Genomic DNA, 103,351 nt, shown 5'->3' with positions numbered 1-103,351 from the left:
AAAGGATGGTTTAATAAGAATAAAAATGTACATAATTTTGTGCTTACCAAATAAACCCGAGTTGATACAAGCCTAGGTAATAAGTGAACCATCCATTTAAGAAAGCCTACCTTGAAAGGCCAGAGTTTGTCCCGGTCATGTTCTGGATTATATTTCTGTCAATTTATGGGACTTTTTTGACTCGAGCTGCTCTGGAGGCATACATTCTGTGTAGTCCCAAACTGTGCACGATGGCAACAAAAACAAGGGGTTGCTTTCAGTTCACTCACTTACTCCCTCTCATTGGGGGTGATCCACATACATACTGGCACGAGAGGATGATACCCATAGAGATCCTATTAAATTCCTATCAAGTGACACACAGTTCCTTTCGGTATTTATTCAGACCAATTGACTTTTTCCACATTTTGTTAGGTTACAGCTTTATTCTAAAATGTATTAAATATGTTTTCATCCGCATCAATCTACACACAATACCCCATAATGACAAAGCAAAAACAGGGTTTTAGAAATGGTTGCAAATTTATTTATTTTTAAATTAAAAAAATATTCAATTTACATAAGTATTCAGACCCTTTACTCAGTACTTTGTTGAAGTACCTTTGGCAGTGATTACAGCCTCAAGTCTTGGGTATGACGCTACAAGCTTGGCACACCTGTATTTGGGGAGTTTCTCCCATTCTTCTCTGGAGGCCCTCTCAAGCTCTGTCAGGTTGGATGGGGAGCGATGCTGCACAGCTATTTTCAGGTCTCCAGAGATGTTCGATTGGGTTCAAGTCCGGGCTCTGGCTGGGCCACTTAAGGACATTCAGAGACTTGTTCCGAAGTCACTCCTGTGTTGTCTTGACTGTGTGCTTAGGGTCATTGCCCTGTTGGAAGGTGAACCTTCACCCCAGCTTGAGGTCCTGAGCACTCTGGAGCAGGTTTCCATCAAGGATCTCTCTATACTTTGCTCCGTTCATCTTTCCCTCAATTCTGACTAGTCTCTCAGTCCATGCTGCTGAAAAACATCCCCAAAGCATGATGCTGCCACCACCATGCTTCACCGTAGGGATGGTGCCAGGTTTCCTCCAGACGTGACCCTTGGCATTCAGGCCAAAGAGTTCAGTCTAGATTTCATCAGACCAGATAATCTTGTTTCTCATGGTCTGAGAGTCCTTTAGGTCCCTTTTGGCAAACTCCAAGTGGGCTGTCATGTGCCTTTTACTAAGGAGTGGCTTCTGTCTGGCCACTCTACCATAAAGGCCTGATTGGTGGAGTGCTGCAGAGATGGTTGTCCTTCTGGAAGGTTCTCCCATCTCCACAGAGTAATTCTGGAGCTCTGTCAAAGTGACCATTGGGTTCTTGGTCACCTCCCTGACCAAGGCCTTTCTCCCCCGATTGCTCCGTTTGGCTGGGGGGCCAGCTCTAGGAAGGGTCTTGGTGGTTCCAAACTTCTTCCATTTAAGAATGATGGAGGCCACTGTGTTCTTGGGGACCTTCAATGCTGCACCATTTCTTTGGCACCCTTGCTCAGATCTGTGCCTCGACACAATCCTGTCTTGGAGCTCTACGGGCAATTCCTTCGACCTCATGGCTTGGTTTTTGCTCTGACATGCACTGTCAATTGTGGGACTTTATATAGACAGGTGTGTGCCATTCCAAATAATGTCCAATCATTTGAATTTACCACAGGTGGACTCCAATCAAGTTGTAGAAACATCTTAATGATGATCAATGGAAACAGGATGCACCTGAGCTCAATTTTATAGCAAAGGGTCTGAATGCTTATGTAATAAGGAATTTCTCAACTGTTTTCTCTTTGTCATTATGGGGTAGTGTGTGTAGATTGATGAGGATAAAAAAATAATCAATTATAGATTAACAAAATGTGGAAAAAGTCAAGGGGTCTGAATACTTTCCGAAGGCCCTGTAAAACAACAATTGACACAACAATCCATTAATTTCAATTTAAGCTATTATATAAAATACTTGATACAAATAGGATGCTCAGTATATGGGGCATTGAACAGTCAGCCTTGTGCAGACTCTGACTAAAGGAAACATAATCAAATAACATATTTTCTGGTACTGTCCATCGGTGGCTTGCTTTTGGAGTCCGACCCATGAATGTTTGTCATGTCATAATATCAGAGTTCAGATGGACCTGCAAACTGTATTGTTAGGGGATCTGAAAAAACATGATCAGTCAATGGGAAATATCATTATACTGTTGGGTAAAGTATTTATTTTTAGGGCAACATCAGTAGACATTTTACAAATAGGGAGGTTCAGGACCATGTAAGACATCATAGTAAAATGGAGGGATGTTTCATGTACCACAGTATAAGTCATAATACACATAAAACCTAGCGGTCAAACAGAAAAACAGTTCCAATGGTTTTTACACCATTCTTTTTCCCATAGAAGATTTTAGACACTTAAAATAAGGGATGTGTAGGCATGTAGGCTTAACCTGGTGTGACTTTTTTGATTACGGTGTAAATTTCTCAAGGACAGGGTTACTTTTATCAATATGTTCGGCTCTATTTTCCTCTCAGAGTCAAAAAAGGCTTAAGCGTTTTGAAATCTGCCACACAGGCTTAAGCGTTTTGTCAGAAAAAAAACATGCACACATTTAAAAACAATATGCTACCTATTGTTTTATCTATAAGATGTCTTGCACAAACAAAAATGTATGTATTATTACCATACTATTATTAGTATTCTAATTGCTAATTATATAATGATATCTGATTCTGGTGTCACAGTGTACTTTAGGGGCAGCACTTATGTTTGGATATAAAGATACATCAAACATTGAGGATGAGATTAAGCTGAGATCAAGCTTGGTTGCATATTGTATTGCGTTTATAAAATAAAATAAGCACCATCCCACTTCTGACACCAGTGAAGCAAATTCAGGGGATAGCCCTGACTCCATGATCCTAGGTCCAGCAAATCAAATCTAATCAAATCAGCAACCAACATCTTAGCCGTTACTCCAAGAGGTCTGAAATTATTGAACACCTAAAGTAGGCGTTTGACAAAGGTTGTTACAATATTAACAGAAAATTCAGTTGCTCATATCAAGCTATATATTTACTTATATAGTTCTGGGGGATTTATAGCATGTCATGATGTTTTTCCCTGCATTCTATAACTTTTGTAAATAATCCACTGGGCCATGTTGAACAGGCCTAATCAAAGTGTGTTATTGATATAGGCCTCAGTGTTTACCCATATAAGTTTTTATTCTACTCTCTTTACTGTGTCCTTCCCTCCATTGTCGAGTTCAGACAACGTATTTGATCGCTGATTGGTTGAGGGAGACCATGCCCTGGCAACGTGCCTTTGTGTGGCGATTGGGTTTCTGGTTACCATGTGATGTCCCTTTAAGATGTTTGCTTGTAGTCGAATGACTATCCGCAATCATGGCAGGGATTCAGGAAAAAGATTTGTGCACTGTCTGGGTAGGAAATAAGTCAAGAGGACGTCTGCTATTTGTAATGCATGGATATTTTCCTCAGCGCTGAATGAAACCAAGAGGCACGCAAATATTTTCTGCTGCAGAGCTTTACTTTTTCTTGGGCATGGATTTCGAATTGTCAAATTACGTTTAATTTATTATTTTAGCCAGAGCAAAGTGCGTGGCTGCTAGCAAACCGCTAACTTAGCTACTAGTTGGATAGACGCTATCCTAACTAAATGAGCTACTCTTTTTTTATTTAATTTTTTAATGTTTACCAATATCATTAACTAGTTAGCTTTTTTACCAGTTTAGTCAGTCTTAGAAACTTGTTTGTGTCGATGACTCTCGACAGCCTTAAACATTCTCCTATCCTTTCAACTTTGTTTAAAATGGCAGACGACATAGAATTGATAGGAGCCTGTGAATTAATAAAAGGTAAGTGAACATTTGCTAGTTGGCGATGTGTAAACTTTCTGCTAATTAATTATCAAGTCAACGCGAGTATTTTCGCCAACCTGGCTAGCTAGCCTTCTTTTGCGAGCCAGTCTAAGCTGTCTGTGATTGACATGAATTGGTTGGAGAACTACTAGCTATGACTAACGTTACTGGCTAACCTGAAACGAATATTGTCTTATTTTCAAAGTAAACTAAGACAGCGAATTCATCTGATATTTTTAGATGAATGTAGTTTTGTACGGGACGTCAGCTAGCTAGCTACCTTGTAATCACAGCTCGTGGAAAGCGAGTGACAATCGCATGAGTAAACAATGTTGCCAAGTCTTCCTTGGTGAAGTGTGTTTAACGATTTTTTTTGTTTTATCGATGATGTGATGTCTGTTTTTATGGCCCCTGTAGGTTTGCTGTTCATACATGTATGTACCCATGTTTTTTCTTCTTCAGATCGATTATATTTTGCTACCCTAAGAAGCAAGCCAAAAAGCACTGCAAACACTCACTACTTCTGCACAGATGACGAATTTATCTATGAAAAGTAAGTTTTGTTCTCCCTCGCAGTATCTCTTCGCACTTTCATTAGCTTCAGTGCATTTGTTTAGATACGGTCCACTGGACAGCGCCAACAAGTGTCGCTGGGGCTGCTGAAGAGCTGTCACTGCAATTATGTAACAGCTTTTAATTGAACGTTTTCCAATTCAGATTAATAAAGCCATTGTGTTCCACTCGGCTTGGAGTTGACCAATGGTTTACATCAGTGGTTCCCAAACTTTTTACAGTCCTGTACCCCTTCAAACATTCAACCTCTAGCTGCCTACCAGGGTCAGTTCAATTTCAAATGTTGTTTTTTGCCATCATTGTAAGCCGTGGCAGGCTTACAATGATGGCAAAAAACAACATTTGACATTTTTTTTATTTTTTTTATTTTTTTTATTTCACCTTTATTTCACCTTTATTTAACCAGGTAGGCTAGTTGAGAACAAGTTCTCATTTGCAACTGCGACCTGGCCAAGATAAGGCATAGCAGTGTGAACAGACAACAACACAGAGTTACACATGGAGTAAACAATTAACAAGTCAATAACACAGTAGAAAAAAGGGGAGTCTATATACATTGTGTGCAAAAGGCATGAGAAGGTAGGCGAATAATTACAATTATGCAGATTAACACAGGAGTGATAAATGATCAGATGGTTATTTATATTGCTGTGCAAAAGAGCAGAAAAATAAATAAATAAAAACAGTATGGGGATGAGGTAGGTGAAAATGGGTGGGCTATTTACCAATAGACTATGTACAGCTGCAGCGATCGGTTAGCTGCTCAGATAGCAGATGTTTGAAGTTGGTGAGGGAGATAAAAGTCTCCAACTTAAGCGATTTTTGCAATTCGTTCCAGTCACAGGCAGCAGAGAACTGGAACGAAAGGCGGCCAAATGAGGTGTTGGCTTTAGGGATGATCAGTGAGATACACCTGCTGGAGCGCGTGCTACGGATGGGTGTTGCCATCGTAACCAGTGAACTGAGATAAGGCGGAGCTTTACCTAGCATGGACTTGTAGATGACCTGGAGCCAGTGGGTCTGGCGACGAATATGTAGCGAGACTAGAGCATACAAGTCGCAGTGGTGGGTGGCATAAGGTGCTTTAGTGACAAAACGGATGGCACTGTGATAAACTGCATCCAGTTTGCTGAGTAGAGTGTTGGAAGCAATTTTGTAGATGACATCGCCGAAGTCGAGGATCGGTAGGATAGTCAGTTTTACTAGGGTAAGTTTGGCGGCGTGAGTGAAGGAGGCTTTGTTGCGGAATAGAAAGCCGACTCTTGATTTGATTTTCGATTGGAGATGTTTGATATGGGTCTGGAAGGAGAGTTTAGAGTCTAGCCAGACACCTAGGTACTTATAGATGTCCACATATTCAAGGTCGGAACCATCCAGGGTGGTGATGCTGGTCAGGCACGGGTGCAGGCAGCGAACGGTTGAAAAGCATGCATTTGGTTTTACTAGCGTTTAAGAGCAGTTGGAGGCCACGGAAGGAGTGCTGTATGGCATTGAAGCTCGTTTGGAGGTTAGATAGCACAGTATCCAAGGACGGGCCAGAAGTATATAGAATGGTGTCGTCTGCGTAGAGGTGGATCAGGGAATCGCCCGCAGCATGAGAAACATCATTGATATATACAGAGAAAAGAGTCGGCCCGAGAATTGAACCCTGTGGCACCCCCATAGAGACTGCCAGAGGACCGGACAGCATGCCCTCCGATTTGACACACTGAACTCTGTCTGCAAAGTAATTGGTGAACCAGGCAAGGCAGTCATCCGAAAAACCGAGGCTACTGAGTCTGCCGATAAGAATATGGTGATTGACAGAGTCGAAAGCCTTGGCAAGGTCTATGAAGACGGCTGCACAGTACTGTCTTTTATCGATGGCGGTTATGATATCGTTTAGTACCTTGAGCGTGCCTGAGGTACACCCGTGACCGGCTCGGAAACCAGATTGCACAGCGGTGAAGGTACGGTGGGATTCGAGATGGTCAGTGACCTGTTTGTTGACTTGGCTTTCGAAGACCTTAGATAGGCAGGGCAGGATGGATATAGGTCTGTAACAGTTTGGGTCCAGGGTGTCGCCCCCTTTGAAGAGGGGGATGACTGCGGCAGCTTTCCAATCCTTGGGGATGTCAGACGATATGAAAGAGAGGTTGAACAGGCTGGTAATAGGGGTTGCGACAATGGCGGCGGATAGTTTCAGGAATAGAGGGTCCAGATTGTCAAGCCCAGCTGATTTGTACGGGTCCAGGTTTTGCAGCTCTTTCAGAACATCTGCTATTTGGATTTGGGTAAAGGAGAACCTGGAGAGGCTTGGGCGAGTAGCTGCGGGGGGGGGGGAGCTGTTGGCCGAGGTTGGAGTAGCCAGGCGGAAGGCATGGCCAGCCGTTGAGAAATGCTTGTTGAAGTTTTTGATAATCATGGATTTATCGGTGGTGACCGTGTTACCTAGCCTCAGTGCAGTGGGCAGCTGGGAGGAGGTGCTCTTGTTCTCCATGGACTTCACAGTGTCCCAGAACTTTTTGGAGTTGGAGCTACAGGATGCAAACTTCTGCCTGAAGAAGTTGGCTTTAGCTTTCCTGACTGACTGTGTGTATTGGTTCCTGACTTCCCTGAACAGTTGCATATCGCGGGGACTATTCGATGTTATTGCAGTCCGCCACAGGATGTTTTTGTGCTGGTCGAGGGCAGTCAGGTCTGGAGTGAACCAGGGGCTATATCTGTTCTTAGTTCTGCATTTTTTGAACGGAGCATGCTTATCTAAAATGGTGAGGAAGTTACTTTTAAAGAAAGACCAGGCATCCTCAACTGACGGGATGAGGTCAATGTCCTTCCAGGATACCCGGGCCAGGTCGATTAGAAAGGCCTGCTCACAGAAGTGTTTTAGGGAGCGTTTGACAGTGATGAGGGGTGGTCGTTTGACTGCGGCTCCGTAGCGGATACAGGCAATGAGGCAGTGATCGCTGAGATCCTGGTTGAAGACAGCGGAGGTGTATTTGGAGGGCCAGTTGGTCAGGATGACGTCTATGAGGGTGCCCTTGTTTACAGAGTTAGGGTTGTACCTGGTGGGTTCCTTGATGATTTGAGTGAGATTGAGGGCATCTAGCTTAGATTGTAGGACTGCCGGGGTGTTAAGCATATCCCAGTTTAGGTCACCTAACAGAACAAACTCTGAAGCTAGATGGGGGGCGATCAATTCACAAATGGTGTCCAGGGCACAGCTGGGAGCTGAGGGGGGTCGGTAGCAGGCGGCAACAGTGAGAGACTTATTTCTGGAGAGAGTAATTTTCAAAATTAGTAGTTCGAACTGTTTGGGTATGGACCTGGAAAGTATGACATTACTTTGCAGGCTATCTCTGCAGTAGACAGAACTGCCAAAGGGGGAGGAGTTGCAATCTTGACGGAAGATGTTATAGTTGGGTATGGAAATCTCAGAATTTTTGGTGGCCTTCCTGAGCCAGGATTCAGACACGGCAAGGACATCAGGGTTAGCAGAGTGTGCTAGAGCAGTGAGTAAGACAAACTTAGGGAGGATGCTTCTGATGTTGACATGCATGAAACCAAGGCTTTTTTGATCACAGAAGTCAACAAATGAGGGTGCCTGGGGACATGCAGGGCCTGGGTTTACCTCCACATCACCCGCGGAACAGAGAAGGAGTAGTATGAGGGTGCGGCTGAAGTCTATCAAAACTGGTTGCCTAGGGCGTTGGGGACAGAGAATAAGAGGAGCAGGTTTCTGGGCATGGTATAATATATTCAGGGCATAATGCGCAAACAGGGGTATGGTGGGGTGCGGGTACAGCGGAGGTAAGCCCAGGCACTGGGTGATGATGAGAGAGCTGATACAGAGAGCTGACACTGGTATGCAGCTCGAGGTTGAATGTTTGAAGGAGTGTGAGTTTTTGTCACAATCCTGTTCGTGGGAAGTGACAAAGAGCTCTTATAGGACCAGGGCACAAATGGTAATAAACCATTTTGCTCTTTATTTAGCCATCTTACATATAAAACCTTATTTGTTCATCAAAAATGTTGAATAACTCACCACAGATTAATGAGAAGGGTGTGCTTGAAAGGATAACAACTCTGTAATGTTGGGTTGTATTGGAGAGAGTCTGTCTTAAATAATTTTCCACACAGTCTGTGCCTGTATTTGGTTTCATACTAGTGAGGGCTGAGAATCCACTCTCACTTAGGTACGTGGTTGCAAAGGGCATCAGTGTCTTAACTTGAAATCGCCCGACCTCTAGTTTTCATAACAATCGGCAATCGGCATTTTTGGACACCGATTATGGCTGATCACATTGCATTCCAGGAGGAGACTGCGTGGCAGGCTGACCACCTGTTATGAGTGCAGCAAGGAGCCATGGTAAGTTGCTAGCTAGCATTAAACTTATCTTTAAAAAAACAATCAATTTTAACATAATCACTAGTTAACTACACATGGTTGATGATATTACTAGTTTATCTAGCTTGTTCTGCGTTGCATATAATTGTTGCGGTGCCTGTTAATTTATCATCGAATCACAGCCTTCTCCAAACGGGTAATGAATTATCAAGCGCATTCAAGAAAAAAGCACTGTCGTTGCACCAATGTGTACCTAACCATAAACTTCAATGCCTTTCTTAAAATCAATACACAAGTATATCTTTTTAGACCCTGCATATTTAGTTAATATTGCCTGCTAACATGAACTTCTTTTAACTAGGGTAATTGTGTCACTTCTCTTGCATTCTGTGCAAGCAGAGTCAGGGTATATGCAGCAGTTTCGGGTGTCTGGCTCGTTGCGAACTGTGTGAAGAACATTTCTTCTGAACAAAGACCGTAATTAATTTGCCAGAATTGTAAATAATTATGACATTGAAGGTTGTGCAATGTAACAGCAATATTTAGACTTAAGGATGCCACCCGTTAGATAACAGGTTGCGTATTTCACTGAAAGAATAAAGTTTTTTTTTTCTTTTGAAATGATGGTTTCCGGATTTGACCATATTAATGACCTAAGGCTCGTATTTCTGTGTGTTATTATGTTATAACTAAGTCTATGATTTGATAGAGCAGTCTGACTGAGCGATGGTAGGCAGCAGCAGGCTTGTAAACATTCATTCAAACAACACTTTCCTGCATTTGCCAGCAGCTCTTCGCTGTGCTTCAAGCATTGCCCTGTTTATGACTTGAAGCCTATCAACTCCTGAGATTAGGCTGGCAATACTATAGTGCCTATAAGAACATCCAATAGTCAAAGGTATATAAAATACAAATGGTATAGAGAGAAATAGTCCTATAATTACTACAACCTAAAACTTCTTACCTGGGAATACTGACGACTCATGTTAAAAGGAACCACCAGCTTTCATATGTTCTCATGTTCTGAGCAAGGAACTTAAAACGTTAGCTTTTTTACATGGCAAATATTGCACTTTTACTCCCCCAACACTTTGTTTTTGCATTATTTAAACTAAATTGAACATGTTTCATTATTTGAGACTTAATTGATTTTATTGATGTATTATATTAAGTTAAAATAAATGTGTTCATTGTTCATTCGGTATTGTTGTAATTGTCATTATTACATATATAGAATCAGCCGATTTGAATTGATATCGGCTTTTTTTGGTCCTCCAATAATCGGTATCGGCTTTTTTTGGTCCTCCAATAATCGGTCGACCTCTCGTCTTAACAACGAGATTTGCCAAGGCGGAATACTCTGAGCGCAGCCCAATCCAGAAATCTGACAGTGGCTTCTGATTAAATTCAGTTTTCACAGAACCGCTTGTTGCAATTTTGAGTCTCTCTTGTTCAGATATCAGTAAGTGGACTGGAGGCAGGGCATGAAAGGGATAAGGAATCCAGTTGTTTGTGTCATACTTTTCGGGAAAGTACCTGGGTAATTGCGCACCCAACTCAAGTGCTTCGCTATATGACATTTGAAATTGTCCGTAAGCTTGAGTTCATTTGTACATACAAAAAATCATACCAATGATGGAAAGACCTGTGTGTTGTCCTTGTTAACTCAGACAGAAAATAACTCCAACTTCTTAATTATAGCCTCAATTTTGTCACGCACATTGAATATAGTTGCGGAGAGTCCCTGTAATCCTAGATTCTGATAATTCGGGCGAGAAAAAACATCACCCAGATAGGCCAGTCTGAGAAACTCGTCATCATGCAAGTAGTTAGACAAGTGAAAATGATCGTCAGTAAAGGAAACTTCAAGTTCTCTCAATAAAAAATAAAAAAACTTGTCAATACTTTGCCCCTTGCCCCTCGCACTTCTGTATGTTGTGAAAGCGTTACATGGTCGCTGCCCATATCATTGCATAATGCAGAAAATACAGGAAAGTTCAGGGGCCTTGCTTTAACAAAGTTAGCCATTTTCACTGTTGTGTCCAAAATGTCTTTCAAGCTGTCAGGCATTCCCTTGGCAGCAAGAGCCTCTCAGTGGAGAGCCTCTGCAGTGTCCCCAAGTGGCGTCAGGAGCAACTGCTTGCACGCATGTTACCACTCCACTATGTCTCCCTGTCATGGCTTTTGCACAATCAGTACAGATGCCAACATGAGCAGCAGCTCGAGAGAGTAACAGTTCATGTGATTGGATGTTAATTATTTGACCAGGCTACCTGTATTTGACATTGTGTTGTTATTTTGCTGAACACTAGATGGTTTAATTTTATTTTTGGCAGTAAAACGAGGATACTCAGACGAGGAAAAAAACTCACCCAAATCTATAGCCCCGTGGGCATATATAAATGGACTGTTTGAAAATGTGAAGGGAATTTTATTTTTATTTTTAAAGGGAATCACATTTTTATTTGCTGTACCCCCAGGTCTACGTGTACCCCCGTTTGGGAATACCAGGTTTACATAGTGCAAGCGTTTGATTAACCCTCCCTGCTGAACTTGTGAACAGGAAAGTGAAACACAAAATTGTGGTTCAATACAAAAATGTAATTGATAAGAAATATTACAGATGGGGTTCATTCCTGAATTAGGATAGCTAAGTCATCTCAATATTAGGCAGTTCTGTGTTGAATGAAAATATGTTTTAACCAGTTCAGTCTGACATTTTTTTAATGTTAATTATATTTCAGCTTCTATGCGGATTTTGGACCACTCAACCTAGCCATGCTATACAGATACAGCTGTAAACTCAACAAAAAGCTGAAGGTAAGTCATGTGCCTCTCTCTGTTCGTGCCTTTCTTCCCTCATTAAGAATGTACATTATGCATCTGTGACAACAAAATCAATTTGTGTAGTTCTACCTCGCACGCCCTCATTGACAACAAAACAGTAGTGTAGTTTATGGGGTAAGTTATTAGATAATTGCAAAACCCACACACTGCCCCCTCGGCTAGAGTTTAGCTACTTGCAAGGACAATGCTAAATTCAGAGAGGTCTTTAGCAGTAGTATATGAGCATCTTTTTCTCTGTCTGCATGTCATTTTAAAACCATTGTGCAACTTGAAGGGTAGGTATGGAATTAATGGATAAAGCACAAGTCCTCAGACCATTTAAATCAAAGCTTTGGCAAAGTAATTGGCTTTCTGTTTTTAGCCACTGACTCACCTGTCCCAAAGCTGCGTTGGCACTTTCCCTCGGACAGAGTCATTAGAGATGCCAGGATAATCTGTGTAGGCTGACACAATCTTCTCCAGCTCGTAGTATAGGCTACAATATTCATTCAGTGGCCAGTTTATTAGGTACACCCTTCTAGTACTAGGTTGGACTCCCCTTTTCCTCCAGAACAGCTTGAATTCTTCAGGGCATGGAAATGTTGTTCATTTGGTATCAAATGACCTAACGTGTGGAAGAAAAACATTACCCACACCACTGCCACCAGGTTGTACCAGGCAGGATGGGGCCATGGAATCATGCTGCTTACGCCAAATCCTCACTCTGACATCAGCATGACGGAACAGGAACTGGGATTCGTTGGACTAGGCGTTCATTTTCTACTCCTTAATTGTATGGTTTTGGTGATCACATGCCCACTGGGGTCGCTTCTTGTTTTTAGCTGAAAGGATTGGAACCCGGTGTGGTCGTCTGCTGCAATAGCCCATCCGTGACAAGGACTGTTGCGTTCCGATATGCTGTTCTGCACACCACTGTTGTCCTGCTGTTATTTGCCTGTTTGTGGCCCGCTTGCACGATTCTTGCCATTCACCATTGACCTCTCATCAACGAGCTGTTTTCGCTCACAGGACTGCTGCTGACTGGATGGTTTTTTATTTGTCGCATCATTCTCGGCCGGCCGTTTCTGAGGTACTGGCACCGACAATTATATCACACTCAGTGGCATAGGTAACTCATTTAGCCCATTCTAACATTCAATCAAACAGTAACTGAATGCCTTGATGCCTGTCTGCCTCACGAACAATGTTCCCTCTAAGCTGTGTGCCTGCGCAGGCGTGAAGTAGCCAGAGACTGCCGCGCAGCTCCCCGGGACAGAGTGCAGAACAATATTAGTCACTTTCAATGCAACATACCGAAACTAAACAAACTACGCAATAGGTTTTGTTGTAGGGTTCTCATGGTCATGACTCAGCCTGTACTCTACACAGACCGGCATAAACAATCAAAGTGGCCGTAGGCCTACATGCTAATAGACCATGCCATATGTGGATCTGTGCCATTTACTTTGAACTGGACTGTGTTTACAGCTGTGGTTATGAGTAGATGCACTTGTTTTAAGATCAAACTAAGAGCTGCATGCCGCATCAAACAACCCAAACATTTTCAGTCACCTCCTTGTCTGGAGGACAAGTAGATGAACAGGTTCATGTCGAGCCCTGCGTGTTTCAGAAGTCTCATGGAATGTAGGCCTACATTGAACACCACACATTGCTACTGTAGGCTTAAGGAAATGGCTGTTCTATCAATATTAAAATGTTATTGGATGCATTTTCTCCATTGTTTTTGATGGTAGGACACTCCGGTAGGAGTGTCAATTAGCCACAGTAGCCTACTTGGTCACTGTTTTAACTCTAACTTAAAGCGGGTACAGACTCATGTTGTTTAAATGCATATTTGAGAATATTCGCATAAAAATCTGTCGCCGGTTGGATGGAAACCTAGCTAGTTAAAATCATTTCAGTGGTCATGTCTGTCAAGTACATGGCATGTTGTTTGTAAAGCTGTCTTTGTTCTTGTTTGTGGATGTGCTTTTATCCAGGAGTCATAACAATTCTGCTGTTAATGACACTAATGCCAATTTTTACATGAATTCAGTTGCTGTTAGGCTAACCTGAGTATTTGAGTTGTGTTTGTCATTCTGGGTGCTTAAATTCTCCCAATATGTTTATTGTTCAGCAATCACAATTATATTCAGAGGTATGTGATGTAAAGGAGATGTGAAGTTCTCGCTATGCCTACTCAATTTTTAGCTCTCAATTGCCCCTTTTAAAAGCCCACCTGGCCAAAATCTTCTCATAAGACCCTGGTCAAGGGGAGCTCCCAACTTCCCAGACACACACCAATAAAGTTGCCAATTTTGTCTAACTCATGCTTTTCTACCCCCGCGTGAATGTTGCTCTCATAAAGAGAGTTTAATTAATAGAGGTTCTGCGTCTTTTTGTCCTGTCATTTTTCCGTTGAAGCAGACGATCTGTAGATCTGTCATATGTGGGTGTTGGTCAGTGTTGAAGGTAAAGTCTCAAGCAAGCATGATGTTTTTATGGCTGTCTCTCCCTCCCTCCCCGTCCACGCCACCACGCTTTGCCCTCCAGTGTTTGTTGTCAATAGTGTGTTGCCTTAGGGACAGCATTCCTTTGAACCTCCATTGGTTTGGATCTGGTACATGAAAGCTGAGATGTCAAAAAAATTACAGGAAAAGTGGACAACCCTGATTTAAGAAATGACACCGTTTGGAGGATGTGAACATCCCACACCTGTGGAACTTGATCTGGGGCGTACAGAGCCCATTTGATATGTGTTGCCCCTACTCACCTACCCTATTTCCACATCCTCTCACCACTCATGCTTGTGTCTGGCCTGGCTTCCGGTTGGTCTGGCTTAACCTGCTTAGCGATGCAGTTCACCTGTTTTAACCCTGACCCAGAGGCCTACATCCTCTAGAAGCCTTGTTCGTTAGTCTGTTGAAGTATTTTACGTATAAAGTGAAAGTATTAGAGCAGATTGGGTCTATTTCCCCCACAGTGCATTGTAGGCTATGTCCTATTGCTCATAGCCGTCAATGTATTGGAAACACTGATAGTAGGCTACATTTTTCTGTGATAAAGCATTTTCTTCCTATGAACACTAGCATATTGTTGCCATTGAATGCAAGAACTACAGTGGGGCAAGAAAGTATTTAGTCAGCCACCAATTGTGCAAGTTCTCCCACTTAAAAAGACGAGAGGCCTGTAATTTTCATCATAGGTACACTTCAACTACGACAGACAAAATGAGGAAAAAAAATCCGGAAAATCACATTGTAGGATTTTTAATGAATTTATTTGCAAATTATGGTGGAAAACTTTTGTTATTGACCAAATACTTATTTTCCACCATAATTTGCAAATAAATTCATTAAAAATCCTACAATGTGATTTTCTGAATTTTTTTTCTCATTTTGTCTGTCATAGTTGAAGTGTACCTATGATGCAAATTACAGGCCTCATCTTTTTAAGTGGGAGACCTTGCACAATTGGTGGCTGACTAAATACTTTTTTGCCCCACTGTAGGTTGCTTCCCTCAGGCCGAGATGATGGTATTGGCATTTTTCTCATTTGGGCAAAAGTCCATCCTCCACCCTCTCTCTTGCCTCTTTTCTCTGTGACCAGGAAACCGGTCAAAGTGACCTCCCCTCCTCGATAGACACCTTTTCATTGAGGATAGTCCTTCGTGGAAGAGTTTTGAAATCTGCCACATCCCCTTTGAATCAGCTTTTGTTTTGTCAAAGGAGGGAAAAAAAGCAACATGCTACTTTATAACTATAAAATGTCTAGCACATGACCTAATTAGTTTATCACTTTACACATGTATTTTGGGATCCACCCCTGTAAACATAATTTGCGTGATGGGAGGGACTGGGTTTGTCCTTACAAGCCTTTGTGGTTTCATTTCCATGCCAAACTTCAATTAGACTAGAGACTCAAGCATGCTGTTCCTCATATTGCTGATTAGCCCCGTGTAGCAGTGACTGTGTGTATGGATGGATGCGTCTATCTTCTAGCTTGCCTGTGCTGCTTCTGAGTGCTTTGGCCGACTCGGGCAGTGATTCTGAACGAGAACACTGACAGCGGCATACCCCGGCAGCCCATCTGCCAGCGGCTCCTCTTCCTGCAACCCTAGCGGATCGGTGGTGTCCTGAGCGTCTGAGCAGCAGCTGCCACAGCGTCTATCTGCATCTGTCCAAATAATGTAGCCTAATGTAATATCATATACAAGCCAGAACCAGATGTGTCTTTAGGTCTATTAATTAGCCCCAAAACTGCCACCTTCTTGTGTCTTTCTTATTGAGTTCAAAATAGGAGGCTGCCGAGTTGATCGTTGATTTCTGTATGTTTCATGAACACTAGTATTTATAGGACTAGTGTATTTCTAAACTAGATAGAAATACATCATACACAGTACTGTACAACCTTTGGTCACCTAACTGTTGTTGTTTCCACGTGGTTTAGTTGAGTTTGCTGTGACTCATCCAGTGTTTGTGCATATCTTTATCAATTATTCTAATCTAAATGGCTCTAATGTGAAGAGGTTCTAAATAGAATGTGATTCAGTTTTTTTCTCACATGTTTTTTTTTCTCCGTTTGTCTGCAGTCGTTCACACTGACCAGAAAGCGAATCGTGCACTACACCAGCTTTGACCAGCGGAAAAGGGCTAATGCTGCTGTTTTAATCGCTGCCTATGCTGTGAGTATTGCCTTCTATCTACCTCTCTCTGCAGGGAAGGAAGTTAGGCAAGGAGAAAAAAAAGCTTATATTGGGCCGTTGCGTCATGCTGCACCCCTCAACAAAATGCAGCTCAACTCATTTTGCATTAGTGTCAATGTACCCAGATGGCCCCAATGCACTTTTCCCCTAGTGTGTTGTTTTTGTTGTATCTGCAGTATTGTCTACCCAGGCCTTTTTTTCAGGGCTTCTTTCAGTCAGTGCTGATTTCCTTTTAAGGTGGCACAACCCCTTCCAGCCAGGTCTCTCTCTGACTCTTGGAGAAACGGATGGGAGAGGGCTGCTATAGACAGCCCTATTGTCCTGCCACAGTGACTCCATCTTCCTGCCCCCTTTGAATGCCCAGCAGCTCCTGTTGCATTAGTCCCTATTCATTTGGTCCCTTGCTGCCAGACATGGTTGAAGGCTGTCCTTTCACTCCCAGTCAGATACCAGCCTTGACTGTAATGTGTGACGGCATCTCTTGCCAGCTGGCCGCTCTGTCACATGGCAGTAAATGAGGGGATTTATCCGGTTCTTCTGTTGTTATGCTATGATGAGGACATGCCTTATGACAGAGCCCGGCAATGGCATGATGATCTTCTCAGGCAATGTGGGTCACTAGTATTTACTCAGTGGACTGTGCCCAGTCCTTACCCCAAGGGAACAGACAGAGGAACAGCAACTGTCATGACATACTTTGCATGTAATGTAAGGCCCTTCTCTGAATATTTTTCCATTGTGATGCCCTGCCTGGACTAGAAACATGATATAGGCTATGTCAGCCCTTCTGGTTTTGGCCCTTAATGGCTATGACAGTGATTAGTAAAATGAGTTGTTGAGTTTCTCACAGTTAACATGGTTTTCTTAACTAGCTAGTCTATATACATCCCAAAGTATATTCTTATAATGACCAGGGTTGGATTGAATAAGGACGGTGGTCTTGTTAGCCAACCCAGGCAGGGCCCCAGTCTCATAGCTCTGGGATGAGATTTGAAGCGTCGTTACAGCAGGGGCCTTGCTGGATTATAATCTGGATTTGGTTTCTAATCCTGGTTGACAGTGGCAGGAGGACAGTTGCATGCCATAATACCCCCCCCCCCCCCCCCCCAACACACCCACCCCTGAACTGAACCCTGTACATCATGCTATCCTATGCACAACTGTTCACATGCTAGTTTAGTCTAGACACTAGCCATATTGACACATGATCAGATGCTTGTCAATGTCTGTCCATACTAGAAATAATGTATGTACAGCGCTTTCCAAACAAAAATAGGATTTGATCCACACACCAAATAGATCCTGTCACTTTTCCCTTTACATTTCCTGTATTGGCCAATAGGAGACTGATGACCTTGTGGGTTGTGGGAGTTGAATTGCATTGATGGTGTGTCTAATCTGTCACTGTGACCCTATTAAAGCTGCTGTCATTTATTCCTTCTTAGACAATCTCTCAAGGGTAGATGCACAAGGCGAAGCGCTCCGCTAAATTTAGCCTGAACCCTGACCCGAAGCCCAAGATTAACTCCCCATTCAATGACTGAAATATCAGCACCTCTTTCAAAACCAGGCCATATCATTTCTTCCCTCTGCACGAGTCATTGGCTCACAAATGCACACAGAGGACATAGCATTCAGAAATCAATATCGAGCCTGACGAACTGCGTTTATCCATTTAGATGGGATGTGAGGTTTGTCTGCAATGTTGTAACCTCTGTTCTGCTTTGTGTCTAGCTATTTAGCCTAGGGGGATTGTGTTGTCTTTAATAATGAGAGAAGATGCAGGGAAGGTGGCAGGGCTTTCCTCCCTGTTGTTTTCTCTCCAAGTGGGTCTACATTGATCCGGTCAGGTGATTGTGTGGGCTCTGTTGAGTCCTCCTGGGCCTGCTCTTGTTACAGATGTTTTAATACAAATGACCCGCTTTGAACCCAAGAGAATTATATGTGTGGGACGAACAGCTGTCCTTGTGGGACTCCAAATTCTGTGTCACGTGGGACAACACACACACAGACACCAGCAGTAGAATTTAAGCTGGTGCATTTCAGCAGTATCCAGTTGTCTGACTGGTGAATATTTCATGAAGTGGGAGCAGCAATAACAAAGCTCTGTTCTATTTGCTGAGAGGACACAGGCTTCATGCACTGCTTGTCCTCCATGTCACCAGACCTACTGATACACAAGCCCACTCTCCCATACAAGCCTCCTAGTCAAGACAAATCTTCCATTCAACATTTTCACACCAGGGCTGGTCGGACCTGTTAAATTTCATATAACGAAATCAGTCAATTGAAATAAATTCATTAGGCCCTGATGTATGGATTTCACATGACCGGGAATACAGATATGCATCTGTTGATCACAGCATGATCATGCTGAAAGTTGAGGTGATGGCGGCGGATGAATCACACGACAATGGGCCTCAGGATCTCATCACGGTATCTCTGTGCATTCAAATTGCAATCGATAAAATGCAATTGTGTTCGTTGTCCGTAGCTTATGCCTGCCCATAACCCCACCGCCACCATGGGGCACTCTTTTCACAACGTTGACATCAGCGAACCTCTCGCCCACATGACGCCATACACGTGGTCTGCAGTTGAGGCCGGTTGGACTTAGTGCCAAATTCTATAAAATGATTTTGGAGGTGGCTTATGGTAGAGAAATGAGCATTCAATTCTCTGGCAACAGCTCTGGTGGACATTCCTGCAGTCAGCATGCAGTTGCGCTCTCGCTCAGAATTTGAGACATCAGTGGCATTGTGTTCTGTGACATCTGCACATTTGAGTGGCCTTTTATTATCCCCAACACAAGGTGCACCTGTATAACGATCATGCTGTTAATCAGATTCTTGATATGACACACCTGTCAGATGGATGGATTCTCATGGCAAAGGAGAAATGCTCACTATTGGGGATGGAAACAAATTTGTGCACAACATTTGAGAGAAGTAAGCTTTTTGTGTGTATGATTTCTGGGATCTTTTATAGCAGCTCATGAAACATGGGACCAATACTTTACATGTTGAATTCATATATTTTTTAAAATGTAGTGTCCGGGATTTACGTATAGAATAATATGTCATGCTCTGAGACCAGTTTCGTTATTTCCAGAGGGTTTGTTTACGTTCTTCGTTTACTTTGTTCATAGTTCTGCTTAATTCTCTACATCTTCAGTGGAAATGAAATAGCAGACGTGTTGCTTGTCTCTGCCCTCCACTCTCTGTCGTTACAACTCCTTGTATGGATGTGGGATGCCGAGGTGTTGATTCAGATGAGCCCTGCTTTTCTGACCTGGGGTTGGGAGAGCAGCACTTTCGTGGATGGATATGAGTTGGCTACCGTGTGTTTATGTATGGCTTCCATTTGGAGAGCTTGTGGTGCTGTGACCATGTCGTCTGGCCCCTTACTGGCCTATTTAGGCTGATGCCTGGGGAATCTCATGTGACACCGTGTCTCCCTTTCCCTGTTATATTACCTGTCCTTGTTACATCCCCTGTTTTATATTAGTGCTATAAGAACAAATATTTTCAAAACCAGAGTAAATCAGGAAGCTGAAGGATTACCAAAATGAGGGAAGGAACTGTGGCTTCAGTGATTCCAAGCCATGGTTTACTAACTGCGTTCTCTCACACTTCCTCTGTCTCGCTCTCTCTTACTCTCTCTTACTCTTTCTCTCGCTCTTTCTTTTTGTCTTTCTCTTCTCTCTCTTCTATCTACCAGGTCATCTACCTAAAGAAGACCCCAGAGGATGCCTACAGGGCTCTGATCTCAGGCTCCAATGCTTCATATCTTCCCTTCAGGTAATACCAAAACAGCCATGTCCACTCTACCACACAGCAGCATGATTTCTAACCACAGAAACAATCATTTGATAATTGTCTAGGAAGCACATCTTGGCTAATTGCCTTACATCACAGCTCCACCTGATGACAAAGACCCGGGTCACAGCTCCACCTGACGACAAAGACCCGGGTCACAGCTCCACCTGACGACAAAGACCCGGGTCACAGCTCCACCTGACGACAAAGACCCGGGTCACAGCTCCCTCTGTGTCTTCATCCTCTTATTAACAGGATGTGTGTCTTACAGTAGATTGGGCCTGTGTGTATACAGTATCATTCAAAAGTTTGGACACCTACTCATTCCAGGGTTTTTCTTTATTTTTACTATTTTCTACATTGTGGAATAATAGTGAAGACATTAAAACTATGAATTAACATATTATTTAATGGAATTATGTAGTAACCCCAAAAAGTGTTAAACAAATACAAATATATGGAACTGGGCTCCCGAATGGCGCAGCGGTCTAAGGCACTGCATCTCAGTGCAAGAGGAGTCACTACAGACCCTGGTTCGAATCCAGGCTGTATCACATCCAGCTGTGCTTAGGAGTCCCATAGGGTGGCACGCAATTGGCCCAACGTCATTTGGGTTTTGCCGGGGTAGACCGTCATTGTAAGTTAGAATTCGGTCTTAATTGACTTTCCTTGTTAAATAAAAATTGCCACATGATTCCAAGTGTTATTTCATAGTTTTGATGTGTTCATTATTATTCTACAATGTAGAAAATAGTAAAAATAAAGAAAAAGACTTAAATGAGTAGGTATGTCCAAACTTTTGACTGCTACTGTATGTGTACATAATGACGACGTATTACCTATGAGGCTCAAATAACTTCCGGAGTGTCTCATGTCGTTCAACCAGGTCAGGTATTAGACCTGAAAAAACAGATTCGATGCCCTCTCGGAAAGTAATTATACTTAATATAGTACGGTCTGTAGTTTTCCCAGGTAGGTTTGTGACAATGACGAAACATTTTCTATATCCTACAAGTTTAGCCAAAACATTTTCTTCAGTTATTAGATCTGCCCTACTCTGAAACAGAACACACATTTGTTTTTTTTACTCTGGATATTCCAACCACTCTCTCCCGAGCATAACATGGACTGATCTGCTTTCCCGTAGCATAAGATATCTATGCCTATTGTGGATCAGCGGACTCACACTTTTTAATAGGATTGGACGACATTTCAGAGGAGTCAAAGTGGTGACGGGAATAAACAAGAATGTTATATCACTCACACCGCTGTTACGTGCACACGTTGTTTAATCCTGATGTTAGCCTGGTTTGTTTGTCTCGTCATAACACAAACAAACAGTTTTCATGCATCTGGATGGAGTGGACTGTTTAGAATAGATAGCTGGATTAGATCTTTAATTTGGAATTATGAGGATGGGGCTACTGTTTTCCAAGCTATCATTTTAGGATTGGTTAGGATTGTTTTTGCAATTGTTCACCTGTGTTAGTTTGACCTTTTTCCTTGAACAAATACCAGGAACGAGGCTATAGTCGTGTCTGTAGCAAATAGCCTTATCTCACCAGCTCTTTCCTAATGAACTGTGGAGTGAGTCACACCCTCATGACCACCGTCCCATCGGCATTCCAACCCAACTTCACATGGAGGTCAGGAATTTGGGTGGAGGGGAACATTTAATGTGTTGCGGGAAAGGGACGAGGAGCGAGGTTACATCGTCTGGTAAATGAAGTGAAGGCGTGTCAATGTTTTACCCACTCTCTGCCACTCTCTGCCACTAAATTAACCTGTATGACTGCTTTCTTTGCTTGTCTTGTCCACAAAGACTGTGATTCATTGCCCTGTGACACGGGTTGGCAGCCAGGCTCTAGGATTGATTTGGGTATTGTTGGCTTGAGTTATGATAGTGACAGGTATTGGCCCTGCAGGCTTGTCTCAACCTGCCTGCTTGTTTGGAGAGAGAATGGAGCTTTTGACAGTTTACTTGACCAGTTGTAATGGGCCTCTAGCAAATGGGATGGCACTTGCATAATATGTTGAAATTGATGAAAAATGAACAAGGGGAGAAGGGCGAAGAAGGGGATGGCGTTCTCATCATTCCATTATTAGGCTCTCTAGTCCATCACTTTAAACTGCAATGTTCATTTCATTTCCCCCAGTGGTAGCTTGAGGAATTACGAACACAAACGACTAAAGTCAAACAGCAATTTGAATTGCTTTAAGAGCTGTGTGTTCATTCCCAACTAAACTACAGCATATAGGCCTCGTTTTACATAGTTGTGCAAAGAGGCTGGACCAACCCTCCTCCCTCCACTCTGCGAAGCCAGCACTTTTTTTTAGTTTCATTTTCAACTGGGTTTGATGGATATCTCTGAGCTACTTTTAGAAAGTCTATTTCTAACTGGGCCTTTGACCTTGACTTTTCCTCCATCTCTCCCCAGTGGTTCCCTTCAGAGGGTCAGTCAGTGTGGTTAGAATGTTAGCAAGCTGGGATGGAGGGAGGGGGTGATGGAGGTACAGACTGTAACCCGATCCTCAGCTCCCATAATTAGTAGGGCAGGGACAATACCTGTATTGCGATATTCACTAGTATTGTGGCAAGGAAATAAAATACGAAGCGGATTTGAATTGTTTAGAGAAACGGCCCAAATGTTGGCAACAATTATCATTATTTTGTCATCCAGAGTCACATGTATTTATTTTCCAAGCTATATAACACAATATTGTACATACTGCAGGTTTTTAAAGGACCAAGGAGTTTGACCTGCTTTGTGTTTTAATTTTTTACATGGAAAAACTATTACGGTACTGGTATCATCACAGACCTACTAATTAGTGGTTGACTTATTTTAGCTGTGTGCAGACTGGAGTTTGAGATGGTATTGCTACACTGTCATGACAGGGAAACGGACTGACTCACACATGCACAGTAGTACGTTGATACACATTACGATACAGAGACTCAACACATTGTGGCATATAATCACACACATGCACAAATGTTTTTTCTGTTTGTGTGTGGTGTCACGGTAACTGAGCTCCTCATGCTTCTGCCGCACTGCTTTGTGTAGGTGGCCTCTTGAAGGTTCTTGGTTGAAACTCTCCCATTCATGTTGATGCTCTTGTCAGTAGCAGAACGCTCACAGCCTGCAGCTTCACTCCAAGAGTGGAAAGGGAACACAACAGCTGACTTTGACCCAGATTCTTTCTGCCATCTACAATATGCATATGAAATGAGGAATCAAGTAAACTTGCGCATAATGTACATTCAGTTTGTGTGTGCGTAAATGTGTTTTTGAGACAAACTATGTTATTGGCTAGGCCAAATAGGGCTGCAATGCAAATGCTTGGATTTTGTGAAGGATATCTCTAGAAAGATCTCTCCCACATTGTCTGGTGTCCTCTCTCAGGGCCAACTCTGCACGCAACATCCCCATAAGAACATGGAGAACGTCTTCCGCTTTGCACCATGAATATACAGAGCCCTGTTTCAAGCTCTATTTGAAAACAGTTTTTTTATTCTCCTTTGTCTCTGGCCTATTATTTAGTGTCCATCTATCCCATTAATATGAGACACTCCAAATTGTAATTGTCTCCAAGGTGACTCGGTGTCACCCACAGCCTGTATATCAGGGGTTCTAGATCTAGGATGTCATCTGAGAAGTGTATGGTGACATCAATGTTGTCCTGGCCTGGTTCTATTGGAGCATTCCTCTTGGTATCCATGTCCCACGAAGATGATATCATTATTTTATAGGTTTGGATAGAGGGTTGCTTATTTGTGTCTGTGTGCAATGGGGATGTTTGCTCTATTTTGAATCTGATATGGGTGTGTGTGTGGAGGGTTGTTATCAAATCAAATGTATTTATATAGCCCTTCGTACATCAGCTGATATCGCAAAGTGCTGTACAGAAACCCAGCCTAAAACCCCAAACAGCAAGAAATGCAGGTGTAGAAGCACGGTGGCTAGGAAAAACTCCCTAGAAAGGCCAAAACCTAGGAAGAAACCTAGAGAGGAACCAGGCTATGTGGGGTGGCCAGTCCTCTTCTGGCTGTGCCGGGTGGAGATTATAACAGAACATGGCCAAGATGTTCAAATGTTCATAAATGACCAGCATGGTCGAATAATAATAAGGCAGAACAGTTGAAACTGGAGCAGCAGCACGGCCAGGTGGACTGGGGTCAGCAAGGAGTCATCATGTCAGGTAGTCCTGAGGCATGGTCCTAGGGGGATGAGGATGCTACATTGGCTGTCCTCTGCCAATCTCTCTGCAGTACTTAGGAAAACATGGAGAATATATAGCTTACCCTATTCAAAGAGCACCTTGTATACCCCTATTATCCATCCATAGCTCTACCTATAAAGTACCCATGTGTGGGCTCCAGTTTTTCCAATCTCTGATGTGTTCATTTTGACACTCTTATCACTCACTCATTTTTCAATGAATCGTTCACTCACGCCTTCATGTCTTCGTTTTTCAGGGATGCCTCGTTTGGAAATTGCACATACAACCTGACAATTCTCGACTGCCTACAAGGAATCCGGAAAGTGAGTTGTGTGTATTTATGGAGTTATTGGATTTACAGTAAATTGTAATGTTAAATTGAACTTTAATAATTTTTGTAACATATCTTGATTGCTTTCCTCGTGCGCCCTCTCTTCCTCCCTCTATCACCATTCTAAGCACTTTTTTTTATATATCCAAGGCAAGCTAACACTTTACTACAGGAAGTGATGCTGGTCTTCAGTTACTCAGTAACTACCATGGTAGCCTAAATGTAAACACAGTACTTATTTTAGTTCTGTCCTTAGGTTAACTACACATGTTGATGTGTAATTACCTTAATTCTGAATGAGTTACCAAATTATTTGAAACCCCAAACATCTACATGGTATTTATGCATCATAACCTGAAGTTAATAACACCGTCAGCCTAAACTGAGGAAATCTAGACCTATTTCAACGTAATGGGTTAGGATGAGTCTTGCAGTGTGACAGGGGTTACAAATTAAAGTTTTTCATCTGTCTCATAGGACCAATTATAAACTGTGTGGTTCGTGGCCTGAATGCTGATTTGGCAGACAGCCGTGGTGTATCGTATAACATGACAAAACATATATTTTTACTGCTCTAATTACTTTGGTAACCAGTTTATAATAGCAATAAGGCACCTCGAGGATAGCAAATATTCCATGGCTAACGGCTGTATCCAGGCACTCCGAATTGTCGTGCTTAAGAACAGTCCTTAGCCGTGGTATATTGGCCATGTACCAGACTCCCTCAGGTCTTATTGCTTAAATAACCTGATTTTATCCAACCAAAATTGCATTGAGACTCCATGGTCAAACAAACCTGCCATAGCAGTCTAAAGAAGTGTCTCTGTTTACAGCTTTGCCTGCACATCCTGACCTAGCATTATTAAGACCATAATCCCAGACTGAGGGCAGAGTTCTGTAGTCCGGGTGGGTGGAGGATCCTATGTTGTGTGTAGTCTATGGGGTACGAGGGTGTTCTACTTTGTTGGGGGGGGATGGTGAGCGGTAGGAAGGTAGCATGGACTCACGTGGCACAGCATGTGGGGCACACTTCCCTGCAGGTACATGGCCAAAGGCACACACGCTCGCTCTCTCACAGTGGCTAAGCTGGGGACTTATGGTGCCGGCAGTGTGTGCCTCGGTCTGTTCTTATCATGGCTTACTAATCCTCCTCCGATCAGACATGGAGGTCAGTATTTGGGTAGAACGTTCCCTGTAGATGCAGCATCTCTCAGAACGTTCCCTGTATTTAATGGAAAATCTAGTGGTCAAAAGGGAATAAGAACTATACAAACAAAACCCAGAACATCTTTATGGTGCCACCTTAGGCTTTTTTTCCTGTATATTTCTGTGTAGTGTGTGCAAACCTGGTCCATTTAGTTGCTGGAAGTCATGGAGAAAGCTTTACAGTGCTTGTGCTGTGTTTTTAGCTGCAAAGGTTCTGTCCATGTTTTGACATGGAATGGAGGGCCTCCTTTTAAAATGGGATGATGTGAACTTATTACGTACTTAGCATCAACACTTGGTCGAAACTAGAGGTCAACCGATTAATCAGAATGGCCGATTTGAATTAGGGCTGATTTCAAGTTTTCATAGTAATCGGAAATCGGTATTTTTGGGCGCCGATTTTAAAATAAAAAAATAATATAATATTTTTTTCTATTTTATACCTTTATTTAACTAGGCAAGTCAGTTAAGAACACATTCTTATTTTCAATGACAGCCTAGGAACGGTGAGTTAACTGCCTCGTTCAGGGGCAGAACGACAGATTTTCACGTTGGTCTTCTACTGGTCCAATGCAATAACGACCTGCCTCTCTCTCGTTCCACTCCACAAGGAGACTGCCTGTTACGCGAATGCAGTAAGCCAAGGTAAGTTGCTAGCTAGCATTAATCTTACAAAAAACAATCAATCATAATCACTAGTTAACTACACATGGTTGATATTACTAGATATTATCTAACATGTCCTGCGTTGCATATAATCTGACTGAGCATACAAGTATCTAAGTATCTGACTGAGCGGTGGTAGGCAGAAGCAGGCGCATAAACATTCATTCAAACAGCACTTTCATGCGTTTTGCTAGCAGCTCTTCGTTGTGCATCAAGCATTGCGCTGTTTATGACTTCAAGCCTATCAACTCCCGAGATGAGGCTGGTGTAACCGAAGTGAAATGGCTAGCTAGTTAGCGTGCTAATAGCGTTTCAAACATCACTCGCTCTGAGCCTTCTAGTAGTTGTTTCCCTTGCTCTGCATGGGTAACACTGCTTTGATGGTGGCTGTTGTCGTTGGTTTGAGCCCAGGGAGGAGCGAGGAGAGGGACGGAAGATCTACTGTTACACTGGCAATACTATAGTGCCTATAAGAACATCCAATAGTCAAAGGTTAATGAAATACAAATGGTATAGAGAGAAATAGTCCTATAAATACTACAACCTAAAACTTCTTACCTGGGAATATTGAAGACTCATGTTAAAAGGAACCACCAACTTTCATATGTTCTGAGCAAGGAACTGAAACGTTAGCTTTCTTACATGGCACATATTGCACTTTTACTTTCTTCTCCAACACTTTTGTTTTTGCATTATTTAAACCAAATTGAACATGTTTCATTATTTACTTGAGGCTATATTGATTTTATTTATGTATTATATTAAGTTAAAATAAGTGTTCATTCAGTATTGTTGTAATTGTCATTATTACAAATAAATAAATACAAATCGTCTGATTAATCGGTATCGGCTTTTTTGGTCCTCCAATAATCGGTTGACCTCTAGTCGAGACGTACTACAGCTGAATCTGTCTGTCAGTGTGTGTGTTTGGCCATGTCATTCCACAAAAATTTGTCAAACACCCATCGGACAGGAATGTCTCAGATCCCTCTGCACATTCCAGCTTTTTCTGCCATCTTCCCCAAAAGGCGCTAGCGCCCACCTACCCCACTACATCACTCCCCAAAAACCTAGGGAATGTCTCTTCCCATTGTGAGAGGCAGGGAATAACAACTTAATCCGTGGCGATATTGAAATTTACAGGAGATTTTAAACTCCAGTGCCCATTTATTTTAAATTAGGATTTGGGGTGAATCTAAATTTGCTTTGTTAATTGTCATGAAATGTATATAAGTCCTGGTATAGGCTAGTATATAGCCCTCAGAACAACTTGCCTACTTTCCTTCGTTGCTGTTTTGCTGGTGCTTTAAGCACCCATTTCCCCACCTCGTTATGGTCCTGTAATGCTGTGAGTCTCTAATGTATGGTGTTGGCTCAGACGGCAGCCTGTTGTGTTAATTACAGGCTGTTTCGGTTCTAATCGCGGTGATTTGTTCCATGATTCACTGTTTGGCTGTTTCTCTGCTCGTGCTTCTCCCAGTGCCCTCATTAGCATGCCACTGTGCTGAAGAATTAATCACTTGACACACTGTCGTGTAGCCATCTTCATCGACCTGGCCAAGTCTTTCGACTCTGTCAATCACCATATTCTTATCGGCAGACTCAGTAGCCTCGGTTTTTCTAATGACTGCCTTGCCTGGTTCACCAACTACTTTGCAGACAGAGTTCAGTGTGTCAAATCGGAGGGCATGTTGTCCGGTCCTCTGGTAGTCTCTATGGGGGTGCCACAGGGTTCAATTCTCGGGCTGACTCTTTTCTCTGTATATACCAATGATGTTGCTCTTACTGCGGGCGATTCCCTGATCCACCTCTACGCAGATGACACCATTCTGTATACTTCTAGCCCTTCCTTGGACACTGTGCTATCTAACCTCCAAACGAGCTTCAATGCCATACAACACTCCTTCCGTGGCCTAAAACTAAATGCATGCTATTCAACCGTTCACTGCATACGCCCGACTAGCATCACCACCCTGGATGGTTCCGACCTAGAATATGTGGACATCAATAAGTACCTAGGTGTCTGGCTAGACTGTAAACTCTCCTTCCAGACTCAAATAAAACGATCTCCAATCAAAAATCAAATCTAGAGTCTGCTTTCTATTTCGCAACAAAGCCTCCTTCACTCACGCAGCCAAACTTACCCTAGTAAAACTGACTATCCTACCGATCCTCGACTTTGGCGACGTCATCTACAAAACAGCTTCCAATACTCTACTCAGCAAACTGGATGCAGTTTATCACAGTGCCATCCGTTTTGTTACTAAAGTACCTTATACCACCCACCACTGCGACCTGAATGCTCTAATCGGCTGGCCCTCGCTACATATTCGTCGCCGGACCCACTGGCTCTAGGTCATCTACAAGTCCATGCTAGGTAAAGCTCCGCCTTATCTCAGTTCACTGGTCACGATGGCAACACCCACCCGTAGCACGCGCTCCAGCAGGTGTATCTCACTGATCATCCCTAAAGCCAACACCTTGGCCGCCTTTCGTTCCAGTTCTCTGCTGCCTGTGACTGGAACGAATTGCAAAAATCGCTGAAGTTGGAGACTTATCTCCCTCACCAACTTTAAACATCTGCTATCTGAGCAGCTAACCGATCGCTGCAGCTGTACATGGTCCATCGGTAAATAGCCCACCCAATTTACCTACATCATCCCCATACTGTTTTTATTTATTTACTTTTCTGCTCTTTTGCACACCAGTATCTCTACCTGCACATGACCATCTGATAATTTATCACTCCAGTGTTAATCTGCTAAATTGTAATTATTCGCCTACCTCCTCATGCCTTTTGAACACAATGTATATAGACTCTTTTTCTACTGTGTTATTGACTTATTGTTTACTCCATGTGTAACTCTGTGTTGTCTGTTCACACTGCTATGCTTTATCTTGGCCAGGTTGCAGTTGTAAATGAGAACTTTGTTCTCAACTAGCCTACCTGGTTAAATAAAGGTGAAATAAAATAAATAAAAAACACACTGGTAAATGCTGGCTTTTGGATGCAATTTTTTTTATTTTTTTCAGTTGAAGTCAGAAGTTTACATTTAACAATTTTCAACCACTCCACAAATTTCTTGTTATCAAACTATAGTTTTCGCAAGTCAGTTAGGACATCTACTTTGTGCATGACAAGTAATTTTCCCAACAATTGTTTATAGACAGATTATCACAATTCCAGTGGGTCAGAAGTTTACACACTAAGTTGACTGTGCCTTTTAAACAGCTTGGACAATTCCAGAAAATGATGTCTTGGCGTTAGAAGCTTCTAATAGGCTAATTAACTTAATTTGAGTCAACATCCCAACCGTGCTTTGCTGCAGGAGGGACTGGTGCACTTCACAAAATAGATGGCATCATGAGGTAGGAAAATTGTGGATATTTTGAAGCAACATCAAGACATCCGTCAGGAAGGTAAAGCGTGGTTGTAAATGGGTCTTCCAAATGGACAATGACCCCAAGCATACTTCCAAAGCTGTGGCAAAATGGCATAAGGGCAACAAAGTCAAGGTATTGGAGTGGCCATAACAAAGCCCTGACCTCAATCCCATAGAAAATGTGTGGGCAGAACTGAAAAAATGTGTGAGCATGGAGGCCTACGAACCTGACTTTAACACCAGTTCTGTCAGGAGGAATGGGTCATAATTCAACCAACTAATTGTGTGAAGCTTGTGGAAGGCTACCCAAAACGTTTGACCCAAGTTAAACAACTTAAAGGCAATGATACCAAATACTAATTGAGTGTATGTAAACACCTTACCCACTGGGAATGTGATGAAATAAATAAAAGCTGAAATACATCATACATCTCTACTATTATTCTGACATTTCACATTCTTAAAATAAAAGTGGTGATCCTAACTGACCTAAAACAGGGAATTTTTTACTGGGATTAAATGTCAGGAATTGTGAAACTGAGTTTAAATGTATTTGGCTAAGGTGTATGTACATTTCTGACTTCAACTGTATATACATGAAAAACAAATTGTATGTATGAAAAGCTGATCCATTAAGATGTATGGAGAAAAATGAATAAATCCATTGCAAAATAATGCTTTTTATTCATTCATGGAAATACCAGTTGATGTGCTTCAACTTCAAAGGCAAATGGGCTAATAAATCCTCCATCTGCTTGGAAATTAGTGTTGGGTGTGTTCTATTTTTACTCACGCAAAATACGTGAGGTCCTCATAGGCACTATAGTTAAGTGTTCCCTGACTGGGCAAAATTGGCATAAATTGTGTTGATTATCCCTGTGTCCAGTGTTCCCGCCGAGGAGATTATTTTTTCATAACCGACAGACTGCCTCGCGATTGTGCCTTGAGGACAAAGTAACGAGGCTGATGGGCGTAAAGCTTTTCCAAGGAGTTGACAGTTTTTACTTCCCAACTGTTCTCTTTGATCAGGCAAAGGTCTGCTGCAAACGCAAGTAAATTAGAAGCACATTGTGTTCATCAGGCCCAGTCCTAGCAGTTCTGCTACCACCCTAGGCCAGATCAACATATGCTGCCCCTGTGTCATGTATAGTATATAGTCTATCAATCCATTCCAAAACTTGAGTAATAATGTGTATTATGTATCAACATTGTTGCCAACTAGTCACATTGGAGAGTTGCATTAGGATGCCTATAGTATGAAACAGAGTTATCAACAACCCAACTATATCACACGACACCAGTCATGACCCCACGATAGTTCAAATGACAAACATATGAATTAGCATGTTACCTTAAATGCATGGCGCTGGCCTCGTTTCACAGGAGAGCATTGTAAAATAAGCTTTCTCTCAATGAACCAGACTTAACAAATGTTTATTTTCATATCGGATTTGATTGTCCAACAGTTTTATAACGTCTTCAATGTGTGGCCGCCTTGAGTGCGTTGGGCTAAATTAAATTAGAGAGGCCTAAATTGTCATTTGAAACTGCTGTGTTTTGTCATTTATTAATTAAACTGTTCATACAAATAATAACAGGCCAGGTCATTCAAAAATGATACAAATACTGGATTTTGGTGTAAAATGTATTTTTTTATTTCACCATTTAACCAGGTAGGCCAGTTGAGAACAAGTTCTCATTTACAACTGCGACCTGGCCAAGATAAAGCAAAGTAGTGCGGCAAAAACAACAGTTGCACATGGGATAAACAAAAGTACAGTCAATAACACAAAAAAAATCTATAGAAGGTGTGTGTGCAAATGTAGTAAGGAGGTAAGGCAATAAATAGGCCATAGTAGTGAAGTAATTACAATTTAGCAAATTAACACTGGAGTGATAGATGTGCAGATGATGTGCAAGTAGAAATCCTGGTGTGCAAAAAAAAGTAAATATAAACAATATGGGGATGAGGTAGGCAGTTGGATGGGCTATTTACAGATAGGCTATGTAAAGCTTCAACGATTGGTAAGCTGCTCAGATAGCTGATGCTTCAAGTTAGTGAGGGAGATATGAGTCTCCAACTTTCCAGTTATTGGCAGCAGAGAACTGGAAGGAAAGGCGGCCATAGAGGTGTTGGCTTTGGGGATGACCAGTGAGATATACCTGCTGGAGCGCATGCTACGGGTAGGTGTTATGGTTACCAGTGAGCTGAGATAAGGCGGAGCTTTACCTAGCAAAGCCTTAGATGACCTGGAGCCAGTGGGTCTGGCGGTGAATATGTAGCGAGGGCCAGCCGACGAGAGCATATAAGTTGCAGTGGTGGGTGGTATATGGGGCTTTGGTGACAAAACGGATGGCACTGTGATAGACTGCATCCAGTTTGCTGAGTAGAGTGTTGGAGGCTATTTTGTAAATGACATTGCCGAAGTCGAGGATCGGTAGGATGGTCAGTTTTACGAGGGTATATTTGGTAGCGTGAGTGAAGGAGGCTTTGTTGCAAAATAGGAAGCCGATTCTAGATTTAATTTTGGATTGGAGATGCTTAGTGTGAGTCTGGAAGAAGAGTTAGCCAGACACCTTGGAAGTCCGAACCGTCCAGAGTTGTGATGCTGGGCGGGTGTGGGCAGCGATCGGTTGAATAGCATGCGTTTTGTTTTACTAGCGTTTAAGAGCAGTTGGAGGCCACGGAAGGAGTGTTGTATGGCATTGAAGCTTGTTTGGAGGTTTGTTAACAGTGTCCAAAGAAGGGCCAGATGTATACAGAATGGGGTCGTCTGCGTAGAGTTGGATCAAGGAATCATCCGCAGCAAGCGCGACATCGTTGATATATACAGAGAAAAGAGTCGGCCCAAGAATTGAACCCTGTGGTACCCCATAGAGACGGCCAGAGGTCTGGACAACAGGCCCTCCAATTTGACACACTGAACTCTCAGAGAAGTAATTGGTGAAGCAGTCATTTGAGAAGCCAAGGCTGTTGAGTCTGCCGATAAGAATGTGGTGCTGCTGCACAGTACTGTCTTTTATCAATGGCGGTTATGATATCGTTTAATTTCTTGAGCGTGGCTGAAGTGCACCCATGACCAGCTCGGAAACCGGATTGCACAGCGGAGAAGGTACGGTGGGATTCAAAATGGTCTGTGATCTGTTTATTAACTTGGCTTTCAAAGACTTTAGAAAGGCAGGGCAGGATGGATATAGGTCTGTAACAGTTTGGGTCTCGAGTGGGGGATGACCGTGGCAGCTTTCCAATCTTTGGGAACCTCAGACGATACGAAAGAGAGGTTGAACAGACTAGTAATAGGGGTTGCAACAATGGTGGCGGATAATGTTAGAGGGTCCAGATTGTCTAGCCCAGCTGATTTGTACGGGTCCAGGTTTTGCAGCTCTTTCAGAACATCTGCTATCTGGATTTGGGTGAAGGAGAAGCTGGGAGGCTTAGGCAAGTAGCTGCAGGGGGTGTGGAGCTGTTGGTTGGGGTAGCCAGGAGGAAAGCATGGCCAGCCGTAGAGATGCTTATTGAAATTATCATGGATTTATCAGTGGTGACAGTGTTTCCTAGCCTCCGTGCAGTGGGCAGCTGGGAGGAGGTGCTCTTATTCTCCATGGACTTAACATTGTCCCAAAACGTTTTGGAGTTAGAGCTACAGGATGCAAATTTGTTTGAAAAAGCTAGACTTTGCTTTCCTGACTGACTGAGTGTTGGTTCCGGACTTCCCTGAAAAGTTGCATATCGCAGTGACTATTCGATGCTAGTGCAGTACGCGACAGGATGTTTTTGTGCTGGTTGAGGGCAGTCAGGTCTGGAGTGAACCAAGGGCTATATCTGTTTTTAGTACTACATTTTTGGAAAGTGGCATGCTTTTTTAAGATGGTGAGGAAATTCCTTGTAAGAACAACCAGGCATCCTCTACTGATGGGATGAGGTCAATATCCTTCCAGGATGCCGGGCCAGGTCGGTTAGAAAGGCGCCTGCTTGCAGAAGTGTTTGACCGCGGACCCATAATGGATGCAGGCAATGAGGCAGTGATCCCTAAGATCCTGATTGAAAACAGTAGAGTTGTATTTGGAGGGCAAGTTGGTCAGGATAATATCTATAAGGGAGACTCCTCCCTGTTTGGCAGTTCTATCTTGACGGAAAATGTTGTAGTTGGATGGAAATCTCAGAATTTTTGGTGGCCTTCCTGAGCCAGGATTCAGACATGGCAAGGACATCAGGGTTGGTGGAGTGTGCTAAAGCAGTGAGTACAATAAACTAAGGGAGGAAGCTTCTGATGTTTACATGCATGAAATCAAGGATTTTACAGTTCCGGTATTACTGTGTCGGCAACTTGTTCTACTAGGATAAATGTTTTTATAGCGGGGAGGAAGACAACTTTTCAATAAAACCGGTCTTTGGTATAAGGTCATTATACTTTTATTTTATTACAACTTGAGGCTATTTTTTATTCTGATGAATGACCATAATCTAAATGTGATTCTGAACACCGTGGGTGAACGTCCTAAAGCCGTACACACCCAATGCATATGGATGTTCGGTAAATTTCTTGAATGTCTGGTAAATTAAAATCTTGCAGGTCACGTTGTCCGGCGCCTAATTTTCCTAACGAAAACCGTGGTACACACGCACAAATGTACATAGATGATGATGATACAACAAAAACATATTTTTTTATTTATTTAGATCTTGTAAAAGAAAATACAATGTTATATTCTCCTACATTCCTCTCACATTCCAAACTTCAAAGTGTTTCCTTTCAAATGGTATCAAGAATATTGCATATCCTTGCTGCATGCAGGCAGTTAGAAATCATTTTAGGCAACAAAAAAAAAAGGGTGGGTCCTTGAGGTTTTAAAGGGATCTCCTTCCTTTGTAAACCTTAACATGGTACAGAGCAGGAGTAGTACATTTTCACTGTTTACTGTGGCTGGCAGAGGGCTTCATTCACTATGGAACCTACTGCCCAGGAGAACTGAGAAAAGGTACTTAACATAGGCCTGGGGGAGAGAGCAGCTCACAGACAGCGGTCAACACTACAGACCTAGCAGGGAGAATAGGGGATGGAAAAAGACTGCATGCACGTGCCCACGGCACGTTCACATATCAAATGTTTGTGTGCTTTTTTTGTCCACTCTGTTTCCCTGTCTGAACGGGGTAGTCTCCTACTCTGCCTTTCTGTTTTATAAAGTGAGTTAACATTTCATTGTTTTTTATAAATTAATTAAAAAATCTAAGGTCCCTAAGAACACAGTGGCCATTATTCTTAAATGGAAAAAGTTTAACCACCAAGACTTCCTAGAGCTGGCTGCCCAACCAAACTGAGGAGAAGGACCTTTGTCAAGGTGGTGACCAAGAACCCAATGGTCACTCTGAAGGAGATCCTCTATGGAGATGGTTTTCCTTCTGGAAGGTTCCCCCATCTCTGCAGCACTCCACCAATCAGGCCTTTATGGTAAAGTGGCCAGATGCTAGCCACAGTAAAAGGCACCTAAAGGACACTCGGACCATGAGAAACAATGGCCTAAAAGCCAAGCGTCACGTCTGGAGGAAACCTTGCACCATCCCTACGCTGAAGCATGGTGGTGGCAGCATCAGCGGCAGAGTCTGGAAGAGTAGTCAGGATCGAGGGAAAGATGACCGGAACAAAGTACAGAGAGATCCTTGATGAAAACCTGCTCCAGAGCGCTCAGGACCTCAGGGCTGGGGCAAAGGTTCACCTTCCAACAGGACAACGACCCTAAGCACACAGCCAAGACAATGCAGGAGTAGCTTCTAGACAAGTCCTTGAATGTCCTTAAGTGACCCAGCCAGAGCCTGGACTTAAACCCAATCGAACATCTCTGAAGAGACCTGAAAATAGCTGTGCAGCAACGCTCCCCATCCAACCAGGCAGAGCTTGAGAAGATCTGCGGAGAATAATGGGAAAAACTCCCCAAATACAGGTTTGCCAATCTTGTAGCCATACCCATGATGACTCGAGGCTGTAATTGCTGACAAAGGTGCATAAAAAGTACTGAGTGAAGGGTCTGAATACTTAGGAAAATATTTGAGTTTTATTTTTAATAGATTTGCAAACATTTTTGGTTTTGTTATTATGGGGTATTGTGTGTAGATTTGATTTGGGAGGGGGGGGGGGGTGATGACAATTGAATCAATTTTAGAATAACGTAACAAATGTGAAGGGAAAAAAAGTGGGAAAGGTCAAGGGGTCTGAATACTTTCCGACTGCACTCTACACTACATCTTATTATTGACAGCCAAGTCAACGGGTCGCTGTTACGAATCCCTTTGGCCCGGCAGTCTAGGGGGGGGATGGTAACGAGGCCCGTAACATAACTCATGCAAAGTGTAATAGTGACAAAGTATCAGTGAGAATGAAAAACCATAGACAACTTAATTACCATCAAACACTCAGGGTTTATTTGAAAACACACGGTAAAGGGGGGGCAGGAAAAGGGGCTGAGCTGGACCCAAGGAAATAAAAAGTTTCCAAAAATACCCCTAAGCTAGACTAGCCTACTTCAATACAGCTAACTAACCAAAAATACAGTGGGTGGTCCGCCCCGTTCTAACTAGTGTTTTTAAACTAAGTTTACCTACAGGTAGTGTATGCCCATGGGCGACTTGTCTTGTACCCCCTTTTCCCACCGTCAAACACCATAACACAAACAATACTCACAGGTGGGGACAAAGTGATCTGGAGATGCTAAAACAAACAAGAGAACTACAGAGAGATTGTTTTACAGAGATATTGACAGCGAGATTGAGCTCCCGAGAAAACAATTGACAGGGTTTTTAAACCAAGGGAATGTGATTGGGTAATGGAAACAGGAGATGGTGTGTCTTCTGATTAGTGAATGATGATTGCCACCTGTGAGGAGGGGAGAAGGAGAAAAAATGAATACACACACACACACAGGACACACACCGAATACCTGTATCCGCAACAGTCGCAAAATGCGAGTAAATGGTTGCAAAGTTCACCAACAATGTTTCAACTAAAGACTTCATAAACTACTCAAGTCTTATTAAACTGGTACAGGGGAATGGTGATATGAAGCTGTGTGATGAGTGCCTGTAATGGCCTGACCGGAAAGGAAATGCGTAACAGAATAGCTCATGTCGGTGTTATGTGAGGAGCAGGGTTGGCCATCTAGCAATTCTGGCAAATGTCAGATCGGCTGCACTTTTTTTTTTTAATGGGCTGGTCGAAATTGACACTCACAAATATTTGATAAAGGAAAAATAAATAAAGGTGACAAGGCCAGCGGCCCATGGGCTTGCTAATATTGTTTTCTTTTTTTTGCACAATTTCTTTACACTTAACTATAATGAGCCTTTTGCTGATCAGCGGCCCCCTGACCAAGATGGACCGGCCTGGGTTTCTCACATTCAAAGTCAAACGCGACATCAGCAAAGATACTTTTTCCGACTCTGTCATCCGACTCTCAGCCCAGATCGTGGTTTGTAAAAAACGGGAAGGCTCCCTATAAAAGTAGAAAGAGCACATTCTACATTGTCACCTCACTCAAAACAACCTATTTTGGGGGCTGCTAAAACTCTGATTTTATCAAACAGTAAAGTGCATTATCCTCATTCTTATAATGAAAGCTTCTGCCCTGTGCCTGTTTCACTGGGGCATGCTGCTGTGATGAGCAAACCACTCTCCTCTGACTGCAAAACAACTTGCTCTGATCGTATAACATTTCAAAATGCAGTTGCAGGAAAAAACACCGCTTTGGAAGCTTTGTCCCCTTGTCCCTGTCGAAGAGAGGAGGGTCTCAGATTTCTGGAAGTAAACTTTCTGTATGTCAATTTGGCTTAATAGCAACTATTTTACAACCAAGATATTTGATATGGAGCGGCGCCCTCCCTGAAATGTGCACCGGCCATTGCAATTTGAACCTCCTTCAAACAGCACACACAAATAAATTGTATCAGTGAGTAGAAAAATGGCTTAAATTGCCAAAGTTTCGCACTATCCCTTTAAGACTCAACTGGTGACATGACATGCTATAGTTTATTAGTCTATCTGGTTGGCATGGAAACCACCGCCTAGCCTGCTCAGTGTCGAAGTTTCAAGTTTTATTAGTCGTATGTACAGGATACACATGGTATACTCTGTCCAACGAAATGCTTACCTGCAGGTTCCTTCGACAATGCAACAACAACAAAATATAAGAATATGAACATAAAGTAAATGGCTCTGACTATAATAAACATTTTAGCATGAGTATAATACAGGAAGCTACAATTTATAGTCCAATATTTACACATTTGTGGGTGTGCGAGTGCATGTTTGCTGAAGTGCAGAGAATCAGAGCAGGTGGTCAGTCCAGTTCAAGTGTTCGGCAGTGTGATGGCTTGTAGATACTAACAGGCTCAGAGACGGTTTCTATCAGACCTCATGCTCTGATACGGTCTGCCCGACGGTAAGGGAGTGAACAGCTCATGGCTGGGGTATTTGTTCACAACCAGTTTTGATTTAAGAACAAAGCCCTGGTCTTCCCGTCTATTTCACTTTTTGGTTTATCAACTGGATAAAAATAAAAATATCTCTTAGGCTATTATACTGACTTTGGAGTCTGTCACTGATCTAGACATGAGAAACCAGAACTGTGATGTCTGTGTCCAGTCCATTAAACCAGTTGATAATTGATTTCCTGTGGATAAAGAACCAGTCTAAACTTCCGGACCACCAGGACTTGAGCTAAAAAAATAAAAAGAAGGGGGCGCTGAGCCGAACTATAAAATTCACTAAATAATTTACTTCCTTGTACAGTGTTGTGAATCACGACCCCCTAATGCTTATCGATATCAGTTCAGCAGCATATGGCTCTTACAGTGCAGTACTGGCTTCACACACACTCTTATAATCAGACCCTCCCTATTTGACACCACTGCCACAAATGTCATAGGTCTTAGACAAGAGGGACACAGTGGTGTGGAGTAGGATAGAATACTGGGAAGGAGCATGGTGATATCATGTCCTCCTCAGGCTCACCATGATCCTGGTGGCTGGATGCTGACTCGGTTGGTTGCTGACTGTTCACTGTGTACCTATCATCACCAACACTATACACTGAGTGTACAAAACATTTAAGAACACCTGCTCTTTCCATGACAGGCTGAACAGGTGAATCCAGGTGAAAATTATGATCCTTTATTGATGTCTCTACCTCAATCAGTGTAGCTGAATGGGAGGAGACACCAAACACCAAGCATTAAGGTGTTCCTAATGTTTGGTATACTCAGTGTATTAGAGGTTAAAGTGCACAGATAATTATCCTTAGTGATTTAGCCTCGTACTTAGCGACCGCATCGTGTCATGTTGTCGTGCCAACAATTACAGTACCACATACCATCTTGCTTTTATTATTGCTTTACTATCCATGTCCTTTTAAGCAACAATTATCAACATGGCTTAGTTTGATACAGCTGATAATGTCTGCGGGGGTCACTTTGCTGATCTCCGCCATAACAGATTATAATCGGTCATCATGATGCTGCTTCAGGCTTCCCAGCAGACCGAGAGTTTGAGGTCAATGTAGTTCTGGGGCTGCCTGGGTCACTAGTTTTGCTTGGTCATTAATCAGTTGAGACACACACAGGCCTGGCCTCCACAATCACCCAACCTCAATCCAATTGAGTTGAACCGCAGAGTAAAGGAAAAGCAGCCAGCAAGTGCTCAGCATATGTGGGAACTCCTTCTTGACTGTTGTAAAAGCATTCCTCATGAAGCTAGTTGAGAGAATGCCAAGAGTGGGCAAAGCTGTCATCAAGGCAAAGGGTGGCTACTTTGAACAATCTCAAATATCAAAAAATACTTTGATTTGTTTAACCCTTTTTTAGTTACTATGTGATTCCACATGTATTATTTCATAGTTTTGATGTCTTCGCTATTACTCTACAATGTAGAAAATAGTAAAAATTAAAAACCCTTTGAGTAGGTGTGTGAACTTTTGGTACTGTATGTATGTGTATGTATATATATATATATATATATATATATATATATATATATATATATATATATATATATTAAACTGTCTCTGCTCTCTTTTCTCCAGGCCCTGCAACATGGATTCTTTGACTTTGAGACATTTGACGTGGACGAATATGAGCACTACGAGGTAATGTTGTCATAGTGACATTGGACCCGCTCCAATAATAAGTGCCCACTCATCAGTTTGAACGGCGAAACATCTGTAAAGACAAACCGCAGCACACCTACAATATCCACAATCCCACTCTAAGATGTTACAAAACTTTGCGCTCCACTGACGACCTGACGTGACCTTTTAGATTCATAAATAGTCTTCTGTGAGCGTCATCAGTTTCATTTGACCCGACTCTGCAAAAACAGACAGAATATTGTCACCGAAAAAAGGGTTTGGCACTTGGTCACTAAAACAAAAGCAGCAAAGAGGAGGGATTGGTCCTTTGCAAATGGAGCGGTTGTTGATAATGACCTATTGCGTACCAAACTAGCCTGTCTGTGCCGTCGTGCCATTGTTGGTCCCAGATCGGTTTGTGCAGTCTTGCCCACCTGCAGTGTAAGGTTAGGTTGTTACTGAAGATGGCTACTAACTGGAGGCCAATCTGATTAAGTAAAGGCTAAAGTCTTAGGAACGTTTTTAAGTCAGAGCAAAATGTCCATATCAGTCTGGGCCCCTGTTTGATGAGTCCTTTTATTTTTTTACCTTTTTTTATTTAAACAGGGAAATCCCATTGAGACCAAGACCTCCTTTACAAGGGATCCCTGCATGTACACAAGTATACAGATTCACAACATTCCCAATCAGTCGAGACAATCAGTCTTCTCCCTTCTCTCTGTGTTATAGCGAGTGGAAAACGGTGACTTCAACTGGATCGTGCCGGGGAAGTTTCTGGCCTTCAGTGGACCCCATCCCAAAAGTAAAATAGAGAATGGTGAGACGAGTTTTGGATTCAGTCCTTGACCTTTTATGTGCTCTTCCCCTTTTAAGAAAAACAGCCGCTGTTCTAGAGTAATTTAGTACAGTTGTCTCGACCGATGAACCTTGACAGGGTTCAGGTTTAGATTCAGGTAGACTTTCCCTATGCATCTGTTCTCGCTAATCCTTTCTCTTCTGTAACAGCAGATGGCACCATTAGTGTAGTAATACATTTGACAACATACTAAGGAAGATTGCTCTATGCTTCAACATAATCAGTTTTCCTTACCTACGTTTTACACAAATTAGCTTACCTTTAATCTCCTCCCCATCCCAACCCAGGCTACCCTCTCCATGCCCCAGAGGCGTACTTCCCCTACTTCCGGAAACACAACATTACCACGGTGGTGCGGCTCAACAAGAAGATCTATGACGCCAAGCGCTTCACGGATGCCGGCTTCGACCACTACGACTTGTTCTTCGTGGATGGCAGCACACCCAACGACGTCATCACCCGCCGATTCCTGCACATCTGTGAGAGCACCGATGGAGCCGTGGCCGTTCACTGCAAGGGTGAGAGACACACACACACACACACACACACTGCAGTATCTGTTGAGATATTTCAAATAGCTTGCCTGGCATATGGACTCTGCTTTTTTGGGACTATATTGATGTATTGCATTGGTGTGCCTGGCAAGCTAAATCACGCGTACCCTGACTATTTAAAATATGTTGAGAGGGATTTTAGAGTTCACAAAATGTAGCCCAACTGTAGGCTACAATTTGTATTCTAGGCCCCAAATGGCTGTTTTATGCCGGTCTGATACTTTGCTTAACAAGTCACATAATAAGTTGCATGGACTCATACTGTGTGCAATAATAGTGTTTAACATGATTTTTGACTTCCTTTGACTTCCTCATCTCTGTACCCCACACATAGAATTATCGGTAAAGTCCATCAGTCGAGCAGTGAATTTCAAACACTGATTCAACCACAAAAACCAGGGATATATTCCAATGCCTCGCAAAGAAGGGCACCTATTGGTAGATGGGTAAAAATAAGAAAAGCAAACATTGAATATCCCTTTGAACATGGTGACGTTGTTAATACAAAGTGTTCTGTTTGGGACAAATCCAATACAACACATTAATGAGTGCTGCTCTCCATATTTTCAAGCATAGTCATTGCTGCATCATGTCATGTGTATTCTTATAATCGTTAAGGACTGGGGAGTTTTTCAGGATAACAAATTAACAGAATGGAGCTAAGCACAAGCAAAATCCTACATGAAAACCTGGTTCAGTCTTTCCACCAGACACTGGAAGATGAATTGTCCTTTCAGCAGGACAATTTTTATTTATTTCACCTTTATTTAACCAGGTAGGCTAGTTGAGATCAAGTTCTCATTTACAACTGCGACCTGGCCAAGATAAAGCAAAGCAGTGAGACTCAAACAACAACACAGAGTTACACATGGAATAAACAAACATACAGTCAATAATACAATAGATATATTCAGTGTGTGCAAATGAGGTTGGAAAAGGGGGGTGAGGCAATAAATAGGCCATAGTGGCTAAATTATTACAGCATGGCAAATTAAACACTGGGGTGATAGATGTGCAGAAGATGAGTGAGCAAGTCGCGATACTGGTGTGCAAAGGAGCAAATTAAATAACAATATGGTGATGAGGTAGTTGGATGGGCTATTTACAGATGGGCTATTTACAGATGGGCTATGTACAGGTGCAGTGATCTGTGAGCTGCTCTGACAGCTGGTGCTTAAAGTTAGTGAGTTAGCGCAGTGGACTAGGGCACTGCATCGCAACGCTAGCTGTGCCACCAGAGACTCTGGGTTTGCGCCCAGGCTCTGTCGCAGCCGGCCGTGACTGGGAGGTCCGTGGGGCGACGCACAATTGGCCTAGCGTCGTCCGGGTTAGGGAGAGTTTGGCCGGTAGGGATATCCTTGTCTCATCGCGCACTAGCGACTCCTGTGGCGGGCCGGGCGCAGTGCAAGCTAACCAAGGTCGCCAGGTGCACAGTGTTTCCTCCGACACATTGGTGCGGCTGACTTCCGGGTTGGATGCGCGCTGTGTTAAGAAGCAGTGCGGCTTGGTTGGGTTGTATTTCGGAGGACGCGTGACTTTCGACCTTCGTCTCTCCCGAGCCCGTACGGGAGTTGTAGCGATGAGAATAAATTGTTTTTTTGTTTTTTAATTTCTATTGGAAGGATTTAATCATTTGCAATTATGTCTACTTATGATAAGGTAAAATGTTTATGTTTCTGTATCAGTGGTAGATGGTAGATATATCCAATGCAAAAAACATCTACATTTAAATGGTATTAATATTAATTTGCATTTATTTCCATTATTTCCCATATATTCCTGTTAATTCCCACAAAGTTTCCACCTCTGAATATTCCCCAAAATGTGCAACCCTACTAGATACGTAAACATTATTAAAGTGGCTAGTGATTCCTAATCTATGTCTATAGGCAGCCGCCTCTGATGGCCTTGAGATAGAAGCTGTTTTTCAGTTTCTTGGTCCCAGCTTTGATGCACCTGTACTGACCTCGCCTTCTGGATGATAATGGGGTGAACAGGCAGTGGCTCAAGTGATTGATGTCCTTGATCTTTTTGGCCTTCCTATGGCACCGGGTGCAGTAGGTGTCCAGGAGGGTGAGAAGTTTGCCCCCGGTAATGCATTGGACAGACTGCACCACCCTCTGGAGAGCTTTGCGGGTTGTGGGCGGTGCAGTTGCCGTACCAGGCGGTGATGACAAAAGTATGTGGACACCTACACTTCGAACATCTCATTCCAAAATCAAATTTGGATTCATCAGATCAAAGGACAGATTTCCAACAGTCTAATGTCCATTGCTCATGTTTCTTGGCGCAAGCAAGTCTCTTCATAATGGTGTCATTCAGTATGGTCTCCTCTGAACAGCGGATGTGTCTGTTACTTGAACTCTGAAGCATTTATTTGGGCTGCAATCTGAGGTGCAGTTAACTCAATTTTTTTATTAAACTAGGAAAGTCGGTTAAGAACTAATTCTTATTTACCATGACTGCCTACACCGGCCAAACCCGGACGATGCTGGGCCAATTGTGCGCCGCCCTATGGGACTCCCAATCACGGCCGGTTGTGATACAGCCTGGATTCGAAACCAGGGTGTCTGTAGTGACGCCTCTAGCGCTGAGATGCAGTGCCTTATATTGCTGCGACACTCGGGAGCCGTAATGAACTTATCCTCTGCAGCAGAAGTAACTCTGGGTCTTCCTTTCCTGTGGCGGTCCTCATTAGAGCCAGTTTCAACATAACACTTGATTGTTTTTGTGACCGCACTTGAAGAAACTTTTAAAGTTCTTGAAATGTTCCACATTGACTGACCTTCATGTTTTAAAGTAATGATGGACTGTCGTTTCGCTTTGCTTATTTGAGCTGTTTTTGCCATAAAATGGAGTTGGTCTTTTGCTAAATAGGACAATTTTTTTTTAAAAGCAGCAGCTACTCTTCCTGGGGTCCACACGAAACATAATACAGAATGACATAATACAGAACATCAATAGACAAGAACCGCTCAAAGACAGAACTACACATTTTTTTTTTTAAAGGCACATGTAGCCACATATCAATACATACACACAAACTATCTAGGTCAAATAGGGGAGAGGTGTTACTTTATCTGTTTTTTGACACCAGGTTTGCTGTTTGAGCAATATGAGATTAGGATTATTTTCATCTGTATAACACCCCTACCTTGTCACAGCAAAACTGATTGGCTCAAACACATTAAGAAGGAAAGAAATTCCACAAATGAACTGTTAACAAGGCACATCTGTTAATTGAAATGCATTCTAGGTGACTACCTCATGAAGCTGGTTGAGAGAATGCCAAGAGTGTATAAAGCTGTTATCAAGGCAAAGGGTGGCTACTTTGAAGAATCTCCAATATAAAATATATGTTTTACACTTTTTTGGTTACTTTATGATTCCATATGTGTTATTTCATAGTTTTGATGTCTTCACTATTATTCTACAATGTGGAAAATAAATTAAGAAACCTTGGAATGAGTATGTGTGTCCAAACTTTTGACGTGTGTGTATATGTGTGTGTATATATATATCTCAATCAGGTCTGATGACATTGTTACTTTTAATATGTTCTATTCAATTCCTTATTCATGAAAAATTAAATCCTAATTATTTTCACTTGCTCATTCTTGTCATCAGCTGGCCTTGGTCGTACTGGCACCCTGATAGGCTGTTACCTAATGAAGCACTACCACTTCACGGCAGCAGAGACCATCGCCTGGATCAGGGTCTGCCGGCCGGGCTCTATTATCGGGCCTCAGCAGCTCTTCTTGGAGGAGTAAGTACTCCTAATAGCTGGTCCTAGCTACATGTCTCATTCATATACACTGAACAAAAATATAAATGCAACAAGGTCAAAGATTTTAATGAGTTCCATTTCATATAAGGAAATCAGTTAATTGAAATAAATGAATTAGTCCCTAATCTATGGATTTCACAAGACTGGCAATACAGAGATGCATCTGTTGGTCGCAGATGCCTTAAAAAAAATACAAATATTCTCCAGCATGCCTGTGGCCATCGAAGGTGAGCATTTTCCCACTGAAGTCGGTTATGACACCAAACTGTCAGGTCAAGGTCAAGATCCTGGTGAGGACAACGAGCACGCAGATTAGCTTCTCTGAGACGGTTTCTGACAGTAGATTTCTGATGTAGAAGTTCTTCAGTTGTGCAAACCGACAGTTTCATCAGCTGTCGAGGTTGCTGGTCTCATACAATCCCTCAGGTGATGAAGCCGGATGTGGGATGGCGTGGTTACACGTGGTCGCGTGGGTACACGTGGTCTGCGGTTGTGTTGCTGGTTGGACGTACTGCCAAATTCTCTAAAACATTGTTGGAGGCGGCTTACGGTAGAGAAATTAACATTTAATTATCTGGCAACAGCTCTGGTGCACATACCTACAGTCAGCATGCCAATTGCAAGCTCCCTCAAAACTTCATATTTATTTTCTTTATTTTTTAAACACAATTTCAGTTTAATCCACCTGAAAAGACAGAACAAATAATACAACAAATATTGTGGTTAAATTCAAATATACTAATTGATAAAAACACTGTATTTTTTGAAGAAATGTTTAAAGAAGGTATAATTTTAGTGAATGATATCATGAAAAGGATTGGTGGAGTTATGTCACACATGCAGCTCTATCCAAAATTACAACCAATTAATTGCAGCATTACCACAAAAATGGAAGAGGCAAGTAGAAGGGGGAAAAAAGTAAGAAACTTGTATGTCGGCCCTGTATTAAAGAACATAAATGGTTAAAGAAAAGTGTAATAAATAAAAACATATACCAATTTCATTTAAGAACCAAAAAACTGACAGCTGTGCCATATAAATTGCAAAATAGTTGGGAAGAGATTTTCAATGTACCCATTCCATGGCACATGGTTTATGAATTGATACGCAAAACAACGACGGATTCAAAACTTCACATTTTTCAATTTAAATTACTATACAAAATTCTTGCAACTAATAGAATGTTATATATATATATATATATGTTATATATATACATATATATACAATCTTCCCAGCTCTGCAGATTCTGCTGTGAGGAGGCAGAGTCATTAGATCATTTATTTTGGTATTGTCCATATGTAGCTCGTTTTTGGTCACAGGTCCAGGAATGGCTGAAGAATTGCAACATTTGCAACATTTGCCTAGAACTAATGATAGCAATACTGGGTGATTTGAAAAGCCATAGTCAATCTATCAATAATAAATAATTATTTGAGCAAAAATGTTTCTTTTTAATTTACAATCTGTAGAAGCTATGAGAATAGAAAGGTTCAATTTGTTTGTGAAACATCATAGCACAGTTGAAAAATATATGGCAAATAGAAATCCAAAATGGATGATGTTGAGAGATGGATGGGAGAGGTTGAATGGAGCTGAAGGGTGGGACTAATAGCAAGATAAACCATGTAAAACATACGGGGTCTGTAAAATGTAGATAGGATCAGAACTTTTGTGAAATAGCACAGTTACAAATAGAAATCAAACTGGATGGACATCAGAAATAGAGGAAGGACTAAAAACAAACAAAAAATAACTATTGTAAAATAGACTGTGTCTGTAAAATGTATATAAGATCGAACCCGGATCTGTAGTGACGCCTCTAGCACTGCGATGCAGTGCCTTAGACCGCTGCGCCTCTCGGGAGGCTAATGTCATTCTGTTTAATCAGCTTCTTGATATGCCACTACTGTCAGGTGGATGGATTATCTTGGTCAAGGAGAAATGCTTACTAGCAGGGATGTAAACAAATGTGTGCACAAAATTTGTGAAAAATAAGCTTTTTTGTGCGCATGGAAAAATTTGGGGGATATTTTATTTCAGCTCATGAAATGTGGGATCAACACTTTACATGTTGCGTTTATATTTTTTATATTATTTTTTAAACATTTGACATTATAGTATTTTTGAAGACATTCTTGTCCAGAGCGAATTACAATTAGTGCATTCATCTTAGGATAGCTAGGTGAGACAACCACATCACAGTCGAGCAAGGACATTTTTCCTCAATAAAGTAATTATCAGCAAAGTCAGTGTTAGTAGGGAATTACAGTTGTTATTTTTTGGGGGGGGGTAGTGGGAGTTTATTTAAGATACTCTTTGAAGAGGTAGAGTTTCAGGCGTTTTCAGAAGATGGGCAGAGACTCTGCTCTCTGCTGTCTTGATGTTAGAGGGAAGCTGGTTCCACAATTAGGTGCCAAGACTATCATGATGTTGTTTTCTTGCCTTTGACTGCCAGTTCGACTTGTTCTTTCAGTTGCTACTGTAGAGGGTGCCTGAAAACGTTTGCAGTACCAATTGATCGTGCCTCAGGTTATGACCAGGTTTGAGCTGTGTTTGATTTGTAAATCGGGACGTGCCGGAACAAAAAGTGAGCGAGATAGGAGGGTGACCTGGGGGGCTCTGAGATACCTGATTACATATATATATATATTAAAAAAATCACCTTTCATAATCGAGTACTGCATGCATTATCATCGCTTTTGCGTACTGGCATAGAGCAGTAGTGTAGAGGCGCTTGCAGAAGTTGCACACGTTTTGTTGTTGTAGCCTATTGTTCAGCAATAATGTGGCCTTTTTATGAATGCATTTCATGCAATTCTACATCATTTTTTTTTTTTTTTAATACCTCAGAAATGATTGAAATGACAGGGTACTTTGACACTTGACAAACGCAGAATCTGAGATCAATAAAAACGACCTCATCATAAATCCACCGATCACCTGTGTGTGTGTGGAGACGCACATATTGGACAATAGGAGGAAATTACCGTCCTAAAAAAGCTTGGCCGATGGCCAGCGCGCTCGTTCCAAACGCCTAATCTCTGTTCTTTTACTTAGTAAAACAATGCAATGACATGCCTTTTTGGAAGTTGGTCAAATCTTTTGGTAGCCTACAGGCAGATCGGTCTTCTCTTTTCATCAGGATCCATTTGCTTTCCAACCTGTGTTTTACTGCATTTGTATTTGAAATATTGCGAAAGGCCTGTTTTTGGCTGCATGATGTTCACTGACAGATTTGCCATGCGCTCCCGACTAGGCTATGCCTTGTGATTGAACTACACACAATCCACAGCTAGGCTAAATGTAACTTTATTTAACCAGGTAGGCTAGTTGAGAACAAGTTCTCATTTACAACTGCGACCTGGCCAAGATAAAGCAAAGCAGTTTGACACATACAACAACATGCTGTCAATAATACAATAGAGAAAGTCTATATACAGTGTGTGCAAATGAGGTAGGGTAAGGGGGGTGAGGCAATAAATAGGCCATAGTGGCAAAATTATTACAGTATGGCAAATTAAACACTGGAATGGTAGATGTGTGGAAGATGAATGTGCATGTAGAGATACTGGGTTGCAAAGGAGCAAGATAAATACAGTATGGGGATGGGTAGTTGGATGGGCTATTTACAGATGGACTATGTACAGGTGCAGTGATCTGAGAGCTGCTTTGACAGCTGGTGCTTAAAGCTAGTGAGGGAGGTATGAGTCTCCAGCTTCAGTGATTTTTGCGGTTCGTTCCAGTCATTGACAGCAGAGAACTGGATGGAAAGGCGGCCAAAGGAGGAATTGGCTTTGGGGGATGACCAGTGAGATATACCTGCTGGAGCGCGTGCTGCGGGTGGGTGCTGCTATGGTGACCAGTGAGCTGAAATAAGTTGGGGCTTTACCTAGCAACGACTTATAGATGACCTGGAGCCAGTGGGTTTGGCGGAGAGTATGAAGTGAGGGCCAGCCAACGAGAGCGTACAGGTCGCAGTGGGTAGTGTATGGGGCTTTGGTGACTAAACGGATGGCACTGTGATAGACTGCATCCAATTTGTTGAGTTGGAGGCTATTTTGTAAATGACATCGCCAGAGTCTAGGATCGGTAGGAAGGTCAGTTTTACGAGGGTATGTTTGGCAGCATGAGTGAAGGATGCTTTGTTGCGAAATAGGAAGCCGATTCTAGATTTAATTTTGGATTGGAGATGCTTAATGTGAGTCTGGAACGAGAGTTTACAGTCTAGCCAGACACTTAGGTATTTGTAGTTGTCCACATATTCTTAGTCAGAACCGTCCAGAGTAGTGATGCTGGATGGGTGGGCAGGTGCGGGCAGCAATCGGTTGAATAGCATGCATTTAGTTTTACTTTAATTTAAGAGCAGTTGGAGGCCACGGAAGGAGAGTTGTATGGCATTGAAGCTCGTCTGGAGGTTAGTTAACACAGTGACCAAAGAAGGGCCAGAGGTATACAGAAGGGTGTCGTCTGCGTAGAGGTGGATCAGAGAATCACCAGCAGCAAAAGCGACATCATTGATGTATACAGAGAAGAGAGTCGGCCTGAGAATTGAACCCTGTGGCACCCCCATACAGACTGCCAGAGGTCCGGACAACAGGCCCTCAGATTTGACACACTGAACTTTATCTGAGAAGTAGTTGGGGAACCAGGCGAGGCAGTCATTTGAGAAACCAAGGCTGTTGAGTCTGCCGATAAGAATGTGGTGATTGACAGAGTCGAAAGCCTTGGGCAGGTCGATGAATACGGCTGCACAGTAATGTCTCTTATCGATGGCGGTTATGATATCGTTTAGGACCTTGAGCTTGGCTGAGTTGCACCCATGACCAGCTCTGAAACCAGATTGCGTAGCGGAGAAGGTACGGTGGGATTCGAAATGGTCGGTAATCTGTTTGTTAACTTGGCTTTAGAAAGGCAGGGCAGGATAGATTTAGGTCTATAGCAGTTTGGGTCTAGAGTGTCTCCCCCTTTGAAGAGGGGGATGACCGCGGCAGATTTCCAATCTTTGGGAATGTCAGACGATACGAAAGAGAGGTTGAACAGGCTAGTAATAGGGGATGCAACCATTTCGGCAGATTATTTTAGAAAGAGAGGGTTCAGATTGTCTAGCCCGGCTGAGTTGTAGGTGTCCAGATTTTGCAGATCTTTCAGAACATCAGCTATCTGGATTTGGGTGAAGGAGAAATGGGGGAGGCTTGGGTGAGTTGCTGTGGGGGGTGCAGGGCTGTTGATCAGGGTAGGGGCAGCCAGGTGGAAAGCATGGCCAGCCTTAGGGAAATGCTTATTGAAATCCTCAATTATAGTAGAGCTATCAGTGGTGACAGTGTTTCCTAGCCTCAGTGCAGTGGGCAGCTGGGAGGAGGTGCGCTCATTCTCTATGGACTTTAGTGTCAGAACTTTTTGGAGTTTGTGCTACAGGATGAACATTTCTACTTGAAAAAGCTAGCCTTAGCTTTCCTAACTGCCTGTGTATATTGGTTCATAAGTTCCCTGAAAAGTTGCATATCACGGGGGCTATTCGATGCTAATGCAGAACGCCACAGGATTTTTTTGTGCTGGTCAATGGCAGTCAGGTCTGGAGAGAACTAAGGGTTATATCTGTTCCTGGTTCTAATTTTTTTTTGAATGGAGAATGCTTATTTAAGATGGTGAGGAATCCACTTTTAAAGAATAACCAGGCATCCTCTACTGACGGGATGAGGTCAAAATCCTTCCAGAATACCCGGGCCAGGTCGATTAGAAAGGCCTGCTCGCTGAAGTGTTTTAAGTAGCGTTTGACAGTGATGAGGGGTGGTTGTTTGACCGCAGACCCATAACGGATGCAGGCAATGAGGCAGTGATTGCTGAGATCTTGGTTGAAAACAGCAGAGGTGTATTTGGAGGGCAAGTTGGTTATCTGAGGGTGCCCGTGTTTACGGATTTGGGGTTGTACCTGGTGAGTTCATTGATAATTTGTGTGAGATTGAGGGCATCAAGCTTAGATTGTAGGATGGCCGGGGTGTTAAGCATGTCCCAGTTTTAGGTCACCTAGCAGCACGAGCTCTGAAGATAGATGGGGGGGCAATCAATTCACATATGGTGTCCAGGGCAGAGCTGGGGGCAGAGGGTGGTCTATAGCAAGCGACAACGGTGAGAGACTTGTTTCTGGAAAGGTGGATTTTTAAAAGTAGAAGCTTGAATTGTTTGGGTACAGACCTGGATAGTAAGACAGAACTCTGCAGGCTATCTCTGCATTAGATTGCAACACCACCCCCTTTGGCAGTTCTACCTTGTCGGAAGATGTTATTCAGGATTTTTGGTGGTCTTCCTAAGCCAGGATTCAGACACGACTAGGACATCCGGGTTGGCGGACTGCTAAAGCAGTGAATAAAACAAACTTAGGGAGGAGGCTTCTAATGTTAACATGCATGAAACCAAGGCTTTTACGGTTACAGAAGTCAACTAATGAGAGCACCTGGGGAAGTAGGAGTGGAGCTAGGCACTGCAGGGCCTGGATTCACCTCTACATCACCAGAGGAACAGAGGAGGAGTAGGATAAGGGTACGGCTAAAGGCTATAAGAACTGGTCGTCTAGTACGATTTGGAACAGTGAGTTAAAGGAGCAGGTTTCTGGGCGTGATAGAATAGATTCAAGGCATAACGTACAGACAAAGGTATGGTAGGATGTGAGTACTTTTGAGGTAAACCTAGGCATTGAGTAATGATGAGAGAGAGATTTTCTCTAGAAACGTTTTAGCCAGGTGATGTCACCGCATATGTGGGAGGTTGAACTAAATGGTTGGTTAAGGCATTTTGAGCAGGGCTAGAGGCTCTACAGTAAAATAAGACAATAATCACTAACCAGGACAGAAATGGACAAGGCATATTGATATTAGGGAGAGGCATGCGTAGCCGAGTGATCATAGGGGTCCAGTGAGTGGTTGGGCTGGCAGGAGACACAGCGATTCAGACTGTTAGCAGGCCGGTGCTTGCAAGCTAGCAGAAGGGCCTTAGAAGGACGTCCTGACAAAGGAAAGTCTGTTTTAGCCTCCGCGTGCGGTGACGTCGATAGACCAGTCGTGATGGATTAGTAGGGTTCCGAGTAGCAGCGGGGTCCAAGTACAATTGGCAAAATAGGTATAGTGGCCCAAGTAATTGGCCGATGGATCTATTCAGCTAACAGTCCAATATGCTCTAGACAGCTAGCGGGCCGCGGCTAGCAAGCTAGCAGATGGGCATTCAGGGGACATCGCGGCGTAGGGGCCAGTTGAGTACCCCCTCGAGCAAGTTACGTCGGTAGTCCAGTCGTGAAGGATCGGCGGGGTTCTGTGCCCCGTACCGGCAATAGAAGGGATCCGGGTATTGTAGCCCAGAAGTGGCTGATGGGCCTCTTCAGCTAGCCGGGAGAATGGGCCTAGCATGGGCTAGCTCCAGGCTAATTGGTGCTTGCTTCGGGACAGACGTTAGCCAGGAGTAGTCACTCGTATTGCAGCTAGATGATTCGGTGAAAAGGTCATGAGCTTTCGATAGGAATCCGGGGATATTGAGATAAAATAAGTCCGGTATGCTCTGGTTTGAGTCGCGTTGTACAAGCTGGCGAGAGCTTTCCGAGCTAAAGGTTAGCTGATGACCGCTAGCAGTGGTTAACTGACTACAAGCTAGTAGCTAGTGAGCTGGCTAGCTTCTGTTGGGGGATTCTCGTTCCGAGGTAAATAAAAATACTTGAAAAAAAAACAGATCCACACCACATTGGGAGAGGCGGGTTGCAGGAGAGTATTTTGAAGTTGAGGTTTCAAAAAATATAAAAAGATATGCAAAGAAAAATATATAAAAAGATTTACATGGGACACGACAAGACGAAGGACAAAGAAGTCTGACTGCTATGCCATCTTGGATGTTTATATAAGCTATAGATCCTCTTGAGGCTAAATTACTCCTCGTGTAGTATTGTAAATTCTATAATTTCAGTGAATCTCACTCTAGTTACAGTGGGGCAAAAAAGTATTTTGTCAGCCACCAATTGTGCAAGTTCTCCCACTTAAAAAGATGAGAGAGGCCTGTAATTTTCATTACATCAGTTTTTAGAATATCAAGCACATTTTCACATTACGTTTTTTTAAGGGGGCAGGAGAATTTACAGAGGAGGCAACTTGAATGAACACTGATCGCTTTTATTAGAATTTTTACATTGCAAACAGTGAAAAAAAAAATTCATGCCAAGAGAGGTACCAAATCCTGGCAAATGGGTTCTGGAACGAAACAGTCCAAAACTGAAAGGTGGCAGGATCCGTCTCAAATTGAGCACTGTGTTTGAGGACTTGGCGAGGTAACTTTAGTCAACTCTGCGTTCAACTCAGGATAACTGGTCATATGTAAGTGGCCCACCTTTTAGCCAAGTAAATTCTATGGCAACGAACCCTTCAGAACTAACCTGCTCCGGGGCAGGCTAATTCACAGCTAACTCCACTTACCCTGAATGAAATGACGACTGAGTTAAGGACCAATGAAATCAGATTCCTTCCCTCTTGCAAAGATCAAGACATGAAACCAGAGGTCTCTCCACAATCCCCAAGTCCAGAACAGACTATGGGAGGCCCACAGTACTACATAGAGCCATGACAACATGGAACTGCTTTTAAAATAACAGTTCATGTTCGTTGCCGGTTACGTTTCTGTTCCTTGAAAAATGATTCCCCTCTGAATTAAATGCTGAATTTTCCGAAATGTTGTAGATTTTGGCAGGGGAGAATCTGACCGCTTCTTTCAAGTTGCTGACTACTCTGTGTGTGTGCATTGTCTGTCCATTTCCTGTTAGACTTTCCCCCCTTAACACACACACACCAGTAGGATACTTTTGACAGCTTTTCAGGCTTACCCAACAGCCGTTCTGTGGGAAGTGTTTGTCTGCTCAAGTGTTTGTCTTTAAACCAGGAGTTGGAACCTAGCTGTCTTAAGATGAATGCACAAACTGTAAGTCCCTCTGGATAAGAGTGTCTGCTAAATGACTACAATGTAAATGTTGTTTGTCCTAATTCTCCAATCTGTCCATGTTCTGGGGTGAACAAAAGGGTAAAGATTAAATGGGGTTCTGTTTCCTCTGCTCCATTCAATCCTTCAACAGCAGCTATGGTCTTATCTCTTGACATAGTTTCCATCCCAGCACAATGGAATGGTATGGATGGACAAGCTGGTCTGTATCGGTCTCTCTCTGGTCAGGCCACAAGTGACACGGTGTTATAGACTTACAGTGCCTTGCGAAAGTATTCGGCCCCCTTGAACTTTGCGACCTTTTGCCACATTTCAGGCTTCAAACATAAAGATATAAAACTGTATTTTTTTGTGAAGAATCAACAACAAGTGGGACACAATCATGAAGTGGAACGACATTTATTGGATATTTCAAACTTTTTTAACAAATCAAAAAAATTGGGCGTGCAAAATTATTCAGCCCCCAATTTTTTGATTTGTTAAAAAAGTTTGAAATATCCAATAAATGTCATTCCACTTCATGATTGTGTCCCACTTGTTGTTGATTCTTCACAAAAAAATACAGTTTTATATCTTTATGTTTGAAGCCTGAAATGTGGCAAAAGGTCGCAAAGTTCAAGGGGGCCGAATACTTTCGCAAGGCACTGTAAGGTCACATGATAGGTGAGGATTTCCTAATGCAACCTCTCCATCTTTCCATCTCTCTCCTTCCTTCCTTCCCTCCCTCTCCCTCCCTCCCTCTCTCTCTTTGTCTCAGGAGGCAGGCAGCCATGTGGATGCAGGGGGACATGCAGCGTTCGCAGCCGAGGGGCGTGTCTCACCTCATCTCCAGCATGGACGACCTCACCCTCAGACCAACCCACACCTCTATTACCACCAGCAGCCCCGCTGGCATCCTCAGGTCCCACAGTACCGACCGCCTTCAAGAGGTCAGGGCCGCCCACAACCCTGCCCTGGGTCCTGTTCATTAGGCACCAAGCGGAATAAAACAGGCTGAAACAAAAATGAGAGTTTCTCTTCCGTTTGGTGCCTAATGAACAGGACCCTGACAATGCCCCATTTTCCCTGTGGATGTGATGTACATCTGCATTGTTTCCAGCTAAGAGGCTGCAGATATTCTCCTACCTTTTAGTGTTCTCTCTGTTGATTGGAGAAAATCTGTGATGTCTGCGGTGTATTATTTAGTACATACCTGTAATGGAATGTGTTTAATTTATTAATCAAACCAGCACTAAACAGACTACAGCAGCATTTCGCAAACTCTGTCCTCGGGACCCCACGTTTTTATTTTTGCCTTAACACTACACAATCATCAAAGTTTGACGAATATTTGATTATTTGAACCAGTTGTGTAGTGCTAGTGCATAAACCAAAACGTGCACTCCTTGGGATCCCATGGACTTAGTTTGGGAAACCCTGGACTAGAGGATTTATTTTTATAGACAATTGTTCTTATACACAAAACAGTACCGTATTCTGGTCTGTTAACCTCTTTCAGCTAGGGGGCACTATTTTTATGTTTGGAAAAATAACGTTCCCAATGTAAACGGCCTATTTCTCAGGCCCATATGCTAGAATATGCATATAATTGACAGATTAGGATAGAAAACACTCTAATGTTTCCAAAACTGTCAAAATATTGTCTGTGAGTATAACAGAACTGATATTGCAGGCGAAACCTGAGGAAAATCAAACCAGGAAGTGGCTTCTATTTTGAAAGCTCCATGTTCCATAGCCTGGCTTCGCTCCATTTAAAGGGATATCAACCAGATTAATTTTCCTAATGCTTCCTCAAGGTGTCAACAGTCTTTAGACATAGTTTCAGGCTTTTATTTTGAAAAATGAGCGAGAAAGATAACATCGCGTCGGTGGATAGCTGGGTGTTCGCATGAGTTTTGCTTGTGTAACATAGTGGGGCAGCCACTGACTCTCCCTCTCCTACTGAAAAAGAGACAGTGCCGGTTGATATATTATCGATTATATATTTTAAAAACAACCTGAGGATTGATTATAAAAAACGTTGACATGTTTCTGTGGACATTACGGATACTATTTGGAATTTTCGTCTGAGTTGTCGTGACCGCTCGAGCCTGTGGATTTCTGAACATAACGCGCCAAACAAACGGAGGTATTTAGGATATAAAAAATAAGGAACATTTATTGTGTAACTGGGAGTCTCGTGAGTGAAAACATCCGAAGATCATCAAAGGTAAGCAATTAATTTTATTGCTTTTCTGATTTTCGTGACCACGCTACTTTGATGCTAGGTGTTCATAATGTTTTGTCTAGTGATCGATAAACTTACACAAACGCTTGGATTGCTTTCGCTGTAAAGCATATTTTCAAAATCTGACACCACAGGTGGATTAACAAAATGCTAAGTTGTGTTTTGCTATATTGCACTTGTGATTTCATGAATATAAATATGTTTAGTAATATTATTTGAATGTGGCGCTATGCAATTCAGCGGTTGTTGATGACAATTATCCCGCTAAAGGGATGGGTAGCGTCAAGAAGTTAATCCAATCTACCGTAGATACTTAGCCACATTATCTTATGTGATCATGTGTTCTCTCCACAGAACGACTACATTGGGGAGAATGGCCTATGCATGACCCAAGGAGATAAATTGCGTGCCTTAAAGGGCCGGCGCCAGCCCAGGTCAGCCACAACAGGAGCTCTAAGGTAAGAGCTGCCTGGGATACTCCAAACTTCCCCTTTAAGATCCTTCCACTTTATTCGTTTCCACCTTTTTGAGATCTCAAGGACTTTTCTCCTTTAGCTGTATAGCTTGTTACGTTTGAACTCTGTCCTCCGTTCTATGGAAAGTAATACATATTTAAGTATTTCAGTTACTCAACCATAATGCCATTACAGCTTCTATGACAGGTTAAAGGTCTATACAGGAGATATCAGATCAGTATACTTCAGAGTTCCCCAACTGGCACCTCACAGGCCCGAATTTGCCGGGTGGTTTTATTTGCCCCCCCCCCCCCCCCTTAAGTTTTCTGAGCAAAAAATAATAAATACAATTTTCGTTGTTGGATATAAAAAAATGTAAAACCACCAGGAAATCAGGTTATTTTAATTTGGGAAATCTGTTCCGAAGTATAATAATAGAGACACGTGATCATAAATAAATGAAAGCAAGATTTATGTTTTATTCCAATATTATATCTGTTAAGGCTTCTTGCGGTTAATTTGCAGTCTACGAATTATTTGTAATTATGTTCTGGCCACCTGACCATCCGCACAATAAAAAATTGTCCCGCGGCTGAATCTAGTTGATGATCCCTGGTATACGTCAAGGCAAAATGCTGAAGTAAATAGAAATCAAACCAGAAGTATACTGAACTAAAATATAAAGCATCATGCAACAATTTCTACGATTTTACTGAGTTACAGTTCATATAAGGAATTCGGTCAAATTAAATTAATTCATTAGGCCCTAATCGATGGATTTCACATGACTGGTCAGGGGTGCAACCATGGGTGGTCTTAGAGGGCATAGGCCCACCCACTGGGGAGCCAGACCCAGCCAATCAGAATTAGTTTTTCCCCATAAAAGGGCTCTATTACATACAAATACTCCTCAGCACCCCTGCCCCCCCTCAGACAATTCCGCAGGTAAAGAAGCTGTATGTGGTTACACGTGGTCTGCGGTTGTGAGACTGGTTGGACAGACTGCCAAATTCTCTAAAACGACATTGTAGGCAGCTTAGGGTAGAGAAATTAGCATTCAATTCTCTAGAAACAGCTCTGGTAGATTTTCCTGCAGTCAGCATGCCAATTGTGCGCTCCCTCAAAACTTGAGACATCTGTGGCATTGTGTTGTGTGACGACAACTGCTCATTTTAAAATGGCCTTTTATTGTCCCCATGATTATGCTGTTTAATCAGCTTCTTGATATGCCACACCTGTCAGGTGGAGTGATTATCTAGTCAAAGGAGAAATGCTCACTAACAGGGATGTAAACAAATTTGTGAACAACATTTGAGAGAAATAAGATTTTTGTGCGCATGGAACATATCTGGGATTTTTTTTTCTCCGCTAATGAAACATGGAACCAACTCTTTACATGTTGTTTGTATTTTTGTTCAGTGTATTTTCACTGGCACGACAAGTTCTGGTTGGCATGGAAACCACCGCCCTGCTGGGTTCAGTGTCAAGGAGGTTTCAAGTTGTATTAGTCGTATGTACAGGAAACGCATGGTATACATCGTCCAACGAAATAGAATGTTTTGGATGTATCTGTCTTTGTCTAGCGCAGTCTCCTAGCTAGTGAGACAGTCTGTGGCTCTGTGATCTGACTCAGGGCTCTGGTTTCCATGGTTACCTTGCTGAAATAACACAGGCACGGTCCGGCAGGTTATCCAGTATATTGGCTTGGTGTCATGTCGGGGTTTTCTGTTAAATACTTGCTTTGTTTTCTAAACCTCTAAAGTCATTTTTGAGCTTTTCGTTTGAGGTTTTAGTCATGTAGCCTACATGACTCAGTAAAGTGCTTTGAACGCTAGGCTAGTAATCGCTACTTTTCCATCGCTCTAAGTACATATACAGTGCATTTGGAAAGTATTCAGACCCCTTGACATTTCCGCAGAGGAGTTCTGGAGCTCTGTCAGAGTGACCATTGGGTTCTTGGTCACCTCCCTGAACAAGGCCCTTTCCCCGTTTGGTCGGGCTGCCAGCTCTAGGAAGAGTCTTGGTGGTTCTAAACTTCTTCCATTTTAGAACGATGGAGGCCACTGTGTTCTTTGGGATCTTCAATGCTGTAGACATTTTTTGGTACCCTTCCCCTATGCCTCAACACAATCCTGTCTATGTGCTCTACAGACAATTCCTCTGACCTCATGGCTTGGTTTTTGCTCTGACATGCATTGTTTACTGTGGGACATTATATAGACAGGTGTGTGCCTTTACAAATCATGTCCCATCAATTAAATTTTGCACAGGTGGACTCCCATGTTATTTCTGTTTTTATTTTTAATACATTTGCAAACTTTTCAAAAACCTGTTTTCGCTTTGTCATTATGGGGTATTGTGTATAGATTGATGAGGAACATTTTTTATTTAATCCACTTGAGAATAAAGCTGTAACGTAACAAAATGTGTAAGAAGTCAAGGGGTCTGAATCCTTTCCGAATGCACTGGAAATGTGCAAACATTATGTCTCTGGAAGTGAACCCTCATTTATCTTTCTTTCTCTTTTTTTTCAGACTTGAAGACATGAAAATGCACACCAGGTCACCGTCCCAACCTTTTAGGTACCTTTACAATAGTGTTGACTATATGGTTTGTCTAAGTGGAAGGGGTGTATCCTAGCTATCACAAAACAGTCTCCTCAATATAAGTTGCATCGACACCTCTCTCGAGTCTCAACGCATATCTCGGCACACACTATGTCCCTCACACATGCTACCATGCCTTTCATTCAATTCGGTGCAAAGTATAGCTCAACTCAAGCTGTAACTAGGCTACCTGCAGCAAAGTGCTGGATGGTCAGAGGTAGAGGAGAAGAGGCGACTTGGGAGTGTGAAGAGGGATGGAAATGGAACTCCCTCTTTTGTGCTAAAGTACAGCCCTTAATTAATTTTCCTCAAAGAGGAGCGAGAGAAGAGCTCTCCTCCCACTCCTTTAGCCTTGGTTCTTTCACCTATTCAAAGGTTAGCGTGTAGGTGTGTTTGTTGTGTGTTTGTTTGTGTATCTGTATGTGTGTATCGCTGCGTGTCTGTCTGGGTGACAGCATGTGTGACTGTGTGTGTTGTCTGCGTGCGTGCGTGCGTGCGTGTGTGTGTGTGTGTGTGTGTGTTAGAGGTCGACCAATTATGATTTTTCAACACCGATACCGATTAATCAGACGATTTATTTATTTATTTATTTGTAATAATGAAAATGACAACAATACTGAATGAACACTTAGTTTAACTTAATATAATACATCAATAAAAATCAATTTAGCCTCAAATAAATAATGAAACATGTTCAATTGTGTTTAAATAATGCAAAAACAAAGTGTTGGAGAAGTAAAAGTGCATATGTGCCATGTAAAAAAGCTAATGTTTGAGTTCCTTGCTCAGAACATGAGAACATATGAAAGTTGGTGGTTCCTTTTAACATGAGACTTCAATATTCCAAGGTAAGAGGTTTTAGGTTGTAGTTAATATAGTATTTATAGGGCTATTTCTCTCTATACCATTTGTATTTCATATACCTTTGACTATTTGATGTTCTTAGAGGCACTTTAGTATTGCCAGTGTAACAGTATAGCTTCCGTCCCTCTCCTCGCCCCTCCCTGGGCTCGAACCAGGAACACATCGACAACAGCCACCCTCGAAGCAGCGTTACACAAAAGCCGCGGCCCTTGCAGAGCAAGGGGAATAACTACTGCAAGTCTCAGAGCGAGTGACGTTTGAAACGCTCACATCCCGCTAACTAGCTAGCCATTTCACATCGGTTACGCCAGCCATTAGGCTGATAGGCTTGAAGTCATAAATAGCGCTGTGCTTGCAAAGAGGTGCTGGCAAAATGCACAAAAGTGCTGTTTGAATGAATGCTTACGAGCCTGCTGCTGCCTACCATCGCTCAGTCAGACTGCTCTATCAAATATCAAATCATAGACTTAATTATAACATAATAACACAGAAATACGAGCCTTTGGTCATTCATATGGTCGAATTCGGAAACTATCATTTCGAAAACAAAAGGTTTATTATTTCAGTGAAATACGGAACCGTTCGGTATTTTATCTAACGGGTGGCATCCCTAAGTCTAAATATTCTTGTTACATTGTACAACCTTCAATGTTATGTCATAATTACGTACAATTCTGGCAAATTAGTTCGCAATGAGCCAGGCTGCCCAAACTGTTGCATATTCCCTGACTCTGCTTGCAATGAACGCAAGAGAAATGACACAATTTCACCTGGTTAATATTGCCTGCTAACCTGGATTTCTTTTAGCTAAATATGCAGGTTTAAAAATATATATATCTGTGTATTGATTTTAAGAATGGTATTGGTGTTTATGGTGCTTTTTTTGAAAATGCGCTTTTGTTAAATCATCCCCCAGCGTTGCATCGATTATATGCAACTCAGGACACGCTAGATAAACTAGTAATATCATCAACCATGTGTAGTTAACACATTATGATTGATTGATTGTTTTTTATAAGATAAGTTATTGCTAGCTAGCAACTTACCTTGGCTTCTACTGCATTCGCGTAACAGGCAGGCTTCTCGTGGAGTGCAATGAGAGGCAGGTGGTTGTAGTGTTGGACTAGTTAACCGTAAGGTTGCAAGATTGAATCCCAGAGCTGACGTTCTGCCCCTGAACAAGGCAGTTAACCCACCGTTCCTAAGCCATCATTGAAAATAAGAATGTGTTCTTAACTGACTTGCCTAGTTAAATAAAGGTGTAAAAAAAATTGGGGGGTCAAAATCGGCGTCCCCGAAATACCGATTTCCGATTGTTATGAGAACTTGAAATCGGCCCTAATTAATCGGCCATTCCGATTAATCGGTCGACCTCTAGTGTGTGTCACTGAAAGAGGACGAGGCTACTCAGACTAGCACAGTCTCCTCTAATTGCTGTACCGTCCTGAATGACGTTGGAAGTTCTTCAGCCCAGTACTGACAGACAGATCACAAGCAGCGGACAGAAGGAACTGGGAGTGATGCCTCTTACCTCTTTTCTGTCTCTTATTATCTCTCTCCCTCATTCATTCACACATCTATAATACTGCCGTATTATACTAGAGTAAACATTAAATGGTTATGCTTCGATAAATCCTTACCTAATCAGAAGTCCTTCAGGTACTGTTCTGTAGTCTGTGGTTACAGGGTAGAACTTTCACTGGGTGTCATCAAAGTCTTGCCCACTCTTTTGTTTGTTTCTGACAACGGGATTTGTACTGTAGGTCATTTATGTCTTTAAGGAGTGTAAACTATCCAATTAGCATGTCTGACTAAATGTTTTATGTGTGTCTAGTAGTAGAAATTGTGTGTTGGCAAAAGCTCTAGTGTTAACAGCTCTTACTATTATTTCACCTCACACTATGTATGTCCAATTATTCTATCTGTCTCTCTCTCTCTTCCCTCTTTCTCTCTCCCAGTAGGATGAACCTTGGAGTGGGCACTCAGGGTACCATCTCCCCACTCAAGTCCTCCAAAGTCCCATCATCCTCTGCTTCCGCCACGGCCAAGAGAATCAGCCGCAGCTCCTCCTCCTCGGCATCCAACCTCAAGAGGTGAGCCCCCCCCCCGACCCTTTACTCCTCTTTTATCTACTCACTCTTTCTTTTTTTATTTCATTCTTCCCCCTCTCCTTCCATTTCTTCCTCCCTTTTCTTTCTGTTTCACACTGCGCAGCCTCCCATCCCTCCATTTATCCACTTACCCTTTCTCTTGCCTCCTATAGATTTGTATTTTGCTCCTTTAACATTTCTCTTTCCCTCTCTTTCCTGTCCTGTCCTTTTTTGTCTGTCTCAGTCCCCTGGTTGTGTTTCTGCCTGTCTGTGACTACCCCATGTCCTGAGTGCAAGTGGCAGGTGGAAGGATATGCAGGGCAGGACAGGGAACACGTGTGCAGTGTGTCTCAGTGACCAGACCGATTCACAGAAAGGGTTGATGCTCTGCAGGCTGTGAGCATTCTCAACAGACCAAATCTAAATCCCCCGCATTCTGCACCACTAGAGACAGGGACTAGCACATAACACAACACAGAAATATGCCACAACAATCTCTCCTCTGGAGGAGCGGTACCAGACCTACTGTACTTTGTGCTCTTTTCAGGATTTGTTATTGTCTTTTTCTATTCTACCAAATTATTCAACAGTGAATGTGTAGGTAGGTAGCCATGGCAATATAGATTGGCTGAATCAATCTGCTATTACTGTCCGACTCAATCCACTATTGTAGACTGCTGTGTGTAATTTGGCTGATCCCATTTAGTCGACTGGTCGATTGTTTGATCGATAGGGTTTGTCGAGCAGTTAAGAAATAAATAAAGATGTTTAACGCCAAGTCTTGATTGACGCCTGTCTCAGTAGACTAATCCATTGCAGAGGTGGCACACCAGTATCACCAGTAGTATATTTAACGTTAATTCCCATCATTTCTAACCTACAATGTCTGTTTGGTTACCGTCATTTCTGTTAACGCATTACATATATTATTACAGTCTTACTGTTTTCATTGTAGGAGTGGACACATTGTTTGCAGAGAGCACAATCTAGGCTACACTTGTGAGAAACAAGTTTTGGTTTATTTCATTCCATTTATGAGTTGTCAATTTATTCATTTTGTTTTGTTTTTGGAGTGCTCCTGTCAATGTTGAGTAAGGACATGCACCTGATTACACATAGAAGTAGGACTAGTCTACCTGGCCTGCGCGCAAAGGTAGTCTTATAAATGTTTCCATTTGGGGATCTGATATTTCTGATTGTCTTAACTCACCACCACTAATGAGGCGTGGATCTTCTCAGTTATTTTTTCATCACTTCAAACAACAAGTAAACAAAGTCTGTTTTTACATCTATTGAGAATCACAATAGTTCCTCAATGTAGCCTATTTGAACAATCTTTCCAGCTCTCTCCCTTTCAGTAACCACCACTTGGTGTGAATTGGGGAAGAAATGTCATGCTCTGATCCGGTGGAAACGTCATAAAATAGGCCTACCTGGTTACTTGTAATCCCTTGCACAAATACAGCTGTGTTTGTCCAGAGCTCACTGGCCAGGAAACTCTGAGGGTCCAGAATATCTTATACAATGTTGCAAGATCGTTAGTGCAAGCTTTGGGCTGAACCAAGTTGATAGTTGATACAATGTTTCAAGTTCCTTGCAGACAGGCCATGCATAGCCAATGTGATTTATTTTTATCAGGATCTTTTCTACCTGCATGATGCAATGTTTTTATTTGTTGCCTTTATGTCAGCTATTTTTACATAGTTGGAAATGGCAATACTTTTAGATTTGTATAATTTTCATTTCGATATCATTTTTATTAATCACATGACAACGATTTTGAGATGTAAAGACTTTATTATAAAATAAATGAAAGTAACTGGCACGCAGATTAGTAGAAATGTTAAGATAAATTGGCACTCCGAATGGAAAAGGTTGCTGACCCCTGGTGTAGCCTATTACCTGCAACTTCAGGAGCTTATGGCAGAATCTGAGAAGGCCAGCAGCGGGAGGTGGTGGTTCGGGAACAGGTTTTTTTCTTCTGGTTAGGCTGTCTTGATCTCGGAATCACTCTTGTGTCATTTGTCTTAATTATTTAATCACAGTGCGCTTATGTAGACTACTCAGACAAGCTGAGTATCTTACATATAGTTGATTTTATTTAAACACATACAGTGTGTCTATACAGTGGGGCAAAAAAGTATTTAGTCAGCCACCCAAAATGAGGGGAAAAAATCCAGAAAATCACATTTGTAGGATTTTTAATGAATTTATTTGCAAATTATGGTGGAAAATAAGTATTTGGTCACCTACAAACAAGCAAGATTTCTGGCTCTCACAGACCTGTAACTTCTTCTTTAAGAGGCTCCTCTGTCCTCCACTCGTTACCTGTATTAATGGCACCTGTTTGAACTTGTAATCAGTATAAAAGACACCTGTCCACAACCTCAAACAGTCACACTCCAAACTCCACTATGGCCAAGACCAAAGAGCTGTCAAAGGACACCAGAAACAAAATTGTAGACCTGCACCAGGCTGGGAAGACTGAATCTGCAATATGTAAGCAGCTTTGTTTGAAGAAATCAACTGTGGGAGTAATTATTAGGAAATGGAAGACATACAAGACCACTGATAATCTCCCTCGATCTGGGGCTCCACGCAAGATCTCACCCCGTGGGGTCAAAATGATCACAAGAACGGTGAGCAAAAATCCCAGAACCACACGGGGGCACCTAGTGAATGACCTGCAGAGAGCTGGGACCAAAATAACAAAGCCTACCATCAGTAACACACTATGCCGCCAGGGACTCAATTCCTGCAGTGCCAGACGTGTCCCCCTGCTTAAGCCAGTACATGTCCAGGCCCGTCTGAAGTTTGCTAGAGAGCATTTGGATGATCCAGAAGAAGATTGGGAGAATGTCATATGGTCAGATGAAACCAAAATATAACTTTTTGGTAAAAACTCAACTCGTCGTGTTTGGAGGACAAAGAATGCTGAGTTCCATCCAAAGAACACCATACCTACTGTGAAGCATGGGGGTGGAAGGACGACTGATCCGTGTAAAGGAAAGAATGAATGGGGCCAGGTATCGTGAGATTTTGAGTGAAAACCTCCTTCCATCAGCAAGGGCATTGAAGATGAAACGTGGCTGGGTCTTTCAGCATGACAATGATCCCAAACACACCGCCCAGGCAACGAAGGAGTGGCTTCGTAAGAAGCATTTCAAGGTCCTGGAGTGGCCTAGCCAGTCTCCAGATCTCAACCCCATAGAAAATCTTTGGAGGGAGTTGAAAGTCCGTGTTGCCCAGCAACAGCCCCAAAACACCACTGCTCTAGAGGAGATCTGCATGGAGTAATGGGCCAAAATACCAGCAACAGTGTGTGAAAACCTTGTGAAGACTTACAGAAAACGTTTGACCTCTGTCATTGCCAACAAAGGGTATATAACAAAGTATTGAGATAAACTTTTGTTATTGACCAAATACTTATTTTCCACCATCATTTGCAAATAAATTTATTAAAAATCCTACAATGTGATTTTCTGGATTTTTTTCCCTCATTTTGTCTGTCATAGTTGAAGTGTACCTATGATGAAAATGACAGGCCTCTCTCATCTTTTTAAGTGGGAGAACTTGCACAATTGTTGGCTGACTAAATACTTTTTTGCCCCACTGTAAATGGGGAAAAAAGTTTTAAAATTTAGTAGATTGGTCGAAAGAACAGATGGCACTTGGTTGACCAAGATTTTGTTTTAGTTTGTGACAGCCCCAGTGAAAATATAGTAAATCAGTCCGCTATTAGATCCACAGTACCAGTCCACAGTAGGCAGTCGTCCTCTCCTGAGCCTGTGAAAGAAGTTAGTCCTCTTGTTATTGTGTTTGTTTGGTGTTTGGGATGTGTCCTGTGTATTTATGTCCCCTTCCCCTCTCCCATCTACCTTTCCCTCAGCTCCTTCATTAACTGCAGGCTAGCCAGCTCCTTAGGCAACCTGTACGCAGCTGACAGCAGCGAGGGCAATAGGAAGCTGCCGTACACGCCCTCTTCATCACACTCTTCCTCCTCTCCTCCCTCCATCGTCACCACTCCCATCCCTCCGTCGGGCTGGGCCGCCTCCGTTCACGGCTACGTGGCTAACGGCGTGCACGGCGCCAATTACCACCACCATGAAGTCAACAACAATCAGTATAACTCGTCCCCTACTGGGGTGTTCAGCCCCGCGGGGGCCCCCCAACATGCTGCAGGCAGGCTGGGCCCTGGGCCTGATAAGTACAGCCCATTCAGACCCCAGCAGGAGGGCTACTCTGGGCTCAGCGGACCCTCCGGCCGCTACCTCAGCCGCTCCATCCCCGTAAGTGTGGGCCCCACCCCCAAAAATACTCCAACATCACCATCTTTTTGGTATTTCTTCACTCTTACTCTTATTTTGAACTGTCATATTTCCTCTCTGCACTTCTGTCAAACACGAGTGTCCTCCCTTTTTGTGTCGATGTTGTCTATTTATAATCATAGCCAGTCTAAATTTTTGTCCTATCCCTGCTGCTGCTAAGGGCTCTCCACTGTGTGTCTAACTCTCTGGCGGCTCCACTGAACTCTCTGTGCCTTGTCTGTTGTCTGCATGGTGCTGAAACAGGACCTGCGATGGCCTTGTTCCAGTCGAAATGCCTACTTCATACACACTAACCATGGCTATTCGGCCATTTCCCACTAGATATCCGTCTCCAGTTAAAATCATTTACTGGCACATTTGGGCAGAAGTCTAATTAGTGTTATGAACGATGGTGCTTCTTCAAATGTGCGTTGGTGGAGAGTTATTTTGCGGCTCTGTTCTTCCTAGGCTATTTACTGTATTCACCTCTATTGAGTGGATCCTAGCATCACATACCAATTAAAAATAATAAAACTCATCAACAGAATGAACACTAAACTGAAAATGTGCTTTAACTACTAACCAGGTGGATTCTGGGTAAACAAAGATTTATTCGACACTGTGGCCTCATTGGCTGATGTGCGAGGTCATTTCATTGGGTGATTGGCTAGATTTCAGAGTGATTCATTTTGGTTTCTGGGTTTGGCTTTAACATGAGTACATCTAATATCTGAGCCATCTAACAACACTTGAAACATAAGAAATGAAATATAGACTAGTGTGTTCTATAGATGCAAAGGAAGACCGATCACACCATAATTCTCCCCCCCCCCCCCCATAATCCCCTCCAACTTTTTCATCTTTGTCCATCCTGACTTTTATGCTTTTTTTCCATTCGACTGGCCAACCGAAGGCCTTTGTATACATCCTTTTCAATGGAAACTTTTTTTCCATTCGACTGGCCAACCGAAGGCCTTTGAATACATCATTTTCAATGGAAACTTTTTTTCCATTCGATGCTGGCCAACCGAAGGCCTTTGAATACATCATTTTCAATGGAAACTTTTTTTCCATTCGATGCTGGCCAACCGAAGGCCTTTGTATACATCATTTTCAATGGAAACTTTTTTTCCATTCGACTGGCCAACCGAAGGCCTTTGTATACATCATTTTCAATGGAAACTTTTTTTCCATTCGATGCTGGCCAACCGAAGGCCTTTGAATACATCATTTTCAATGGAAACTTTTTTTCCATTCGATGCTGGCCAACCGAAGGCCTTTGTATACATCATTTTCAATGGAAACTTTTTTTCCATTCGACTGGCCAACCGAAGGCCTTTGTATACATCATTTTCAATGGAAACTTTTTTTCCATTCGATGCTGGCCAACCGAAGGCCTTTGTATACATCATTTTCAATGGAAACTTTTTTTCCATTCGACTGGCCAACCGAAGGCCTTTGAATACATCATTTTCAATGGAAACTTTTTTTCCATTCGACTGGCCAACCGAAGGCCTTTGTATACATCATTTTCAATGGAAACTTTTTTCCCCCAAAGATGCACTTTTTGTAACCATTATTATTAAATCTAGACTATGTGGATAAGAATGTGCTAAGTTAAAAACTGTATGTTTTTAGGCTGGCAGTCTGGTGCTGCTCTCTGCTATTACAAGATTTTGACACGCTCAGCCATACTGTAGCGCTCACTCATTCCCTGAGAGGCCAGCCCAGTAATCCTCTTCCTTTATAATAAATATTTGTAGGCCTTTCATAGGCCCCGACCACGAGGGGGACTTTCGTAGGCCCCGACCACGAGGGGGACTTTCATAGGGCCCGACCACGAAGGCCAGACATCTAAGGCTAATTCCCAGAACTTCCCACACTTGATTCCGCTCAGAATAGAAGGACTCTGTTCAGACAAATAAGGTTGGTGCAGTATCGCTGTCTTTAGATTACACTGGGTAGGCTGACGTTACTTCTCATTCTACACCACTGGTAGCATTTTGGTGATATAGGAATGCTGCTTTGTGCCAACATTCTCACTACTGTTTCTCAGGCAACCTAGAGTGTTGCACCATTATCATTCATTTAGCATTGGAGGAGAGACAGACTCAAAAGCTGCTACCCTTGCACAGATATCAAGTTAATTCACGTTTGTTCGCTATTACCTTGCCTACTAAATAAATAAAGTGTAGATGAAATTGCATCATCTTCCAATCTACTCCCCTAACCCTTCCTAGGTGATAGTGGCACACCATTCTGGCAGCCACAGGCCCACAAAGCGTGTGAATAGGGGAAACCGGTGATGTGACGGATAGTGAGTGGTTATGGCAGAGGGAGTGGTTGACAATGGGGAATATTGGATGACTGTCTGTTATGAATGTCTCAGCTGTCCTCTCGTCTCTTTGTTTTGCCAGTCAGTGGAGTTGTGGCTTCATCAGAATACATAAGCTTTTTCCTTCTCTCTCGTTTGCTCCCTTCTTGCAACATGCCTCCCACCCCCATCTGTGTGTCAGTCCTGCTAATTCCTTCTCTAGCTGCATACACACAGAGACACCCTGTCTGTCTTGTCCACCATAAATGTATTCATTAGTTCAGGAAAATGCATTCGGCATTTTAAGGATTGTCTATTTGAATGGCTTTTCTTTGACCTTTGCAACCAACAGTTCTATTGTACCCTGTTAGAATTTAACATTTCATGCAGACTTGTTATATAACAACCTTCTCCCTGCATGTTCTTTGTCTGTCGTCAACACTTTGAAAACAATTACATGCAGCAATTTGCTTTTACATTTACCATGGATCCATAGGTTGTGTTATGATGTCATAGGTTGTGTTATGATGTCATAGGTTGTGTTATGATGCCCTGTGATTCACGTTCATTATACTCAACGTCATATTGTGTCTCTGTCTCCCCTCTCCACCTCTTGCAGTCCCTTCAATCTGAATATGTTCAATACTAAAGCTGCGGTTCTGCGTTGACCAAGACCGGACAGCCATCGTGACGACTGAACTGGGCGCGATGGAGTCTCCCACCCCACCCCTCTCCATCTCCCCCTTCTTCCCTGCTTTCTCCCACATACTGAAAAGGGAAATGAATAAACCAGGAGGCGCTATAGGACGTATTACATTTATTCTTCTCTCTTGGCATCTGGACGGCTGTGATCTTTGGGGGCAGGCACATAGACAGCCACAAACTCACAAGGGCTTATGGAACTTTGAGTTTTGAGCTTCTTCTGTCAGCTTCAGACGGCCTCGATCCACCTTAACTGAAGTCACTGTTTGTATAATGCTAACAAAGGGAGATTACCCGGCTGTAGTTAGGCTTGGCCAGGCTGTAACTATGTGAGTGCTCTGTCTCTTTAAAGCTGAGATATGGCCATATACTGTAGACTGGAGGTTCTCTGCTTCCCTGCATCACAGATTTCCGTTTTTATTTATGTGTACCTGTGCTATACAAAATTACTGTGTACACAACACATGACATGTACTGAAAGAATAGGATATTTTTAGACGAGGATTTTATACATGAAACATGACAATTGTGTTGCCTGGATAAAGAAATATGTTTATATTTACAAGTGGGTTAGCAAACATGTTTTGGTTTATCGCAATTCTATTTTTGTCTGAGTGTTACTACTTCACTAACAACATCCAAATATGCGAGGGGTTTATGGAGAGGTTCCTTATCAGCAATGTATTGGCAGCACAGGACCAGGCTCAGGGTGATGTGCTCTTGCAATTATGATTCTGTTTTGTGTGTGAGAATGTAGACCGCGTGCACAGGCACGCTAATGTATGTACCATAGACTATAAAAACCTGTACGTACGTGCTTACCTATGTGAGCGTGTGTGGATGAATGAGACTGCATAGTGAGTGTGTCTAGAAACCATGTGTGTGCAGTCCTCTGCCCATGGAGTGAAAGGGTCTCTAGAGAGAAGAGAATGACGTATAGGGAAGAGATGAGTGTTGTCTCCTCTTCACTATTTTAAATTGTTTTAAATCGATTCAATGAACTGGTGGGATTTGGTAACCCCAATTGGAACTAATTCATGCTTAATGTTCTCTGTCGCAAGCCTACATCACTCCATTGAATGATTTGCATCTCAATGGGACTCACATGGTCAAGTAAAGGATAAATACAGAATATTATCACCAAAAAGGATGTAGCTAATTTCATAAACCCTCACAGGTCAAAGATTTGACAACTAAAGTCATACCAATAACCAGACTAGGTTATTGTGACTAGGTATGTTGAGCATGATGAACAGTGGTCATTAGTAGAGAAAATGTATTGTGTTGTTGGACCAACACCACCCACAACATAAGCCTCAGTCCCTGCAGTATACCATACACCAGGCAGCTTAGCAATCCCCTCCACAGACACAAGATCCCACTGCAATAATGCTCTTTGAAAGGAAAAGGAGCACATTTTCAGTGTTATTCGACAAGCTGTGGATTATGGAACTTGATTTGTGGCAGCCTATTTTTAACACATACCTACTGTAGAACCAGTTATGTTAGTTGTGTTATCGTCAGGGCACAATGGTAACAGATGTTTGTCGCTATTACTGAAATATTTCCCCGTTTTTGTCGAGAATGTAAAAACAACGCAGAAACTTTTCCTGCGTATTACGATTCTTTCAGACTGTAGAAGGAGATAAAAACATTTCCGCTTTGCAGGTAGAGGTTCCTAAAAGAAAACTGGAAAAGCACAACTGTCCCCCAAAATACCGTCTTTAAAATCTCATGCTGGATGTCATTGTGTGTACAATGCAGCAGTCATTATCAAAGCTTGTTTTTTACCAATGAATATGACCTACTGTGGCGCGACTAACTCATCCATTTTCTGTTGGACCTTATAAGAGTCCCTATATGCTTTTTACTTTTTAAACTTGTTGAATTTCAAAGTTGATTTAAATAAATGTGTACTGAAGCATCTGTTCATGGCTGCAAGGATTTTTATTTTAGATTTTGTTAGAGCTCTGTACATTCCTGGCAGTGAAATGTGTTTCTTTGTTTCGAGATGGGAGAATCTTAATAATGCAGGTATTCTACCTCCTTGAAATGTACAATTTATAGCGATAAAATTGGTACTTGAATATATTTTTCAAGCAGTATGTAAAGAAAATCTATAACTGTAGATGAGTATTTTTGCTTTTCATTTTCATACAGTAAGAATAGTACAATGTCTACTGTACTACATGTGTATATTTTACAGGGAACAGAGGTTGCTGAAGGAAGTAACACAATTAAAAAATATACTTTTCAAGATTCTTGCCTCTGTTAATGATTTATTCTTGCTCCTACTGTCTCTTTAGAACTCTTGCCATCTTGACAGATAAGAATTAACATTTTTATTATAGCAAAGGAAGGAACACAAGCTCTGACTGATTCTGGTTGTCTTGGTTTGACAGCTGTTCTATCCTTTCAGCTGTCAAAACGGTTAAATGCTTTATTTGAAAACGCTAACTGAACATAGCATCTCTTTATAAATAGCATATTTATTTCCAATGACAACAACTAAGGCACATCAACTCAGAGCCTCCTATTGCAATATAGGCTCTGCATCAACTCTGTTAAGCTAGGTTGTTAACCTACATTTCTTATCTTGAAAGAGATTTTAAACAGCCACAGACAATCGTTATCATGAACGTCGATTACCAAATACCTTTGTATAATACTCCACAAAGATGCACTTGAAATAATGCTTTTTTATTTTTTAAATAGTAACTATGTTTGCCATACTGCAAAGTCAATCGAAACCGAAAGGGTCAATTAGTCTCTTCTGGTGCATGAATAAACTCAGCAAAAAAAGAAATATCCTCTCCTTTATTTTCAACAAACTTAACGTGTAAATATTTGTATGAACATAAGATTCAACAATTGAAACATAAACTGAACAAGTTCCACAGACATGTGACTAACATAAATGGATTCATGTGTTCCTGAACAAAGGTGGGGGTCAAAAGTAACAGTCAGTATCTGGTGTGGCTACCAGCTGCATTAAGTACTGCAGTGCATCTCCTCATGGACTGCACCAGTTCTTGCTGTGAGATGTTACCCCACTCTGCAAGTTCCCGGACATTTCTGGTGGGAATGGCCCTAGCCCTCACCCTCCGATCCAACAGGTCCCAGACGTGCTCAATGGGATTGAGATCTGGGATCTTTGCTGGCCATGGCAGAACACTGACATTCCTGTCTTGCAGAAAATCACACACAGAACAAGCAGTATGGCTGGTGTCATTGTCATCATGGAACGTCATGTCAGGATGGGCCTGCAGGAAGGGTACCACATGAGGGAGGACAGTGTTGAGATTGCCTGCAATGACAACAATCTCAGGCCGACACACCGCCCCAGACCATGACGGACCCTCCACCTCCAGGCCTCGGTGTAACGCTCAAAGTGCTGTACAGAAAAACAGCAAGAAATACAGGTGTAGAAGCACGGTGGCTAGGAAAAACTCCCTAGAAAGGCCAAAACCTAGGAAGAAACCTAGAGAGAAACCAGGCTATGAGGGGTGGCCAGTCCTCTTCTGGCTGTGCCGGGTGGAGATTATAACAGAACATGGCCAAGATGTTCAAATGTTCATAAATGACCAGCATGGTCAAATAATAATAATCACAGTAGTTGTCGAGGGTGCAGCAAGTCAGCACCTCAGGACTAAATGTCAGTTGGCTTTTCATAGCCGATCATTAAGAGTATCTCTACCACTCCTGCTGTCTCTAGAGAGTTGAAAACAGCAGGTCTGGGACAGGTAGCACGTCCGGTGAACAGGTCAGGATTCCATAGCCGCAGGCAGAACAGTTGAAACTGGAGCAGCAGCACGGCCAGGTGGACTGGGGACAGCAAGGAGTCATCATGCCAGGTAGTCCTGAGGCATGGTCCTAGGTCTCATGTCCTCCGAGAGAAAGAGAGAATTAGAGAGAGCATACTTAAATTCACACAGGACACCGGATAAGACCGGAGAAGTACCTCAGATATAACAAACTGACCCTAGCCCCCCGTCACATAAACTACTGCAGCATAAATACTGGAGGCTGAGACAGGAGGGTTCAGGAGACACTGTGGCCCCATCCGATGACACCCCCGGATAGGGCCAAACAGGAAGGATATAACCCCACCCACTTTGCCAAAGCACAGCCCCCACACCACTAGAGGGATATCTTCAACCACCAACTTACCATTCTGAGACAAGGCCGAGTATAGCCCACAAAGATCTCCGCCACGGCACAACCCACTCCACAAATTTATTTTTAACAAACTATAGTTTTGGCAAGTCGGTTAGGACATCTACTTTGTGCATGACACAAGTCATTTTTCCAACAATTGTTTAAAGACAGATTTTTTCACTTATAATTCTCTGTATCACAATTCCAGTGGATCAGAAGCCAACATACACTAAGTTGACTGTGCCTTTAAACAGCTTGGAGAATTCCAGAAAATTACATCATGGCTTTAGAAGCTTCTGATAGGCTAATTGACAACATTTGAATCAATTGGAGGTGTACCTGTGGACGTTTTTCAAGGCCTTCCTTCAAACTCAGTGCCTCTTTGCTTGACATCATGGGAAAATCAAAAAAAATTGTAGACCACCACAAGTCTGGTTCATCCTTGGGAGCAATTTCCAAATGCCTGAGGGTACCACATTCATCTGTACAAACAATAGTATGCATTGTGGCGTACAGCAGGTCAGCCACGGAAGCGCTATTGGACTCCGGAAGTATGTATGGTTTTATTCGTAACCACGTGCCTGCTGATCAAGGAGACCGAAAGGGGTAGGAAGATGTCAATTTCCTGTGTTCATGGTTGACACAAAGTGGTAATCAACCGTATGGACCACAAGGGAGTCACCAGATTACAGTGGGTGCAGTGCCAGAACTGCCGGTACCTCTCCTAGTGGGACGGGATTGTCCTCTGTTCACAGCCCTATGGGGACACGAGTTGAGGAAGAAGGTACGAGCCGGCCGAGGAAGAGAGCGGGGACGACCAATAGCCTGTGTGGCCCGGAAGCAAACGGTTAACCAGCATGGGTCTACGGCTCTGGAGTCGGAGGGGGCACCGGAACCCGAACCCCCTGGGGAACCTCTGGAAGAGGAGCCCATCCTCCCCCTCCTCGATTTTGAGGGTCCAGTCGAGACCCCCGCTGGGGGCCAACTGAGGGGACAATTCGGGATGGCCCAGTGGGAGGATCCGAACTTGAAATCCGCCGCAGCCCAAATGATAGCGGTGCATGGACAGCTACTTCCGGGAGTGAGTGACTGGCGATACCACCATTTCCAAATCAAGAATAACCTTTTGTATAAGGTGTCACGCCAACAGGGGGAACTTCGAGAGGTATTGTTACTGCCCCGACTGTACGTGGGAACCATTCTTCAGCTGGCCCACACCCACCTGTTGGGGGTGCACCTGGGAATGGAGAAGACCCGGGAACGGATCGCCTCCCGGGATGAGGAGGGCCGTGGACGTCTACTGTTACAGCTGCCCGGAGTGTCATCTCACAGCCCCGAAAGCCCACTTCCGAAGCCCATTGGTCCCCCTACTGATCATCGGGGTGCCCTTTGAACGCATCGCCATGGACATAGTGGGACCCCTGGTTAAACCAGCACGAGGACACCGGTACATCCGGGTGATAGTAGATTATGCCACCCGGTATCCCGAGGCCATTCCACTACGGGCAGCGGTATCCAAGGGAATCGCCCGGGAGCTGTTCCACCTCTTTAGCCGGGTGGGCATCCCGAACGAGACCTTGACAGACCAAGGTACGAAGTTTATGTCCAGCCTCATGAAAGAGTTTTATCCCCCCCTGCAGATCAAGCAGATCTGGACCTTTTTCACCCGCAGACGGATGGGCTCGTCGAGCGCTTTAATAAAACGCTCAAACAGATGCTGTGGAAGGTCATCGAGCAGGACGGGAAGAACTGGGACCAGCTACTATCCCACCTAATGTTCTCAATCCGAGAAGTACCCGACTCCTCCACTGGGTTTTTCCCGTTCTAACTCCTCTACGGGAGGAGGCCACGCGGCCTAGTGGACCTCGCAAAGGAGGTGTGGGAAGTCCAACCGACCCCATTACGCAGCGTGTTAGAGCACGTGGAGACGAAGAGGGAGCGGATGACAGCCATATGGCCTGTCATGTGTTCACGGTTGACACAACGCACCGAAGCCCAGGTCTACAATCGGGGAGCCCAGCCCCAAGAATTCCAGGTGGGAGACAGGGTGCTGGTCTTAATCCCTACAGCCAAAAGAAAGTTCCTGGCAACATGGCACAGACCATACGAGGTGGTCTAGAAGATGGGACCTGTCAATTACCGTCTACAGCAACCGGAGAGACGGAAACATCCATAGATTTACTACGTGAACCTGTTGAAGAAGTGGTACGAGAGAACAGCTTTGGCCGTGTTGTGGTCGGGACCCAGGACGCCAACGGGACCAGTGGTGGTTCCGAGCAATGAGGACCTCGACCCGGCCCAGAAGCAAGAGCTCAGGGAGCTTGTCGATCGGAACACGGCGGTGTTCTCCGAGAAGCCGGGCCACATGACCCACATTGAACGCCACATCTGTACACAGCCCGGCGAAATGGTAAGAAAGAGGCCATATGGGATTCCGGAGGTCCGAAGGAAGACCGTGAAACAGGAAGTGGAGGCTATGCTGAGGATGGGCATCGTTGAAGAGTCCCACAGTGCATGGTGCAGCCCCATTGTGTTGGTGCCCAAACCGGACGGTAGCCTCCGCTTCTGTAACGATTTCCAGGGGGTGAATGACATCAACTTGTTCGATGCATATCCCATGCCGAGGGTGGACGAGCTCATCGACCGATTGGGAAAGGCCCAGTACATCAGCACCCTTGACCTGACCAAAGGATATTGGCAGGTATCGTTGGCAGCCTCCTCCCGACACCAGACGGGTTGTATTAGTACCGGGTACTCCCGTTCGGTCTCCACGGAGCCCCACCCACATTCCAACGGCTGATGAACAAAGTACTTTGACCCCATCAGCAGATGACATCGTCATCCACAGCCAAGGCTGGGAAAAGCACTTGACGCGCCTCCAGGCGGTGCTGGACGCGCTCAGACAAGCCGGGTTGACAGCGAACCTCAAGAATTGCAAACTAGGTTTCGAGGAGGTGGAGTACCTGGGGTATTTGATCAGACAGGGGAACGTCAATCCCCAGGAGAGGAAGGTTCACGCGATGTGTGACTGGCCCGTTCCACGCACCAAGACACAGGTCAAGTCCTTCCTGGGACTGGCAAGATACTATAGCAGATTTATCCCCAACTTTGCGGCTATAGCTTCCCCCCCTCACTGATCTAACCAGGGCCCGCCCCCTGAAAACAGTGAAATGGACGAACGAGACAGAAGTGGCGTTCAGCCATCTGAAGGAAGCGCTGTGCTCCCATCCGATTCTCGTAACGTCCGATTTCTAGGTTACTGATGGTGGTCCAGACGGATGCGTGTGATACGGGACTAGGCGCCGTTCTGTCCCAGATACACGATGGGGAGGAGCACCCCATCATGTACATCAGCAGAAAGCTGATTCCTAGAGAGAAAAAGTACTCCATTGTGGAGAAAGAGTGTCTAGCGGTGAAGTGGGCGCTAAACACTCTCAAGTATTATCTGTTGGGTACCCACTTCACCCTGGTCACGGACCATGCTCCCCTGGTCTGGATGGCCAGGGGAAAGGACACAAACGATCGGGTTACCAGGTGGTTCTTGTCCCTTCAACGCTTCTCTTTTTCTGTTGTGCACAGGTCAGGGGCGAAGCATGGAAACGCGGATGCCCTATCGAGAAGGGAGACGTACGTCGCACTAATGACAGTCCCCTTCCCGACAGAGCTGGGAGTGTACATCACAAGGCGATGGCTCCATCTGCTGGATGTGCCAGGTCTCGACGGGCTCTCCGCCAAGGACTAATTGGGGGTGATTGGGGAGTTGGTGAGTAATCAATGTCTGATTGCTCACCAGCTGCACATGCCCCATAAAGCTGCCAGAAGGGAAGCACACAGGAGAGGACTGGGGGAAGTAAGATGACATCCGTGTAGTTGGAGACGGTGCCCGAGCAAAGATGAGGGAATTTGAGTTTGTGTGCCCGACAGGATACAGCAAGACCCGGAGCCCAGAAGACGGTATCCCGGAGAGGGTCTCATGGGGGAGACCTATCCTTTTCTTTTGATTTATTATTTAATAAACAACCTAATCATACTCTGTCTGTGTCTGATCTGTGTAAACGTCTTGACCAAACCCCCTGGTCTGCCAAAGCATGTATAAACACCATGGAACCACACAGCCGTCATACTATTGGGGCGGCAGGGTAGCCTAGTGGTCAGAGCGTTGGACTAGTAACCGAAAGGTTGCAAGATTGAATCCCCGAGCTGACAAGGTAAAAATATGTAATTCTGCCCCTTAACAAGGAAGTTAACAAACTGTTCCTAGGCTATAATTTAAAATAAGAATTTGTTCGTAACTGACTTGCCTAGTTAAATAAAGATAAATAAAAAATAAAAAATACAGCTCAACAAGGAGACGCGTTCTGTCTCTTAGAGATTAACATACTTTGGTGCGAAAAGTACAAATCAATCCCAGAACAGCAGCAAAGGACCTTTGAAGATGCTGGAGGAAACAGGTACAAAAGTATCTATATCCACAGTAAAACTAGTCCTATATCGACATAACCTGATATAGGCCGCTCAGCAAGGAAGATGCCACTGCTCCAAAACAGCCATAAAAAAGCTAGACTACGGTTTGCAACTGAACATGCTGATTGTACTTTTGGGAGTGATGTCCTCTGGTCTGATGAAACAAAAATAGAACTGTTTGGCCATAATGACCATCGTTATGTTTGGAGGAAAAAGGGGGAGGCTTGCAAGCCGAAGAACACCATCCCAACCGTAAAGCACGGGGGTGGCAGCATCATGTTGTGGGGGTGCTTTGCTGCAAGAAGGACTGGTGCACTTCACAAAATGGATGGCATCATGAGGTAGGAAAATTATGTGGATATATTGAAACAACATCTTAAGACATCAGTCAGGAAGTTAAAGCTTGGTTGCAAATGGGTCTTCCAAATGGACAATGACCCCAGGCATACTTCCAAAGTTGTGGCAAAATGACTTAAGGACAACAAAGTCAAGGTAATGGAGTGGCCATCACAATGAACCAACCTCAATCCTATATAACATTTGTGGGCAGAACTGAAAAAGCGTGTGCGAGCAAGGAGGCCTACAAACCTGACTCAGTTACACCAGCTCTGTCAGGAGGAATGGGCCAAAATTCACCCAACCTATTGTGGGAAGCTTGTGGAATGCTACACAAAATGTTTGACCCAAGTTAAACAATTTAAAGGCAATGCTACCAAATACTAATTGAATGTATGTAATCTTCTGACCCACTGGGAATGTGATGAATGAAACATATGCCAAAATAAATCATTCTCTCTATTATTATTCTGACATTCTTAAAATAAAGTGGTGATCCTAACTGACCTAAGACATAATTTTTCCTAGGACTAAAGTGTGAAAAACTGATTTTAAATGTATTTAGCTAAGGTGTATGTAAACTTCCAACTTCAACTGTATACTGTATATATAATATATACTGTATATATTTGTTTATTTTGTTTTATTTTTTGCCTATTGGGCCCTCTTTTGGCCTGGGCCCAGGGCCTTCCCCTGTTTACCCTGCCTGCATTAATCAGTCCCTGCCTATTTGCGCTTCTAGTTATTTTAGTATCTGGAAATCATTCAATATTAATGACGAGGCTGGATGCAATAGGCTAGATGTGTAGGCTATGTGTTAACATGAACCTGCGTGCTGCTCCATTCTTCTTCTTATAGCATCACCACAGGCGCGCTGCGCGCATAGTCTATTACCCCCCCCCCCCCCCCCCCCCCCCCCATGCAACTGTATCACTGCCGCATTAACATGGGGAACATATCCACTGAATAGGAGATTGGCATAAACAATATTGCATAAGGACTCCTTTCATCCTTTCGTATGAAAAAACGTTTTTATTCTTCAAACATGCCAAACGAATCGGAGCAACTGATAGACTGAGATGTGGGACACAATGCAAAATCAACCTTGCGGCAGTCTATTCTCTCATGTGCTTGTCTGGGACAATTTTAAACCTATTGGTTGTCTACCTGGTCAAGACATGTAAGAAACTTCGAACGGCTAGTAATGCGTTCATTGTGAACGGCTGTATAGCCGAAATGTTGGTGTGCGCGATTTGGATGCCGCACGAGGCAGTGGAGATTTCTTCTGGTAGTCCTTTTCCGGCTGGGTACCAAGCCTTCAAATATGCGCTCCTATTCCTCGGCATCACTTCTCTTTTCTCCCATTCCCTCATAGCCGTCAATCGATACGTGTTGATTACCAAATCACCAGCGACGTATCTGTCCATCTACCAAAAAAGACACACATAATGGATGCTAATTGCGTCTTGGCATTCGGCGCTGGGATTTCTTCTTCCCTGGATCACGTCTTCGCGGTACCCACAGGAAGGATGCTCATATCTCCCTGCTTCCGCAGCATCATTGCTCAAAGAAGGGAAGCCCATTATCTCTGACCCATTTGAAGCTGGTACCCTGGTGTTGACTATTATTGGTCAGACAATGTTTGTTTTGTATTGTTATTTCAAAATATTTCGAAGGGTGCATATGAGTGTGAAGAGGGTCAACATATTACATTTTCCTATCGTGAATAACCTTCCCTATTCGCTCCCCAGAAAGGACAAACGTTGGGGGTTCTACGTGTTGGCAGTGTGTTTCATATTCATCCTCACTACAGAGCCCCTTTTCCGGGTGTTATTAACAGCACGTTGTTTTACCACGGTTCCATTGGCACTTGGGACATGTTCATGGATTATTTTCTGCACTATCTTTATTACAAACCAATTTCTCTACACGTGGAAGTACGAGCAGTTTAGAAAATATTTCAGATCCGTGCTCAAGGGAGAATTTTGGAGAGGGTCTGCAATTGGAGTTGAGCCCATTACGATGAATACAATATCTCAGCTTCTCCCAAGACAAAATAGTCACATTTTTGGCCGAGATGAATTGAACAAAATCTGAACTGCTATGACATTGGTTATTGTAAGGATACAGCTGCTACAGTGTTTTAGAAAGCCTACCTGACAACGCAATAAAAAAAAGTACACTATAATGTTACTCTCAAGCACACTCAACAAATTAGTAAAATATTTGTAAAAACATTGTGTATAACACTAGTTTGTCTAGTTTCATGTATTTTTCAATATACTGTTTTATGGACCATGGTTGTAATAGTGTTATATGCTAATTGTAAATCAGTTTGTGTTCATTTTAATAAAGCAACATTTTTAAGTGCAAAACTTTGTGTCACATCTGGCCATTACAGGAGACTAGGGGCTTCTTTATCATCACTTTCACTTTCACTCACACACACACACACACTCACACACACACACACGGTTTCCTGTCGCCATCATTGTTTCCATTTGGAAATGACTTAAGGAGCCCATAATAACAGGAAAAGATCTAGCTTAGCCATTTTTGGCATCAGAATCATGGAATGTCCAGTCTTTTTAAAGTAAAGGGTACCTTGCACATCGAGTCGCCAAGCTCTGCAGCAAAACTTTACATTCAAGCTCAATATTTTACCTGGATATGAAAAAGATGCAACTTCTTCAACTGTGTGCCTTCTTCTATGTCACAGGTAAACATATTTTCTCTGATCAATAAATTCATATTATTAATTCCATTTATGCTTTGGATATTTTATGTATTCAATGAATGTATGTATTGTTGTTTTGTAGTCTGTAGTCAGATAGAAGAAGTCGCCATTTCACCTCCTGGGAATGAGGTATTTGTGCTAGCAGGTTCAGCCTTCCAGTTCACCTGTGCTTGCGTTGGTAGTTGTAAGACACCACAGTTCAGCTGGACAAGAGCTACTACTGACTCTGATGGTATGCGAACCAAAAACAGCACTCTCAAATTTTCCAACGTGAAGATTGAGGATGCGGGTCGATATACCTGTGATGCAAAGTGCGATGACAGTTCAGAGAAAAAACTAAAATCTGTCAAGATGACTGTCTATGGTAAGTAGAATAATTGTAGCATGTGATGACATAACCTCAAAAACTACTGTCAATGCCTTGAGTAATGTCTTGAATTGTTTGAAATATTTACACTGTAAATTATAATGCTAGTCTACTTTAGCCAAGGCCTAAATAACTTGTTTTGCCATCGTGTGAAAGAGCAAAATCACTCTCCATCAACTTCTCTCTGATTTTACAGCTTTTAGTCAACCTGTGTTGGTGATGCCAAGTATTTTGACGGAAAATGTGGCTTGTGATGTAACATGCAGTGTTGATGCATTTGACCACGTTGACAGTGTCCACATAAGCTGGTATCTAGGAAGTGAGCTTATTAAAGATGAAACTCAGCAGACTTTGGATGCAGCTAACGTGTCGGACACACTGACTCTTACTGCCCTGAGGGACTATACTGGGAAGAGTCTGACCTGTGAAGTGAAAGCAGACATGAGAAATAACTCAAAACAGGTTTCTTACTGTCTCGACATACACTGTGAGTACCTTATTACAATTCCGATTCACTTCAGAATGGGTATACGGTGTCTTAGTGATAGTCCCTAGTTAGTTTGTGAATAAATCATGCTAACACGTTACTGAGAGCATCCATGTATAATGCATTATGATGCAGCTATGCAGTGTAAGACTTGTCATGAGTATGTTTGAACCCCTTTATAATGTCTTATAAACCTAATGATCTGGACTAAAATACCAGCCAGTTTGGGATGTCAGAAAATGTTACACATAGAGAAACATAGCAAATAAGACTTGTTATAAGACATTATAAAGGCTCCTACATGCTTTTAACAGGTTAGAAACCATTGTACCTGGATGCTCTCGGTAGAGTGTTACCGAAATGATTCACTGTGTTCAAAGATGTCTCCTTCCAGCCTTGATGGCAGTACAGTACACTTAATCCTTGAGCTATTGAACTGTTTGACTTATGCTGAATTACTAATCGCCCTCAAGGCGCCACTCCCTGGGCACTCATGTAGATCAGACAGGATCAGATAGACCCTGAAGCAATATGATAATATGATATGTCCTCAGATATCTCATAGTAACGTGTTGTTGTGTTCCAGATGCACCTAAGATCAACATCAGTGCTTCCTCATCTGGGATGGAAGAGGAGGAAGTGGTGATGAGCTGTAGAAGTGACGGCAACCCCACCCCTACTATTGAGTGGGAGAGAAAAGGGGAGCTGTGGCCCAAGAATCTGCATCGACACGCACAAGGAAATGTCACGGGCCGGCTACACCGCAGCAACCAAGGGGTTTACCAGTGTGTGGCCAAGAACGTGGTGTCCGAGGTAAAGGAAGAGATGAAACTGGAGGTGCAATGTAAGTGTTCTACTAACTAAGCTTAAGATACCTTATCTGATGGTACTGGAACTGTAATAATATGCCCACGCTAATTGTTATGACAATGTCTTTTTTTCACCTTTATTTAACCAGGTAGGCCAGTTGAGAACAAGTTCTCATTTACAACTGTGACCTGGCCAAGATAAAGCAAAGCAAAGCAGTGTGACACAGACAACAACACAGAGTTACACATCGAGTAAACAAGCGTACAGTCAATAACACAATAGAAAAAAAAGAACGTCTATATACAGTGTGTGCAAATGGCGTCAGGAGGTAAGGCAATAAATAGGCCATAGTACGGAAGTAATTACAATTTAGCATATTAACACTGGAGTGACAGATGTGCAGATCGTGATGTGCAAGTAGAAATACTGGTGTGTAAAAGAGCAGAAAAGTACATAAAAACAATATGGGGATGAGGTAGGTAGATTGGGTGGGCTATTTACAGATGGGCTATGTACAGCTGCAGCGATCGGTTAGCTGTTCAGATAGCTGATGTTTAAAGTTAGTGAGGGAAATATAAGTCTCTAGCTTCAGCGGTTTTTGCAATTCGTTCCAGTCATTGGCAGCAGAGAACTGGAAGGAAAGGCGGCCAAAGAGGTCTTGGCTTTGGGGATGACCAGTGAGATATACCTGCTGGAGCGAGTGCTACGGGTGGGTGTTGTTATCGTCACCAGTGAGCTGAGATAAGGCGGAGCTTTACCTAGCATAGACTTATAGATGACCTGGAGCCAGTGGTTCTGGCGATGAATATGTAGCGAGGGCCAGCTGTCTAGAGCATACAGGTCGCAGTGGTGAGTGGTTGACCGTGTCCGCATCATCGTTTGATTCATAATTGTACTATTTGCATTTACAAATGACAGCATTTTGACATCTGTACTCAACAAAAATGTAAACACAACATGTAAAGTGTTGGTCCCATGTTTCATGAGCTGAAAAAAAAGATCCCTGAAATTTTCCACATGCACAAAAAGCTTATTTCTCTCAAATTTTCGTACACAAATTTGTTTAAATCCCTATTAGTGAACATTTCTCATTTGCCAAGATAATTCATCAACCTGACAGGTGTGGTATATCAAGAATCTGATTAAACAGCATGATCATTACACAGGTGCACCTTGTGCTGGAGACAATAAAAGGCCACTCAAATGTACACTTTTGTCACACAACACAATGCCACAGATGTCTCAAGTTTTAAGGGAGCGTGCAATCGGCAACACAGACTGCGGGAATGTCCATCAGAGCTGTTTCCAGAGAATTTAACGTTCATTTATATACCGCAAGCCACCTCCAATACAGTTTTAGGTAATTTGGCAGTATGTCCAACCAGCCTCACAACCGCAGACCACGTGTAACCACGCCAGCCCAGGACCTCCATATCCGTCTTCTTTACCTGCGGGATCATCTGAGACCAGCCACCCGGACAGCTGATGAAACTGTGGGTTTGCACAACCAAAGCATTTCTGTGCAAGCTGTCAGAAACCATATCAGGGAAGCTCATCTGCGTGCTTGTCGTCTTCACCAGGGTCTTGACCTGACTGCAGTTCGGCGCCGTAACCGACTTCAGTGGGCAAATGCTCACCTTCGATGGCCACTGGCATGCTGGAGATTTGTGCTCTTTACGGATTAATCCCGGTTTCTACTGTATGGGGTAGATGGCAGACGTGTGGGCAAGCGGTTTGCTTATGTCAACGTTGTGAACAGAGTGCCCCATGGTGGCAGTGGGGTTATGGTATGGGAAAGCATAAGCTACGGACAACGAACACAATTGCATTTTGTCGATGGCAATTTGAATGCACAGAGATAATGTGACAAGATCCTGAAGCCCATTGTCGTACCATTCATCCGTCGACATCACCTCATGTTTCCGCATGGTAATGCACAGCCCAATGTACACAATTCCTGGAAGATGAACATTTCCCAATTCTTTCATGGTCTGCATACTCACCAGACATGTCACCCATTGAGCATGTTTGGAATGCTCTGGATTGGCGTGTACGACAGCGTGTTCCAGTTCCCACCAATATCCAGCAACTTTGCACAACCATTGAAGAGGAGTGGGACAACAAGCCACAATCAACAGCCTGATCAACTATATGCAAACAAGATGTGTCGCGCTGCATGAGGAAAATGGTGGTCACACAGATACTGTCTGGTTTTCTTAACCACGTCCCTACCTTTTTTTTAAGGTATCTGTGACCAACAGATGCACAACTGTATTCCCAGTCATGTGAAATCCATAGATAAGGGCCTAATGAATTTATTTCAGTTGACTGATTTCCTTATATGTACTGTAACTGAGCAAAATCTTTGAAATTGAAATATACAATTTTTGTTCAGTGTATATACTTTCATATTATCTATGCATTTTTAACAACATTTGTTTGATCTTTGCAGACGGACCAGCAAACACAAGTATCCAGTCCTTCCCACAGCAGGCCATTTCCTATGGGGTTCAGCTGAACCTTACCTGCTTGTCAGACATGTACCCCAAAGCCAAACAGTACATCTGGACCAGAATCCCAGATATGGCCCTACCCAAGGAGGCCATGGTTACAAACAGCCATTTAATCATAGATAACTTCCAAGAGCACCACCAAGGCATCTATGAGTGTAGAGTGATTCACCACAGTGGGAATACAGAGAGAGCATTCTATACCGCCTCTGTTCAAGGTACGTAATAGCCACCCGTGTGTTGTCATATTTGCTCCCTTGTAATGATTTCCTCCATCAATAAATTGATATTGATTCACAAAATTACCAGTCTATGTATAAGTCAAGACTCCAACCTTCTTCTTGGAGAGCTCCTGTCCCGTTTTCAATCCAACCTCAGTTGTAACTAACTGGTTCAGTTTATCAACCAGTTAATTATTAGAATCAGGTGTGCTAGATTAGAGTGAAAACCTAGAGACCGGTATCTCTCCAGGAACAGGGTTGGAGAGCCCTGGTATAAGTAAATAGAAAATGCTATCAAGGAATTAAGTGGTTTCTACATGGAGACTAACCAGTCAAAGCTAACTGCTGTTAATATTGCCAGTTTCACATCTTTAAACGGCTTAGTAAACAGGCTTTTGCACTAGTTGTACTACATTCCCTAAAATGCCATGTTCTTTAACTGTGGTGTCCCTCTGTTGTGCCTGCAGCGGAGCCCGAGTCTAAGGTGTTCACTCAGATGGTGGGTGCAGTGGCTGGCAGTCTTGTCAGCGGAATCACAGGAGGCATCGTGGCAGGATTCATGTTAGCTAAATGGCTGAAGTGATGCTACCTTAAATCACCTCACTGTGTGGGATCTAATCCGGAGCCATTCAGATGGTCTCAACCAGAGTGCCTTATTATCACTTCATACAGCAGAGTTTAATAGCGATTAACGTACAGTACTTTCAGAAAGTATTCATACCACTTAGTGTATTCCACATTTTGTTATGTTACAGCCTGAATTCAAAATAGATTAAATTGTTTTTTTTAATACCGATTTAAGTCCAAACTCTAACTAGGGCACCCAGGAATATTCAATGTTGTCTTGGTAAGAAACTGCAGTGTATATTTTGCCTTGTTTTTAGGTTATTGTCCTGCTGAAAGGTGAATTTGACTCCCAGTATCTGTTGGAATGCAGACTGAACCAGGTTTTCCTCTAGGGTTTTGCTTTTGCTTAACTCTATTTCGTTTCTTTTTAACCCCAAAAACTCCCTAGTCCTTGCTGATTACAAGCATACCCATAACATGATGCAGCTACCACAATGCTTGAAAATAGGAAGAGTGGTACTTAGTGATGTTTTGTGTTGGATTTGCCCCAAACATAACGCTATGTATTCAGGACATGAAGTTAATTTCTTTACCACATGTTTTGCCGTTTTACTTTAGCACCTTTTTGCAGACAGGATGCATGTTTTGGAAAATGTTTATTCTGTACAGACTTCCTGCTCTACCCTCTGTCATTTAGGTTAGTATTTTGGAGTTGTTGATCCATCCTCAGTTTTCTCTTATCACAGCCATTAAACTGTGAGTTAGGAAGGAAGCCTGTATCTTTGTAGTGACTGGGTGTATTGATACACCATTGTTGGATTCGGGATGAACTCTGAACATTGAGATATAAGCGTTGAATATAAGGAGTGAAAGAGACTGGGTTTTATGTCAGAAGTGAATTGTTTTCTGTAGAAAGACATGGCTTTGGAATGTGTTGTGTGTACGGGAGGAGGTCATAGGATTGCTATAGGGGAGCAGATGGATATCTGTGGATTAGGCGAAGGAGGGGTTGAGGTCAGGTCAGATCCCCTGAAGGGAGTAATAAGGGTTTATTACCCTATTACTCTCTTCCTGTGGAACCATAAGATGTAAGGATTGGAGAGCCGGAGGAGTGTCTATAGTGGGGTATATATATTTGTGATGGTGAGAAATGTTATTTTGTCTGAATACAGCTGTAATGACCCTTTGGGAAGAATTAAACTTGTTTAAGCTTCTCTAGTGTCCGTGAGTTATTTACTCTGAAAAGTTAGAACCTAACACCATCCAAAGTGTGATTAAAAAGTTTTCCATGCTCAAAGGGATATTCAATGTCTGGTTGTGATACAGCCCGGGATCGAACCCGGGTCTCTAGTGATGCCTCTAGCACTGAGATGCAGTGCCTTTGACCGCTCGTCACTCAGTCCCACAAGAATTGAGGCTGTTCTGAGGGCAAAAGGTAGTACAACTCAATATTAGGAAGATATTCCTAATGTTTTGAACACTCAGTGTATATTGTAAAGATAACAGGTTGTTCTTAACAATCAAACAGAAATAAATGGAATGCTTGTGTTCAATGGAAGGATTTGAACCTTACCAGAAAGTCTACAACTGTTACAAACTTCTAACAATGGTGACTGGAGGAGTCAAGCGCAGAGAGGACATGCAAAACACCAGGGCGCATGAAACAACCCGTCTCAAAATACAACGGACTAAAAACTGTCCGGAAAAATACTGATAACACTCATACACCAGATAACAGGAAACAAACGGAAAGGGAATCGATGGCAGCTAATAGGCCGGCGACGACGACCGCCGAGCACCGCCCGAACAGGAAGAGGCACCATCTTCGGCGAGATTCGTGACAACAACATAGGTTGTGTATGGGTTTTACTGTAATGCTATATCATCTCTATTGCAAATATGATCTGTGCCCTTCTCCCCCACCTCAAACACACACTTGTTATATTTTTGTAATGTTTTGAAGCAAGAAGATCTCCATGATATGTATAGTAATCCAGATATAAAAACAATTCAAGTAAGTCCAAGAGGTCCTTCGTTTTGCTTCTGATTGTTTCATACCAGATTGCAATCAATGTGTTTTATATATTTTCTCCAAGAAAAGCTACAGCTTATTACCTACTGTAAAAAGTATTGCAGAGGATAAAGTTGGATATTGAAAATATTGTTAATCACATTTCTATTTGTTTCCATAGTCACCAGTTTAATTTTAAATATGCAACATAGTCTTACATTTAAAATAGATCATGGGGTATTGATGGGGTAGATCCTCATCAAGGACCTCTGAGCACATAAGGCGATCTGGAGCGTGGCCCTCTTGAAGAGGGGTGTGATGGGTTAGATCTGCGGTGAAGAGAATCAGCAGATTACCACTTTATCAATTTGAGATTTTAAAACAAAACAATATGAAAAGGACATTCCTGAAGAAACTTTGTGTACTCAGCTAGCTAAAAGTTATTAGAATTGATGAACACGGAGCATTCTGTGTACTAGACTCTCTCTGTGTCTGTTTTTCAACAAGTAAGACTGATTTAGAGTGTACATTCTATACCAGGGTAGTGCTCTTCCACACCCTCCAGCACCACTGAAATCTCAATGAGATACCACAGCAATGTCATACGATCCAAAAGGCGCCTGACCATAGCCGCGGGAAGTAATTTGGGGGTGAGGGCAGCATCATTCTGTGGGGATGTTTTTCAGTGGCAGGGAGACCAGTCAGGATTGAGGGAAGGGGAACGGAGCAAACTACAGAGAGATCCTTGATGAAAACCTGATCCAGAGTGTTCTTGACCTCAGACTGGGGTGAAGGTTCACCTTCCAAAAGGACAATGACCCTAAGCATACAGCCAAGACAACGCAGGAATGGCTTCGGAAAAAGTCTCTGAATGTCCTTGAGTGGCCCAGCCAGAGCCCGGACTTGAACCCGATCAAACATCTCGGGAGAAACCTTAAAATAGCTGTGCAGCGACACTCCCCATCCAACCTGACAGGACTTGAGAGGATCTGCAGAGAAGAATGGGATAAACTCCCCAAACACAGGTGTGCCAAGCTTGTAGCGTCATACCCAAGAGGACTCAAGGCTGTAATCGCTGCCAAAGGTGCTTCAACAAAGTACTGAGTAAAGGTTCTGAATCCTTATGTAAATGTGATATTTCAGATTTGTATTTTTAATAGATTTACAAAAATGTCTAAAAACCTGTTTTTGCTTGGTCATTATGGGATATTGTGTGTAGATTGATGAGGGGGAAAAACTATGGTTTCAATTTTAGAATAACTCTGTAACGTAGCAAAATGTGGAAAATGTCAAGGGATCTGAATACTTTCTGAATGCACTGTATATGAGAGGATACTGGTCTGTAAATCAGACTGGTCTTATCACATGGACATCTATATCCTCAGATGCATTGGTGTTGTCCTAGAAATACATTCTAGTTATATTGCTATGGGTATACTTAATGCTGCATTTAGGTGGTAAACCATAGAGATAGCCTACACATATGTATGTTAATGTTGATTTAATTTAGCTCAATACGTGTTGTATACATTTAGGATCCCGACTGGTGCAGTGGTCTAAGGCACTGCATCTCAGTGCTAGTGGCATCACTGCAGACCTTGGTTCAATCCCTGGCTGTATCACAACTGGCCATGATCAGGAGTCCCATAGGGCATTGTGCAATTGGCCCAGTGTCATCTGGGTTAGGAGAGGCTGTCATTGTAAATAAGAATTTGTTCTTAACTGACTTGTTAAATAAAGGTTAAATTCAATTTTAAAAAAATACATGACAGGCAGACAGGCAACCAGACATATAAAATACATCAATATGGAACATGTCTATGTTAGTTAACATATCATGTCTGTGATTTTCAGAGGGATCCCAAATATCTAGCTCCTGTGCTAAAAGATAATTTAATCACTTTTTAAAGGAAACCATCTTGTGTTCCATTTAAACCAGCAGAGGGGGTTGTCATTCACAACCAAACCAGACAAAGAGAGAGAGAGAAAGAAGAGCGAGAGAGAGAGAGACAGAGACCGAGACTAGAGGCCACTCAAAGAGTGGGGGAATTCATCCTTGGTATTTTAAGGGGGTGTTTTAAATATATATTTCCCCCCTGTTTGTATCCCCCCTATTACAAGTGATAAATCCACAGGCTCTGGATCTGGACACTGGGCAGACCAGACACAACACCCACAGCATAACAAAGGAGGACTAAGGAAATTTACAGTCTAGCTCAATGTCTCTGTTATGGATAGTGATACTACCAGTAACAGGTAAGCTTATATTTCTATCATTCCAACAGATTTATACTTTACAATCAGTGTGACTTGTCTTCAATCTATATACTGTAGGAAACCTACAGTGTTTCATGCATTTTAATATGATTATGGGTAGGCTTGTGATGTGAACTAATCAGAAAATGTCAGTATTGTACTTGACGATATGTACATATGCAGCCATAGTAGGCTAAATATTATAATTTACTAATAACCTTATTGACTGTCATGACCTCAACGTTCCTTAGACTACTTTATAGCTACCGTTATGTGTTATTGATTATGAATGGGAATTCTAATTCATTCTTATTTTACATTTCAGCCTTTGCATTTCATGTGGAGCTAAAACCAAAGAGTGCATTTTTCAGAGTTGGTGATAGGCAGGAGCTGCGATGTTCGGTGAAGGATTGTAACGAAAAGGTTACTATGTCCTGGGCTTTGCTGGGGGATAAGCCCATGTTTGCTAAAATACACACCTCAGGATCGGAATCCGTGGCGGCCTTTGACCCTGTGATGACAGTACATGATGACATACTTCTCTGCAAAGTCAGTTGCGGAGCATTGACCAAACAACAGCGTGTGGTTGTCAAAGTGTACTGTAAGTCCATTAAACTTGATTCAGTAAGCCATCATAAACCATTGTAATTAGCCAGTATAAAATGCACATGAATGCTTATAAGTTTGTCAATGATTATTATAAATATTATGAATGCTATTGAATTGTAATGCGTATCATACTTATAAATGCTTATAAATGAATTATGAATGGATCAATAAATTGTTTATTAATACTTTAATAATCAAACAACGTATTATAAAGTCAGCCGTATGTAACTTAATTCATTAGGGAATTTAATCAGTCCAATTGAATCAGTTCTACAGTGACTTCAGAAAGTATTTACACCCCCTTGACTTTTCCACATTTTGTTTTGTTACAGCCTGAATTTAAAATTAATTAAATGTGGGTTTTGTGTCACTGATCGACACACAATACCCCATAAAAACAGTTACAGAGTTTAATAGCTGTGATAGGAGAAAACTGAGGAGTTACATTGTATTTACTCTACAATACTAACCTAAATGACAGAGTGAAAAGAAGGAAGCCTGAACACAATACAAATATTCCAAAACATGCATCCTGTTTGAAATAAGGCACTAAAGTAAAACTGTAAAATATGTGGCAAAGAAATGTACTTTACTTCTTGAATACAAAGCATTACGTCTGGGGCAAATCCAACACATCACTGAGTAGCATTTTCAAGCATGGTGGTGGCTGCATCATGTTATGGGTTTGCTTGTCATGCCAACAGCAAGGACTACAGAGTTTTTATGAATACAAATAAATGGAATAGAGCTAAGCACAGGCAAAATCTTAGAGGAAAACCTGTTTCAGTCTGCTTTCCAACAGACACTGGGAGACAAATTCACCTTTCAGTAGGACAAGAACATAAAACACAAGGCCAAATATACACTGGAGTTGCTTACCAAGATGTCATTGAATGTTCCTAAGTGGACTAGTTACAGTTTTTACTTAAATCAGCTTGAAAGTCTACGGCAAGAATTGAAAATGGCTGTCTAGCAATGAACAACCAGTTTTAATACTTTTTATATAATGTACACAAACTGTACAATTCAGGTCTGCAAAGCTCTTAAACACTTACCCAGAAAGACTCAAAACTGATATAATCACTGGCGACAGTGATTCTAACATGTATTACTTAGGTAAATTAGAGATGCATTTTAGTTTCAATAGATGTGCTAAACTATCTAAAAACATGTTTTCACTTTGCCATTATGGGTTATTGTGTGTAGATGGGTGGTAAAAAAAATATATTTAATCAATTTTGATTTCAGGCTGTAACAACAAAATGTAGAATAAATAAAGGAGTATGAATACTTTCTGAAGGCACTGCACATGTTGAAAGGAGGTCTACGAATTTCAATTTCAAACATGTGTAGCTGCCCTACGATTGACATTTGATATTACAGCATTTCCAGAGGCACCTGTCATATCAGGCTACGACCATCTTCTCTTGGGCCAGTCCAACACTCTGACATGTGAGGTGATAGATGCTTATCCCGTGGAGCACCTGCGACTTGAGTGGCTGCAAGGAGACAGCATGCTCCAGACAGACGCAGAGTCCGTTGTATCTACCTACAGGTTCACGCCCACCCCAGAGGACAAAGAGGCAATGATCACATGCAGAGCCTCTCACGATCAGGATGGTGTGCCTGATGAAGAGAAGACCAAGGAAACCACCGTATCTCTCACAGTGCTTTGTAAGTTACTAAAGTATAAATGTTAGACAACGGGTAATCTCTGTTAACCCAGTGTAAAATCTTGCGGAATTTGGTCAGCTGTGTGATTAATTTCTGTTTATATATGTTAGAAATTGAGAGTTCTGTCTCCACCCTCACAAAAGGAAAATCACACACCCAGGACAACTGGTGCAATTGAACTACTATAGAGTTTGGAAACATTTGGAACTTAACTTTCATAACGGCAACAAATCATCTTTTGATTTTCAAAAGATACACTTACCATGCGCAGTTTAGCAATTAACAATGTCTCAATGGAATGCAATGGAATTTGAGTCATGAATAAGGATTAGATTGAGACCTACCTACAACAACCACATCAAAAATGTGTTCTTTATTTTCTCCAGATGCGCCACAGAATATATCAATATCTGAGCCGACTGCTGTGAGAGTTGGCTCCAGTCTCACGTTGTCATGCCATGCTGAAGGGAACCCCAGACCAGATACACAGTGGAAGGCCATTGGTCCAGATGGACAGGCTGTTATTGTGGGGCAGAGCGAGGAGCTTGTCCTTACAGAGATGACACTGGTGGATGCTGGTCAATATGAGTGTGTGGTGAGCAACACCATTGGAAACATCACAGCCAGCGTGAACGTCATTGTTCAAGGTAGGATGACTTTGAATTTCCCCTTAGTTTTGTATTTTGGATCATTACTGTTTGGTGTCACTAGATAGTTTAATAGCTAGGAGTAATCTTTATTGCTTTGTCTAAAAAGTATGTTTGGAGGAGAAATCTCAATAAAACAACGTCTAAACTAGCAAGCTAAAGTTTTATCTTGTGTTCTCTATCCTGGATGATTTCCCTTCTGGCAGCTCCCCCAACCCACACCACCATCACAGTGAGCCCAGCCAACGAGGTGAAGGAAGGGGAGAGCGTGACGGTGTCCTGCCTGTCGGACGGAGCTCCGGTGGTACGTATGGTGCTGAGGAGACTCTCTGAGGACCAGGATGTAGAACTCCAGTCCAGCAACGGATTCTCCACCTCCTTCACCCTCTCCTCTGCCCTGCTAGCAGACTCTGCTCTCTACCAGTGCCAGGCCTTCAATGAACACGGCAGTCAGAAGGTCAGCGCCTTGCTCTCTGTTGAAGGTGAGATTTTTTTAAACATTTGGGTAATATTACATTTTAAGTTGACTTTATGCTTTTGCACAGTAGTTACTATAACTACTTTAGTTACCAGAGTCGAATTATGTAATTTCAGCTTTGTACATTAAACAAGGGCAGGATTCTAATAATGGAAACTAGCCAAATTATTTTTCCAAATAGTTGCCTTGTTACAGTGTATTACATATAATTACCAAAGTAGCTGTATAATATATTTAAATGTAAAATGTAACCTAAATACAGTATGCCCTGTTGTTCTGCAAAAAGGTCACCAGTATGTCTGGGTGGTTGTCCTTCAGTTGAACTATAAGAATGAACAGAATGTTACTTTAGTAATGTACAGGTAAGAGGCATGTTCTATCATCAAAGGGGAATTTGTCTTAGTAAACTTACTGATAACCCACATTCTCTGGGGAGCAAACAGTGTTGCGTCACCAAGCCAGTAGGTTCCCCTCTGGGTAGAAGAGCCATAGAACAGTGGCATAGCAGATAGCAGAATTAGTAAATGACCTGTTCACACTCGTACAGACATTTGAGAGACTCTCCAATGTGGATTGCTGCTATTTTCACTCTGAGGATAGGCTTCACACCTCCAGGTAAGATGAGATAAGTACAGGAGCTGCTGATGTGCCCTTGAGCAAGGCACGTAACCATAATTGCTTCTGTAAGTTGCTCTGGATAAGAGAATCTGCTAAATAAAGTACATTTTTCATTGGTGATGATCATGTGGAGTGAAGGGCTCTGGCAAAATGTTCATTGTGTTACCCATCAGATTATTTTTGTGATGAAACTTTACTTTGTGATGTGTGTTTACTCTTCTTAATACACTGTAATGTTTGCCTTGTTTTTTCTGTTGTAGATTAAGATGTAGAGATATTTGATTTTTCTAAGAGATTTTCTTGCAGGATAGTAGTTTTAATTTAATTCAATTAACTGAACAGAATTTTTCCAAAATGGAACAGAATCAAATTGAACTGAATTTCTCTCTATTCAATTGAACTGAGCATAGAAACTGCAAAGCCATCTATCCTCTCTCCTGTGGTTTTATTCTCTCAGAGTATCCCCTGGAGGTGGCGATGGATGTGGGGGTGACGGCTGAGATGGGATCCAACCTGGTGCTCTCCTGCCGGGCTTGGGGCTGTCCCCAGCCAACCTTCTACTGGAGGAGCATGCTGGACATGCCCGTCCATAGCCGTGCACACACCCAGGACTCCCTCTCCCAGCTCTACCTGGGCCCACTTGGGCTGATCAACGAGCAAGCCTACACCTGTGAGGCCAAGTGTGGCTCTGTCATCAAGGCCAAGCACGCTGAGGTCAAGGTCTTCTGTGAGTATACGATACAGTGGCAAGAAAAGGTATGTGCACCCTTTGGAAATACCTGGATTTCTGCATAAATTGGTCATAAAATTTGATCTGATCTTCATCTAGGTCGCAACAATAGACAAACACAGACTGCTTAAACTAATAACACAAACAATTAAATGTTTTCATGTCTTTATTGAACACACCGTGTAAACATTCACAGTGCAGGGTGGGGAAAGTATGTGAACCCAGGGATTTAATCACTGGTTGACCCTCCTTTGGCAGCAATAACCTCAACCAAACGTTTTCTGTAGTTGCGGATCAGACCTGCATAACGGTCTGGAGAAATTTTGGACCATTCCGCTTTACAAAACTGTTTCAGTTCAGCAATATTCTTGGGATGTCTGGTGTGAACTGCTCTCTTGAGGTCTTGCCACAGCATCTCAATCGGGTTGAGGTCAGGACTCTCACTGGGCCACTCCAGAAGGCGTATTTTCTTATGTTGAAGCCATTCTGTGTTTTGGGTCATTGTCCTGTTGCATCACCCAACTTCTGTTGAGCTTCAATTGGCAGACAGATAGCCTAACATTCTCTTGCAAAATGTCTTGATAAACTTGGGAAATCATTTTTCCGTCGATGATAACAAGCTGTCCAGGCCCTAAGGCAGCAAAGCAGCTCCACCATACTTTACAGTTGGGATGAGGTTTTGATGTTGGTGTTCTGTGCCTTTTTTTTTATCCACACATAGTGTTGTGTGTTCCTTCCAAACAACTCAATTGTAGTTTCATCTGTCCATAGAATATTTTGACAGTAGCGCTGTGGAACATCCAGGTGCACTTTTGCAAATTTCAGACGAACAGCAGTGGCTTCTTCCAGTTCCATGAACACCATTCTTGTTTAGTGTTTTACATATCTTACTCATCAACAGAGATGCTAACATGTTCTAGAGGTCTCTATAAGTCTTTACCTGACACTCTAGGACTCTTCTTAACCTCATTGAGCACTCTGCGCTGTGCTCTTGCAGTCACCTTTGCAGGATGGCAACTCCTAGGGAGAGTAGCAACAGTGTTGAACTTTCTCCATTTATAGACAATTTGTCTTACCGTGGACTCATGAATATCAAGGCTTTTAGAGATACTTTGGTAACCCTTTCAAGCTTTATTCATGTCAACAATTCTTAAATCTTAGGTCTTCTGAGATCTCTTTTGTTCGAGGCATGGTTCACATCAGGCAATGCTTCTTGTGAATAGCAAACTCAAATTTTGTGAGTGGTTTTTATAGGGCAAGGCAGCTCTAACCAACATTTCCAATCTCGTCTCATTGATTGGACTCCAGGTTAGCTGACTCCTGACCCCCAATTAGCTTTTGAAGAAGTCATTAGGCTAGAGGTTCACTAACTTTTTCCAACCTACACTGTGAATGTTTAAATGATGTATTCATTATAAACAAGAAAAATACAATAATTTGTGTGTTATTAGTTTAAGCACACTATGTTTGTCCATTGTCTTGACTTAGATGAAGATCAGATCAAATTTGATGACCAATTTATGCAGAAATCCAGGTCATTCCAAAAGGTTCACATACTTTTTCTTGCCACTGTACATCATCAGGAAGATGGCTTGGTTTAGGTCAATGTATTTGCTTTGAAACGTGCTTTGCATCAGCCATCTTTTTATAAAAGTTCAATGCCAGATTGATACAATGAATTCAAGGTTATTTGGAAATGTCCAGTTGAAAACAAAGTTAGTTGGGGTTGGATGTTTTTTTGCCTTACACTTGTTCAGTGGTACCATGGCCTCATTAAATTCTACAGGTTTATGTTGATACAGTAACTGTTTTGCTCAGTTTTGGGTAATGTTTAGGTTCACTTCACTGACTTGGAAAGAGTACAGTGACGCTTTGCAGGAGGTTAGAAGAATACTCCTCCTCTTATGAAACCAAACGTAGGACTTAAAGCTTGAATGATCCCTCATGCTGCTCTCCCACATAACATGGGCAGAGGTCCAGTTTGCTTTTGTCGGATTGCACTGGGATCAGTAGTCTGGTTCAATGTGGGAGAGGGATCCCAAGAAGTGAAGAATAATAAATACACTCACAGGGTCACTGAAGTGAAGACATTTCATATTTCCTAGATGTGAATGTCATTGTGTTGAAGGGGGTAAGGGTTGCTGTATTCCAGGTCTTTGACCCACGATTATATCCAGAGGGATGTTTCACAAGTTGTGTGTATTAATGCCTCCCTTACTGGAAGTCATTTAAAAAAACGGTATCTTATGGGAATTTGTCAGGTCCCAACATTAGGATTTGAAACACCCCATCTTTGAACCTTTGAAGTGAAGAGTCTACTATTCAACATGCCTGACTAACTCGCTCACATCTCTATCTGGTCTCAGCTTCTTTTAGTCACATATTAATATTTAATATACTACCCATTTCTCTCTCCTCCCCCAGCTTTCCCCTCGGACCCTATCATCGAGAACACTGGCCCCTTTCTGGAACACGGTGTTGGCATCTTTTTTTGTTCGGTAGCCAACGTCTACCCAGCCAGTCTCCTGCAGATCCAGTGGCTTGATGGGGAAATCGAGCTAGCCTCCGAGATGGGACAGTATTCCAGTGAACTCCAGAATGTGACGTCAATGCTTTCTTTCTCGATTGGACCGGAGGACCAGGGCAGACAGATCACCTGCAGAGTCAGTCTTCAGATGGATGAAGTCCCTCAGAGTGGGAGAGAGAGGCAGGCAGTGACTGTACTGGAGCTCCACTGTAAGTGGTTTTACAGATCATTGAAATCTGAAAAAAAACATAAACTTTTTTTATGGCCGTGGGGTAGATAAGGATTGGGATGGTCCTAGAGAGCCACAAGGTGGTACAGGATTTTGTTCCGCCCCATCATTATAACACACCGGATTCCACACATTGTGTTCTGAATGGAGGACCATGAACAATTAATTGCTTGAATCACATGTGTTTATGGTGGGTTGTCCACCCCCTTGGTGCCTGCAACTTAGGGAATCCTTTATGCCGAACTTCAGTCCTTGAGGTGTGAATGGCAGTTGTGTAGTGAGGGTTTATAACCTATGTCTGTGTTTATAAACCTAAACTGAGTCTGATGTTTGCTGTGCAGATGCCCCCAGGGAAACCACCATCACAGTGAGCCCAGCCAATGAGGTGAAGGAAGGGGAGAGCGTGGCGGTGTCCTGCCTGTCAGACGGAGTTCCGGTGGGACGTATGGTGCTGAGGAGACTCTCTGAGGACCAGGATATGGAACTCCAGTCCAGCAATGGCTCCTCCACCTCCTTCACCCTCTCCTCTGCCCTGTTAGCAGACTCTGCTCTCTACCGGTGCGAGGCCTTCAATGAGCACGGCAGCCAGCGAGCTAGCACATACATTACAGTCAAAGGTGGGTGCCAGGCTTCTGGCAAGAACACACCACATCAAGTCTTTATTCCGCTCCCACAGATTCATACTGGCAACAACAGTAAACTTTCCCTAACCCTGATTAGCTTTTTTTTGCTTCTTCAATGAAGTTACTGTTCTCTACACCCACAGATCTCTTGTTTTTGCTTCTTGTTTATGGTCTGTTATTTGCTCTCATTTGTTGGAGTGGCCGTTCTATCATCACGTGGCAGCTGCAGTGGTGTAAAGTATTTAAGCACTTTTTTTGGTATCTGTACTTTACTACTTATATTTTTGCCAACTTTTACTTCTCTACATTCCTAAAGAAAATAATGTACTTTTTACATTTTGATTGTCCAATTCACACACTTATCAAGAGAATATCCCTGGTCATCCCTACTGCCTCTGATCTGGTGGACTCACTAAACACAAATGCTTTGTTTGTAAATTATGTCTGAGTGTTGGAATGTGTGCCTGGCTATCCGTTAACAAAAAATAAGACAGAACATTTTGTTTTTCTTAATATAAGAAATTTGAAATTATTTATACCTTTACTTTTGATACTTAAGTATATTTAAAACCAGATACTTTTAAACTTTTACTCAAGTAGTATTTTACTGGGTGACTTTTACTTGAGTCATTTTCTTTTAAGGTATCTTTACTTTTACTCATGTATGACAATTGAGTACTTTTTCCACCTCTGGGGAGCTGTCAGTATCTAAGAACATGCTCTATAAGTTCGTCATTGGCTGAGCTGTTGTCACACTGTACCAAAATAGAATATCACACTTATACCACACTTAACACTGCACAGGAACTCAACAACATGAAATGACATAAAGTCATTCTAGATAATGGGTTCTATAGAACATGCCTCATTGATATTTCACACACTGTTGTCAGTAGTTTCACACATTTTGCTCAGTAATCAACAATGTAACAGACAGTAATTGTACGAAAATCTCATTTCTAAAATCATGGGCATCAATATGGAGTTGGTCCCCCTTTTGCTGCAATAACAGCCTTCACTCTTCAGGGAAGGCTTTCCACTAGATGTTGGAACATAGCTCTGGGGACTTGCTTCCATTCAGCCACAAGAGCATTAGTGAGGTCGGGCAGTGATGTTGGGGGATTAGGCCTGGCTTGCAGTCGGCGTTACAATTCATCCCAAAGGTGTTCGATGGGGTTGAGGTCAGGGCTCTGTGCGGGCCAGTCAAGTTCTTCCACACTGATCTTGACAAACCCTTTCTGTATTGTTCTCGCCTCGCCTTTGTGAACGGGGACATTGTCATGCTGAAACAGGAAAGCGCCTTCCCCAATCCGTTGCCACAAAGTTGGAGGCACAGAATCGTTTTGAATATAATTGTATGCTGTTGCGTTAAGATTTCCCTTAACTGGAACTAAGGGGCCTAGCCCGAACCATGAAAAGCAGCCGCAGACCATTATTCCTCCTCCACCAAACTTTATAGTTAGCACTATGTATTGGGGCAGGTAGCGTTCTCCTTGTATCCGCCAAAACCAAATTTGTCCGTCGCACTGCCAGATGGTGATTCATCACGCCAGAGAACACGTTTCCACTGCTCCAGAGTCCAACGGCGGCAAGATTTACACCACTCCAGCCGATGCTTGGCATTGTGCATGGTGATTTTAGGCTTGTGTGTAGCTGCTCGGCCATGGAAACCTATTTAATGAAGCTCCTGACGAACAGTTCTTGTGCAGACATGGCATCCAGAGGCAGTTTAGAACTTGGTAGTGAGTGTTGCAACCGAGGACAGACAATTTTTATCGCAGCACTCTGCGGTCCTGTTCTGTGAGCTTATGTGGCCTACCACTTTGTGGCTGAGCCTTTGTTGCCCCTAGACATTTCCACTTCACAATAACAGCACTTACCAGATGACCGGGACAGCTCTAGCAGGGCAGAAATTTGACGAACTGGCTTGTTGGAAATGTGGCATCCTATGACAGTGGGGTGTCAACATACTTTTATATAAATATTGTGTTGCATTGTAAACTGCCAATAGACTAAATGTCGTACAGTATTTCAGACTATAACTGTACTATATTCATTTTTAAAAATTCCTTTGTTGTCTCAAGGCAGTCTCAAGTGTCTTCCCTCAGCATTGATGTGTGTTCTATTTTCCTTGTGTCCAGCACCTCCTAGGAACACAACAGTCCTGATATATCCATCTGCTGAGGTGCAGGAAGGCCAAAATGTCACCATCTGCTGTCACTCTGTCAGTTTCCCCCCACCTGCTGTGGTTTTAAGGAAACTGGATAATGGCACAGAGCTCTACTCCCCGGATGGGAACTTCCTGCTGGTTAACCTTACGCCCAATGATACAGGCCTATACCAGGTGAATGTCACCAATGACCTGGGTTATGAGACCGAGATCTTCAGCATCAACGTCATAGGTGAGTGATGTGGTTCAGTGTTCGCTCTTTAGCTTGGCATGCTAGAAGAAACAGGAAGAGAGCTCTTTATTTCCCTTCACCACAAATATAATTATTATATGAAATATAATTCACAATAAAACCAGTTACTTGAAACCACTTTGAACCCCATGTTGAACTGAGAAATTGGGAACAGTGAACTCGGAGATAGACCTGACAACAGTGTACAGTAGTTTGAGAACAGTGAAGCTTGCAAAATCCAAGGACATTCCATCCACCAATAACAAACACTGGTGTCATTTGAGAGGACTCGAATGCTGTTGAAACATAAAATCAAAAATGTTAGCCAATCTGTCTCGTCCTCACTGTCTCCCTGTTCTTCCCCTCTTCCCTTGGCCTCCAGAGAAGCACTCCAGTACTTCACCAGACTGGAACCACGTAGTCATTCCTGCTGTCTGTGTGGGTATCATGGTGACCACCACGGGCCTAATCCTGGACTACCTGAGGAGAGCCAGGAGGAAGGGCTTCTATGAGCTGGCAAAGTGTAAGCCCGGGTCTGCATAGACTAGAGGAGTCTAAAACCTGCGGTCCAGAGCCAGATTGTGGCCCCCACTTGTGCTACCAAAATGACCATGTACTGTATGAGTATCACATCGGTGAGTGTTTTGTGGTTCCTCCGGCAAAATGACTTTTACACTGTGTGCAGAGGCATACCAAGGGACAGACCTACCTGGAGTGGAGAGGGAACAGACGAGAGGTTCGTCCTCTGTCAGGTCTCCGTTGAAGGGCAGAGGACAAGGCCGTATGACCTTTGGATGTTACTGGAAGAGGAAAAGAGAAGTACCTTTAAGGAGATGTGGTCTTCTGGATGTTTTTCATTTTTATTAAACCTAAGCTAGAAGTCAGTCAAATGTTTAATAATCTAACTGTCTGCAACTAACTATCATTTGCTCCTTTTTTCACTTCTTGGCAGCTTTCATTGAACCCATTGATGTCTAAGTGTCACAACTATTGGATGAATGCAATATGTTACATGTTTTTAAACAAAATTATACCATTTGTAATTGGCTGTGATAAAAAGTTGAAATGTTTAATGAGTTAATTACAATGCATTTGAAATGTACAGTTTCAATTAACTTTGTTATATCAGTATGGGAAGGTGGTTTCCCAACAATAGGTGAAGTCGGTATTGTGGTAATGTAATATAGAGAAGCAAGCCAAACTGTATTTGCCTCATAGCTTTTTTTGTACATAGGGGAAACAGTGCCACTGTCCGCCCCCACAGCCGTTGTTATTGTTTTTGTTTTGTTGACGAAGAAGAGCTGGGGAGTGTCGTAGTAACAAAAAAATGCAGTACATATGCTGGTGTTCTTTCGCGGGTGCAATCATGTCCACGGCGGTAAAAAAAACAGTGTTTGTTGTTTGCATTAACTTATTTGGTTGTTGTAATATCGCAAACGGATGTGGCAATTTCACCATTAAGGATTCCAGCTTTAATGTGGACACTTACTAGAAGTGTTTGCATGTGTGCAATGTGCATGGAGTATTTTTGTCCCACACCATTTTCTTTATTGCTGTGGGATATTATAGCCGGTTTGGTACGTGATTAAAGAAGCTGTTGTTTTTAAATCAAAGCCTATATAGAATGTATTTGTTATGTTTATGACTGTTCATACTCCTTTGTATGTTGTGAATATGTTGTGCCCTATTTTTTGTGAATTGTGTTTTAAATGTACGTTTGTAGAGATGTTCATTATTAAATATTTATTTCCGTAACTAAAAGCTGTTCATTGAAATAGGAGCTTTGGGTTTGGGGTTTCCTGTTGCAGGGGGGAAAGCCAGGGAACGTTTCAACAAGTATCAGGGGCTTTGTACTGAATGCTTTATTTATTTTTATTTGACCTTTATTTAACTAGGCAAGTTAGTTAAGAACAAATTCTTATTTACAATGACCGCCTACCCCGACCCCTGAACTGGACAACGCTGGGTTGTGCGCCGCCTTATGGAACTCCCAAATATGGCCAGTTGTGACACAGCAGGGATTCAAACCAGGATCTGTAGTGACACCACTAGCACTGAGATGCAGTGCCTTAGACCGCTGCGCCACTCAGGATCTTACAA

At 42.7% G+C, this 103,351-nt stretch overlaps 3 protein-coding genes across 12 annotated transcripts; all 3 read left to right on the top strand.

The window, feature by feature from the left end:
• Positions 1-3,370: 3,370 nt before the first annotated feature.
• Positions 3,371-72,049, top strand: LOC110488740 (dual specificity protein phosphatase CDC14AB). 10 transcript variants are annotated; one of them, XR_005037003.1, is made up of 18 exons: positions 3,371-3,886; positions 4,352-4,442; positions 8,757-8,810; positions 11,534-11,609; positions 14,043-14,087; positions 16,207-16,299; positions 20,041-20,120; positions 24,619-24,685; positions 40,017-40,079; positions 40,791-40,878; positions 41,205-41,435; positions 45,099-45,237; positions 54,983-55,154; positions 56,807-56,910; positions 59,442-59,489; positions 62,336-62,470; positions 62,712-62,863; positions 66,357-66,491. XR_005037003.1 is itself a non-coding variant. In XM_021561205.2 (18 exons), the coding sequence occupies exons 1-18, from the start codon at positions 3,790-3,792 to the stop codon at positions 69,735-69,737; spliced, it is 2,010 nt and encodes a 669-aa protein (XP_021416880.2). In that variant the 5' UTR covers positions 3,372-3,789; the 3' UTR covers positions 69,738-72,049. The 10 variants fall into 10 exon arrangements, 9 of the variants coding, with proteins under 9 accessions (XP_021417206.2, XP_036805930.1, XP_021416880.2 ...); XM_021561205.2 differs by lacking the exon at positions 62,712-62,863 and adding an exon at positions 69,708-72,049 and having other exon boundaries at positions 3,372-3,886; positions 62,339-62,470; positions 66,357-66,756; XM_021561116.2 differs by lacking the exon at positions 62,712-62,863 and adding an exon at positions 69,708-72,049 and having other exon boundaries at positions 3,372-3,886; positions 66,357-66,756.
• Positions 72,050-81,206: 9,157 nt separating this feature from the next.
• On the top strand, positions 81,207-87,661 carry LOC110488652 (vascular cell adhesion protein 1). The gene is made up of 6 exons (XM_021561000.2): positions 81,207-81,467; positions 81,568-81,849; positions 82,049-82,339; positions 82,926-83,183; positions 85,602-85,877; positions 86,348-87,661. The coding sequence occupies exons 1-6, from the start codon at positions 81,419-81,421 to the stop codon at positions 86,461-86,463; spliced, it is 1,272 nt and encodes a 423-aa protein (XP_021416675.2). The 5' UTR covers positions 81,207-81,418; the 3' UTR covers positions 86,464-87,661.
• Positions 87,662-90,428: 2,767 nt separating this feature from the next.
• Positions 90,429-103,012, top strand: vcam1b (vascular cell adhesion molecule 1b). Its single transcript, XM_021560886.2, has 10 exons — positions 90,429-90,714; positions 91,040-91,315; positions 92,707-92,997; positions 93,384-93,644; positions 93,851-94,126; positions 95,198-95,467; positions 97,895-98,206; positions 98,568-98,843; positions 100,991-101,251; positions 101,634-103,012. The coding sequence occupies exons 1-10, from the start codon at positions 90,678-90,680 to the stop codon at positions 101,792-101,794; spliced, it is 2,421 nt and encodes an 806-aa protein (XP_021416561.2). The 5' UTR covers positions 90,429-90,677; the 3' UTR covers positions 101,795-103,012.
• The last annotated feature ends 339 nt before the right edge of the window (positions 103,013-103,351 follow it).

Source organism: Oncorhynchus mykiss, chromosome 1, assembly GCF_013265735.2.
Source record: "Oncorhynchus mykiss isolate Arlee chromosome 1, USDA_OmykA_1.1, whole genome shotgun sequence".
Taxonomy (NCBI): domain Eukaryota; kingdom Metazoa; phylum Chordata; class Actinopteri; order Salmoniformes; family Salmonidae; genus Oncorhynchus; species Oncorhynchus mykiss.
This window is presented reverse-complemented; position numbering and strand designations above follow the sequence as displayed.

Bases quoted from the DNA above. Each gene is read 5' to 3' on its own strand.
- LOC110488740 (XM_021561116.2), top strand. From the start codon at position 3,790: ATGACTCTCGACAGCCTTAAACATTCTCCTATCCTTTCAACTTTGTTT. The intron at 8,811-11,533 runs GTAAGTTGCTAG...ATTATATTTCAG, and splicing joins GAGTGCAGCAAGGAGCCATG to CTTCTATGCGGATTTTGGAC. The intron at 40,080-40,790 runs GTAATGTTGTCA...TCTGTGTTATAG, and splicing joins ACGAATATGAGCACTACGAG to CGAGTGGAAAACGGTGACTT.
- LOC110488652 (XM_021561000.2), top strand. From the start codon at position 81,419: ATGAAAAAGATGCAACTTCTTCAACTGTGTGCCTTCTTCTATGTCACA. The intron at 81,850-82,048 runs GTAAGTAGAATA...CTGATTTTACAG, and splicing joins TGTCAAGATGACTGTCTATG to CTTTTAGTCAACCTGTGTTG. The intron at 82,340-82,925 runs GTGAGTACCTTA...GTTGTGTTCCAG, and splicing joins TTACTGTCTCGACATACACT to ATGCACCTAAGATCAACATC.
- vcam1b (XM_021560886.2), top strand. From the start codon at position 90,678: ATGTCTCTGTTATGGATAGTGATACTACCAGTAACAG. The intron at 91,316-92,706 runs GTAAGTCCATTA...TTGATATTACAG, and splicing joins TGTGGTTGTCAAAGTGTACT to CATTTCCAGAGGCACCTGTC. The intron at 98,844-100,990 runs GTGGGTGCCAGG...CCTTGTGTCCAG, and splicing joins CACATACATTACAGTCAAAG to CACCTCCTAGGAACACAACA.